The sequence below is a fragment of the Chelonoidis abingdonii genome, chromosome 4 (assembly GCF_003597395.2).
Source record: "Chelonoidis abingdonii isolate Lonesome George chromosome 4, CheloAbing_2.0, whole genome shotgun sequence".
NCBI lineage: Eukaryota > Metazoa > Chordata > Testudines > Testudinidae > Chelonoidis > Chelonoidis abingdonii.
Genome location: NC_133772.1, coordinates 20044335 through 20171799, shown reverse-complemented (window position 1 = coordinate 20171799; position 127465 = coordinate 20044335). Strand labels below are relative to the sequence as shown.

General features: G+C 51.9%; 4 protein-coding genes and 1 long non-coding RNA gene across 10 annotated transcripts; 1 reads left to right on the top strand and 4 right to left on the bottom strand.

Moving 5' to 3' along the window:
* Nucleotides 1-6536: 6536 nt before the first annotated feature.
* SMPD2 (sphingomyelin phosphodiesterase 2) lies at nucleotides 6537-26399 on the top strand. Its single transcript, XM_032789073.2, has 11 exons — nucleotides 6537-6571; nucleotides 13309-13531; nucleotides 15087-15183; nucleotides 15346-15422; nucleotides 22062-22155; nucleotides 22275-22364; nucleotides 23002-23084; nucleotides 23382-23514; nucleotides 23886-23990; nucleotides 24982-25138; nucleotides 25817-26399. The coding sequence occupies exons 2-11, from the start codon at nucleotides 13482-13484 to the stop codon at nucleotides 26149-26151; spliced, it is 1221 nt and encodes a 406-aa protein (XP_032644964.1). The 5' UTR covers nucleotides 6537-6571; nucleotides 13309-13481; the 3' UTR covers nucleotides 26152-26399.
* Nucleotides 26400-27138: 739 nt separating this feature from the next.
* MICAL1 (microtubule associated monooxygenase, calponin and LIM domain containing 1) lies at nucleotides 27139-66089 on the bottom strand. Its single transcript, XM_032789075.2, has 25 exons — nucleotides 65940-66089; nucleotides 55808-56099; nucleotides 53826-54033; nucleotides 52929-53045; nucleotides 52222-52323; nucleotides 50700-50855; nucleotides 49535-49635; nucleotides 48305-48562; nucleotides 46504-46619; nucleotides 42629-42755; nucleotides 42028-42097; nucleotides 40977-41124; nucleotides 40524-40711; nucleotides 39676-39785; nucleotides 39315-39365; nucleotides 38575-38694; nucleotides 37515-37689; nucleotides 34615-34697; nucleotides 33721-34438; nucleotides 33041-33105; nucleotides 32510-32611; nucleotides 30976-31069; nucleotides 30690-30789; nucleotides 29867-29940; nucleotides 27139-28799 (listed from the first exon to the last, which is right to left on the bottom strand). The coding sequence occupies exons 2-25, from the start codon at nucleotides 56069-56071 to the stop codon at nucleotides 28636-28638; spliced, it is 3711 nt and encodes a 1236-aa protein (XP_032644966.1). The 5' UTR covers nucleotides 56072-56099; nucleotides 65940-66089; the 3' UTR covers nucleotides 27139-28635.
* Nucleotides 66090-69824: 3735 nt separating this feature from the next.
* LOC116829940 (inositol 1,4,5-triphosphate receptor associated 1-like) lies at nucleotides 69825-97093 on the bottom strand. 5 transcript variants are annotated; one of them, XM_032789061.2, is made up of 17 exons: nucleotides 96939-97093; nucleotides 89414-89599; nucleotides 83974-84083; nucleotides 82762-82822; nucleotides 81761-81838; nucleotides 81196-81271; nucleotides 79049-79124; nucleotides 77573-77600; nucleotides 75930-76070; nucleotides 74900-75031; nucleotides 73899-74046; nucleotides 73049-73098; nucleotides 72362-72412; nucleotides 71903-71985; nucleotides 71645-71782; nucleotides 71285-71398; nucleotides 69825-70667 (listed from the first exon to the last, which is right to left on the bottom strand). In XM_032789061.2, exons 4-17 carry the CDS (start codon nucleotides 82765-82767, stop codon nucleotides 70508-70510), a joined length of 1281 nt encoding a protein of 426 aa, XP_032644952.1. In that variant the 5' UTR covers nucleotides 82768-82822; nucleotides 83974-84083; nucleotides 89414-89599; nucleotides 96939-97093; the 3' UTR covers nucleotides 69825-70507. The 5 variants fall into 5 exon arrangements, with proteins under 5 accessions (XP_032644952.1, XP_074922093.1, XP_032644950.1 ...); XM_075065992.1 differs by having other exon boundaries at nucleotides 84001-84083; XM_032789059.2 differs by lacking the exon at nucleotides 96939-97093 and adding an exon at nucleotides 92311-92520.
* Nucleotides 97094-103684: 6591 nt separating this feature from the next.
* Nucleotides 103685-106477, bottom strand: LOC116829942 (uncharacterized). Its single transcript, XR_004374842.2, has 2 exons — nucleotides 105683-106477; nucleotides 103685-103874 (listed from the first exon to the last, which is right to left on the bottom strand). It is a non-coding gene; the product is annotated as an uncharacterized LOC116829942 (long non-coding RNA).
* A 5331-nt stretch (nucleotides 106478-111808) lies between these two features.
* Nucleotides 111809-125907, bottom strand: FANCE (FA complementation group E). Of its 2 annotated transcripts, XM_032789076.2 has the most exons (12): nucleotides 125687-125907; nucleotides 123082-123315; nucleotides 121739-122411; nucleotides 120936-120980; nucleotides 120271-120330; nucleotides 119975-120118; nucleotides 116233-116356; nucleotides 115389-115464; nucleotides 114789-114855; nucleotides 114195-114320; nucleotides 113226-113326; nucleotides 111809-112945 (listed from the first exon to the last, which is right to left on the bottom strand). In XM_032789076.2, exons 1-12 carry the CDS (start codon nucleotides 125710-125712, stop codon nucleotides 112942-112944), a joined length of 1680 nt encoding a protein of 559 aa, XP_032644967.1. In that variant the 5' UTR covers nucleotides 125713-125907; the 3' UTR covers nucleotides 111809-112941. The 2 variants fall into 2 exon arrangements, with proteins under 2 accessions (XP_032644967.1, XP_074921039.1); XM_075064938.1 differs by lacking the exon at nucleotides 111809-112945 and having other exon boundaries at nucleotides 113142-113326; nucleotides 125687-125806.
* Nucleotides 125908-127465: the final 1558 nt, after the last annotated feature.

Genomic DNA, 127465 nt, shown 5'->3' with positions numbered 1-127465 from the left:
ATCTGACTTCATGCAGAGACACAGGAAAAGCTTAGACCAAAGCCGGAAGATCAGTTTAGCAGGGTATCAACTTTCCCTACCAACCCTCATTGCTTTCCTGATCATTCCTTTCTGCAGGCAATGGAGTGGTGTCTACCCATCCACCACACTGGTACCTTATAACCCCTCCCATTATCCCCATTAGTCAAAGCCACCAGTGGTGTAAACCACACAATTCCCTGGACTTCAGGGATGTCGCACTGGCTGAAATCTGGCTACGTGGCTGTGACAAAATGGAAGGTGCTGATATGGCTGGAGTACTCTTAAAGAGACACTGTTGGGTAGTGAAGGTCCAAATTTTAGGATTTGTAATTTAAAGGGGCAGTTGGGAGAGTTGCCCAAACTTGAATGGTAACATTTTTTTCATAATTTTTTTAAAATTAGGTTTTAAAATACGTATTTTTTAAAAAAGAGAGTGTATTTTGAATTGGGGTTGAACTCTCCTGCCCCTGCAGCATTTGCAGCCCAGCCTTGTGAAAGTTACTGAAACCAAAGTGAAACTGACGCGTATAGCGTCAGTTCAGATGCAGGAACAGACCAACTAGCAAAACAAAAAGATGCAAAATGGATCTGAGTGGAAAAATCTGGTTTGAATGACCTCCGGGGCTATTAGTTGGCAGTGCTGGGAAAGATGTTTGTCTGGGGTTTTGTAACAAAAATCCAGGCCCCAGCGCTGTGTGTCTATGCAACACCTAGCACAGTGGGGCCCTGCTAAGGCCACTCAGTGCTACTGAAACAAAGCGGAATAAAAGATGAGTGTCCTCCTCTCCCCCTGAAGTCAGTAGGAGTTTGGGCTCTCCGCACCATCCAGGCTTAGGCCCAGGGGTTTTTACTCAGTAGTGTTCCTCTCATTATTCATTTGTGGCTTAATAGTAAGTAAGAGGGAAATGGCAACAGCATTGTGTTTTCCTACCCTAATTTACATATGTAAATTTCCCATCCCTTCCTCTTTAGCATTTTCGGTCTGACTTTTTTTCGGTTTAAGCTTTTCCCTTGCCCCATCTGCCCTTCCCACAGCCTCACGCACTTCCCAGCATGCCTCTCACACTGAACTGCCTCTCCTATGCCCTTTCCAATCCCCGCGAGGGACGTGGCTTTTCCACTGAGGAGCTCTGAGCCTGTCGCTGGAAATGGGGATTTCCTTTGAGAACTTTGTTAGCTCCCTCCTGTTAGTATCTGGGGCTCCGTTTCGGGGAGGAGGCGGTACTGCAGGAGGGAGTTAGGAGTGGGAACCTGCTTCTTTTGTCACTAAGGCAAGTGAGTCTGGCGGAGGCTGGAGCAAGAGAGATTGCTAGCATAAAGAGGGGGAATGGATGGGCCTGCTAGTGGCTGGAGTCCGGGGGTCCTCGATGCCCAGCTAGATTAGCTTGTAGGCCTGATCCTAGCGAGGCTGCTGTAAGGGGAGGTCCCAGTGCTGGAAAAATGTCCATCTCCTAGGAGACTGCAGATGTCTGGAAAGGGACCCAAAGAGCGGGGTCTTTGAGATGTTGCCTGAAGGAAGAGACTGGCCATATCAGACGGACGGGGATTGTGCAGATCTCAAGGGTTTGATGCGTGTAAGTGGCATAGATGTAGTGAAAGGAGAGCAACTGTCCTTAGGATCCTCTCCCTTCCTCCCCATCACTCTGCAGACTTCTCTTCCTTTCTCTGTCTTCAGGAGGGGGCCTGCGCCGGATGAAGGGGGACAAAGGGGGATCTCACAGATCTCCTGCATTGTGCTGCTTCCTAAACTGATGGGTTAATGGCTTGTCATTTCATTGCTGCCTTCCGCCCTCCCTCCTGGGAGGAAAGTGAAATCAGTGCTGGGTTGAGGATGCAGAAAGGAGGGGAAGGGGATGCTATGGCGACTGACATTTCATTGCTTCATACCCTGTCTTTCCCAGCCGACTTAGCCTCGCTTTCAAGGGGCTGAATCTTCAGTTTTGACCCTTTTCTTCTTTCTTTTTATCTCCCCCACTCAAGCTAGGGATTGATTAGCATGTTGTTCTGATGACTAGATGCCCAGACATTGCTTGGTGGCCAGGTGCACAGTTATTGCATAGCTAGCTAGGTAGCCAGGCACCCAAGCTATGGGCCTTTGAATCCAATATGGCGGCCCTGGGTGCTGCCATGTGGGAATCCAATATGGCAGCCCTGGGTTTCTGTGACTGGGGGGAACTGTCAGGAGCATTGAGGGAATTGTGAAGAGGGAGCAGGTTTCCAACCCGTGAAGGAGAGCATCTGTTGGTCAGAGTTTTTCTAGTACAACGTATTGAACTATTCTAGTAACATTGAAATTGGTGCCACCCATGGGCGTCCTGGAAACACCTTCCCAGGGAGTCTTGACAGACACTTCTGTGCCCGCATGAGCCTGAGGAGCCACTGGGACCGTTGACGGGACGGCCTGTCGGAACCAGAGCAGTAATACTGCAAAGCCCAGTGCACTAGCTCAGGAAACATACCTTACTGCAGAGAATACATGGTGGCGGTGGGGAGCAAACAGCAGGCGCTGAAGTTCCAAGGACTGACGGTACGTGGAATTGAGGGCGAAGGTGTGTGGAGGCTCCCAAGACTGCCATCCCTCCACCCCGAGTTAGTCTGAACCTTGGTCCCCAGTCCCCTTGGGTGAGTAGAGCAAATGTCCCAGGCTCCCTGTCCCCCTTGGCATGAGTGGTGGTGGTGATAGTGCTGGGAGAGTAGCTGTCTGAGTGGCACAAGCTTCTTTCCTCAGAAGACGCAGTCATGGGTGGCTGATTCTCAAAGGCCAAGTGCGCTGATGTCTGGATGCTTCGGCCCACCTCTAGCTGCAGGGTAGGGAACAGCTGGAGTAGCTCTAGTGGGAGGAGGAGGCGGGGAGCTGCAGTCTATGCAGTTCGAGAGGGGGAGTCCCAGGCAACTCTCCCTTTCTGTGCCCGTGTTATAGTGGTGGGGAGACCTGGCTGGGTTTATTATATGTAGCATGTTTGTTTCACTCGCAGATCTAAAACTCTGGGAATTGAGATTCAGCCCCCGCCCCCCCCTTTTCCAAGTATTCCCGTCAGCATGCCGACACACAACAATGCCCCCCTGCTCTTCCCCTTCCTAAACCTGCCTTCTCGAGAGAGGGCGCTGTATACACTCCTGAGGCAGACTCCTGTCCCCACGCCGAGGGGAGGGTGAGGGGAGTTTGCTCTGCTACCTGAGTTGGGCTTTATAAAAACCCAGCCCCGCCCCACCTTTTGTTTTTGCCCTGCTCCCGCACTGGGCCAGAGCCCCGTTTGAAAGAATCTCTTCTTAAACTGGACTGTTTTATGTTTCTTAGCCCTTCATCTGCATCCTTCCCTCCCTTGTAATCTCAGAGCATCATGCAGTAGATCCGCTGCCTAGTTCCCTGGCTGGTCTCACACGCCCTCTGACCTCTGGTTTGCGGACACAAATACACGCACGTGCTGCCCGTTAGCCCGGATGCCGCTCACCCCTAAGGGACAGCAGCAGAGATGCCAAGTGCTTGGCTCTCCCGTAACGGGACTTAAACAGGTACCCAGAGACTCTTAATCAATAACCAAGCCCCTTCCTTTCTTCCGCCCCCATTATATTTATGAATTTCACATGAAGTACTGTTTTATTTTTTTAAAGACTTTGTAAAGCTTACCAGGGTTATGGTCACCATTTGTAGAGCTGTGTCAGTCCACAATGTAAAACCATTTTTTATGTATTATATTTTTTGTGTATTTTTTTAATCCAGCTGTGATGGGTTGTATCATATATTTGTTGTGTTTACTGTATCTGTCCAACTTCAGCGAGATGAGACAGCGGAGCTCCTACAAAACTATGGGTCTGCTGAAAACCATTAAAATTATTTGTTCATGGGTTGGCTCAACACAGTTCCTGAGCTGGTATTTTTATTGTCTGTTGTTTTGTATCATTTCACTGACTAGAGGCCCTAACTGAGATCAAACCCCATTACGTTAGGTGCTGTATGTATACAAAGAAAGAGAGAGCCTTATAAAGAGCCTACAGTCCAAACAGACAAGACAAAGGGACTATCTTTGTTCTCATTTTACAAATGGCGGGGGGGTTGTGAGATGAAGTTCCTTTCTCAAAGTCACACAGAGAGTCTGTGTCTGAGCCAGGATTGAACCTAGATGTGGATCCAGTCTAACGCCATTATCACCCTGCTATTTTCTATAACCTCTTGGATTGCTGGTGATGGGGTTTTGTTGGGTAAGGGGTGCTTTTTTGTTGTTAATCCACTACAATCCATCCATCTTCAAGAGGCAAGGCACTTACATATTCCTTCCTTGATTTCCCCAACTGTAAGATGGGGGAGAAAAAGCAGATCACTGTTTAAATGAATATCAAGACCTATTGATCAGAGAAGTATTTTTCTTACAAAATCTTGGGTCATCATTTGCTTCAGGAGACCGCAACCAAGCCAGCAGTGTATGTATTGGTACTCACATTCTGAATGTCAGAGGGAGTCTTTCCATTTTTGGCCATGAATGTCAGAAGTCTGAGAGTCTGTCTGCTTGTTCATTCCCACCCACCACCCCCTTTTGAAAACTAAGAACCTTAAGTGGAGCTAAGAGCATCCCCATCTGCACTGAGTCTACTGGAGACAGGCTACCAAGTTGCTGGCCCTGGAATCCTGGGGGAGAGGCCTCCTCAGAAAAGATACTATCGCCCTGGACTGAGAGATTTTTTTTATTTAGGCTCCATGGATGCAGAGCGAGTGAAACAGACTGTGTAGATAAATCCAGTGCACACAATCACCATGCATACATCCACGCCAATGCCAGGCTGGTGAATAGATGGGGACAGGCCAATCCAGGAACTGTGTAATGCTACAGATCTCAGGGTGGTTTTGAAAAAGGCAGTAGAACCTGTGGCATGGCAACATTCTGTTACCTAAACATACCCACTGCTGCCAGCCAGGAGCGACTCCAGGGCCCAGCATGCCAAGCGCGTGCTTGGGGGGGCAAGCCGCGGGGGGTGCTCTGCCAGCGTCATGAGGGTGGCAAGCAAGCTGCCCTCCACGGCTTGCCTGTGGAGGGTCCGCTGGTCCCGCCAGGAGCAGCTCTAGGAATTTTGCCGCCCCAAGCATGGCAGGGAGGCTGTCTTCCGTGGCTTGCCTGCGGAGGGTCCACTGGTCCCACAGCTTCGGCGGACCTCCCGCAGACCAGCGGACCCTCCGCAGCAGCCTCCCTGCTGTCCTTGTGGCGCCGGCAGAGCACCCCCCATGGCTTGCTGCCCCAAGCACACACTTGGTATGCTGGGGCCTGGAGCCGCCCCTGGGTCCCACGGCTTCGGCGGACCTCCCGCAGACCAGCGGGCCCTCCGCAGGCAAGCCATGGAAGGCAGCCTGCCTGCTGTGCTTGGGGCAGCAAAATTCCTAGAGCCGCCCTGGCTGCCAGCCCTCTGTACCCCCTGCAGTCACTGCACTCACCCCCCCACCATGGCACCTCAGGAGCAGCCCACCAGACACGAACAGAGCTCTAGGACTGACTGCTTCATTCTCTAGCTGGTAGACAGGTCCAGGTAAGAATGGGAAACTGGTATTGTGGGGAGAGGGGCAGGTCTGGAGGGAAAATGGAGGAGGAGGAGAAAAACTGGAATGGGGGTCATGTGGGAAACTTATTGGTGGGATCAAACAAGGTGGTGGGGAGAGCAGACCCTATTGTGTGAGAGGTGGGAGAATGTTATTGGGGGCCTAGTAATTCCCTCAAGTATCTGGCACTGTTAGAGACAGGATACTGGGCTAGATGGACCATTGGTCTCTGATCTAGGATGGCTGTTATGTTCTTACAATTGGAGCCTTGTCTTGTGTCAGTAAATTTACAGGTGCAAGTTAACTCGCTTTAAATCAATAAATAGCTGTTTGTGTCTGCAGCCCTTGAACTAAATCTCTGTGTAAAGTTGTGTGTGTGTAAACAAACCTGAACTGACCCCTCTGCCTGTCTCCACCTCCAATGTGTTTTCTTTCTTTCTCCACCCTAATCTTTCCCCTTCATTTCTACCTGCCTCCTGATCTAACCTGTTGTGCCAGGAATAGTCAGTGAGCCTGCACCCTTCTCCCCAGAGTCCCGAGGCTTGTTTAGAACTGTGCATGGAGGGGGATCGTGCAGGCGAGGGCATGTCCCTAGAAATGTAGGCGCCTTGGCAGGCCAGGTCCTGTTTTACAGTACAAGAGTTGTGCATTCTCTCCAACGCAAACATACATGCTCCCTCCAATCCCCCCCGCCCCGGACCTCTTAAAACTAGAAATCCCTCCCCCTAGCCTGGGGACGAACCCCCCGAGTGAGTCATGCACACCCCACAAAGTGTATCCGCCTGTCCCCACCCTCATCTCCTGGCTTCGCTTCCAGCTGATCGAGCAGCAGGCGTCCTGCAGCCGCACTGCCCCCTGGTACTTGTAGTTCCCTTGCCCAGCCGGCAGCGCCATTAGTAGTTTCTCACTGCTCCTCCCAGCAACAGGCGGCCGCCGCCCGGAAAGACTCCAAGCTCCAGCATGCCCCGCGCGCTCCGCCTCGCCTCTAGCTCAGCCGCTCGAGAAGCTGCGCCGTGCCCGCAGCAGGTGAGACCCCCTCCAGCACCGACCCGGGGGGAGGGACTGGTGCACCCATGTGTCCCCGGCGGGGCGGGGCTGCGGGCACCCCCTTGGCGGTAGTGCCAGGCTCCCGCCAGGGCACAGCTGCAGGGAGACGCGGGTGCTTCCTTTGTCCGCTGGCTTCCAAGCTCTACCCTGAGTGTGTCTCTCTCCTGCCGGGGGTGGGGGGGCTCTACTCTCTTCTCCCACCCCCGCGCCCCGATCCCTCCCGTGCAGCGAGTTTATTAATCGCTTCGCGTCTCTAGTGTTTGCAAATGGTAAATCGCTGCAAACCGCCAGGCGTGTTGTCCCTGCTCCTGAAAGATTTAATTATTGGGGGGGGTGACTTCCCTCCCACTTCTGAAAACCCTCAGGAGCCGGCTATGGGGCCCAGCGCCCCTATTAGGCTCGGGGGGGAGGTGCGCAGCAGCTTGAATTACCCGTCCGTTCCCCGGGAGACGTGCATATTAATGAGTCCGAGCGCTGTTGCAAAGGGTGCCGGAGTGCGGGCACCATGGTAGTTCTGCACGGGTCAGACCAGGAGTCCGAGACTCGGTTCCGTGAGGGGCTAACAAGAACGAAGTTTCGGTGTGTGTTAGAGCTGAAGTAATACTGCACCTTAACATGGCTGCAGCTATAGCAGCATATAAATATCCTTTTGTAAGCGCTCCCATGCATACGGGGAGTAAGCTTTCCCAGTACGAGGTGTCTTTATCCCTCCATAAGCATGCCAGGGTTTGGACTGATTTATTAACTCTTTTGGTTTTAAACACGAAATCACACCCCTTGCCCTAACGCTGGTACCCAACCTCTGTGCAGACCGGGCCTGCGACATTTATACTCTTCCTCTCCTGCTGACTTTTGGCAGTTGCATATTTCCACAGAACATGTTGTGGCAGCTTTAAAGCAGCCCTGCTCCTCACACGGGGGTGGATTCTTAATAAATTTCTGCAAAGCCCTTTTACCTACTGGATGTCCTTATGGAAGTACCTCACGTGTAATTGTTTCAACTCTTCATTAGACAGACACCAAATACTACACAGATGAGAGGTATAATTCCAGCTCGCTCCATTTGGAGTGTTTACTTCCCTAGATCACATAGTCAACTGCATTCACGTGACTTTAAAAAAAAAGAAAATTTTTCGCTGGGTTTCATATCCTCTCTATGACTATGCATGACACTGTGTGTTATAGCTGGGCAGTAACCACGGCATCTCCCTCTGTCTTGTTTTAATATGTTCATGTTGTTCATAATATATAGTATGGTCAATCAGATAGGAACACAGACACATCTTTGCTTTTTAATAACAGCCCCCATTTTAATTCAGTGCAGTGCGTGAGTCATGTGGAGAAAGGATGGTTACGTCAACAGACTGGAATTCAGAAGGTTAGAGTTCACTTCCTGTGTGACCTTGGGCAAGTCAACTATTCTTTCTGTGCCTCAGTTGTCCTCTGTAAAATGGGAATAATGATACTTCCTTTCTCCCGCCTTTTGTGAATTTAGATTGTAAGCTGTGTAGGTATTTGGATTGTAAACTATCTCTTATTTGGGGTATGTACAACACCCAGCACATTGAGACCTTGATTTTCACTAAGTTGCTATTGTCATATATATAATGATTATAGCAGAACCTCAGAGTTACGAACACCAGAGTTATGTACAGACCAGTGAACCACACATCTCATTTGGAACCGGAATTACACAGTCAGGCAGCTGCAGAGACCACACACACACACACAAAAGGCAAATGCAATACAGTACTGTGTTAAACGTAAACTACTTTAAAAAAGCGAAAGTAGCATTTTTCTTCTGCATAGTAAAATTTGAAAACTGTATAAGTCAGTGATCAGTTGTAAACTTTTGAAAGAACAACTAGCACGTTTTGTTCAGAGTTACAGACATTTCGGAGTTACAACCAATCTCCATTTCCGAGGTGTTCGTAACTCTGTGGTTCCACTGTATTATAATTCATCATTTGAGTGTCAGAAGACCAGTAGGTATTAATTCAAATGTTTTGCTTATGTTAGCACAAAGGATGAATTGCCCAAAAATCCATCCTGGATGGAGTGGCATGCTCTTATTGAAAATGTTTGTGATCTAATCAGGATGTGTTGTGACTTAGATGGCCAATCGCAGAACACAAATGGTGTCTTCAAAGCACGAATACTTATGATTCATAAATACAGTCGAAGAAAAGAGAGTTGGGTTAGTTAAATGATTCACTGACCAAAACCAGGACTATATTCATAGTAAATGGTATCCATAAAGGATAATTCAACCAGCTCTAAGATACAATAAAATTAAAAAAAAAAAGGAAAAAAAAGAAGTATTTCTTCACACAACACACAGTCAGCCTGTGGAAGTCTTTGCCAGAGGATGTTGTGAAGGCCAAGACTATAACAGGGTTCAAAAAAGAACTAAATAAGTTCCTGGAGGATAGGTCCATCAATGGCTATTAGCCAGGACGGGCAGGGATGGTGTCCCTAGCCGCTGTTTGCCAGAAGCTGGGAATGAGCAACAGGGGATGGATCACTTGATGATTCCCTGTTCTGTTCATTCCCTCCAGGGCACCTGGCATTGGCCACTGTCAGAGATGGGATACTGGGCTGGATGAACCATTGGTCTGACCCAGTAGGGCCATTCCTATGTTCTTATGGTAACAAACTGGTAGGGGCAATCGCTGCCTGCTGGTGGCTGGAGTCAGAACTAATCACTTCTGTGTCTCATAGACTCATAGACTTTAAGGTCTGAAGGGACCATTATGATCATCTAGACTGACCTCCTGCACAGTGCAGGCCATACAATCTCACCCATCCACTTCTATAACAAACCCCTAACCTATGTCTGAGTTACTGAAGTCCTCAAATTGTGGTTTGAAGACCTCAAGCTGCAGAGAATCCTCCAGCAAGTGACCCATGCCCCATGCTGCAGAGGAAGGCAAAAAACCTCCAGGGCCTCTGCCAGTCTGCCCTGGAGGAAAATTCCTTCCCAACCCCAAATATGGCAGTCAGTTAAACCCTGAGCATGTGGACAAGACTCACCAGCCAGCACTCAAGAAAGAATTCTCTGTAGTAACTCAGATCCCATCCCATCTAACATCCCAGACCACTGAGCATACTTACCTGCTGATAATTTGGCAATTGATCTTTGATTAATTGCCAAAATTAGGCTATTCCATCATACCATCCCCTCCATAAACTTATCAAGCTTAGTCTTAAAGCCAGATATGTCTTTTGCCCCCACTACTCCTGTCATCAGCCCTCCACTGCCTATAGCTAATGGAGAATCTCCTATCTGCAGTGGTGAGGGCCTGTCCTGTGGGTCAGGGGAAGTTATGTCTATCTAGGGGCTTGTCTACACTAGAAAACTATGTTGTGTTAACTACCACCGTGTTACTCATGACTTTGCAGTCAGTGTGGACAGGTAATGTCATGTTGAACATTGTGTCCGCTGAATGTGGGTACATCACTAAAGAAGACATCCCTTACCATGATGTTCCGAATGGCCATGAGTTTGTTACATGTTTGCATGCAAGCCTACTGAAGATCACATGGTCTTTAAACTTGCTTTGAAAATAGTCACCTTTGGGCCAAGTGCTAGGAAAGTTCCAGCCCAAAGGATTCGTTTTTTTAGAATGCTCTGAAAATGCTTGGGGGCAGTGAGAGGGTAGAAAGAGAGACAAGGCGCTTCACAAACCGACACTGAACTGCAGCCACCTCTGGGGAGGAACAGAGAAGCTGTTTCACACTGCAAAGCAACACACTTGTTGCAATAGTTTAGGTCCTGTTTTAAACACCGCTTTAGACTATTAAAGCTGTGGTTCCTTTTAAAGGAGGAATATCGCCTTGAGAGTTTACAAGCAGTTGAAACGTTCACCTTGCACATGCACAGTAACAGTATTTACTGTGGTTGAAGTAGTGGGGTCCTGCATACTGCACAGTTGTATAATGCTGTGGGCGGTAGTGTAGTGTCTGCAGATAATTGAGTTAAAACCTTGAAATTGTACCAATACGCAGTTACGCAACCCCATCGTCCCACGTGTCGGGTTGGTTCTTTCTTTAAACTAAAGAAGATACATGCAAATGCCCGTATTAATGCACAGTGGAGCTTGCAAAGTTAAACACTGGCAGTTCAGGAAATGAAACGGTGTATGGATCTCAGAACCAGGTTAATTCCATCTCCTTGTTCGTATCTTGTCATTTTGATGGATACTGAGGCTTTTAATGTTTCTCCCCTTAATTCATGCAGCATGTTCAGTGTTGAGCGAATGAATGTGACTGTGCTCGTGTTAACTCTTTCATTCCCTGCATGACCCTTGTTTAAATGTGCAAATTTCAACATTGCATTAAGGTAAGGTTTTTGCACTTACACGTGCTGTACCTACACGTGTGTGTATTGTCTAACTAATCTATAGTTTGCCCATTTCCATGGTATGTCTCACTTCCTTTCAATGGGCAGAAATTTTAAGCCTCCCCCAATTAACCAGCCCCCTACCTGGGGATCAACTGGGAATGGAAAAGAAAGCAACTCCTTAGCTAGCACTGTCTGAAAAGACGAGCCTGGCAATACGCTCCAAAGGCGAACAAACTTGGGCACAGGTTGCAGGATTCGGTGCCACAGAACCATCTATTTGAGAGCGTTCTGGGCCTGGGGGAGCTCATGTGTAGGGACTGCCTGCAGTTGCAGTAGGGCTTAGGGGCAGAGAGAGTCTTGGCTGTGGTCAGGTTCCAAACCACAGAGCGCCTTGTAGATTGAAACTGACGCCCCAACTGGCACCTGCGTGCCAGAGCGGTGTGCAGAGCACAGGTGTCATGAGTTGCTTCCGCCTTGCTCCTCTAAGCAAGCAGGCCGCTGGGTGATGCACTAGCTAAACTTTCAGCAGGAATGTCTAGGCCAGGGGAACCTTGAAAAGAACAGGTTGTGCTAATCCTGCCTGGTGGTGACAGAGATGTAGATGGAGGAGGAGGAGGAATTGTGCAGTGCTTTCAGGTCCCCCAGATGAAAGGTACTAGGCACAAATTAACATTAGCTGACTTTGGCGCTTATCTGCAACTTTAGGCACCTAAAGACCTTGTAAACCTGACCTCCCTCTCTCACGGGGTCCCAGAGCTAGGGCTCCAGTCCAAGCCCAAACATATCACTGCAGTTTTTAGCCCCACAGTCCAAGCTCCGCAAGCCTAAGCCACCTGACCCTGGCCAGCTGGTATGTAATAGCTGTGTAGATGTACCCTATGCTGCAATTTTTAGCTCTAAAAGCCCAAGTCATCTGCCCAGGGCCAGCTGCAGCTTTTCCATGGGTCTTGTATCACTGTGTAGAAGTACCCTATCTGTCCTATTTACAATTAAATTGAGATTGTCAGGGGAAAAACCAAAGTCCTCCCTTATGTTACAAATTGCCTCTGAGAAGATTAAAACAGGAAAAGTTTCAAAAATCCAATACGCTTCTATTATAAGCATAAATCCCAATTCTGAACCTTAGAGTCCAAAATGTGGGTGCCTGCATGAAACCTCCAAGCTTAATTACCAGCTTGGATCTGATAGCGCTGCCACCAGCCAAAAATTCCAGTGTTTGGCTCACTCTGGTCTCCCCAAAACCTTCCCTGGGGGACCCCAAGACTCAGATGCCCTGAGTCTTACCACAAAGGGAAATAACCCCCCTCCCCTTGTCTTCTCTTTACTTCCTCCCCAGGCTTCCCCTCCGTGGGTTATCCTGGAAGATTACTGTACTTAAACTCCTTGAATTACAAAACAGAGAGGGCAATTTACCTTCCCCCCTCCTTCTTTTTCCCCCTCCCAGTCTTTCCCTGAGAGAGACCGTAATCCTGGCACAGGGATTTCTATCCCCTAGAGCCTCACTTAGAAAAGAAAATCCAACAGGTTTTAAAAAGAAAAGCTTTATATAAAAAGAAAGAAAAGACATAAAAATGSTCTCTGTATCAAGATAACAATATACAGGGTCAATTGCTTAAAAGAAAAATATGAATAAACAGCCTTATTCAAAAAGAAATACAATTTAAACATCCCAGCAACTACACACATGTAAATACAAAAAAACAATAAAAGCCTATTGTTTTTCTACCTTTGTACTCACAACTTGGAAACTGAAGATTAGAAGCTTGAAGATAGAAAGATCCCTCTCATAGCCGAGAGACAGACAAAAGACACAGACCCAAACATTCCCTCCCTGAGCTTTTAAAAAAAAATCTTGTTTCCTGATTGGTCCTCTGGTCAGGTGTGTGGTTCCCTTTGTTAACCCTTTACAGGTAAAAGAAACATTAACCCTTAACTATCTGTTTATGACAGCTTCTCATGATTGATTCTGTCAGCCTGGTAGGAGCCTAGTCGGTTTCAGTGCCTGACTCTCCTGTACTTGCCTGGCCGCTGTGCTGTCTGGGTAGCAGCCGCAGGTGGGGTGGGGGTTCATCTCTTCACCTGCTTCAGTTGAAATCCTTGAAAAAGAGAAGCCATGCAGCGTTTCCATAAGGGCTTAGCTAGTGTAAATGTGCCCAGTCTAACCTGTGCATGTCCCTTTAATTCCTGAACCCCTCTAAGCTTTGCACCTTTCTCTGCTACTGTCGCCTCCCATCTGCCAGCTATGCACAGATGTTTGTGTTGAGATGTCAGCAGTCGCCCCACCCCCTTGTCCACTCCAGCTAACCTGTCAATGCAGCTATCTGAGTTACCCTATCACTTGGCAAAGCCTGACACCTCTCTCCTCACTCAGCTCCACTTTGGGGATGGAGAACCTGTAGATGCCTGGGACCGAAGGGGGACCCTTATTCAAACCACCTCCAACCCCCTTCTCGCTGGCTTCATCATCAGAGCAGGATTCCCCTCGTTTTCCGCCCCTTGCTCCTTGAACGGCAAGAATTCTCGGCGACCCACTAGCTGGCTGCGATGGACACGGATCCACCACTGCAGCTGCGCGTCTTCAACCTCAATTGCTGGTAAGTCACCGTTTGTTTGCTCTTCCATTGGACGAGCAGAGTTCAAAGCAGACTTGGGGAGGGTGGCTCTCCAGGGCAATGGGTGCAGGTTCACCCAGGAGAGGCATATGACATACCTTAGCACAGGGATGACGTGCAGTCAGGGGGTCCCTCTGAGCTATCTCAGCACATCTAGGGGTTAAAGCAGAGGACTTGCAAGCCAGGAGCCCAGCTGCGAGTTTGATACCTTTCTGTGCCTCAGTTCCTGTAAAGTGGGGACGCTAAGATATGTCCCTCCGCCTCCCAGCAGGGCTGCCATTGTGAAGCGCATAGAGATCCTGGGGTGGGAGAGGCTGGCAGTGGCAGCGTTGTCGTTTATCATACGTGAGCCCCTCCAGACTTCTACGCCCTGCAGCTGCCGTTCTCTGGATCTTTTCAGTCTCACTCGGCTCCCCGAGGAGGAGGTACCTGGGAATGGGACCTGGTGCCCGTTGTTCACAACCAGGCCACTGGGATGTGTGAGTGAAGCGTCACAAAGCTGGATGCCCCTGTCTTGAGGGGAGGGGGGGATCTGTCACCAGAGGCAAAGCAAGGCCTCAGTTAACCCATCGCTCCCAACTTAGCTGCTGATCTGCACCCTGCAGTCAGGAGTTACTCAACTCTGGGGTCTCCATCTTGGTCCCTCCTCCCCCATCCATTTTCAACGAGCTGCCTTCCTGGAGCAAGCCCCACTCTTCCCCCCCATACAGAGAACCTCAGCATGGCTGTTGGCTCTGTGCCAGCCTCCTCAGCCCAGCCTGCCAGCCCTTCCCTGGGCACAGCCGATCTTTTGTTCCTGTCTCATGCACCAGCAGCTCTTGCCTGCAGGCGGACTATGCGCATTGCGGGTTTGGGGTTGGGCAAGGAAACTTGCTCCACTAGTGTATGTTGGGTACGCGCTGCCCCGATTCCCAAGCACGCATGCAAAGCACCTTACAGGACCCATGCAGGAAGCTAGGCCTGCAAACACGGTCTCCTGCAAGGGCTCTCATTTTGTGTATGGCTTTGTGGCGTCGTAGGCATTAGACGTGACCAGGGCCATGAAGCCCTATTGAATTCAAATCCCCTCCACCCCTCCTCTCTACCTTCCTAGTCCTGTGTCCGGTCTGATTTTAAATCTGTCTGCTCCTGGTTCTCCTTGCACTCCTCCTTCTCCCAAACCTCCGATTTGGCGTCCTCCTATAGGCCAGAAATTGGTGCCCAGGGCAACCACCCTGCTTGCCCCTCTGTCTCCATAGGCTGGCCCTAGAGGAGTCTCTCTTGCTTTGAAGCTGAGGTGAGCGTGCAAGAGGCTGAATGAAACTTCCTGTCCCTTTTGCATCCCTGCCTCAAGCAGGGCAGAGCTGGGGCACTAGACAGCTGCGTGTTTGGAGGGCGATCCTTGTCATTCAGGGGTCTCCCAGCATATGGGCACCCCTCCCTAGATGCCTTTCCCTGTCACTGCTCAAGGCACTAGGGGCCTGAGCTGCGCTAGTTGGAGGAGGAGGTGAGCCTCTGTCAAGGATGCCCGTCACAACCTCTCCTTTCTTCCCCGCAGGGCGATTCGCTACTTGAGCAAGCTGCGGCAGGAGCGCATTGGGCTGATTGGCGACACGCTTAGCCAGGAGGGGTTCGACCTGGCACTCTTACAGGAGGTGAGGGCTCAGGGAGGTCAGGGTGTGGGAGGTGATGAGGGAGAGGGCGAGTGGGGGTGAAGGAGGGAGAGGGCGAGGGCCATGGAAGCGGAGGGGGCTGGGCTGGCTCCTCTTCCGTGACTCAAGTTCCTGCCGTTCTCAGCCTCTCTCCTGCTTCTCCAGGTGTGGAGCGAGAGGGACTATTGTGAGCTGAAACAGAAGCTGACTGCCTGCTACCCCTACTCCCACTACTTCAAAAGGTAAGAGGAGCTGCTGGAGTCCCCAGGTGCTGCTTATCGGTGTATCAGAGGGGCTCTGGCAGCAGGTAGCCCTCAATTTTGCAAACTCGCAGGATCTTACCAGGAGCTTTGCAGTCATTGATGGTTTTTCTGAAGTCCCAGCTCCTTAACCCGATTCTCTGAGATTCTTAGCTTAAAAGAAAAGATGGGAGCTTTCTGTCTCTCATGGCTGCGGAGGAAAGTCTGTAAACACAGCCCTGGCAGCTACGACACCAGGAGACAAAAATGATCTGGAAGGTATTTTTAAAGAGCTCATGGCTGCTAAGCCGAGCTCATGGAGTGGGATTGGCAATGCTACGTCATGCCGAGGGGTGTGAGCTCTGGGTGAAGGAAGCAGTTGGAGTTTGTGTGGGTTCAAGTTGGCTTTATGGAGCTACAGCTCACTGTAAGATGTCAGGTGCTGCATGAACCTGATGGGGTGCACTGTTAAACAGCTGCCACATTCTACCCCAGAGATAGCTGCATTTTAGTGACCCGTGAATGCAGTGGTCCGTGAAGCATGCTGGGAGGAAAGATTCTCTGGAAATGGGACACACCCTTTCTTTTGCTCAGCAGAAAGCGCTGCCTCTTAATCATAACAAAGTTTGCTGCTGTTATGCCAGCACTGAATCCTCCCCACCCCAGGGACCACGGCAGGTGAGCGGCCTTTGCTCCTCTGGCACAGAGCCTTAGGGTGGTGACTGGTGAACATTCTCCCCACCCCCATCACTCAAGGGCAGGGTATTGACTGGATGTCACAAGCTATCTCCGGAGATTGTCACGGGCTCTTTGCGGCTCCCCTGAGATCCCAGCAGGGAATAGTGACGCTCTCCGGCTGTCTTTGCAGTGCCTGGGACAGTGACACTAGTTTCTTGGTGTTCTCTGGGCGGAGCTCGCCCACGGAGGCAGCTGTGGCATGACCATAAATGGGCAGGCACAAAGGGATGGAAGCAGCAGACAGCGACTCGCTGAGACAGCATCTCTCGGGAGCACTCAAGCGGACTTTGTCAGGGAAAAAGGCAAGCAGGGTCATCCCTTCCAGTGCTAGCCCAGCCCTCATGTCTCCTGCCCCCTCAGATACAGCCTGGGACAGGCTTGATATTCAAGGGGTGCTTGTAAGGGGTTCATACGTGATTAACTGAGGTGTGAATAAATGGCTAGTCAATTGCTGTGGAGTGTCACTCGCCTTCCACATGGACACCCTGATGGGAACAGTCTCTTAGAGCATCCCCACCAGATCTGGGCCTCTTGGGCACAGTGACACATCCCCTCTTGGGTCGAGTGACCCCATGTCAGACTGGCCGCTTTCTGCCCTTCCTGGTTCTTTGTTTGGTTGTTGCCTTCAACCAGTCTGTGCAATTTCCCGGGGGGGGTCTGAGCCTTTCCAGATCTGTTTACCTGCCTGGGGATTTGCATGAGTAAATTCCTCTTTCCCTGGGAGTCTCTCCCATAACATTTATAGAGTTGATAGAATAGCCTTAAAGCCATCCCGTGTCTGTACTAACTGTCCCATCTCCCTCTGCCAGAAGAGACTGCTTAAGGGATACTTAGATTTGCCAGAATTCAGCGTTGGTTTGTTTATCCTTTCGACCAGTAGTGTTGATATTTATTGTGAAGCATATTTTTCAATTTTGATTGATTTAAAATTTCACAGTTGCACAGAATTATGATTTTAAGCATTTTTAAAATGTATTATCCATCTTGTGGAAGCTATCATCTATGCTGCATCAGTCATGCTCTAAGAGAGACAGCATAGAACCCTGCTGTTAGACTCCACAAACTTAGGAATGAGGTCCAGTCATCTGGGAGGGAAGAAGACCCCTGTTTCAGTCTTTTCTTAACAGGCAGAGGGAGAACATGAACCTGGTTCTCCTACATTCCAGGCAAGTGTTGAAACCAGTAGACTATAGAGTGATTCTAGTGCTAGCCTTTGCAGAACTTATACTTAATTAAAGTGGAACCTGTTCAAGAGGGAAGACTAAGGGAGCTCCCCCTCCAAATCGCTTTCTGCCTTTGGTAGGGAGAGGACTTAAATCAGCACCCCAAGGCAGTGCCCTCAGCACTGGCCTATAGCAAGCTTTTCACATTGGAGGGTCCCTGTGGCCCAACTAATATTTAATTCAAGTGGAACCACTTCCAGAGGAAAGGCCCAAGGCCCTTCCTAGCACAGGGAGAATGGAACCAGGGCCTCTAACACCCCAGGTCTGCCCCTTAACCACTGGCTATAGCAGAGTCCTGAGGCTACCCTTGACCTTCCAATTAATAAAGTGGACCAGCAGCAAGCTCAAGGGCACACCCTCAACAAAGCCCTTCTCCTCATCAGGCAGCACGGGGATCCCTCACCACTGGACTAACAAGTGATTCTAACCCAGCTGTTGGCCCAGATAATACTTAGTTAAAGTGGAACAGATTCACCAGGCAGGCGTGCAGGAGCCCTCCCCAGCCCAGTTTAGCTCCTAGTCCAACAAGCCCAGTCTTAATTCCTGTCGCTCCCCCTTCACTGAGGAAGGAGCCTCACCACCTAACTCAGGCTTTTGGGGGGGGGGGGGGTGACCGATTTTCTAGGCATCTCAAAGTGAGGGAGGGCAGTGCTGAGTGTTGCCTCCCCAGAGAGCGGGTAGATTTGGTCCATGCTACAGGCAACCAGCACTGTGACCGTAAGGGAGCTGAGCCTAAGCATGTGACAGGCATAGAGCCCAGAAAGCAGAGGAGGGGGCTGCTGAGAGCGGGCATGTTTGGTCCATATGACAGCCACCTCCCTGAGACCCAGCGAGCTGAGACGGGACATGCTTTGTGAATGCCGGGAGCTCAGGGTGGGGAGTGAAGCATAGACACCAGCGGTGCAGGCCCCTGCCTCAGCCCCAAGATCTGAGTGGGGAATTGAGAACATGCAGGCACAATGCATGCCATAGACACAGCACCCTGAGCCTGGGGAGTGGGGTGTCCAAATGGCTGTGCGAGAGCCATTCTGGAGCTCCCCTACTTCCACACTCCTGCTGCGCGGAGTGGGAAGAAAAGCTCTAAACTCCTTCTCAGCTGCTGTCTGCAGCCATCTCTTTTTCCCATGTCACTGATAGCTGAAGTAGAGGTACGACCACTGAGTTCATGACTGTTTGGCCACCTCAGACACACATCCATTCCCAGCTCCATAGCCTCCCTGTGCGGGGGAATGAAGCTCTTCTTTGGGCCAACACCTGCTGCCCCACAAACAGAGCGTTATCTTTGGCATGGAGCTTCCGCATCTGAGTCCAAGCAGCCTGTTTACTCTGGGTGTTTGCTTTGCATGAGCAATGTGCAAGAACACCTGTGAATCCACTTCCTCGGGATCTGCCTCAAGTATTGTAATGGCCAGGCACTACTCGCACTGCTCATTCAATGCAGTGACACACACCGGCAAGGTATACTTCATGACCAGTTGACCGTCTCTGCTCCCACTTCACGAATTTGCAAGTTCGATTTAGTCTTTGAATATAGCATCATTGTCAGGCGTTGCTTTGGTAATGCTGCTAGCACAGTGGGGTTCCAAACTTCTTGCATTTGGACATTGTGCCTGTGGGCTCTCTCACCAAATTTGATTGAGTCTTCATTTCCGTAATTGTCACCAACAATAGCCATGGATACTGTTCAGCAGCTGACCACGCCTTGAATACTGCACACAGTTCTGGTCGCCACCCCCCCCTCCAAAAAGATATGTTAGAAATGGAAAAGGTACAGAGAAAGGCAACAAAAATGATTAAAGGTATAGAATAGCTTCCATATGAGGAGAGATTAAAAAAAACTGGGATTGTTCAGCTTGGAAAAAAGAGACACCTGAGGGGGAACATGCCAGAGGTCTATAAAATTAGGAATGGTGTGGAGAAGATGACTACGGAAGTGTTACTTACCTGTTCCCAGAACACAAGAACCAGGGGTTACCCAATTAAATGAACAGGCAGCAGGTTTAGAACAACCATAAGGACGTACCTTGTCACACAACGTACAGCCAACCTGTGATACAAGGTGGCTTAACCATTGACAGATTTTTTCTCCAGCCAAGAGGGTATGTTGCTCTTTTGGTGTTTCTCAGAGATCCATCCCAAGTTTGAAGAGGGAAAGTGGGGCAGGTGCCAGCTCATACTTCATCAGACTCTGGCTATCAGCATCTCTGGACTGGACAATAACTATCAGCTTGCTGGATATCTGACCATCAGTAACTGCTTGTGCTGTCTGCATCTTCTTTTGTTCAACTGTGATTACCAAATGATTTGCGATTATGCTGTTTATGGGATCAAAAGAGGCCTACCTCCCCCCTTTGTAGCCTACTAGTTACAAACTGCTTCGTTTCTTGTGTGCCATTCTCTCTGGTCATGCACAAGCTTTCTGCAGTTTCAGGTGGGGCCACAGTAGCCGTTGCAGCATTCACAAGTGGCTGGCTGTTGTCTGGGCTTGTTTCAGGGTCATTCTTTCAGTCACGCCTTTTATACTATCTTGGACAGCAGCAGCCATGCACTTTGTGGTGGCTTCTTTGTGGCAATCTACTGCTGAAGGCTGTATTCTACACCTTTGTTTGTCATCACCGCTTCAGCTGCCTCAAAGTGCATAGTCAGGTAGTACTGGGTCAGAGCCTTATCCTTTGGGCAAAGATGCTGATGCTTCCTAGAGTCCTTGCTGAGAGATTGCTTGATGGCCATGTCATGCCATACACCACTGAAGGGTCTGGCAGTCCAGTACTGTGTTCCCTATCAACTGGGACATGATACATATCTGGCTTCTCATCCTCCACAAGTCTGTCTTCTTTTACCTTTATACAACCCCATCTTCCCTCATTCACATGACCGAACTGGAAGTCAAGTAGAATCATCTCTGCCAATCTCTCAAGCTCCGTGGACATTTTATCATCTCTCTTTGCTGCTACATAATCCACCAGCAGTTGGGAGAATCCCGTGACATAGTTCTCCAGAGCAGACACACTGCGGAGTAGGTGGTGTGACTCGGTGGTCGAAGCAGAAGGCTGGCCTAGTGGTCGGGCAGAACTGGAGGCGTGATCAGGAGACAAGTCAGTGGTCAGAGCCAGGAGTTAGAGGAAGGCAGGGACAAGGGCTGAAGTGGAACAGGCATGAGATGAAGCAAGGGCTGAACAAGAAGCTCATCTGCTGTGCTGCTGTGTCTGCCAGGCTTAAATAGGGACCTGTTGTTCCTTCTGTCCAATCAGAGAGCACAGTCACTTAGTGAGGGTTTATTGGGCCCAGCCAAGCTCATTAGGTTGCTAGATGACCGTGCCCAGAACCCCCTGAGGTCCTGACAGTCTCTGAACAGTTTTTTCCTTGGATAACATGTAACCATGAGCTGGTGGAGCGACTGGGTGCTCTGCCAGAGCATTCTGTGCTTCCTACTGTTTTTTCTGTGGGCCAGCTCCACATCTTCAAATGCTTCAACATGTGCTCAAGCTTTCTCCAAGATGGGGCTTTTCTCCTCTTCTGGAAGAACGTTGTTCATGGGATCGCCAGGTGCCAGCCACTTCCAGAGATGTGTAGCCTCATTCATAAGTTTGTGGATTCTAACGCCAGGGTTATATACCATCCCTCTTAGAGCATGGCAGATGATTGATGCAGCATAGATGATGGCTTCCACAAGGATGTCTTCAAACCCACTTTCCTGCATCACACTGCCCACATCACCCGTGACATTCATTGCACAATACGTCTCCCATCTCAAGGCAGCCATTGTCAAATTCCCTTTGAGTCCTCCATTTAATCAACTGTGCTTTGCAGGAGGTTGCCTCATCATAAGTCTAGACCTGGCCTAAAGTGGAGAACATACCCAGAAAGTATTTCATTGAGGTGTACACTGCATTAACATCAGTAGCAAGTGCAGCAAGCATTAGACGGCAGCTAATATGCATAAACTATAAAACAGCGACAAAAACTTTTCTCCAGTCAGTCCTTTCCACAAATACTGACAAATATTTAGATGCATTACATGGTACAAACAGGCTCATGCTGTCGCGTGACTACAGACTACTGCTTTAACCACACGCAAAAAAGGTTCAGGAACATGCATCAAATATATCATCTGGTGCTAAATATTTCCCAGACAGCACTATTTTGCATACAGAGTTGCATGATCAATTGTAGTAGACGTTTTCTGCCAATTTTGGTCAAATTTAAGACTGTTTCTTCGAGTTATGGCCCTTTTGGGGATTTGATGGGGTTTTGTTCAGCCTCAATGCCCAACAACGTTTAAACATTTACGTGATATAGAAAAACTGCACCACTTCCAGCATCTGTATCCACCTTGGTGCTGCCCACGAGATACATACATCACATGTGATAGCAACGACATTTTTCTAGCCGATCGCTTACCCTAACTCATTAATAAGACCCCTTTTTAAATCTGTCTGGGAGACTGCTGACCCCCCACTCTACTGCTATATAACCCCAGCCTCACTCCCCTCCCAAAGCCAGGAGTAGAACCCAGGAGTCCTGACACCTCGCCCCTGCGGTAACTACTAGATCCCCACTCCTTTCCTCCAGGAGTTTTGCTCAGTAATGCCACCTAGTAGCCCCCAAGGGCAGGGCAGGGCAGAGTGACAAGGTGGCACTGCTCTGGCTGAAGATGTTGACTGTAGTTTCTCTTTCGTAGTGGGGTGATTGGCAGTGGGCTCTGCGTGTTCTCCAGATATCCAATCCTGGACACCTTCCTGTACCAGTACTCCCTGAACGGCTACCCCTACATGGTGAGTGCAGGGGGCCGGCCGCCACGGGGGCTGCTAACGGCCAAGTCACAGGCTGGGGGGCGGCCTTTGCAGCGACGCTCGGATTGTAACCAGTCTTCTCTCCTCTCCTGTCCCGGCAGCTCCAGCACGGGGACTGGTTCTGCGGCAAGGCCGTGGGGCTCCTCGTCATCAAGATCTGTGGGATTATCTTCCACGTGTATGTGACCCATGTGAGTCTCACTGCGGGGAAGGTGGGGGTGGGGGCCAAGGATCTGACAGACTGGGAGTCACTGGAAGAACAGCGTGCAGTCTAGTTTGAGATGTCTCAAGCCATGGGGTCTCTCACTGTTTCCCTTGGAAGACCGTTCCACCAGCAGGAAAGGATTCCTGATTGCCCTTTGCTCAATTTCACCCCACTAGCCCCAGCTGAGCCCCTTTAGACCAATAGTCCCTTCCCCCCACTCCACCCCCCGGACATTCACCCCTCCCACACAGCAACATTGCTGATCTGACATGGGACAGGAAAGAAGTCTGGATGCTCAGGGCATCCCCTGCTGGCACAGATCTTGGAAACAAAAGACTGCCAGTGAGAGGGGCTCCGTTAGTGCCAGGTGTGATGGGAGCCTGTGCGATGCACTAACCAGCAATATCCGGTCATTACCCAGCAGGGCTGGATTCAGCCCTGGAGGTGAAAAGCCATCTCTCCTTCTCCATCCAGTGCCTCTTGCCTCATCTCCTTGCCTTGAGACATCTAAAGCCAGACTGCCTGGAGCACACCGGGCATTGGTATAGGGCGGATGAGAGCTAGGTTCCCAGTGTCTGTCCCCAAGCGCCTGGACTCATTGCCTATGTCCTCCCTTCCCCCAGCTCCATGCGGAGTACTGCCGGGACAAGGACGCTTACCTCCCCCATCGAGTGGTGCAGGCCTGGGAGCTGGCTCAGTTCATACAGTGAGTAAAGCAGAGACACTCCCTGCGGGCTTGTCGCCAATGGGACCTTGTTTGTACCCCGGTGTCTCGTCTCATCTAGAAAACGAAGGGGTGTTAGCAGAGGAGCTCGGAACTGCTCCAGACCCGGCTACTCCCCGCAGGGGGTGCTGTAGAAAATGCTGTGGGTACATCAGCTGTGGAAAAAGCCCCCAGCTACTCTAGTCCCTGGCTTTCTCAGCAGGGGGTGCCATAGTGAGCGTGACGGGGGGGCTAGCTCACGCTCTGGCCACTCCGAGTGACTCTGCCCCATCCCCTCAGGCACACCTCGAAGGGAGCAGACGTGGTGCTGCTCGGTGGGGATTTGAACATGCACCCTGGGGACGTGGGGATCCGGCTGCTACGAGGCTGGACAGGGCTGCGGGACTCCTTCCCCGACACAGAGAGGTTCGAGGTAAGGGCTTCCCTGTAGGGCCTGGGCAGGGAGGAGCTGCTGCGAGGGAGATCGGCAGACATGCAGGACTGGCTGCCGTGGCAGGAGGCACAGACAGTAAATACCTGCAGCCGGTGAACCCAGAAGCTGGGCTCCCCTCCCACCTGCTGACCTTCCTTTGCACCCTGAGTGCCCCCAAACTCCCTCCCTGACCAGCTGTCCCCTAGCCCCTCCACCTGCCCTCCCAGCCACCAGCCAGGCTGCAGTCCCTGTAAGAGTCCAGAGCCCCTGCCCCTCAGCGGGCCACTGGCTCTCCTCCCCACCCCTTGTGGGAGAAGAGCAGGGTCTGGTCCGTCAGGGGGGGCACCAACTGACCTTGCATTGGCTCCCAGGGCTGTGAGGACGGTTGCACCCTGGTCCCAGCCAACTGTTTCATCAACAAGGAGGAGCTGCAGCCCTTCCCACTGGGAATCCGCATCGACTACATTCTCTACAAGGTACGTGGGACAGAGACGGGAGGTGACCTGCCCAAGGCCACAGGCTGCGTCCAGGGCCGAGCTGGGAACAGGGCCCCGGGCTGTGTCCTGGCGCCAGGAACTGCCCAGCAGGCTGCATTGCCTCCCGCCTCCCAACACTGCGAGCCAGACAGGAGAGGCAGAAGAGGCCTGTCTGGGTCTGGTCTGTCCCACACTCACACTCTGTTCTCCAGGCTGTTGTCCTGGCTGCTTCAGCCTCTGGCCCCAGAGGCAGCAGCCTTTCCAGAGCAGATCTGTGCCTGTTACGTACCCGAGCATCAGGGGCTGTTGGGCTCAAATGCTGCTTTGCGTTGGTAGAGCACACTGTTGTTACGCAGTTACTACCACCAAGGTCTTATCATCCGTAGACCTCAAAGCGCTTTTACCAATGAAGTCAATAGCACTGGCCCCATTTTACAGATGGGGAAACAGAGGCATGAGGTGATGATTTGCCCGAGGTCACTGAGCAGGCCAAGGGCAGAGCTGGGAATAGACCCTCTGTCCACTAGGCAGCACTGCCTCCCATATTATATAGTAGATCTTGCTGGTTTTGAAGTCCCTCAGCCAAAATCCATAGCCCTTGCACTGTGGGAGTCTTCCTGCTTTTCAGATCTGAGCAGGTGGGCACTGTGGACTGAATGCAGGCCTGGGACGCAGGAAGGCCTTAGTTATAACCCCAGCTCCTGCCACTTGCTCGCTGTATGGCCTTGGGCGACATTGCTGCTCAGTCTGTAACTTGAGGGTGGAGCTCAGCTCTGTCAGCCCTCTGGACAGTGGGGAAATATTGCCAGTAAAAACTCCCCATCTCGAGATGTTTCTGTGTGGTTAGAGCAAGGGCACTCGGCCTCCCAGCTTCCACTTCAGCCTCTAGGCCAGAGAGCAGCACACTTCACTTTCACCAAGTGGGCCACGTCCCATGACAGGCTGAGGAGGGGCCGTGGGGAGAATCGCCCACCATCTTCTCTTCCCCTAGGGACTGTCTCACTTTGCGGTGAGGTGTGACAGCCTCGTGACCACCACGGGCACCGCCCCCGGCAAGAGCATTCCCTACTCGGACCACGAAGCCATCATGGCTACGCTGTGCGTGAAGCCACGAGAGGCGGCCAAGGGCTCGAGCAGCAGCGCAATCGGTGAGTGCCTGGGCCGCTCAGACCTCACCAATGGGGGCGCAGCTGGCTCAGAGAGGGCAGCCCAGGGTCTGGAGCACTGGGATCTTGAGAGAGCTCTGCCAGCTGGGTCAGCCTGCCAAGGCATTAGGTAGGCCTCTGACCGCAGCCACTTCAGGGCTCCTTCTTCCAGGCTCTGCAGGAACGAGGCCACAGTAGCAGATGGACTGTGCAGGCCGTTTGCAAACCCCAAGACAGCAGTCAAGGGAACAACTGGGTTTGATCCCAGAGCCCGATCGTTTCCGTCCAGCTGGCGCTAGGGATCTCACATCGCATGGCGAGAAAAAGACCCAGAATGCATAGAGCCTAGCAGTGAAGCAAAGCACTGTGGGATACCTGCTCAGAATGCCCAGCACTTATTCTGCACAAAGCTCTGACCTGAAGCAGAAAATAGCTTACACTGGGTACCGCATTGACAGCAGGCACCAGTTAGCGTGCAAAAACTCAATGCAAATTAAACCCCCCCACACCCTTCATAGACAAGGCCTTAGCAGTCCCACTGATTGCCTTATCGGCACAGTGCATCTCTCTGGCGGGTAAGACACCGTGAGCCCCGGGGAGGCTGGGGCTGTATCTGAGGCAGCCTGGCTGGCTGGGAGGAGCCGTCCCACACAGCGGCTAAGCCCCCGTTTTCTCTTGCAGAGCCGGAGCTGGTGGACGTGGTGAATGAGGCCCGGACAGAGGTGCGGGTGGGGCTGCACACCGCCGAGCGCCAGCGCTACTCCAATGGCCGCATGGCCATCCTGGCCCTGCTCCTGCTGTTCCTGCAGGCGGCCATGGGCCTGAGCTCCCTGATGGGCTGGGACTCCCCCCAGCCCTTCCCCAAGTTCTCCTTCTCCCTGCTGAGTTTGCTGGCCACGGTGGTGCTGCTGCTCTCGATGGTGCTGTACGTATTTCACACCATCGAGGTGAAGATGCTGCAGGGGACGGAGGAGCAGATGAGACTGGTGCTCCAGGACAAGCTCAGCTCCATGTAGGACAGTGGTGGGGTTGGGAGGGGGGTGAGGGGATCAAGAGGCTCCTGGGTGCTCAGTGGATGGCACTGCCAGCTGGCAGCAGCTACTCTGGAGAGCAGGCGGTTTCTTTTGCACTGGATTGCTCCACAGACCTTTTTATGGTTAACTTGATTTTTAAACAAGCGGCATTACTGAGCATTTGGTATCTTACTGATTACAGCAGGTTTTCTATTGCTGCCATTTAGAGTTAAATAAACTTTCTGAACAGATGTTTGTATTCACCCCTTTAAGAGACTGAGTGCTTTTAACACTGCTAACAGGAGGTGGGGTGTTAGTCACGGGAGATCTCTCGAAGGGACATCTTCATAGGACAGAACACAGACTGCTGTTCCTCTCGACACAGATGGGGATAGGACAGGCCTGTTGGTAATACAGTTAGATTTGTCCCGCCGTGACTGAAGGTACGTGTCTACACTGCAGTCGCTGGTTGCAGCTGTAGTGTGTGCAGACATACAGGAGCTAGCTTTAATCCAGCTAGTTCAGATACCAGAGCAGTGAAACCCAAGTCATTACCCAGGAAGGAAAGGTTGCCGACTCCTGACCTAAGGCAAAGCCGTAAGGAGTTGGAGTTAGGAGGCCTGTCCCCCCAGCTCAGGGTATGTAGATATACTGGCGTTAGCGTTGATCTAGCTAGCTCCAACCATAGGAGCAGCACGGGCTATACCACCCCACCCAGAGTGTGCACTGGAGTGGCTAGTCCATGTAGCCACTGCTTCCCCGCTAGTGGAGCTAGGTAAATGGAAGCTAACCTCGTGTGTGCAGCTGACGCACCCGGTGACAAAACTCAGCCATTCTCTGCCTACCCTTCAATTCCTGCTCCTTAGTCTTTTTCACTGGCTGTGGCTGGATCCTGTTAGCCTCCCGGAGATTGCACTGAGCATTAGTAAGTCCCACCAGTTTCCGTGGACACTGAAGACATCTGCTGACAGAGAGGAGGGACAAGGCGGGTGAGGTAAAATCTTTTATTGGACCAACTTCTGCGAGGGAGTGACAAGTTTTTGAGCTTACACAGAGTTCACCCACCTTGTCTCTCTAGTACCCAGGAACCAACATGGCTACATCAACGCTGCATACAACAGAGAGGAGAAGTTACAGGAATCTGTAATGAGGGGGACCAGCAGGAGGCGCTGTGCCCTGTGACGGTAGCAGAGCTTAGGCACTGTTGGCCAGATACTGCAGGCTGTAGCTGTTTGATCAGTTCTCTGGCACTGGCTAGGCCCCCTTGTCTGAGTTGCAGAAGGAAACATTTGGGGGACACACCAAGAACAGTTTCTAACAGGACTGATCTGAAAGAAATCCAGCAACTCCCTGAGGCTTAAAAGGAACCTGAGAGCTCATGCCCTGAATAACTTAATTGTGCCCATATAGCATTAAGGCCAAGGCTGTATCTTCACCGGGGGAAAAGGGGTTAGTTAACTTGGCTTAAACATCCACACTGCAAGGCAGCTGGAGTAAACCTTGCTGGGGAGTCTCGTGTATCCATCAGCTAAAGCAGGGGTGACCATCCTGAGCTTGAGAAGGAGCCAGAATTTACCAACGTACATTGCCAAAGAGCCACCGTAATACATCAGCAGCCCCCCCATCAGCTCCCCCACCCACTGGCAGCCGCCGCACGAATCAGCACCTCCCTCTCCCTCCCCGCATCTCGATAAGCTGTTTCGATAAACTGTTTCGTCACATGCAGGAGGCTCTGGGAAGGAGGAGCGAGGGCACAGCAGGCTCAGGGGAGGGGGCAGGGCCTGTGGCAGAGCCAGGGGTTGAGCAGTGAGCACTGCCGGCACATTGGAAAGTTGGTGCCTGTACAAGGAGCTGCATATTAACTTCTGAAGAGTCACATGTGGCTCCGGAGCCCCAGGTTGGCCACCCCTGAGCTAAGGGGTGAGAACACTAGGCGCTCTACCCCCACCTGGCAACACTGGGTTAATGCTACAGCTGCCTGGTGTGTTTCTAACATGTTACAAGCCCAGTGTCAGCCTTGTTCCCTACTGAAGTCAAATGCTGCCACACAGCCCAATCCACTCCCCCTCGGTCTGGGGAGCAGCGCTCAAGCACTAAAACGAGAGAGGAAACTGCTAAGCCTGCCTGGTGGGTTAGGGGCCCAACCCCATGAACAAAAGCCCCCATTCCAAGAACTGGGCTTGTCCTGGCATTCTGCCAGAGCAGGCGGAAGAGGGGCCTGGTGCTCCAGACAGCAGATTCATCCCCTTCAGTGAGGCTTTGGCAGTAACTTCAGTGTCAGACTCATGCTGCCTCGGTACATGCTCCCTTACCTCTCCCAGGGTGACCTGACCCTGCCGGCAGCTCTCACGCTGCTGGGGAGAGGCCCGCAGTGTCTCATGGGCCGTCGGCGACACAGGCAGTTGTGTCCTAGCAGAATGAGGAGCCAGGCTGATGTAGGGGAACAGTCCCTGCTGGGTCCGTAGCAGGGATCAGGCTGGCAGCTCATCAGCCTGCCCACCCTTGCGCTGTCCCTGAGAGAGCCTCACTCAGCTCGCTAAGGCGCTTCTCCTCCAGCACGTGGATCAGGGCATTTCGCTGGTTCACCACCTCCAGCAGCTGGGCCAAGATCTCCTTCTCTGCCAGCCTGTCCTGGGGCATTTTCAGCATCTCTGCAAGAACAGAGCAGGGAGTGAGTTCCTAGAGCCCTGCCGCAGCCAGCGCCTGGCAAAGCATGCTAGCAGTGTTACAGCTCGGTTCTCCTGCCCCAGGGTGCCAGGCCGGTCCTTCTACAGAGACACCCTCATTAGTATAAATGCCTCCGTCCCTGCAGCGATACTGGACCAGAGGGGGGGCAGGATACATATTCAGGCTGAATGGCATGGAACTGCCCTGCTCATCCGCATTGCTCCAGAAAAGTGAATCAACTTGGAGCTTAGGAGTCTCCTGGTTCCCAACGAGGGCAAGGGAGGCAATGATCAGAGACAGGCTGCCTGGGTTCTACTTCTGGCTCAGCCGCTCACCTGCTACGTGAAAGTCACCTCAGTTTCCCCTGGCTGTAAAATCACATTTCCGCCCCCCCGCACTCCCCCTCTGGGGAAGAGAGAAGACAGCTTCAGTCCATCCATGGGTGCAGAACGCCGATCTCCCTGAAGGACAAGTGCTCCTCAGGTCACCAGACCACCCCGTGGGAGGACAGACTCCTCCAGATAACCCCGAAGCAGCACGTCAGTGGCAGGCATAACATAGGTAAGTAGCCTGTGCCCGCCCAGCACCCCTAGAGCTCAGCGGGAGGGTGAGGAAGCTCTTGGCACTGCTGACAGTGGGTAAATCAGGCCCACAATTCCCAACGTATGCTAGGGTATGAGTGCTCCCTGCTCCCAGGGAGTTCAATAGATGCCCAGTGCCTTGCTGGGCGGGTGGGGAATCTGAAGCCCCCCAAATTAGTGACCGGTGCTGGCACAAAACGTTGGCTAGAGCCTCCATCTGTAACGCGGGAAAGGTTCCCGCTGCAGAGAACCGCTCGGAGCCGTAAAGCATTAGTGCACGGAGAGTCTGCGGAGGATGCCCAGAATAACAAACAGTCATTCCAATTGCTTGTGCCACCTTCCCATTTCAATTGGCAGGGCAGGGAGGGGCCGTGCTGCAGCTTGCCTCCGTCCCCCCAGGCGCCTGTGCGTGTGACCAGACTGCCCGGAAAAGGAAGCCGCAAGGCCATGAGGGGCGTGCTCCCTCTTACCTTCCATGTTCATATATCGCCGCAGTTCCTGGTCCAGCTGGCACTGCTTCTCCTCCAGCTTCAGCTCTTGTGCCCTGCAGGGCGAGAAAATAAGACCCGTATCAGACCCCAGAGCTGGGACAGCAGCAGCCCAGGGCTTCTGCCCGGTGGGCCTTCAGTGCTGGGCAGATCTCCACTCCCCAAGCAAGACGCTGAAGGAAGTCCTCTGCCCCGTGTCTGTCTCTCTGAGGCAGCAGGTGTGTTTAAGGACATGGTAACACGCCTGGGTAGGGGGATGGATTGGCAGGACATTGGGGTGGCTGGAACTGGGCAATACCGAAGGCATGTTTCACACAGTGTACGTGTAACAACTTTGCGCACAAAAGGCTCAGAGTTGTATGGGGAGCTCATGTCACCCTCTGCTGGCTGAGGAGATATGAGCAGGGGGCCAGCTGCACGCTGGAAAATAGAAACAGCCATTTTAGGCCACTGTGATAGGTTGCTGGGATTTGAAGGTTCAGTCTCGAATCTGGCCATCCCCCGGCAAGGAGGAGCCCTGGCCTTTCTAGTGGATAGAGCTCCTCTCGCTCCCACCGCGAGGGCATCAGACCATGCCACTGGTGTGGGACAGCCGCATTGCAGGCTACTGAATTTTAGTGGAGGAGGAAGAATTTCTCTGCAGTTTTGTTTAAAAGGACAGCTGCTGGGACTGTTAGAGAGAGTCCTGGCTGAGGCAGGTGGGGGGCAGAGCACAGGTGGGCCTACTGAAGGAGTACTAATATCATGAATCCCAGTGCACCTCCCCCCACTCCCATACACACACACACACAAAACCGCATCTTACTCAATCATGAGGTCCGACTCCTCGGAAACCAGGCTGTTCTTCTTCTGCACCAGAGAGAGTAACTTGTTCATCCACTGAGTCTTCAGCTCAGACTGGGTCCCTGAGGGACGGGAAGAGGGGAGACTGTGTGGGTAGGACATAAAGGTGCCCCAGAGATGTCACTGACCCAGAGACAAAGGCTGGTGAATGGGAGTTGGGGTGATGATACCTGTCCCTGTGGGACACTGAGACAGTGCATTCTAGTGGTGCCTATCTGCAGGCACTGGTACATTGGGATTCCTCCTACCTCCTTCGCCCCGCAGTGATCTCTCCAGCTGTATCCCCTTCTCCTCCAGCTTCCGGAACGTCACCTCAATCTCCTCCAGACGCCTCTGAATGGACTGGAATGCACCAGAGAAAGGTCACTTGGATACTTTGTCTTCCTCTCCTAACATCTCTAACCTCCAGGGAAGGGTCAAATTATGGCCTCTCCAGCTGCTGGCAAGGGGGAACGGATGCCAAGGACCAATTCTCAGAAGCCAGGAACTAATAATAATGTCTCCCTTGTACGGCACCTTTAATCAACGCACTATCATTGCCTAAGCTCAGCACCCCTGGGAGGCAACTTTCCCCGTCTGTAAACTGCGGCTGGCCAAGGCACAGAGAGCAGGGATTTGTCCAGGATCACAGCAAGTCAGCCAGAGAGCTGGGAACGGAGCCCAAAAGCCCTGTCATGGAATCATAGAAATGCAGGGCTGGAAGGGACCACGAGGCGTCATTGAGTCCAGCCCCCTGCGCTGAGGTAGGAACAAGTAAACCTAGAGCATCCCTGACAGGGGTTTGTCCAACCTGTCCTTAAAAACCACCAATGATGGGGATTCCACAACCCCCCTTGGAAGCCTGTTCCAGAGCGTAACTATCCAGATAGTTAGAAAGTTTTTCTTAATATCCAACCTAAATCTCCCTTGCTGCAGATGAAGCCCATTACTTCCTGTCTTACCTTCAGTGGTCATGGAGAACAACTGATCACCATCCACCTCATAACTGCCCTTAGCATCTCTGAAGACTGTTGTCAGATCCCTCTGCATGACTAAACATGCCAATTTTTTAACCTTCCCTCACAGATAGGTTTTCTAAGCCTTTGAGCATTTTTGTTGCTCTCCTCTGGACTCTCTCCAATTTGTCCACATCTTTCCTAAAGCCCGGTGCATTGATTTTTCCTTCCCAAATGAAGTACTTTGCACTTGTCTTTTTTTAATTTTGTCTTGTTGATTTCAGACCATTTCTCCAATTTGTCAAGGTCGTTTTGAATTCTAATCCTGGCCTCTAAAGTGCTTGCAGCCCCTCCCAGTGTGGTACCATCTGCAAATTTTATAAGCGTCCTCTCCAGACCATTCTCCAAATCAATGCCCAAGAGAGTGAGTGAATAATGGTGAGGAGAGGAATGTTAGCAAGACACTTCAGGAGTTAACACAACGTGGTAAACAGATGATGCACAACTGCATACACTATCAGTGGGGATGGTGAGGGGTTCATCTCCCCCTGAAACATCCAGCATTACTCAGTGGGACTAGATCAATGGACCATTAGTCTGTTCTCATGCAGCCATGTCTACGTTCCTGGCTCTAGCCACTGGTGCAGACAGGAACAGAAGACCAGACTGAGAAAATCCCTGAGAGTATGATGGGCTGGTACTGAGGAAGCACTGGCCTACTGAGAGCTCTTCTAGCCCACTGGCTGCAGTGACTCTTGGAGATTCTCCCACCCCTGCTATTCCTTACTAGGACAGGCGGTGGGCAGAGCCCCGGGCCCCACCCCCAGCACCAGGGCGTGGGCATTACCTGGGCTTTGCAGAACCTCTTCATCTCTTCCTCTTTGGCGCGGCGGGTCAGTGTTCTCTTCCAGGTGGGATATTTTTCCTTTTCGCCCAAACTTAGGAGACACTGGAAGCACAACACAAGAGGCAGGGTCACAAGGGGGCACGCCTCTCATGGGGCTCAACAGAGCAGTCACAAGGCCCTGAGAAACTAGGGCTGGCCTTGGCCTGGGGCTGATTGAATAAGCCTTGATTATTCTTTATTGTCCTGAAGCACCACCCACTGGCCAGTCCTTTACTAACGAGCACGAGGCAGGGTTCTGCCCCAGGGAGCCTACAATCTAGTTAGACCAGGTGAAGTTTAGGGCAGAAGGAAAAGTGATCAAGGCAGGAGGGCGAGAGAGAATCTGGGACCCATTTACTGCAAGCTAAACCTTGGGGTGTAGACAGGGCCCCTGTGCAAGTCCTCTTAGCCCCACAGTCACACCCACATAGCTACATTAGTATTATTCTGTTGCATTAACACCTCTATGGACTTCAGACTCATCACACTCACATTCTCTGTTAAGTACCCAAGGTCTTGGCTCTCCTCTTCGTCATCACTGTCAGTCTCCTCTACGTCTGTGCAGAGAAAAAGCAGTTGATTTAGGACCAGCCCCGGGCAGGTCCCCTAGAAATCAGGGGTACAACTTGCCTTCACAGCTGTAAATTGCTGGTGGACCCAGCTGCGAGATACCCAGAGCCCCAGGGCTCAGAGGGAGGGAACTGGCTGGCACTGGGAACAGCACGTTCGGTCTCATTTGGCCAGGCTTCTCCATGGCTCATTCAGGGCCCGGGTCTGCCGGCTGGGGAGCCAGTTGGAACCAAGCGTGATGGTGGGTTTTGTGAGCTGGGCGCCTGTCCACTACAAACTGGGTTGTGACCCACACCCCTCATCTCACACAGCAGCTCGGATAGTGGCAGCAAGGGAAGAAGCCTTCACAGTCCACTCTGGGGCCACCAAAATTCCTGGGCCTCAGTTACAGCCTTGGGCAGTATTGTTGCAGGCACAGGGAGATCAGCCACCACCACCGCAGCTTTCTGCCCTGTAAGTCACGGGGGTACCCACGGGTGCTTTGGGGGAGAGAGAGAAAGCATCTAAATACATGGTGCTGGGGGAAAGGCGGGAGGGGAGTTCACAGCCTGGCTAGGTATCTGAGCACTCAGCTGCACCAGAGACTCAGAGACTGCAATTACCTTCGGCCTCCTCGCTGAATCCAGGCTTAACCCAGGAGACCTGCCCTCTCTCCGGAGCACCCTGGCCCTTCGCCGAGGCGGCGCTTCGGAACGGCTCCCAGCCTGCCTGGTGCTTCCCAGGACCCCCCTGGCTCTCTGTCTCAGAGTCCAGGCTGAGCGTGGACAGCCTGAGCTTTTCCAAGGGCGACAGCTGAATTTTCTTCCTCTTTCTGGTGTCTTCCCCCTCCTCCTCCGCCTGCCTGAAGTCGGAGGCTGTGGGCCCCTTTTCTGGAGGCCGAGGCTCTGGGCTGGGTTGCAGCAGCGCTGCGCCCAAATGGCCATGTTCCCGGAGACTCTGTTCCTCCTGCTGAGACCAGCCATTGGCCTGATCTCCTAGGCCAGCACCAGGCTCCTGAGGCTGGGCCCTGCCTGCCACACAGGAGGAGATGGGCCTTCCCACGTTCTCCTCCAGCACAGTGCGGGGCTGAGCTGCAGGTTGCTGCATGTCTGCTGTGCCAGAGCCTCTGTCCTCTCTGGCTGGAACGGCGCCCTCCCCAGCTCCTCCAGCTCCCTCCCACGGCTCTGACGGCTGAGCTGCTGCCAGCTGTTTCAGGAAGGAGGACGGGCTCCCAGGCGGGCCCTGCCCATCAGAATCCACTCTCAGCTTCGCCGCCCCAGTGGCCAAGCCCAGGCTGCCGGCATCGGAGGGAGAGCAGAATCGGGTGCCCTGGGAGGGATCCTAGCAGGGGCCAAACGCAGAGGGTTAGAACTGCAGCTGGGAAGCAACCACGGGGAACTACATTTGCTAGCTGGTTACCAGATCAGCCCAGAGTCCATTTACTGCTTTGCTACTGGACAGGGCTAAATCTGCAGCGACAGGCCCAGCCGGCCAGTGCTGGACACATCCTCACCTACCTCTTGTGGTGCAGCATGGGGCTTGCTGTCCGGCATCTCCACGCTGCAGGGGCTGGAATAGTGCAGCACACAGTAGAAGTTTCCTGGGGAGGGAAACCAGACAGCGTCATAGAAGCACTCGTGGGGATGCTGCTGACTCATATTCAGTCCCACACTCTCATCACTATGGATCAGATTCCTCCGATACCCTCCCTCGCCTTTTCCACAGGTAGCAGCAACACTGATTTCAACAGAACGACTTAGTGGTCAGAGATCATCACCGTCCACAATGGCCAACAGCGTCTCATTGTTCCCTTGTACTCCCCCGTCTGATGTCCCTGTCTTGTCTTATACTGAGCCCCTGCCCCAAGGAGCTTACAATCTGTCTCTCTGCTCTGTTTGTACAGCCCCTAGCACAACGGGGCATGACTGCTCCTGGGCACTACAGCCATGCAAATAAGAAATAGTCAAAGCTGAGGGGTAAGGGTAGGGTAGGGTCCAGATCTAGGTTGAAACTGCTTCCTGGAGCAGATCAGAATAAAAGAATTAAGGGAAATGGAGCAACCTCCTGCCTGTATTAGATTAACAGAGGAACCCGAGCGAAGGTGGCAAAAATGGATTGAAATGGATTAAATATATAAATATTATGCATCAGTCACACAGCTTTTCTAATCGGGATTCGTCTGCTTACAGCAGCTCCCCTCCTACACTGCATCAGCTCTGATGTATTCCTCTATCTTTGTTACTGTCTCAATCCTCAGGGAAGAAAACAATGTGTCCTTTCAGCGATTCTGATTATCCCAAGAGTAACATTAAACACACAAAAGCAGCTTTTACAAACCCTACAGCCAGCGGAAATGTTCCCATGTGGCTGGTTTTTAAACTATTGTCTACTGAAAACAGTTGTTTTTAAGCAAACGTCCCCCTGTCATTGTTGGACAGGCAAATATCTCGCAGGGCTAAAAACCTGGGGTGGAAACTGACGAATGGTTTGTCTATGCAGCTTGAGTCCAACGCCAGGCTGCCCTATGGGCTTTACCCTGAGCTGCTAACCCGAGTGAGCAGCCAAGCTGCTGCGTCTTCACTGCTATTTTAGCCCAAATTAAAGCACACTCCTTTTGTTTCATACAGATCTACCCTAAAACAAAAAGGAAACTGACACTGGCTGGTTTTCATTGGCCAGGCTGGAAGAAATGCCAAGAGGAAAGCAAACAGCAGGAATAGTGACAGGTAGACTCAGGGCCGGTGCAAGGAAGTTTCGCGCCCTAGGCAAAACTTCCACCTTGTGCCACCTCCGCACCCAGCTAACCACGACCCCCGCTCCCCCCGACCAGAGGATGCCCCCCCACGGCAGCTACCCCAGCCCCCCACCCGGGGAGCCCGTCGCCCCCCGCCCAGGGAACCCCTCTGCAGTAGCTACACCCCCTCTGCGACTAACCCCGCCCGGGGAGCTCCCCTCCACAGCAGCTAACCCCGCCTGGGGAGACTCCTCACCACACGGAAGCTAACCTCAACCGGGGAGCCCCCCGCTCTGCAGCAGCTAATCCTGCCTGGGGAGACACACCCCACCCACCCCCTGCAGCAGCTAACCCTGCCTGGGGACCCTGCCCCAGCTCACCTTGGCTCCGCCTCCTCCACTGAGCACACCAGCGTTGCTCTAAATCTCCTCCCCTCCCAGGCTTGTAGCACGGATTGGAGGAGGCTTAGAGCACGGGCTGTGTGCTCAGCGGAGGAGACAGAGTGGAGGTGATCTGGGGCGGGGAGCAGTTCCCCTGTGCGCCCCCCCCACCATTACTGCGGGTGGCCCTCCCCATGCCCCCCTGCTCCGTAGTCCCCTCTGCCCCAGTTCACCTCCACTCCACCTCCTCGCCTGAGCAGGCTTTTAGGCACCCTAGGCAGCCGCCTCATTTGCCTAAGTGGTTGCACCAGCCCTGGGCAGACTGGATTTTACAGTTCTCTTCTCAGTAATGTGGGTGAAGATTAAGGTTGGTTAATCACATGATTTTAAGTTGACACTGTTCCTTTAAAGCAGGTTGTAGGCTTAATGGAACTGGGAGACTGAAGTCCTGCATTTCTTACTGGTCGCTACCTGGGTCTTTAACTCAGACCTTCCTCCCCACTGATCACTGCCAGTCACGCGTATTTTTGCTCTGATGCATTAGGGCATTTTGCATTAGGGCAAGTGCCATACTGAATATCCTACATGGAACTGCTGGTGCTCTACCATGATGAACAATTTAGTGAGTTAATAAAACTCGGTGAGTACTAGACCTATTCCCTGGAATTTTAAAGGAGGCAGCAAATTAGAGGGAAGAGGTATCGTTTTATTTAAAAACACCTTCCCTCCTCTGCCTCTCGTGAATACAGCTCCGCCTGTGGGGGTTGTGAGCATCCTTCACTGCTGCATCACAACAGTGGGGAGGGTGGGGGCTGGCTCCTGGTCAGTGCGTGCGCGTGTACACACACACACACACACACCCCTAGACCTCTCCATTTGAATGGGAGGGTGTTGAAAGAGGTAAAGAGAAAAATCCAGGCAAACAGGGCACAGGGCATTGAATAACAATCTACTGTTTCTATGACCCCACCCGTCTCAAAAATAACCCTACATACATCCCAGCAGCCGGCTGGCACAGGGCACACAATGGGGAGAGGGTGGGAAATCCCGGTCAAGACACTGGCACAGACCCTTGCGCACAGCACAAAGGGCCTTGGTTTGTGGCTCTCACGTACTCAGCCGCATGGAGCTCAGATGAGGAGCCTTTCCATTGGGATTAGTGGACTCGGCCAACTCAAGACTGGCAGGGCCTGATACAAGGCAGCCCTGGGAGCTGCCTGATTGGATTACAAAGCCCAGACTGCCCCTGGCCTGTAGTTTCTCAGGGCTTATCTCTGAACCCAGTCCCGTTCCTGGGACCCACCATCATCCTCGTCGAAGGCAAAGTCTCCCAGCCGCAGCGTGGTTCCACATTGACGACACTGGAAGCAGCCTCGGTGGAAGAAGTGCCCCTCGGCGCTGACCCGCTCCAGGATGTACACCCGCTTGCCGCAGAAGTAACAGGCGTCACTGCTCTCCGTGAGGGAGGCAACTGAGCTCTGCGGAGGAAGCCAGACAGCCTTGGGGCCAGGCCATCTACGCAGCTGCCCTGCACTATCCACGCGTAACCCTGATTGGCTCACCCGAGTGCCAGCCACCTGCGAGGCCCTAACTGTGCTGTGCTCCCTGTTCGTGAGCTTGGACTCGGGTTCCAGCCCCGGCTTGCCAGAGCCCCGAGGGGGTTTGTGATAGCTCCCGAGTGGGGACAGCAGAACCTGGCCTAGGAACACAGGCTGAGGGATGGAAATGACTAGTAACTGGTGGGGAGGAGCTTAGAGGGGTCCTTACAAGCATTGCTTTGCACAGCCCCATCTCCCCAAACCTACCTAGTATAGTCCCCAGGGCCTGACACTAGGGGTCCATCGGCACTGGGGCGGGAGGTGTAAATTCCAGCTCGAGGAGACATACTCAGGCTAGCGCTAATACTAGAGCATAGCCCCGCTGGGCCAACAGGCTCCCCCTCCCCAAGTACGTTCCCCTCTGAGCCTCTTGGCACAGCCTCAGGCGGCCAGCCTCTCCTGCTGCGTATGCACCTGTACTCTATTTATAGCATGCGAGCTCAACCACAGCTGGAGCGGGTACGTCTCCTCGACCTGGAATTCACATCTTCAGCGTAGATGTCCCCTCCCACATAGCAATGCTAAAGCCACTAGGCTCCGCTCCTCTAAATACTCCAACCACCACCAGTCTGGCCTAGATTCAAACCGGTGGCACAGGGAGATGGTTCCTTGCCTCAATACCCACGCTGGGAGCTCTTTAAACTGAGCTGGGATTTCCCTCGCAAGATCCCCGCCTCGTCACAGCAAATGCAGGAGATGTCTGGCCGGCCGCCCAGCCGCCACAGCTGGTGTGATAGAGACGGTTCCCGGGAAGCAGAGACTAACCTGCCGCCTGCCCAGCATGCAATTGGAAGGGTTGACGTCCGTGGGTGGAGGTTGCTCCTGGTGATTAGTCCCCCAGCCAAGGTCATCAATGAACATGTCGCCTTCCACCCCTGATTCCAGCTATACAGCAACCCAACAGGGGAAATCGAAACATATGACTATGGCCAGCGAGCAGGCCAGCAGCTTCTGCAGTGACTGTTACAGGAGCCCGCTCCCTTACACGCGTGGCCTTGGGCCAGAAGGAGCTTGTGGCCTGCACATGCATGTGTACGATCTGTCAGCCATGATCTGATCTGTCCAGACATTGCACACGTGTTCCTTGCACAGCCACGGGCCTCAGAGCCTCATGCTCACCCACACACTGCAACAGACGTCCACGTGCCCTTCTGGAATCTGGGGCAATGGCTCCAGAGAGGGCGAGGAGATTAACAGACGCAGATTTCAGTGTCTAGATGTCAGATCACGGGCTGGTGCTTGGACACGGGGCAAGGCTCCCATGGCACCCCCCCATCACCCTCTCCACTCTCTCCATAATAAAACTCCCTCCAGCACTGGTTCCCACCACTCAAGGCAACCAGAAGGTCGCTCCTGAGCAACACAAAGCGTTCCCTTCCCTGGGACGCAGCCTGCTGCCCTCACAGTGTGACAAGGCCAGGGGCCCAGGTCCTGCAGATATCCCCCGTATCCTATCTCCTAAACTGGCCCCGGCCACATATTCTTAAGAGAACAGGGAAACTCACCCCTGCTTCTCTCCTCATCCTCTTGGTCTCAGCATCCTTCTGGGCACTGTCCTGAAATCACAGACATGGCTCCCTGAGCGAGACACTGCAGCAGCAGGACGGTCCACGCCTATGGTAGAGCCGCGTACGTTCCTCTGCTCCCTGAACACCAGTAGGGTCTCCTAGCACACTCAGAGCAGCTCAGGGAGGGAACGGCGCCAGCTCACCAGAGCCAGCTGCAGGCATTCGTGTTACCAGGGAGAGGGCTGGCTCAGGGTGCCAGACACGTCGTCCGGGTTCTCGTGAGCACCTGGGCCGTAGACGGGGCACAGCCCTGGCTCCCAGCGCCCGTTGCACAGTGGGAGACACTTGGAGCATTTACCTGGTTGCGCTTGCGAGTCAGACTCAGAGTCTTCTGGAGCTTGCTGAGGAACAGGACAGCTCCCCGGGTGCCGGGAGGAGCCAGCAGCTTCCTCGTTCTCTCCTCTGGTTCTGCAAGGGAGAGAAAACAGGCTCGTGACGGGGTCCAGGCCCAGCCTGGCAGCTAGCGCACGGGCCGGCTGCATTCCTCGGCAGGATGCTATGGAAAGGGAGCATGTGCCATCTCAGCCGCAATCCCTCCAGCCAGCAGAGGAGCGGGGCAACCTTCAGGCCTCCCTATGGTTGTGAATTGCAGCATCCAGATGTGGGAGCTGGGTGTTCTGTGTTTGACAGCTGGGCTCCCTGCCAGCACATGGGAGGCCAGGGTTCAAATCTGGCTCTCGCTCCTGAGAATGGCAGGCACGCCTGCCTGGGGAGCTAATTCTGCAGGGTACCAGGACGTGCCTGGCTGGCTCGCAGCCCACTCCAGCCACAAGAGAGACTTACACCTCACAGGGCCTGGACTAGGTTCCCAAAGCAAGACAGAAGGACCCCTCCACCCAGTCCCCAATGGCTCCTCCTTATCTGCGTAGGGCAGGGTGCACAGCCTGCCCCACAGGTCACATAAGCCACCGGGGTAGGGGGAAACTCAAATCGAGATGGGGAAAACTAACTCCATGATCCTCACTGTCCATTTTAAACCAGAGAGTCCTCTGCAAAGGGAACTGTACAGCAGCCAACTCCAGAGTCTGACTCGGCGTCCCCCAGTCCTTCCCACTCTGACTATCCAAACCATGGCTAGGGGAGAGCAGATGCCAGGCTGGGAGCTGATACCTCCCGAGATCCAGCCCTGCCCCAGAGGGTCCTCACCTGCAGAAGGCTTGAAGGCTTCATAGAACTGGCTCAGGTAGGTGATGAGTCCAAGCTGGTTGGGCTCTGCCCCGGCGGCCATTTCGGTGCTGGAGAGGACCGGCGGGATGCCTAGCTCCTGCTCAGCTATGTCCAAGGCCATCTGGTTGTTCTTGATGGGACTGTGCTGGTCCAGGGAGCTGAAATCTCTAGAGACAGAAACAGGGCATCAGGCTTAGGGGACGGGAAAGCCGGTGCTGTCGCATCAGACTCTGCTCAGGAGCAAGAGCACCTGGTTAACCCAGCTTAGATCTCCCCTCCTCGTCCGGTGAAGGAACAAACGAAGCACATGAGAGACAAGCAGCTGAATGCCGGGACACACACACATTCCCAGCCTGGGGCCAAGTCTTTTGTAGCAGCCCAGCCGGGGTTGTCCTCCCGTCCCCAAGCCATTGGGACAGGGTGGAGACTTACAGGAGGTTGGGCCGGAAGCGGTGGATGAGGGCGCACAGGGCCAGGCCGCTTTTCCAGGAGTGCGTGAAGTCCGTCACCGTGACACCGCAGTAACCCGCCGTGTGGGTCTGGCACCAGCTCAGGAGCTCCTCATAGGCCCTGCCGACGTCTGGAGGAGAGAGCACAAGGCATGAGGTTGGATGCAGGGACCAGTTTGGGACTGCAGGGGCACAGCTGTAAAAGGGAGCAGCCAGGGGATCAGTACTGGGAAACCTACAGTCATCTCCATCGAGGGCCTTGGGGTACAGGGGGCAGGCCCGGCCTGGGCCTCTGTGCAGCCACATTTCTGTCCAGCAGGTGGGTCACTTCCTTGGGCTGCAGACCATGGGCGCAAGGGCATGCAGCTCATGGAGAAGACGGGGAGACCGTGTCTCCTGTTAGCTGCTACTAAGGTGACAGCACCTCCAGACGCAGCCTGCCAGCCCAGCCTAGGACAGGTTCCCATGGCGACCTGCCAGCCATCAGGGAACAAGTAGCTCCCAAGGCCACCTCCCAAAAACCAAGGGAAGAACTGCTCATGCCCCCACCAGGGAGGGAGTCACAATCCCCAGGCCCAACTCCCCACCCCTCTGCAGCACTCGGACACTCTGGCCCCCCAAAGGCTCCTGGGACGCTCCTGGGGTGAGCAGAAGTGGGGCAGGAGAAAGGAGGGAGAGCCCTGGGGAGGAGAAGATGGGAGAGGATCTAAAAGAGGAGTCAGAGGGTGCACAACGTCCCACCCCAAGGGCACCGAGCTCCACTACTCTCGGTCAAACGCATACTGCTTGGGTGTAAGCAGGCACATGGAGAAAAGGCACTGGGAAGGTAGCAAGAGGGGTGGAAAGCCAGAGAGAAAGGGGCTCTGATGGGAGCAAAGTCAGGCAGGCACCCAGCAACGATGCTGGGTGAGGGGGGAAGCTTCCACCAGCCGCTGCTTCTACAGGGTGAGGAGGGTGGCACATGCACAGGGTGGAAAGCAGGTCTGCGGGGGGATCCATGCAGCTGGACACGCAGGGTGGGCCCCCAGACTTGCCTCTGCTGTTGCAACTGTCTCTCTTCTTACGGTCGATCTCGATCGTCCCCACTACATACAGGTCATGGACCTGCAGAGAGAGACACCCCGAGAGCTCTACTCACCCTGAGAGCCAAAACCCCAGGAGAGGGAACACAAGGAGCGTGCAGCCCTCTGACAGAGCACCCAGCCATGCCCTCTCTCCTTCTGAGACCAAACTGGCTAGCGACCTGTGCAGCTCACCCCTGGCTCTTCCCAAGAGCTGGCTGCATTCGCTTGCTTTTTTGCGGTTCTTTCCTGTGTTACCCACTGGCTCTCAAGCTGTGCAGATGTACACCCGTCCCTGGGGCAAAGGGCAGCAACCAGGTGGAATCAGTATGGGGTGGGCGGTTACAATTTGGACTTTCCCATCACTCCTACGAGAACAGGGCAGAGACCTCGCTCTGTACTCAGCTCCTAGGAATGCAAAGGCAGCGTCAAGTGATGCAATTATCCCTTGGTGGAGGTAACAAACCAGGCAGGGAGAGAGAAATGGCTTTAGGAACTGGGGCTGATGCTTGTGACACCCGCTGCAAGGAGCCCCGGGGCAGGGCAGGATCTCCGCGTGGCCTGGACGAGTTACCTGGTTGGGCTTTATGGCTTGCAGGTTGATGTTGCGGTAGCGAGTGGTAGGGTCAATGCTGTACTGGCTGATGTTTTTATTGGTGTTGTCAGGGGATGTTTGAGACAGCTGCTGGTAGATGCTCTCCCTGTGCAGAGGAAAGGAGCTGGGTTACACGGCCATTCCTGAGCCGCTGATCTCAAAAGTGAGGAAGATAAAGAACCGAGGGTTCGGAAGAGGAAAATAGGGAGGAAAATAGAAAGGAGCATAAACTTTGGCAAGTCAAGTGTAAAGGCGTAATTAGGCAGGCCAGGAGAGGGTTTGAATAGCAAGTAGTTAAAGACACAAAAACCAACAGCACATTTTTTTTAAGTACATCAGAAGCAGGAAGCCTGCCAAACAGTCAGTGGGGCCACTGGACGGTCCAGGTGCTAAAGAAGCACTAGAGGAAGACAAGGCTGTTGTACACAAGTGAAATGAATTCTTTGCACCAGCCTTCACTGCAGAGGATGTGGGGGAGATTCCCACACCTGAGCCATTCCTTTTAGGAGACAAATCTGAAGAACTGTTGCAGATTAAGCAGGTTTTGGAATAAACTGATACATCAATCAGTAATAAATGTGCAGGACCAGCTGGGATTCACCCAAGACTTCTAAAGCAATACAAATCTGATGGCAGAACTACTGCCTGTGGTATGTAACCTCTCGCTTAAATCAGCCTCTGCACCAGATGACTGCAGGATAGCTAATGTAAAGCCAATTTTTTCAAAATGCTCCGGGGCAATCCCGGGAACTACAGCCAGTAAGCATAACTTCAGGACCAGGCAAATTGGCTGAAACTATAGTAAATAACACAATTATCAGACGCACAGATGAACACTATACAGAATCATAGAATCATAAGACACAGGCCTCAAGAGGGATTGAGTCCAGTTCCCTGCACTCATAGCAGGACTGAGTATTATCTACACCATCGCTGACAGGTGTTTGTCTAAGCTGCTCTTAAAAATCTCCAATGACGGAGATTCCACAACCTCCCTAGACAATTTATTCCAGTGCTTAACTACCCTGACAGTTAGGAAGTTTTTCCTAATGTCCAACCTAAATCGTCCTTGCTGCAACTTAAACCCATTGCTTCTTGTCCTATCCTCAGAGGGTTATGAGAACAATTTACCTTCCTCCTCCTTGTAACAAAGTTTGTGTACTTGGAGACTACTATTTCCCCTCTCAGTCTTCTCTTCTTCACACTAAAACAAATCTAATTTTTTCAATCTTCCCTCACAGGCCATGTTTTCTAGACCTTTAATCATTTTTGTTGCTCTTCTCTGGACTTTTTCCAATTTGTCCACATCTTTCCTGAGATGTGCCACCTAGAACTGGACACAATACTCCAGTTGAGGCCTAATAAGTGTGGAGTAGAGCAGAAGAATTGCTTCTTGTGTCTTGCTTACAATACTCCTGATAATACATCCCAAAATGATGTCTGGGGAAGAGTGAAGACTGCTTTTGTAAAGGGAAATCATGCCTCACCAATCTATTAGAATTCTTTGAGGGGGTCAACAAACATATGGATGGGGTGATCCAGTGGATATAGTGTACCTGGACTTTCAGAAAGCCTTTGACAAAGTCCCTCACCAAAGGCTCTTAAACAAATTAAGCAGTCATGGGGTTAGAGGGAAGGTCCTATCATGGACCAGTAACTGGTTAAAAGACAGAAAACAAAAGGTAGGAATAAATGGTCACTTTTCACAATGGAACAAAGTAAATAGCGATGTCCCGCAAGGATCTGTACTGGGACATGTGCTGTTCAACATATTCATAAATGCTCTGGAAAAGGGGGTAAACAGTGAGGTGGCAAAATTTGCAGACAATACAAAATTACTCAAGCTAGTCCAAAGCTGAATGTGAAGAGTTACAAAGAGATTTCACTAAACTGAGTGACTGGGCAACAAAATGGTAAATGAAATTCAATGTTGATAAATATCAAGTAATGCACAGTGGAAAACATAATCCCAACTATACACATAAAATGATGGGGTCTAAATTAGCTGTTACCACTCAAGAAAGAGATCTCGGAGTCAGTGCGGGTAGTTCTCTGAAAACATCTGCTCAACAGGCAGCGGCAGTCAAACAAGCGAACAGAATGTTAGGAGCCATAACGAAAGGGATAGGTAATAAACCAGAAAATGTCATAAGGCCACTATACAAAGCAACGGTTCACCCACACCTGGAATACTGCCTGCAGTTCTGGTCACTCCATCTCAGAAAAGATGTATTAGAATTGGAAAAGGTACAAAGAAGGGCAAAAAAAATGAATAAGGGAATGGAATGGCTTCCATACGAGGAGAGGTTAAAAAGACTGGGACTGTTCATCTTAGAAAAGAGACAACTGGGGGGGCAGGATATGATAGAGGTCTATAAAATCATGGATGGTGTGGAGAAAGTGAAGAAGAAAGTGTTGTTTATTCCTTCACATAACAGAAGAACTATGGTCTCCTGATGAAATGAATAGGCAGTGGGATTAAAACAAATATAATGAAGTATTTCTTCACCCAACGCACAGTCAACCTTTGGGACTCGTTGCCAGGGGATGATGTGAAGACCAAACGTATAACTGGGCTCAAAACAAAATTAGATAAGTTCATGGAGGATCGTTCCATCAATGGCTGTTAGCCAAGATGGTCAGGGTGTCCCTAAACCTGCAGCTCTTAGAAGCTGGGAGTGGATAACACGGGATGGATCAATCAAAATTGTCCTATTCTGTTCATTCCCTCTGACGCACCTGGAACTGGCCACTGTGAGAAGACAGGATACTGGCTAGATGGACCATTGGCCTGACCCATTCTGGCCGTCCTTAAGAGCTCAGAGTGCGACTGATCTAGGCAGACACCACAGCTATAACAGCGCAGCCTGCAATCAGGCGCTTCCTGGCACTCAATCGTCTTGAGAAGGGCTGAATTTAGTGCTAAGCAAAGGCGCCAGCTTGATAGTGCAGACTTCCCCGAAACCTGAGTCCTACCATGCAGGGACCCCTTGAGGAGCCAGAAGGGAGCTCAGTCATTCCTTGCCCTCTCTGCTGAGACTCCCAGTTGTGCGTGTGATGGCTGGTTGTGCAACAGACACCTGTCCACTAGGAACTAGACTGAGACCCAAACTCAATTCAGACAGGGCACCAGACAGCCACCATTACTGCCCTGGGCTGGATTGCAGGGGGTGAACTGGAAATGAAAGGCTCCACATTGCCCTGAGCCAGCCAGTCCCCCGCGTGCCCACAAGGTTGCCAAAGCAGCTCTGAGCCATGCCCTCGGGGAGGGGACGCCCTGCTGCAGTGAGCCATGGCAGCAAAGTCAGCTGGGGAGGCAGAGTCAGCCAGCAACTTGGCACCACTGCCAATCCAAACAAGCCATGCACAACTTGGTTCTCAGCAGAGCCCCTCGCAGCAGCCATGTTACCTAAGCCTCTCCCTTTGCAGGGGCCTGAAAAGAGCTGATGCACATGGATCTAAGGACGCCTCGTGCTCTGAGCACCTGATGTGCTGTATCCTACCTGCTATACAAAGGCACCAAGTTCTCCACAGGAGAGATTGTCCTTACATTTAGGAACAGGGGATTGCCAGACTGGATCAGATTAGGGGTCCATCTAAACTGGTATCCTGGCTCCAACAGAGGCCAGCACCTGCTGCTTCAGAGGAAGGTGCAAGCACCCTGAAGTTATAGGATTACCTGCCCCCAGGGAAAGCTTCCTCCTGACCCTCTGTCGTTACAGGTTGGCTTGTGCCCTGATGCATGAGGGTTGATAGCTCTTGTACTTCACCAAGCAAACACACACAACCAGGAAACCACCACCCCCCCCCGCCCAACACACACACATCCACCTTTGCAGGAGTAGAGTCCTCACCTCTCAGCCAGAAGGTCCAGTGGGGAGGTTCCTGCCGCCCATCTTTTCACCATCCAGGCAGCATCAAAGGCAGCCAAAAAACCCCGCGCCACGCCAGTGCCCAGCGGCCAGAATGGCTATAAAACAAGAGACAGAGAGAGCAGAGTGGGTGGGAGCTGCACATGTGTTCAGTAACCCTAGGGGAGGATTTTCAGAGTCTTAGCTGAGGTCCCTGGAACACAACAGCCTCTGGCTTCAAGTGCAATTGCATGCACAAAAAGCAACCTGCTCCTGAGGTCTGGAAGGTGGGTGCTGTGACTGGAGCCAGCCCAGACTGCTTCTCACGCAATGCTCTGCACTTACACAGCTGCTGCCCTCCTGGGTAGCTGCCAGTGGAAGAAGTCAGAGCTGCATGTCAGCAGAGGGGAGCACTCATCTGGGGAGCTCCTGCTTCAGGCCTCTCCCCTCCTTACTTCCACCTCTGACCTCTGAAAAACCAGAGCCTGGGTGTCAGCTGGGAAGCTGAGCTCTCCCAGACAAAAGGCTGACCCCGGGCTATAAAATAAACAAAGGGGAGAGATTAGAGGAGAGTCAGCTCTCTCCCTGGTTGGCTGGAAGGATGACCCTCGGCCCACACAAGCCAGAGACAGCATTCAGTCCAGAGACTCAGAGGAGCCTGGAGCTCTGGGCGGGGCACAGCTCAGAGAAGGAAAGCTTACTGGAGATACAGGCACACAGCTCTGTGTGAAGCTGCCTAGTTAAATGAGGCCTGGACAATTTCCAAACCCTGGGCAGGCTCTGCCATGTGGCTCAGATGCAGCTTGCAGGGAACCCAGGCTCCAGCGTGCACTTGATTCGAGTGGCTGGGCAACACAGAACCCTGCCCGGCACTGGGACCGGTAGTCTCAGCACTTTGGTGCCCACTGTCCTGTCATCATTTGCACATGGACAGTGCTTTTTGTTAGGGATCTCTCAGCCCCACACACGTTAATGAACCTGCTCAGCCTCACAGGGCGGTCGTTATCCCAATTCAACAGAGAGGGAAACCGAGGCACACAGGGGTGAATGTTCGTAGTGAGTCGGTGTCAGGCATGGAATCAAAAGTGCTGACGCTCAGCCCTTGCTCAAACTACTAGCTGGCTTCATGCTATATAAGGCTCCATCTTCACTATGAGCGAGGGATGGGAGTCCCCCTTCTGTGTGCACACATTCACGCTAGCTTTCATCGAGCTAGTGTGAGTATTAATCGCAGCACAGTCACGATAGCGTGGGTAGCAGCAGCAGAGCACAGGCCAAGCATAAACCTGCATGAAACTGGTGGCTACATACTGGGCCCAGCTAAGCCACACGTCCCCTGCCGCTACCCCTGCTACTGCGGCTGCACTGCTTTTTATGCTGGCGCTAGCTCGACAAAAGCTAGCACCGGTACTTAGACACATGCAGGGGAATCCCACCGCTAGCTCGTGGTGTAGACGTGTATCAGGAGCTGCTCTTGGGCTCCTGGCATGACACCAACACTGCTCCAACTGCTACAGCACGTGTTTAAAGATGCTGTCTTGGGTTAGAGGAAGAATCACCACAGCTGGGAAACATGGGCATTGCCCTGAACGGGAGTGAGGAGTGCGGCTGGTCAGTCTGCTGCCTGACGGGGAGAATTAGGGTTTGCATAAAGTCTGCCCCTGAACTGGCCGTGCTGCCAAGGGGACACTCGCACGGAAGGAGATCCCTCCAGCCTTGCAAGCTAAGGCTGCAAAGGGATCTCGGCCAGAGCTCATCCCCTCTGCCCCCACACTTGTTCATCTCTCATTAGTGGGGCACTGACCTCCACCAGACAGTCTCCCACCAGCCCGATGAGCAGCCGGGACCCATGGCACTCGCGCACCAGGGCCGCGTTCTCCGACCGGTTCATGCAGGTGAAGTCAAACATGTCGACATCCGGGCGGTTCCGGTGGTTCAGCGCGAACTCCAAGTCAGGCAGCTGGTAGTTGGTGGAGAAGTTGGCGGCTTCCTTGGCATAGCTGAGGAGGGCCTCTTGATTGACGTTCTCAGCAGACAGCAGGCTCTCTATGTCCGCCTTGTCCTGCGGGAATAGGGTGAGGGGTTTACTCAAAAGGGGATTCCTGGCACATGTGCCCGAAAGCGTATTTGTTTGTAAAGCAAAGGGATCACGTCACCACCTATCAAGATGCAGTGGAACACGGCAGCTGAATAAGAGTACACAGCAACAGGCATGGACAGGAAATATAAAGTTAGAACATATCCTACCGAAACCACAAGGAGTGATGTAGCTCAGCAGGATGTAACACTCGTCTGGAGATTTGCCAGGACACATGCACTCCGGCAAGGAGCGCCACAGAGCTTTAGTGGTTGGCACCTTCCATTTTAAGTCTCATCCAGAAAATGGTCTTTCCAGCAGTACTTTGCTCATAGCACCAGACAGGTGCATTGGCCCAGGGTACGTCTACACTGCAGCCCCCGAGTGTGACTGCACCTTGAGCTGCGGTAGTAGCCACGCTAGCTTTAATCTAGGTACAGGAGCCATGAAGCCATGGCAGTACAAGCTGCCCAAACCCACCCGGACCTTCACACACTGAAGCAGCTCCGCTGGCCAGGACCTGAGCGACCCACATTAACACTAGCTTGGGTACACCAGCCGGAACGGCAGCCACACCCAGTGCTCGTGGGCTAGACGTACCCTACAGAGAGAGAAGTGCCTCTCAGCGAATCCCCAGCACCATTTCTGTGTCCTCTGGAGGCCTCCCAGCCAGGCACTGACCCCAGCCCTTGCAAGTGCTGCCAGGATGGTAGCACAATGCCCCCGCCTCCACGTACATGTTCCAATATACTGGGCGCGTGCAACCCAGGCCGATGCCCTGGTGAACTCAGCTGTTTGGTCCCATCTCTCCCGCCCTGTTATTACGACTAGAAGAAGGGAAGTGACTGGAATTCAGATTCCCAGAGCTCAGTCCCCAACACGCTAACTACCCACAGCCCTGCCCACGGCTGCCAGTCTCCTCCCCATGCCCGCACTGGGACCCACGAGCCCCCTCACCTGCACAATGACCCCCTTTTTGAGCAGGCTCTGTTTTTTGGCTGTCATGACAAAATAGTGGGTGTCGTCTTTGTAGTAGACAATGTTCTCCAAGTCGATACCTGGCATGGGGCAAAGGCATAAAGAGAAGGTTGAGCTGGAGCTGGGCCAAGACAGCTGGCATGAGAATGCCATCCGAGGATAGGCAGCTGCCCCACAACCTGCTCCATCGACAGACAGACAGGCGCAAGGGCCAGAAGGAACACAGCAACCAACATCCCAGATGAGGCCAGGGAACTATCTACTCTATGGGATAGAGGTCTCCGACAGTGGCCAGTACTAGCTACTTCACTGCAGGAGATAAAACCCCCACAATGGACACATGCCATAGGGAAGTTTCTTCCTGACCCCAGGCTGTTAGTAGTTGGCATGTGCCCTGATGCATGAGAGTTTATATCTGTTTTATATGTATACAAGAATATAAGTATCCAAATGTAACATCACTTTTGATGCTCTTACTGTGCATATCACAAAAATGTGCAGCTTGAAGGGACCTCAAGAAGTCATCTAATCCATCCCCCATATAAACTTCTGGCCCAGTCCAGCCTCCATATAACCCTCTGGTGTCAGTGCTATCTAGTGGCAGTGAGCCTCACAGGCGAATGAAGCATCACATGAAAGAGAACTTCCTTTTCTCAGTTTTAAGTAGGTTCATTTTTAATTTCACTGAGAGTCCCTTGTTCTTGTGGTATGACACAGGGTCAACAGAGGTGTCCCATTAATGTCCTCTCTGCAGTTGGCTAAGTTATATACTTCCCCCTCTGGTAGCCTTCCATCTTCCCAGCTTAGGCTCACACCAAATGGCCCCAATTGCCTGCAGCCCCTGGCGGGGGGAGGGAGGGACCGTCTCTTTGTTCTGTGTTTGTACACCACCTGGCACTGTGGGAGGCTGGGGCATGATTGGGGCTCCCATGTGCTACCACAAATCAAATAACCAACGTCAGCAGCCCCTGATCTCAGTGCTGAAGTCCCCTTCTCTGAGCACACCCTCTTCTGAGGAGGGACCCCTGCTGCCTGTTGAATGCCCCCACCCCCGCCCCCCGGCCCCATCGCACAACAGGGGTGGGTTGATGGAGCCCTGGAGGACAGGGGAAGGGGTTAGCTGACGGGGGAAGGCCCTGCTGACCTGTTTTGTTGTAGAGGTTTTGGAAGAACTGCTGGTTGTAGATGCGGGCCACACCGCTGATCTCGGCCACCTCCACCTCGGCCCGGCTGTTGCGGTTGATGAAGTTGGTGGTGATGCCGATCGCCAGCTTCCCGCGCATCTCCTTCCGCTTGAACCCTGGGGACAGACACACAGACATCACGCCCGTCAGGCCTGCCAGGGCCCTTCCTAGCCCACAGGAAAGGGGGCATTGGCAGTGCAGGGAAAAGCCTGTTTGGGGGTGGGGAGTGGAGGCAAAGAAGAGGGATGCAGGCCGAATCAGACTGACAAGGGCCAGAACATACCCTCAGGGCTGCAGCGTCCTTGTCTGTTATTCGGCAGCTCCAAGAACTACACTGCCTGACATTCAGGGTGCTCTGTCTACAGCAAGTACCAAGGTGTCAGTGGTGGTAGGAGCAGGGTTTGAGAAGGGCCTGGACCAAGCCCCAGCTCTGAACCCCTCAACCATTGTGGGCCAGCGCCAAGCTGGCAGTACACAGCCAGAAGGCAGGACCACGTACCGATTACTGAGCACTAAGGGGGAATCGCTCCGTGCCCCCAGGTGCTCCCGGCCCAGCACAGACGCTGGGGAGAGAGGGAAGCACCATTAGGGGCCTGGGGAAACAGTGGCCCAGGAAGGGAGGTCCCCACTGTTTGGTTTTCTCAGGGAGGAGGCGGGCCTGGAGGCCGGGCAGTTCTGGGCTGTAGAGGCCCCTGCGCAAGCACTGGGAACGCCCCGCTGCATTACGCTACATGCATTTTAAGGTAGCAGCTGGCCAGCCCTGCGGCCCTGCAGATGTTCGGGGCAAGCCTCAGCAGGTGGCATGACCAGCGCCGGCTATCAGGAGCCAAGCTGTCTCAAGGCCTTTTCTCCCACTCCCCAGTCTCTCGCCCCAGACCCTTCACAGTACAAGCCATGGCGCCAAGCTGCCTGGCTCACGCAAATGCCCTGCTCCAGAGAACACTGCATCTCCTCCCCCTCTGCTCCCATCCCGCCTCAGGCCAGGACTCCATATCCTGCCAGCAGACTCCAGCCCCACTGGGTGGGGACCCATGAGAACTGAGCAGAAAGAGAACGACCCCCACCCACTCCCACACCAGCCCTTCAGCCTCTCTCTCCGCTACCCTCACCCGCGAGAAGAGACTCGGTCAGGGTCCCAGGACCCATCGGCCCAGCTGACGCAACCAGAAGCACCATTGCCTCCCCTTAGCCTGGCCACCCTGAGAAGGGTGGAGAGCACTGGCCCCTCCTAGGCCAATGCTGCTGGCCAGCCTCTGGGTAATGGGGGTGCGTCCGGCCTGAGAGGGGTCCCCGTCAGCCCCCGAGCCCTGTAGGGACTGTACGTGCCTCCGTGGTAGAGGAGAAGGAACATCAAGCTACAGAGGAGATGGAGCACTCCTAGCCCCTCTAGCCAGGCTACACTCAGCAGCCTCATGCACCCTCCTACCCCAGGCTGGGAGGGGAGGGGGACACATGAGCTGTAGCTCACAAGGGAGCCCTCACCTTCAGGCACAAATTTGCCTCCTCCGGCTGAGATGAGGACATCAAATTCATACTGCCCCACGGGAGAGGAGCTGGGCTGGAGTGCAGCCTTCCAGCCACCACCTGCAGAGAAAGACAACGGAGAAGGGGGCGTCAGAAGGGGCCTGATCGACACTCCAATATGAAAACTCCCCCATCCCCCTGTCAGGAACGTTTATACATAAAGGGGGGGGAGGGGGTGTGGTCTAGTGGTTTGAGCTTGTGGCTTGGCATCAGGAGTTCTGGATTCTGAACTTAGCTCTACCAATAACTCACTGCATGACTTTGGGTGAATAACTTTCCTGGTCTGTGCCTCAGTTTCGCCATCTGAACAATGGCCACACCCTCTAAAGAGGGGAGGAGTTTGTGAAGCTGGATTAGCATTTGTGGAGGCACCGGTGCTGTTATTTAAAATAAAACAAAAACCTCAGGGGCAGACCAGACCAACGGGAAACCGACCCACAACTCAAAACTATGTCACGAGTGTGTTAGTCCTCTGCAGACACTTCAGTCTTGGTCAGCAGCAGTTAGTAGGAAAAGAGTATGAATCCCCCAACCCCTCCTCAAACTTTCTCCAGTGAACAAACTAGCCCTAGGCGGGGGTGCCAGCACCGTCAACATGGCACAGACTGGATTTCAGCCAGTGATGGCTGGAATGAGTCTGGGCCACAAGGCTCTAGCCTCCCTACCCCGTCCACTCCCCTTCGCTGCAGGGGGGATGAGCCCCTTAAACTGCACGTTGACGTGAATTTCAACCCCCAGGAGCAAGGCGACCTTCAGGAGGATCAGCTGTAACTGACGGATACCTGGAGAGAGACAGACAGAGTGATGGAGCAGAAATCAAAGCTCCCCGGAGATCAGTCGCAGACAAAGCCCATTTGAGTCCATCCCCTACCCTGCACCCCTGCTTTGTGGGTCACAGACTCCGACCGCTCCCTGCTATCTGACCCAAGGCAGCTCCCTAGCTACTTGCCTGCCAGCTACAGACTTGGGGTCTGGACCTCTCCCCACCATGGGCGCAGGCTGCTTTAGCAGGGAGGGCGGCTGGTACTGCAGAATCCCGTGGAATGGCGCTGGGGTGGGGGGACCCCTCCGATGTACAGACCCAGCTTGAAGAGCACGGGAGATGGGTCTCAGCCCTAGAAGGCAGATCCCATCTGTGTTTATTGTGCAGGCTGGGAGCAAAGCTGCCTTAGGTGCGAAATGGAGTATGGGGGAAGCTGAAATCCTCCAGGGACATGCTGGGATGGGGCTCTTCGGGACAGCAGGGCCCCTGACCCCAACTCACCCAGCCACAACCACAGGGTACCTTGGCCATTGCACCAGCCTCCCCCACAACGCCAGCCTCAGTGCCCCATGCATTGCCCCCCCGCCCCTCACCTGCCCAGCCACAGTGGCAGGGCATATTGGTCACTGCCACAATCCCCACAAGCCGCAACATGCCTCCGGCCCAGCCCTGTCCACTCCCACACACAACCAACCCCCGCCACAGCGCGCCGGGCACTGTCCTGTCACCCAACCCCCCCCAGCCACATTTTGCTCTGACCCCAGAGCTGTGCCTGCCCTGCTTCCCCGGCCCCACTCACTGATGTGGTCCAAGGCTCCAGTGCAGAAGCGCCCGTAGAACTTCTTGGCACCCAGCGCCCGCAGGTCGTGGATGGTGAAAGGCCAGAGGTGCAGCACGTTGTTGCGGGAGAAGGAGTCTCTCTTCTCCACCAGCACGACACGGGCTCCCAGGAAGGCCAGCTCGATGGCGGTGCGGAGCCCACAGGGGCCGGCCCCAATGACCAGGCACTGGAAGGAGCAGTGACAGAGCTGAGTGCCCAGGGCAGAACTCAGGAGGCTCCTCGCTTATGGCTGGGAATAAGCCCACCAGATACCCCAGTGCTGATCTCTTGGGACAGGCGCGTCTGTCCCCATGGGGGGCAGAAGGGCCTGACTAGCTGAGGGAGGGGATACTAGGCCTGGCTGGGATCTCAAGGCCTGGTAGGGCTGAGAACTGAGGTGAAGTGAGCGGATTCCAGACAGGAGGGAGCAGGGGGTCTACACTGCAGCAGCCAGGTGACTGCGGCCGAGTTGATGGAGTCAGGAAATCAGTCCAACCCCCTTTGACACAGAGCATGAGTCACACCACTGGGAGGGAAGCGCACACAAGCCCCAGGCCAGAAAGGCCTCCAGCTCTGGTCTCCCCTCTTCCCACATCAGATCCGACTCCCCCTCATTTTCACGGGGCCAGAATCAGGGTGATCTGCTGAAAACTCAGGCCTTGGCTGCACTGGGGCTTTGTCCTGGTTACAGCCCCCGCCCTGGGGATGGGTAAAGCCTCTAGCTGCCATGATTTGCACCTGTGCAGCTAGCCCCGGATTCGAGCAGGAGTGAGCTGTCGCCAGCACAAGCAGCCGCTTGGTGTGTCAGGCCTGTGGGTTTGCACCAGTGCAGCTATGCTGGGTGGTGTTCAATAAACACTCGGTGCCCTTTGCAGACTCTGCCTGGGAAGCTCAGCCCTTGAAGGCACGGCTCTGTCAATACCACACTGATGGCTGAATTCCTCAGCGTACACAAGGAAGCCCCACTTTTCCTCTGCTGGGAATTCAGCGAGCTGAACTGTTACACCTTTCAAAACAATGTGTTTTAGTCTCGGTCCCAGTCGTTCTCATCCAAGGACAGATAATGGGGGATCTAATCTCTCTCCCAAGCAGAGTTAGAGTGAACAGCACCACCCCCGACTCTCCCCCAGCACTGACACTGTCTGCTAGGAAGCCATTAACTCCCTGTTCTCCACAAGAGGACACAAGCAGAGAGCTGTAGTGACCGGTCCAGCAGTGTTGGCGCGTGAGAGTTCCTGGCTCCTTGCCCCCCACCCCTCCCGCATGCCCTGGGGCCTGTAAGTTTCTCTTGAACAGAGCAGACACGCAGTAGGTCCCCCGGCCTGGCCAGCATGGTTTCGGGAACACTCCCGCCTGGAGCACTAGTGGAGACAGGGCCCAAGTAAATTTCCCGAAACATACTAGCATAGGCAGAGCTCCCCAGGAAGCTGCACTGCGCCTGCCCTTCCAGCAAGGGGCTCAATTTGCATCACAGGTGGGGTTGTTGAACTGCCAAGACCTGTTTATTCACCGTGTCAACACCACAAGCCACTGCACATCCTAACAGGAGCGACACAGGGCGCTCAGATACTCTCTCTGATCCACTCAGCCCTGCCTGGACAGGCCAAATCATTCATCCCTGAAGAGAGCGTTGTCATTAGCTAGCTCTGGGCTCACCCCGCACCTGCAATGCACCCCAGCCCACTCCCAGTCTCAGTGCAATGAACCACTGCTGCCTACAGACAAAAACCACGGTTGACGGTGAGGATTCGAACCCATGACTCCGCTTACTGGAAGCACAACCCCCACCACCTGAGGTAAAAGAGCAGCTCCATTAGCTATAACATAGTAGTAGATTGTTACAGTTACTTGGACCAGCCAGTAGGAAGAGGCAAATGACATAGTTAACCTATGTAATACCTCCCCCTTGCTCTCAGCATAGGCCCTTCCCTGGTTATACCAGCCATGCCCTCCCTTCTTACCTTGGTGTTGGCACATGCCTTTCCCTGGTCATAGTCTGTGTGTCCAGCCTTCTTATCCAGCTTGCCCCACAGTGCCTTGGCACTCCAGTAGTTAAGGCAGGACTTGAGCTTATGGTAGAACTGCAGTTGGCCCTTGTGCTCCAGAGCCAGCTGCCCGCACAAGGCCTGGAAGCTGCCCAGCACCTCCTCGCAGTGGTTGGCACGGAGGAAGGTTTCGAAAAGAGAGTGAGCCGGGTTACCCTGCTCCCCATCCTGAGTGTTCATCCTGTGCGCTCGGGGTCAAGAAGGGAGTCTGGAAAAGAGGGAGCGAACCACAGACTGAGTGAAGGAGGCACTGCAGAGAAGCCACTCCTCAAACAACCCCCATTTCATGGACGTTACCCCAAGGCGTGACACAGGGGAAGGAAACGAGACCCGTGAGATCACTCTAGCAGATCGGACCACGTAGCCCGGTCTCCTGCCACTAGCTGGCCAACACCCAATGCTGCAGAGGAGGACACACACACATACACACACCAAAACCCATAATGTGCCAAGCTAATTGTCCAATTATAACAGAGCCCACTTAGGGCAACAGCAGGATTTGAACCCAAGAGCTTCAGAGCTAAAAGCATGAGCATCAACTGCTTGTGCCAGCAGATTAAGACCTAAGACGGCCTTCAGATATGTTACATTTCACAGCTTACATGCAAAGATGCTGGCTAGAAACATCAAACACTCTGCTGGGAGACTGCCACATAACTCTGGTTTTATTCTTAGAATCCAGAAAGATAACACTGTGACGTTCCCCTGGCGTTATCTGGACCGGCGATCTGCTAGGTCACTCCAGCCCTCGGCTCTGGTAGCCAGCCTTACCCTGCTCCGCTGTGAGAACCCCCACTCCTGGGCTGTTCACACACAGCCTCTGGCATGTCAACTGCTCCCAGCTACGTGAGTGAGCACTTTTGGCCAGCCGGGGCTTGGACTGTGCAACCGAATGATACTAGCCAATAGCGCCGGTCCCAGACACAACCCTAGGAATCTCTCTCTTGCACTGTCCAGTTATGCTCACTGGACACTGCAAGCTTAAATGAGTTCATCAATTTAACACAGACATTGATATGTACCAGGCTTATTATCCTGTCCTAGCATCAGCTAAAGTAGGAGTAGAGAGCGCGTGGGCTAAAGAGCTCTAGGCAGAGTGTTCAGATCTGGTGCACAGAGCAAGGCTCCCATGGCCACATTTAGGCACCTGAATCCAAGCAACCCAAAAACCCCAACCTCCTTAGCAGCTGCAGACGCTCAGCACATCTGGATATCCCCTCTGGGATTTAGCAGCCAAGTGTGGCCTGGCCCAAGAATTGTAGCAATTGTACCCTTGTGCAAGTGTGACATCAGGGAGACAGGCCAGAAGTCGGCTTCACTGCTGGGCAATTTCCTATGTGCACTGTGCACCTGAAACACACAAAGCGGATCTGTGGAGTTTCAGTGTCTTTTCCTGTGGCATCATCAGAGACCATTCTTCCTTCCTCTTTATCACCCATCCAGTTCGGGAGGGCAGGAGGTTTCCCTACCAGAGAGGGAGCCAGGGCTACCCTAAGCAGGCCGGATGTGAGCTGAGACCAGCCGCAGCCCCAGATTTCAGCAGCCTTGCAAAAGCTCCCCAAGAGATAGCTGTGGGGCAGGAGGCTGCCAGCTGGGGAGGGGGAAGATTAGTAAAATGAACAGAAAGCAGCAGAGGTGTCTGGAATCTACCCGAAGTGGGTGGCAGCTGGGGTTAGAGTAAATGACTTTGTATAAGTTGCCTTTTTGCGCTGCCCACATCTGACCAGTACAGCCCAACTCCTCTGCCCCGCCCCCCGGCATCAGTGGGAGTTTGGTCATTGACTTCAGTGGGATCAGGAATCTTACACCCTCCTCCAGCACCTTCTGTTTAGCCCGTGTCCATATGTGAGAGTCCACCACCAGTTTAGCTGCACTGGTGCAAATCCCCAGAATAGACGGGCTCTGAGTCACAGTTTGCACTGGTGCAGCTTCCCCTGGTTTCAAGCAGGGGCGGAACTCTGCTGGCATGAATAGCACCTTTGCCTGACTGCATTCATGCAGGAACTTCGGCAAGCCCCCAAGGCCTTTGTTTAGAATTAATTGCTGCTCTGGGTGTTATCTGGATAAAAAACATTTCACGCTCCTGCTAGGAGCTTGCAACATAACACTGCTTTATTTCTCAGAATCCAGAACAGTGGTTCTCACCAGAGGTACACGTGCCCCTGGGGGTACGCATGCCCCGGGGGGTACACAGAGGTCTTCCAGGGAACACATCGACTCATCCAGATATTTGCCCAGTTTTACAACGGGCTACAGAAAAAGCACTAGCGAAGTCAGTACAAACTAAAATTTCCTAGATACATAAATGTATACTGCTCTACATACCATGCACTGTCTTTGTTTAGTCCTGAGCTGATGGTGTCAAATTTGCAGATGGCCACCTGCAGCAAAAAAACTTCAGGACCAGACTTCAAAGAGAGACTGCAGAGCTTCAGTTCATCTGCAAATTTGACACCATCAGCTCAGGACTAAACAAAGACTGTGAATGGCTTGCCAATTACAGAACCAGTTTCTCCTCCCTTGGTTTTCACACCTCTACTGCTAGAACAGGGCCTCACCCTCCCTGACTGAACTAACCTCGTTATCTCTAGCTTGCTTGCTAGCATATATATACCTGCCCCTGGAAATTTCCACTACCTGCGTCTGACAAAGTGGGTATTCACCCACGAAAGCTCACGCTCCAAAACGTCTGTTAGTCTTTAAGGTGTCACAGGATTCTCTGCTGCTTTTACAGATCCAGACTAACACGGCTACCCCTCTGATACCATCTCCTACTGGCCAGCTTCAACATACACATACACTCCACCCGCCACATAGCGGGCTGGCCCTTGTGGATTGCATTCGGATGCACCTCACTCTCCCTAGGTCATTGTACAGGGGGCCCCGGTGCCCAGCCCCGCTTTGTGGATCGCATTGTGATTTGCTAGGCACCTAAAAGTAAGGTGCATGACACCGTGCGTTGCAAGTGAATCTGTGCCTCTGTTTACACTGGAACTGGCTTTAAACTCTTCTCCAGCAGCGAACCCAGTTTGGAGCACGGATTTGGCTGGGAAATAATATAAACGGGGCCAAATTGCATTCTCATACGACCTCGTGCTGAGACAGCGAATTTCACTTGTCGATCTCAAGGAGCTTTCCCAAGGAGGGTCGGGGTCAGTATAAAGCATTTTAGAATCGTAGCGCCACCATTTCATACGATCTCAAGACCCACCCTTGGGCCACATTGTCCCAAGAGTTCAGCACCCCAATAACGGCCCAGATTTTTCAAGAGGGTGGTGAGTTCTTGTGAAAATCTGGCCCCCTGCTGCGGGTGCAGCGGAGCTGCTGAACTTCTGGCCTTGAGCGTGTAAGGTTTGGGTCAGATTCTGGTCTCAGTAACTCTGTTCAGTTACTCCAGATTCACACCAGCGCTACTGAGACTAAAATCCTTCTAATAGTTTCCAAACAGGTTTACAACATATTGTGGACAGGCCTGAACCGTGTGGAGACGGAATTTTAAACGAGTTCGATGAGTGTGCTGCCAAGCCCAATGCGAACAGCAAACAGCATTGGATCGAAGTCACCAAGCCTCAAACTCCCCACCCCAATGGAAAGCAAGCTGGGTTACACAGGGCAACAGTTCCTTTCATTTGCCACTGCTTTGCTTTTCCCTTTCCGCCCCCTCAACGGCGTGAGTCGCCGTCAGACAGAGCTGTGATTCAAGGCCGTGTTGGGTATCTATCACCCTCCGGTTTTGCTGTGGTTATGACAATAAACGCGGAGAACAGACCGTTCGGGCAAGCCTCCAATAGGGAATGACTTGGATTTTTTTTTACGAGCCTTGACTCATTTCTCATAGGCCTGATGGAAGAAATTGTGAAAGGTTTTTCAGAGATGCTGGACACACACAGCATCCACTGTTTTCACTGGCCTTTGGATCAGGCCCTTAGACTTTCAGAGGCTCAGACTGAAAGGCAGTGTGGTCCAGGGGGGAGGGCACTGCAGCAGGACCCAAGAAAGACTTCTTCTAATCCCAGCCCTGCCAATTCCCTTGTCCTGCCCTTCATCTATCTTGTCTATGTAGAGCAGGGCGTGTCCTGTCCTGGGTGTTTGTACAACACCTAGCACCATGTGACTCTGACCTTGGCTGGGCCCCTCAAAGTCTGTGTTTCTCAATGATCGGTCCGTGGACCAGCGCTGGTCCCTGAGATCTCCCTGACACAGTCTAGGAAGGCAGCAAGCCAGTCCCTGGGATCGAAAAGGTTGGGAAACACTGCCGTCTGTAACAATCCACACCTCTGAACACCAGGCCCCGAGTCTTCAGCTGGGATCTGATGGAGAAAGTGTCGTGGTTTGTCAGACCAGCCCAGGGAGCAATAAATAACTGATGAGAGGCAGGAACGATCATTTGATGGTGGAAGAGGCCAGGAAACCCCATACTGAGGACGTGGGCTCTGAGTGACCCAGGCAGAAAAGTGTGTTCAAATCTACAGCTCTGCTGTGTAAAACTGGACAAAAAGACATCACTCTCCCTTCCCAGGACAGTGCTCATGGGGTTGTTTCCCTGTCATTCCACATGAGGTTACTTAAAACCAGGGGGCATTTCTGACAAGCGTTCTGCTGGGGTGTGGGCACCCCTTCCCCCGACTCCTTGGGCACATTTGCACGCCGGCCGGAGGCATAATTTCCAGCGTGGGCAGCTGCACGCTAACGCGCTGAGAACAGACGTGTAGCTACAGCAGTGTGAGTGCTGGCTGCCTGAATACAGTCCTGCCCAGGGAACCCATGCACTGACTCAGATAGCTAGCCCATCCCACTGCAGCTACACTTCTCCTTTTATCGTCTTAGCCCGATCAAAGCTGGCAGACGTACATCTACCCAAGCAGGAAATACACCCCCAGCTCCAATGTAGACATAACCTATGTCTGTCTAATCTATTGAGTTTACAAGCAGTTCAGAGTAAAACCACTGTCACTCCTCTAGATTTGGACGGAAACCCTCAGTCTTTGTTGGAGTCCCCAATAACACCACGCTGAAGTTCAGCAGAGAACTCCCTGTGGTTCCTCTCCATTCAGCTTGGAAGAAAAGAAAGAATCGGTTTAATGCTGAGTCTTGGAGAAGAAAAGGGGAGTGGATCCTCAGAGCTATCAGAGTCAGGAACAGAATGCAGGGGCTTCAAGGCACTGTCCCTCCATCTTTCTATCTCCATTTCACAGATGGGAAAAGTGAGAGGGACAGGCCTTGCCCAAATCCATAGAGCACGTGCCAGTAATGGAACCCAGGAGTCCTGACTTGACAGGCCTGTGCATTAACCACTAGATGGCGTTGTCTCCCACATGACACATTGACTCTCCCACTAAGGCCTGGTCTACACTAGGGGGCGGGGGCGATGTAAGATACGCAACTTCAGCTACGTGAATAGCATAGCTGAAGTCAAAGTATCTTATTTCGACTTGCCTCCTGTCCTCACAGCGCGGGATCGACGGCCACGGCTCCCCCGTCCACTCCGCTACCGCCGCTCACTCTGGTGGAGTTCCGGAGTCAACGGGAGCGCGTTCGAGAATCGATATCTCGCTTCTAGATGAGACGTGATATATCGATCCCTGATAAACCAATCGCTAGCCACTGATCCGGCAGGTAGTGAAGATATACCTAAGTTATGAATTCGGAAGTTCTATGTGATAGGTGGGACTGGTAGGACCGCCTACAATCAAGGTTACCCAACGCCTCCCATTATAAGACCCTGTTTTCAGTTGCATATCCCCATCCCAAACTTTAACCATTTGGACAGAAATTTTCTATGCCAAGTATCTGCCTCGGCTGAATCTTTTTGGAAAATCTCAATCAAACCAGTGTGGCCATATCCAAGAAGACGACTAAGGACAAATACATTGTTTTGCTCACGTTAAAAAATTCTGGTGACCTTTGCTCCTTGATACTTTGGCACAGGGTCTTGCAATTTGGCAGAGGGGTGGCCTGCATGCCAGGGATTGCCTTTTGCTGGCCATGTGAAAATCTGCCCAAATTTGACCCAGTTATAAGCCTTTGAAAAATCAGTTCACACATGCTCAGTACAGATTTCTTAGATTTTAGTAGCTTAATTCCCTGAAGATTCTGCACAAACTGAGCATGCTCCAACCCTGGACTGAAAAGGACTTTCTCAGCAATTGTAGTTCTGGGTTTTGGTGAGCCAGGCCAGGTTTGTATCTGGACACGAACTGCAAGCAAGGAGCCTGTCTGTCCTGCAGCGTGGAGGAGGCGTGCCTGACACAAATTCATAGGGAACAAGAGCTGGCTCTGGGAAAGTAGGGGGCAAAGGACAGACATAGATTGGGGCAAGAATTGGGGCGGGAGATGGGGGTGTCTGAGACTAGAGCTGGCCCGGGGACTGGAAGGGGCACAGGGTAAGAGAGGGAAGCTGGGACTAGCTGGCCAAGAAAATTTTTGAGTGCTTGACTTTGCAACCTTAATAAAGTTATTTTAACATAGCTTGTATGTGAATTATATATGATGGTACTGACCAGCACCTGGCTCTGGAACTAGAGGACACTGAGGATGGTCTAAGAAGAAGAGGCTACAAAAGGGACCATGTAGGAGTTTCTACATATTACAAAATTTTAGGGGAATTCAGCGTGACTGAGCTTTGTGATATTTTCCTCATTTCCTCCCCTGCTGGTTCTTCTTCCCCTTCAGTATTTCCTCCTATGGGCACTAACCAGGCAGCCTGAAACTAGCTGCTTTCTTTCCTGCTCTGTGCAACCAGCCATCATTCAACATCAGGACAAGACAAGTTAGCTCTTGTGATGCGGCTAGAGATGCCCGTTACCCTTGTGAAGTAGCTATAGCTAGAGAGAGGGACGGGCTCCAGCAAACTCCTTGTCCAAACTCCCCCTGATCTTTGGGGAAGGTAAGGTCCAAAGCCTAATTCAGCAGCTGTCTCGATGGGCTGACCCAAACACCTGGCTCTGGACGCCCAGATCTTTCCATCTGAATCCAGGCTCTGAGGCTCATGCTTGTCTCTAATGGCATCCCCCAATATATGCCCAGAACACTGCAAGCACCACCCTGTATCATCAATGGGGCCTCTTACTCGGCTCTGGAGCAATCACACTTTTAGGGGCTGACAGGGGAGTTCAGTTTCCATGACCCGTTTAATTCTAAGTCTTTCTGCTGAGACTGTAGCAACTGGGCTGGTGGCGGGGGGAAGTGGGTGCCCTGGGAACTTGACTGAGCTCACGTGGGTGTATGGGACTGGAGAAGAGAAGCCAGAAGTTTCAGGAAGGATCTAGTTTGAGGTGACACTTGCAGTTCAGGAGTGCAAGCTGGTGGCTATTGGTAACCCTGGCCTCTCTGCACGCTCAGTATAGATCTCTTTCCTACAGCTCTGCCTGCCTGCCACAGCACTTTGCTAATGAAACAGGCAGCCTCAAGTCAATGCAGCCATGACCCTTTCCCAATCCAGTCCCAAGCGGCAACAACTCACAAAGTCTATATGTCTCCTGCCCCACTGCACACACCCACCAGAACCTCAAGCTGCCCTGGGAGGACTGGAGAGCCCCAGAGAAAGCAACAGGCCGCATGAGAGGTGCCTCCCGTCCACTCCTATTGAGCAGCAGAGACACAAGTGACGCGGGCCTGGGGCAGGGAGACCTGCAATTCTCCCTCGGTCAATTGTTCCCAATGGCGTTTTAATCACAAGACACATGTCACATGGATGTAAAAACGTGGGGGTCTGTCTGCCTCATGGGCCGCCTCCAGGCTGCTGGGAGCTGGCGATACCCTGTGGCTTGCAGCCCACATTAATATTTCATACCTGCATACTCTCAGCAGCTCCAGGTGGCTGCACTACCTTGAACACCACAAAACCGGTGCTTTCTCGCACCCATTTCCCTTTCCCCCCCACGAGCTCCCAGAGGAATGTGATGTGCAGCAAAGGTCAGTCCCATATCCCCCTTTCCCAGAACCTGTCCCTCTATCCCTCACTGTCAGACCCAGGCAGGAGCGGGCTCAGCCCTCTGACCCATTTCTCAGTTGGAGCCACGGCAGACACATCCTCCCAGGGCTCGCTCTAGCTGGCGAAACAGCAGCAGGTGGAGCCGCGCTTTATGGCAACAGAGGAATCGTTACCCCAGCCCACAGCAATCCCAGCGGGTCAGGGTGCTGAGTCACCGGGTGCGCGTGATATCGGGGACAGTCTGCCTGGCCCCTGGCAACCTCAGCCCACCTACGTGCCAGGAAGGGGGCGGTGTTATCAGTGCGGCAGGGCAAAGTCCAGCCCACAGCCTCTGGGGCTGGGCAAAGCGAAAGTGGCGAACGCAGCTCCTCACCTGGGCTAGAGAGAGACAGGAGCCCCAACCCCAGCCCGTACCTGCTCCCTCAGCCCATTAAAGCCAATGGGAGTGGAGCAGCCTCCTAGGAATAGGCCCCTGGAATGAGCTCCAAGGAGAGAGGGGGGAGGGAAGGAAGGAATAGCCCCCCCACCTCAGCGCTGGGTGCGTTTGTGGGGGAGAGGATAACGACCTTTCGGTCCTGAGGAGAAGTGGAGGCAGGGGGCTCGTCCTCTCCACGGGGAGAAGATCCCCTTTTTCCCAAGGGAGCAAAGACAGGCAGCACATGAGAAGGGGGGCAAATGCCCCTTCAGCTGGCAGAAGAGGGGAGGCAGGTGGAGTGAGGGGGAGACTGGCAAGAACCCCTTCCCCCCACACACAGCATGGAACAGGAGTGGGGAGGGGATCGCGGCCCGTTCAGGGGGCCAAGTGAAAGGGTGATGCTGTGGGTCCTGCTCCGCCAAGGACAGGTTTAGTTCCCTGAGGGAGGGAGGATCCACCTCACGGGGGCAGGGGCACAGAGTGTGTGTGGAGGACCTTGAAGCTATTCTCCCCCAAGCCCCCACAGGAGAGCAAGACTGGCTCCTGGCAAAGGGAAGGGAGCGCTGCCCTGTGGAAGCCGGGACCCCACAGGGTCACCCTCCAAAGACAGGCAGAGACAAAGGGAAGCCTGGCTGGGGAAAGGCTCCCCCAGATCATGTGGGTGTCAGCCCGTGGGCAGAGTCCAGGCAGATGAACAGCTGCACATCGCTTTCCAAAAGATTCATCAGCCCGGCCCTGACGTTCCTTCCCCACCCGCCCTTCCCCACGAGGGGGTGATGGCAGAGAGTGCCCGTGCCTTGACACATGCCCTGGGGCTCCTGGCCCCGGCCAGGCGGGGTGCTAGGGAGTCCGACAAACCAGCCAGTCATTCTCCAGAGCAGGGGAAACAGGCCGGAGCTGGGGGTTCAAGTGAGGTGACAGGAAAGGCTCCCCCTGGTCCCAGCCCAGTGTCTTTGGGAGCTCTTGGCCTCCCCGCATCTCACTCCTTACTGCTGCAAGGAGCTGGGTTGAGTGCCCCTTAAAGGCCCTGGGCTGGCAGCCTCAGCCTCCAAAGCCCCATCAGTCCTGCCCAGGCTGCTAGGCCATGTCCCCGGGGGTACAGCGATGAGTCCCTGAGAAACCTTACCACATTCCTCCAGGCTCTAGCCACACAGTGGCGCCTCCAGGGAAGTGCCAGACTTTACCACAGTGACAAACGCGGGGCCAGATCTGGACCTGGGAGTCACAGCGTGCTCCTGACTCCTCCAAGCACAGTCAGCACTAGGAGCGCTGCTGGCCTTGACCTCTGCTGCGCAGACCTGCTAGCCTTTTGCACGGCCCTGCAAGGTGCAGGGCAGAATCAGGCCCAGGACTCCCCAGTGGCTGCAGGCGCTCAGCACAGAGCTGCTGGAACAAGGAGTGCTGCCGCCCCAGGCCTGACATGGTTTCCATCATATACAGTTTAGTTCAATGGCTCTCAGAGCGCCCCCCACCCCCCGGCCCACATCCTGTACAAATGGTTTCGGAGAACCCTGCTCCAGCTCTTCTCAGTATCACTTGGCCAGTTGCCACATCACCAACCCCCACCCCGACCCTGCAGCCACCCACGAGGCTCCTGTAGTGCCAGGAGCTGCCAGGATCTCTCCCCACTGCAGGTGGCCCGGGGAGATGCCGGTAGGGGCAGGCCCCACCTTAAAGCCCAAACCACAAAGTCGACTTACATGCAGAGGTGGCTGAAGAGCTGGAAGCCCCGGTCTGCCACTGGCCCGACTGTGGGGCAGAGAAGGCGCATGGGTTGGCTTGGAGATCCTGGCCCCCAGGGTCAGCCCTGAGCTCGCTTCCTGCCTGCAGCGGTTGGGCAGGGCAGGGCTGCGTAGCAGGCGGCTGAGAGTGAATATGCAGGAGTCCCGATGAGAAAGCAGGAAATTGAAATTAAAACTGCTCTCCGTTTCCTGCTCGATGCTGCAGCGAGCTGTCCAGCTGCTCCTGCTGAGAGCCCCCAGGGCTAATGGGGGGCGGGGGGGGAAGCCAGTTGCTCAGAGACCCGGCCCCCAGGGAGGTGGGGAGGAGCTAAGACAGTGAAGCCACTGCCAGGAGCATCCTTCCGATGCAGGATGGAAAAGCTGCAGGATTAGCCCAGCCTGCCTCCAAGGGGCTGTCACTCCCCGCCCGGAGCTGGGCGTAGAACCCAGGCGTCCTGAGTCCCTGTCCCCTTCTGGACTATGAGACCTCACTCCCTGCCCAGAGCTGGGGGTGAAACCCAAGGTTTGGGGCTAGAACTGGCTGGAAAAAGTTCTTTAAGAGTTGCCAACATTTTTCAAAAGCGTGTCTGCTCTTCAGCGTTCAGAATGGACCAACTCCCATTTAAAAAAAAAAACACCAGAATTGTTACTGAACCTATTCTTGGCTTGCAGATAACTCAGCTTTCAACACACAAAAACTTTTGAGAACTGTTTCTCTAATGGTTTGGTCACACAATGTTCCAAACAATGTCACAATTCTTCCCCTACACACACACAGACCCACCCCCAAAAGACAACAGCTTTCTGCAATTTTTTTTTCTTTGTTGTCTTTTTTGAGGCAATTGTTTGGGGTGGGGGAGAAAAATGTGTTTGAAACTATCTGGCTAGTTCTAGTCCCAGCTGGGCACTCAGACTGCTCTATTAGCCACCACTTCCTCCCCAAGCTGGGCATAGAACCCAGGAGTCCTGATTCCCAGACCCCTGCTCTAGCCTTCTGCCCTTTAAGTTAGCCGCTGTCACTGTTACTCAGCCTGTACTTTTTACAAGTCTCTAAGGATAACCCCCCTCACGTGTTCACTGTGGGGGTGGGCTCCTCAGTTGGTGTCAATACCACAGCTCCATCGGCCCTGGGAGTGGTGAGGGTCCCAGGATGAAGAGAACAGAGTCCCCTGGAGGAATAGGGTGCCCCACCTGTAGGAGGCAAATGAGACCATGCAAAGCCCAGGGCTCAGGATGCTGCTGCTTGGGTCTGATTCTTTATCTGCCCCTCTCTTCTAGTCTCAGGGCTTCAGGCAGGGATGCAGGAACCATGTGTAGAGTGGGGATGCTGAGAGCCATTGAACCAAACTGTCAACCCTGTCTGTGATGGACACCACATCAAGCCAGGGGGTGCAGCACCACCCCTAGTTACAGCCCCTCTGATTTCAGGGAGAGTCTGCTGCTGGCACTATCACTCCCATTCACACACCAGGGCAGACACCCCCTTGCATGGGAGAGCTGCTTCCTGGCCTATCCCTCAGGCAAAGTGAGCAGAACATTCAGAAATCTGGAAGCCTCCCACCGCAGGACTCCCTCACCCTTTGCTCCCTGACTGGCTGTGTGCCATATTTAACCCTCTCTTTGTGCTCAGAGCCCCTCTTTGGATCCATGGGGTTTTATCCATTTGAGACCTCATAGAAGCCCCTTTGTTGTGGTGCTCTCAAGCCCTCTCCCCCTGCTGTGGGGCCAGGACTGGCCCCATTGAACTCAATGGGAGGCTGGGAGCAGCCCAGCTGAGGCCCATAGGCACCTCCTCTATTGCATGTTGTGGGATCAAGCAGTAGCTAAAAAGACGGCAGCCATATGACACATGTAAAGAGGCACCCACCAGTCAGGCAGACCACAGAAAGCGGGTGATTCTGGGCAGGGTGCAGGGCACCATTCAATGTGATACCCCACATGCCTCCTCGTGGGTGAGGCCAAGGGTGAACCAGCAAACACAGCTTTGGCCCATGGCATTTCCTAGGGGACAGAAACCCACTAGCATCCCCCATCTACCTCCTCCTAGCCCCATCCTTCATCTCTCTTATTCTGGCCTCCCTGCTCTGCCTAGCATGATTCCTGACCTCTCCCCTGCCACGCACCCCCCTTTCACATCCCTCCTTAAAGCCTGCCTCTCCTTTATTTTTGGTTATATTACAGTAGCACCAGAAGGCTCCAACCGGGATCAGACAACCCTTCCCCAAAGAGCTTCTGTTCCAAATGGTTAAATGGGCTCAAAAGTTGGGCAGGGAAACAGAAGCACAGCAAGGGGCAGCCACGTGCCCAACGGCTCACACAAAACAGCCTTACTGACTCCCAGCCCAGTGTTCTGTCCATTGAGCAGCACTGTCTGCCCCACACGACCACAGCCCTCCCCACTCCTGCCTTGTGTTCATTTGACTAGTTTAGACCAGTGGTTCTAAACCACCAGTACATGTACCCCAGGGGTGTGCAGAGGTCTTCCAGGGGGTTCCTCAACTCATCTCAATAGTTGCCTCATTTTACAGTAAAGTGAGCACAAACAATCTCATACAGACAATGACATGTTTACACTGCTCTGTATACCATACACTGAAATGTAAGTACAAGATTTATAGTCTAATCCATGTATTTTATAATTAGATGGTAAACATGAGGAAGTCACCCATTTCTCAGAACTAGTGGCTGTGACACTTGTATTTTTATGTCCAGTTTTGTAAGCAAGTCATTTTTAAATGAGGTGAAACTTGGGGGTACACAAGACAAATCAGACTCCTGAAGGGGGTACAGTTGTCTGGAAAGGTTCAGAGCCACCAGCTTATAGGCTTTGGCAGAAGGGAGATTGCCCAGCTGGTTGTAAAACAGACACATTTATGTCTCTGTCTCACACACACACAACTTAACAAGCATCACCAAGTCCTGTGGGCCCCTCTCTGGCCCCCAGAGGGAGCCCCACACACGGTGCTCATTAGGCCTTCATTACAGCAACGAAGCTGCAAAAAGGCAGGGGGGGGTTCCCTATTCCACGCGCTCCCCTGTCTCCAGAAGCGCCTCTAGGTTTTTATATTTGCACTGTGCACAAACTTTAAGGCGGTTGTTTACAGAGGCGGGGGGGAGGCGGGAGGGAAGGAGGCAAGGACTTTTCCTTTGTCTGCTTATTTGCATAGGTTACGGGGTGGGGTGGGGGAGGTGTTATATTTGTGTAGGACTCGGTTGTGTGTGTGTTTTTGAATGTCTGACCCCGCCCCTCCCCAGGGGAGATCCCGCCACGTGCTTCCCAGAGATGCAAAATGCACGGCCCAGAAATAGACTTACAGCTTGTGGATAAATCTGTCCCTGAAATCCTCTTCTGAGCTCCATTAGCCCTTCCACCCCAGCAGGGAGAACCTTCCTCGGCCCCGGAGCTGTTGCTACCTCCCCGGCAGCGGGTAACCTCCCGCAGCTGTAGGCAATCACCGGGGAGTGGAAACACAGAGCGGAGGCTGGCTGGCAAATCAGGTGATCCGAGATCTCCTGTTTACGTGACCGCATCAAAGGCAGGGAGAGCAGAGCGCAGGGGCCTGGGTTGTGCTGAGCCAGACAAAGCCTGGGCAACTCATTCATTTCCTGGCAGGGGTTTCTTTAACTCAACAAGCAGCTAGAGAAAATGCCCCCGCCACCGTTTACTCAATAAGCGGTAGGAGAGAGAGCGCATCTGTCTCTGGGCAGTGCACCCAGTAGCTTGCTGGGTGCTGCCAAAATAACATTGTTCCTTCCAGCAGCTGAGCCCTGGAGTCAAGCATGGTAGTGGGGAAGCTCCTGGACAGATGTAGGGGGCAGAGCATAGCCCGAAGCATGCAGCTGATGTGCACAAACCTTACAGCTGCTTAGTTACAAGTATGGGACCCTTGTGCAAATCCACCTGAGCATTTTAATAGCAACCAAACAGTAGCTCCAAAGAGAACTAAAGGCAGCACAGTGGTTTGTTTAGAGGAGTCTATATGTTAAAGCATCTCCTTTGCAGCTGTCTCTCTTTTCCTTCTTCCTCCTCCCCACCCCACTTGAGAGGAAGCAAGAATCCCCCTCACCTGGAGTGTGTAAGTAAAAGTGGTACTTGGGCCCCTGGCTCTTTGCCCAGGGGGAGGTGCAATGGAGGAGGCAGTAGTGCCTGCAGCTATGCAAGAAGGACAAGGAGAGGAGGAAAGGAGTTGGTTGGAGGCACCCCCAGCCTCCCACCCCTCCACTATCACACATGCCCTTTCCCCATCCTAGTGCAAGGGATCCTTGCACCAGACCAAGATTAGGCTGACAAGGGACAATCTGGTACTGCTGAGCCCTGCTCGCATAGGTACAAGTTAGGGCAATGGCCCCATCACACCTCAGGGCACCAACAGCTCCTTTCACAGCCCTAAGCCTCCTGCAGCACCCTGGGGCTTCTAGGAGGGAGACTTTGTGTTTCCCCAAACATCTAAACCCCTTTTCCCCCTCCGGTTTTTATTATTTTATTTTTAAAAGTAAGCCCAGGATGATACATTGTGTCTCTCACAGTGAGTCCTCTTCCTCTTTCATTAGGAGTTGGGGGGTGGTGCTGGCTGCTGTTTCTGCAGTTCCAGAATCCGCATCAGAACCAGGCAGGTGAGGCCCAGGAAAAGCAGCCACAGGAAAAGCCAGTAGTGCTGGGGCAGAAAGACCCACGGCCAGGGGATCTCTTTCTCGGGTGCTGGGGTCCTGCCAGGAATGAAATTAGGACATCTATCATCCCAAGGTGCAGAGCAGATAGACAGACTTCCCACCCCCGGAACACCAAGCAGCCAGCCACAGGGTACAAAAGTGGGGGTTACTTCCAGTTGGTATTTAAATAGACCACACACCCGTCTTGCTACTCTTGTAGCAATAACACCTAAGCTTACAGAATATGAAAGATATTAGAGGAATTTCTTTTCTTCTGACCTGTACATGACCTGCTGTGAAGTCAGTTGTGCTGTTTCCCTTAGCAGTTGGTGAGCGTCTCACAGCACCAAGAGAACAAGATTTTAAGGAATATAACAAGGCAACTGTACAACGACCCAATTGTCAAAAGGATAGAGGGGCTAGGATAGGACCTGACACTGCTTTTAATTCTGTTTTTGAAACTGACTAGATTGCAGGCTGTCATCTGCATCCCTTTAATTTCTCCTTCTCTCTCTCTCTCTCTCTCTCTCAAATGTTTGAAATGCAAAGGGTCTCCTGAGGTCAGAGATGCACATGCAGGAGTTTCTCTGTATACAGTACATCATGGGGGAAGGGCTCTGGAGTCCAAGGGGAGGGGCTCGGCCCTATGTGGGTCTGAGATGGCATTAGCTCACCTCAGACTAAGCTGCTGCAGCTCCTCTGTCAGCCCGCTGCTGTCTGATGCCCCGTCAGGTTCCTCCTTCATGGGCTTGCTGGTGCTTCCCCTTCTCCACAGTTCCAGCTCGCTCCTGGGGAGGAAACATAGCAGGGATGTGTTACCACGAGTGTCCCTGCCCCTCCCCAAGCCTCAGAGGCCAGTGGTCCATCCAGTGCAGGATCCCCTCTCTGGCCTCCACTGACATCAGGTGGAAAACTTCAGAGGAAAACTGAAGCCCAGGGCACATTGAGGTGTGTGGCACAGCCCCATCAGGGCATGAGCTCCCTCCTGACCTCAGGAGGGATCTGGTCTGATGGAGCACTTGACACACCCTTACCCATCTGCATAGCAGCCTCTGTCCCCCTCACACTCAGTTCTGTCTGCCTGTGGATGGCTTCGGTGCAAGGAGCTGGAGGAGTCCGAGCGCAGGATGAAGTATCCATCAGTGGAGTCCTCCTGGAGGCAGGAGGTTTCCCTGGAGAGGAGAGGGGATCCAGTGACGCCCTGGACTGACCAGCCTCATACACTGGCAGAGAGTGGAGGGCTCTGGACTCCCCGCATGTCCCTACATCTATTGTTAATGATCACACGTTACCTTTCGGTGCTAGGACTGCTCTCCCACGCCACCTTGTCCGCCTCCCCCTCCGGTGCTCGCCCACTTTCGGGGCTGGAAAACAGCTGCAGACAAAACCCAAGGGACACCATGAGCAAACCAGAACAGGAGGGGAGCCCAGAGCTGTGCATGCACGAGGTGTTTAGGAGGGGCAGGTGGGAGTGGCCAGGCAGGAACACATGGCTGTGTGACATGCCAATAGAGCTGGTGTCTGTGTGTACGCATGGGAGTGTCAGGGAGGAGCACGTGGGCTACGTGACAGTACATGGCAGTGAGCCTGCGAGCTTGTCCAGTCTGAGCGTTCATGAACATGCATGCAGTGGGCTGATGGTACAGGACGTGTCTCTGGCATGTGATGTGACAGTGCCTGGAGGTACAAGCTGAGCAGGCGCGATCCCATGCACGGCTTTGCCCCAGCCAGCGTGCAGCGGGATTCCTTACCGTGAGCTGTTTGGGAATGACTGCAATGCTGACTCTCCGACGTGCCGAAGCCTGGGATGGAGGGAGGGGAAGCTCAGTTAGTGCTGAGTCCCCCCTGTTCTGCTCTAGGCAGCCAAATAGATCATGGGTGCTAACTCCCCCATAGGGCACAGCTCCCACTCAAAGGTCCTGCCACCCTCTCCTTAACTCCCCCCTGCTTGCCAGTGGGAGCGGCACTGCATTACGGGATGGGGGATGTCACCCGTACCATCCCTGATGCTGTGGGTGCAAGAGTCGGTCCAGGCCAACCCTCCTCTGGGCTCACTGTGGGGCCACTAATGGGCCTTGAATTTTCAGCTGCAAGGGCAAAGTGTGCCCTACCCCAAGAGAAGATCAAAGGCGAGGCAGAAGCCCATGACCATCCCCCACACCTATAACCTCAGGAAAGGCTTTGTAACTCCACCACTCTACCTCCCTACACTAACCCGTGGAGGCTGCCATCCAGCCTGGGCCTGGCCCAGTGCCTTTCACACACACACACACCCCCAACCTTGAGCTGCAGGGGATATCGCTATTATGTTCAAACTATTGCCAGAGAACCACCTCCTTCTAGCCAAGTCTCTGCCTTTCGCTCTGGATACTGGAGCTGGATAGCCCTGCCTGAGACAGGGCTATAGAGCCATGGGCTGGGACAGGGGCACTCGTTACCTGCTGGAACGTTCGCATCAGGGGCAGTTTCAGTCTCTGCTCACCGTCATCTGTGGAGACAAAGGGGGGTGGGGGGTGGCTCCAGAGGTGGCCTGATAGCTTCTTACACCTTGGGCAACTACCTCCAGTCTCCCACCCACATACCAACCACCCAGGCCTGCCCAGTGCCCTGCTCTTCTCCTGAGCTCTGTAGATTTGCTGCCTCCCCAGTGGCTTATGGGGGAATTTGCCCAGCAGAGAAGTTCAGTGCAGATGGACCAGGGACAGACATCGGGCTGTTGTCCCAAAGGTCCGTTTGGTTGGATGGTCGCAGCCCCAGTAACTCACAAGGCAGAAAGCTGCTCATCCAGGGAATCCGAGAGCCTCCCACACTAGGGCCTGGGGAGTAGAAGCGGAGGAGGAGACAGCGGATGCATTGCACCCCCTGCCTCTGGGCCACGAGGCCTGTAGCACTGACTCCACACGCTGCTGCATTCCCAGCTTTGCTACCTGCCTGCCTGCTGCGGCCAGGACTGGGGACTCGCAGGCACTCAGAGCTGGAGGTCAAAGTTAGGCCCCCCAATAGGGCCCTTCTGTGATTTAGGCATCTGGTCCTGTGACCGCTGCCAACAGCTGTCACCAGCGGCACGTGGATAGCAGGGACCAGGTGGACTCCTGGTGCCGGGGGGGGGGGCAAATGACTCTAGCATGTGCCTCCCTTGGCTGAAATGGACTCAGACCGTTGGAGACCAAGTGACCCACCCAAGGAATCAGTGGCAGCACCAGGAACAGAACCCAGGAGTCCGGATGCCCAGCCTTGCGCTTTAACCATTAGGCCATGCTCCCTCCCTAGCATCCATGCCCACTGCACCCCTGTTCTCAGCCAGCTGCCAGTTGCGGGAGTTCTGCTGGATCAGCCGCTTCATTTCCTCCAGCTCCGTGTGTTCCCGCAAGTGATGCCTCTTCAGGTTCTCCACGTGCTGCACCATCACCTCTGCCGCCCGGCTCATCCGTGCCTCCTGGAGCAGAGAGTGGGATCAGGCTGCCAGGCACAGCCAGTGCTACAAAGCCTGAGCCACTCCCCGGGGAGACTGGGGCAGCTGCCACCCCTTTTGGTTCTATTCAGGTTCTTAGACCATGCCCATCACCACGGCGTCAGAGCTCTGATAAGGGCACGGACTTTAATGGGAGCAGACCTGTTAGCCAACCAACAGAGCCCAAAGCAGTGCGTTCAAACAGCCCAAAGGCCTCCCAGGGGCTTCCTCCCCCTTGGCACTCCCCATCACCAGCTCCTTGAACATGAACATCCACCGCTGCATCATCATCTTGAGGACTCCCAAGTGCTTCCCATGGGCCAGCTGATGTTCAGATTAGCCCCTTCATGCTTCCCCAACAGCCAGGGGCAGAGGAAGGCAGGATTCCATTGCTCTGGCCAGCTGGATTCAGGCACAAGGAGGAGGATCTGGGACCCAGGAGTGAGCAGCAGGAAGACAAAGCGAGGTGGGAGCTGGGGCAGGAGCCAGGAGGATGCAAGGTAACAGGCCAGTTGGTACCTGGTTAGCATCTGCCCCCAGGCTGGCCAGTTTAGGAGAGGAGCTGTCACTAATGCCGGCTAGCCCAGGGGCGGATCTGCCGGCTAGCTAAGGAGGTGGGGGACCAGGGTCCGTGGAGCCAGTCCAAGAGCAGGTTCTGTAGAACTCAGCATGTGAGTGCTCTGGGTTGGCCTCATGGCACTGAATCTCCCTGCTCCCGGGGGTCAGTGCAGCATTGGTCCCCTGTACCATGCTCTCCATTGATGGGGCTTTCACTACTGGGCTGGGGGAGCTGCCTGGACACCCTCCCACCCTGGGCTCTTGGAGCTGCTGGACCCACCTGATGGACGGCCCCCAGCTTCTCTGCCGCGCTTGTCGCCCGCTCAACAGACCCTGCCAGCACCATCAGGCTTTGCTGCAACTGCCTGACCAGCTCCTTGTGCTTGGGGTCGACGCAGGACAGGCCCAGCCTCTGTGGGGGGGAACCAGCAGCAGCTCTGCATGATCTGCACAGGAACCAGGCCCCTTCCTCACTGGACTAGAATAGCGGCAGCCCAGGAGATGCCCCAGCCAGGCTAGGACACCATGTCCAGCCAGTTCCACACCAACAGCCCAGCTGTTGATCCAGTGCTGGTGGATGTGGCCAGAGGAGAGCCTCATGTCCCCTATCCATGGAACAGGACAGCCCGGGCAGCAGCAGGACCAGCTCCCGCCACTGAGCCAGATCACTGCTGAGGCCAGCGGGAGTCACCACAGCTGCAATGGAAGCTCAACAATTCACAGCAGCTGAGAACCTGCCCCGGCGGGACGCCCTCGGGTGGAAGCGTTCAAGCCTCTCTGCTGAAGTTGCCAATGTTGAAGGAAGGTGCTAGGATGTGGACAACTCGCTAGTAGGAACTGAGGTGGGATCCACAGGCTAAATCGCACACCGGCCGCCAAAGAGCTGCGCTTGGCATTGGGCGGGGTGGGATTCGAACCAAAAGCCTTGAAGCAAAAGGCTTGGGATCCCATTGCCAGTGGCATGAGCCAGCCAACTCCCCAGGCCAGAGATGACTTTCTCTGCCCTGGAACGCACCAGCGGTCACATCCAAAGCCGGGGAGATCCGGAGTGCAGGATGAGACAGTGACAGCCATGCAGGAGTCAGCACCTCTCCCAGTGAAAGAAACACCCGCCAGGGGGAGCCTTAAAACTACCAAGAGAATCTGTGTCATCAGCACCTGTGGGGCAACGAGTGACCTCGCCTGCTCCCCACTTGGGAGACTGGGCAACAGGGCTGGGATGATCAGAATCGAGCACCGGGCTGTCCATGGGGCACACGCAGCCAGGATCACCCTGCCCAGCAAGGTGCCCGGAACCCAGCCCCACTGACCTGCAGCACTGCCCGGCACTCCTCCAGCTCCTGCTGAATGTTCTCCTCTGCCACATCCCGCGCCCGCTCCTCCACCTGCACCCGCCGCCGCAGAGTGAACATGTCACAGCGGAAGGCCAGTGCTAAGTGCGTGAACGCTGCCTACAGAAGGGAGAACAGGGCAGGGGTCAGAGGTCATCTCTGATCCATGTCCATAAAGGACAGGGATATCATCTGTGACCAGGAGCGAGGCAGAGCTGGGCAGGTGATTCTGGGCATAGGGAAAGGAATAGGTTTGATTTGATTCCTTTGGTAGAGCCAAGGGAAGCTTCTTCTCCCATTTCACCCCAGCCCATTCCCGGGTGCGACCCTCAATCCCACCGACTCCTCCTGGACAGCTCCACCCCTCAGCGCTCACCCCTCCTGCTCTGCTCCAGCAGGCAACGGGAAGCACTGGGAGCAGTTTGTGCAGCCCGCTCTGTTCTACGTGTGCCCGACTGTAGTCTCACACTGGTGGGTTTACACTGGGGTAAAGGGAGAGGGGAATGGGGCCCTTTAACCAGCATATCAGTGCCACTAGGGCTGCTCACACAGCTGGGATCCTGGACCGTGTGCGCATTGCTGGAAGAGTGGTTTTCTAAGGTCTAACTGGGGGTGGGAGGGTCTTCTGCTGAGCTAGCAGCTGAACACTGGAAACCCTGCTGGAGGCTGGCAGCTCCTCCCCTGCAGAGAGCACAAGCCAGAGACACAGTAATCCTCATGAACCGGGACCTGAGCAGCTGCCAACTGGGAAGCAAAGCCCCAGACTGCCCTGGCACTCAGGAGATAGGGATCTTCCTCATCTACTGATTTAGTGGTGCCTTTTGCAAGGCTCAGAGCACTTGATAGCATTACCAAGTACTGTCGGTGTGCACAGAAGGATCACTTCATTTAGGAATGAAATGCAGCCAGCTCAGGGCTGGAACTCAGCAGTAGTTTAAATGCGTGCGTCAAGGCCACTGTTTGGAGGAGGGGAAGTGAAGCATTTCTGTCTGTGGTTGAACGGCTAGGGGAATTCAGGTAAGAACGAAAAGAGAAAGAATGAACTTGTGGGTTTGGGCCAGGACAGCGAGTCAGGAACTCTAGGTTCTGTTCCTGGCTCTGGGACCCTAGGCAGGTTGCTTCCCCTCTCGTGCCTCACTTTCCCCATCTGTAAAATATAGACCACCCAATCCTTGGTGTCTCTACTGAGATTGTGAATTGGCAAGCCTGCAAAAAAGGGGTTTCCTGGGTCAAGCGCAACTCCAACAGCCTTGAAATGGCCATAAAAACCAATTCTGGTCACTGCTGGATTTGACCTGTGACCTAGAGGTGAGCATTGCTAAACTTCAGCATCACTCTGGCCAGTGGCCTCCTATACCGGCCTGATGTCCCAAATGCTAGCACTGACCCAAGGGGGCTGTTCCAGGCTGTAACCCTATTTCAAGCAGCATGTGAGGACCCTGGTTTAACCCATTCACTGTCGCCATTGGCCTCATGAGATTGCACCACACAGTCTGGGTTGGAAGGGGAGATGCACGAGGCAGCCCAGGTGATGAAAGCCCCTACACGCGGCTAGAGGGGACCGTCCTCGGGTGCATCGGTCTCTCATTGCCACGGCTGATCGGCTAAAGGGCAGAGCTTACCTCCACGTCCTGCTCAGTTAAAGCCACTCTGCAAAGGAAGAGCACACATGGCCATCAGTGACGCAGGTGACTCAGCGATGCTTAACACCCAGCATTTACATCCTAACACCCAGTCAGCACCAATGGCCTGGCAGTGCCCAGCAGGTGGAGGGCAGTTCCCAAAAGTGCCCTTTTCCTCTGGGGCATGGTTTGCCAATGAGCCCTGTGCACCCTGTGTCCCCAGAGAGTCTAGCGCAGCCCAGGAGTGAGTAGAACCAGGCGTACTCAGGGGAGCTGGGCGTGGTTCAGGATACAAAGGTCAGGAGCTGGCTTGACAGAAGTCCTGCATTTACACACACAGCAGGCGCCAGTCAGAAAAGCTTCCCCAGGCCCACCAGTGGGGGGCCAGACTTGCCCTGGAGGGACCCCCTTCTAGGGCTGAGGGAGGAGTCTTTCCTTGGCCTCTCTGCTGAGTGTCAGGGCAGGAGCAGAGCTGGCTGGGACATTTGCACCTCGGTGTCATACCACGGAGATGCATCAGTGGTGTGTCCTCGGAAAGGTTTTTGGGGACTGGGAAAGAGGAACAGAGAGTGGTTGACATTATAGCTGTGCAGTTAGGACCCCAGCCTACAAGCAGGGCTGGTTCCAGGGTTTTTGCTGCCCCAAGCAGAAAAAAAAGCCGCGATCACAATGTGTGGGAGCTCTACCGCCGCCACTTCAGTCTTCGGCGGCAATTCGGCGGCTGGTCCTTCGCTCCGAGAGGGACCTGGTGCCGAATTGCCGCCGAAGAGCCCAACATGTCACCCCTTCCCTGTGGCCACCCAAGCACCTGCTTGCTGGGCTGGTGCCTAGAGCCGGCCCTGCCTTCAAAATCATGTTCACATGCCAGCTCTGCCTGATTTGGAGTCATCTGGGAAGAACTCAATCAGGCACAGCAGACACCTGAACCTGGGTTCACCCCATCCCTGGTCAGGGCCGTATCCAACAGGCTATAAAGTGACTGATGCGGACACACCTCACCCATGGCACAATCCTGTCTCCACAAGAGGGCTCCAAAGGTTTGGGTTTCATTCCAACTAGAACCAGTTGAAAACCCTCTGAAGTGGCCATGAAATAGACCAGCCAACCACCTCCTGCAATTCATGCCAATCATGGCAACCTGTCTCCTGGGAACATCTCGCCCCAGGGCCAAACTGCCCTGAAATGGGGACTGCTCAGTCATAGCCAGCCCAGGGCCTGATTCTGCCTCCTGCGGGATATGAACAACTCCCATCTGCTGCAGGAGGAGAAGGGGGACCCTGCACTGGATTTGAACCAGCAACCCAAAGGTGAAAGGATGTGTACCCCATAGCCACTTTGGCTATTCTTACGGCCACCTGTGCAAGACTCACCCAGCCACCAGCTCACTGTCACTTCACCTACAGCTTGAAACCTTCCAGTGTCCTGGGCACACAGCAGAATTTAGCCTCATAGGAGGAGGAAGGGCAGGAGTCCTACCTGTGCAGGCCCAGCCGCTCCAGCACCGAGAGCTCAGGCAGAGAGTTCAGCAACAGGTCCTCAGGAGGGTCAGGATCTGGGAAGGAAAAGGGCCATAGTTAACCCAGAGAGCATGACAGGAGGAGCTGGAGGGAGGAGAAACAGTAACTCCCTGGCGGTCTCTACGGGGCCAGGTCACTCAGTGTCTGCACGCTGCAATCAGGGGACGTGACCAGAGCTTGGGTGCCGGAGTAGTGAGACCGCAGCAGCCAGGGCTTCAGCGCAGGATGTACCAGCCTACCCTGGATGCTGGGTAATTCCAGGGGCAGCCAGCCTGCATCGAAGCTCTATCACAGCCTCACTGCTACTGGTATTCACGCCGGCTGGAGTAGTGCTTGCTCTAGCATATCTGCACAGGCTGCACTTATTTCCCCACCCCCCATTGCAGCGTGGACAGACCCTAAGGACCACAGTAGCTTGGACACTGGCCTGGGACTCAGGAGACCCAGGTTCAGTTCCCTGCTCTACCACCAACTCCCCATCTGGCCCTGGATTTGTCGTTTAGCCTCTTGGTGCGTCAGTTCCCCCATCTGTACCATGGGGATAACATGCCCCACCACGGGGATAAAGACAGAGGTGCTCTGATGCTGTGGCAACGATGGGACAAAAGCCCTGCCTCAGTGGGGATGCTATGGTAACGGAGGCCGCAGAAGTATCCTAGACTGCAAAGCAGCCCCAGGTAGCAAATTACCCAGCAGCGGATGGAGAAGGGCCCATCCGTTTGCATCACTGGGACAGATCCCACCCTTCCTTGTTGAGGGTCACGCTGGGCTTCCACCCCTCAATGGCCTGGCCACTGGCTAACAGCTGGTGAGATGTCACAGCCAAGAGCTCCGAGGACCATGGTGCACACTGGCTCCCACACAAGGGCGGGGCCCAAGCCCAGGAAGCCCCGTTCAGACAAGCAATACCCCCTCCAAAGCTTGTTGAGGCTCCTCTCCTCTGACTCTCTTCCATAGCCCATACCCCTTCTTCTCAAGGCAACAGGATCCTCCAGCCAACCGATCCCACCTCCCTCCCTCCCTCTGGGTCCAGGGGGCTTTCTGGACCTGGGGGATGGCCCCATGGTTGGGGAGGGAGAAGGGGTGCTGGTAGTTGGGGGCATGGCCCATCCTCCTCACTGAAATGATCCCTAAGTGTGAGACTCCTTTCCCAAGCTTTATCTGAACTCTTGAGTTCCCCCTGTGTGACCCCTCTGACATCTGATCTCTTCTTACCCAAAGATTATCCCACCCAACAACCGGTGCTAATCCTAATCCAGTTAGAATCATGCTATATCAGGCGCTGTGTGCAGAGGCCTCGCTCTGGACCAGGGAGCGGAGAGCCTTTAATGACGCAGCCTCGGGTCCCATCACGCTTGGAAACAACGCAGGAGATGATTTTCCTTCACGTACGTATGTACGCAGGACCCAGAGGGGATGCAGGGAGAAAGCAACAAAGGCCTGGCAGGACTGACCTCCCAAGGAAGGAATTCAAGAATCCAGGCAGGTAGCTTGGTCAAAAGCCCCATGAATGCCAGGGTGGGGCCAAAACGGTGTGGTTTGGGGCACCTTGGAAACTCAACCCACTCTTCCAGCTCGAAGGGGTTCAATCCATGCCCCAAGAGACACCTTTAAACACCCGCATCTGCTCCAAGCACAGAAAACTGGGTGGGCAAAGGGGAGAGTTATTGGGAAGAGGGTGGTCCTTCACTGGGTGGGAGCTGTGGATTAATCCACCCCCTGCCTTAAAGAGGTGGGGTGTCGGACAGAGGGGAGAGGGTCCAGACCAGGTTCCACACTGGCTAGGAAGGAATGTAACGAAGTTCAGACCCTTCACGCCACAGCCCAGTGCAGCAGACGTTCCCAGTAGCCTGCAGCGCATGGGCACCTGCCCCATTGGCACCCCAAGCTCTGCAGGGCACGGAAAGGAATCGGACCCAGTGGCCCAGGAAAGGGGGAGGGGAACAGAGAGAGAAAGGAAAGAGAAAAGAGTGAAGAGGGGAAGGAGGGGAGAGATCAGAAGACAGGGAAAAAGGATCAAGGAGGGAGACAAAAGGACAGAAAGTAGACAGGGCTCTGCGAGGGGAGGGGAATGGCAGCAGCAAAGACTGAGACTCACTCACCAACCTTCATCACTCTCGCCACTGTCCCCAAACTGCACACTCAGCTCCCTTCTTCTAGAACCAGCCACCTGGCCTCGCTCCTGGGGAACGGGAAAACACCCATTAACACCATGGGCCGAGGAGTAACCTGGCCTCCTGCCCCACACCCGCAGGGGAAGCTGTAAGTAAGCAAGCTGGGGCAGCGAGGCCACGTCTCAGGAGGCCACATGAGGGACACACAGCTGAGGAGGCTGCCAGCTACTCCCAGGAGGCGGCGCTGGAGGGGCATGGCAGATGCATGGTCTCAGAGTGGAGTAGTCCAGAGGTGGCGCTGGAGGGAGCAGGGCAGCAGAGCTCCTGGTTATTCCAGCACCATGCTCTGCCAAAAGGACAGCAGAGAAATGGGCAGGGCTACTAGCGAGCAGAGCATTTGCACCTTTCCACATAAGGGAGGAATCCCATTATGCATCTGTTTTAGCAGGGAGCAGGATTTGGCCTTAAATTCAAAGGAGGCAGGCAAGCATACATTGGGTAGGTAAGTGAAATTCCTTCCAAGGGGGGGATTCATACCGCACCACTACCCCTCTCACCTCATCCGTATGCTCTGTGCTCTGCCTTCTCGCAGCTGAAAACCTTCCAGAGCCTTCCTGGGAATGGCTCATTTGTTCCTAGAGAGAAGGCAGAAGCCAGGCCCATGAGAACATGAAGGAGTTCACCTCTATCCCGGGGTGGAGCAGAGAAACACGTGCGGCACATTTCCTACTAAACCCAACCCCAGAAACCAGCAAGGCAATGAAGAGCCCTCAGTAAAACACAGGCTTCACGTTGCCGGGGGAGAGCGATCCCTGAACAGAAATAAACACTCCTGTGCTTTGGGATCCTTTGAGGTGAAGGTGGCTGGAGAAATCCAGAGTTGGTGTATTATTCAAATGTATTGATTGGTGTTATGAGACAGAGCAAGCGATGGGAGTTAACCCAGCTCATCATGCTGGCTGGGTGGCACTCACCTCAAGTTGCACCAGGTCTCCAACCTGACCATGGCAGGAGACTAAACTCCTCACCCTCCTCCCAAATTCAGGTCCAACTCGGAGAGAAATGTCACTATACAAGCTAACTGGTTTTTAACTATTCAGATGCCATTGGAATAAACAAAATCTCTGGTGAACAAGCCAAGTATACTGCCCCCTGCTGGCGAGAGCAGAGATGCCCATTGTTGGCAAGGCAAAGTTGATGTACCACAGTGCCCCCTACTGGGGAGGAGAGCTGTGAACTACTACTAACGGGCAGAGTCACTGAAAACAGCTGATGGGGCCAATGGGAACGGCTTAGGGCGCTTCTGGGGAGCACAGAGAGGCCCAAACGTCCTTCTGGGTTAAACACCAAGACCAAAGAGTAGGGCAAAACCAAGAGTAGGGCAGGTCACTGGATCTGCACCGATCAGCCTCCTACTGAGCCTGGGGGCACCCAGAATGCGGGAGCAGCTCATGCTTGGCAGAACCAGCGGGGTATGGCAGGAGTTGCCCTAGAAAAGTGTAACAGCTCTCTGCTTCTCCCCAGCACAGGCTGCAAACCCCTGCTGCCAACCTGTTACCTGCATGTGAAGGTTGCGCAAGTCTGGCCAGCTCTGCCGCTGCTGCCTCAGTTGCTCTTTGCTGAAAGGAATGGGGTGTCCAGGTTAACGAGCAAGACACTCCACCAGCAGCAATAAGCCCTTAAGGCTCAGTGATGGATTCTCCCCACCGCTGCCCTTCCATGGGCCCAACTCACAGCACAGACCTATGCCCGGAGCCAGGCAGAAGCACCCCCATCGTGAACTTATTTCTGCAGCACTATGCCATGGGGGTGGTGGTGGGGAGAGACAGTCCTAGATCCTCCACCTCTCACAAGCCTGAGGCCAACCCCTCTCCAGCCCACTCCGCTGACACCATTCGCCTGGCATGTGCTTTGCAGTCCTTACCCTTTCGATGTCACCCTTTCACACCCGCTGCAGCAGGTGCCGTGGACTCCTTGCTTATGACCCCACTGAGCTGGGCACAGAGACGCTCTCCAAAGCCATTTCCAAAAAGGAATGAGTCACGGGCCCGGGGCGACGTTCGCATTCATCACTTTTCACCCAGCTGCCAAAGGGACCTAGCATCCCCTGGCTACTTAAGCGCCAGTGCCCTTCCAGGAGGCATGAAAACAACCCAGCTGATGATAGAGCAAGAGCGCCATCTAATGGGAAAGCTGCCACACTGCCGGTTATCTCCTCCCAGGTATGTTCTTGCTTCCTAGACAGAGGCCTCACTGCCCTGGGGCAAGGAGGCAAAGAGCCCAAAGGAGTTGATAAACTGTGCAGACTGATGTTCAAACACACAGGAGAGAGTTTCTCTCTCTCTCTCTCTCTCACACAGGTACTGCTCAGCATACCTGCCTTTCCAAGGCTGCCAAGCTGGTATAATAGACAATCTCTAGGCCCCGGAGGGAAGTCATACACATACCACGCTGCCCTGCCTTACCCACCCATCCCTCGTCACCAGTGAGAGAAGGACAAAGGTACTGAAAGGCATTTGCTCAAAGGAGGCTCTCGCATGGGCACGTTCAGACCCCAGTGCGGGGTCTTATCTAGCCACTGGTCCGAGAACTGGCCATGGCAGAGGGTGATGCCTAGCAAGGACAGCCAGGATCTCCTGGGTTTTATTCCTGGCTCAGGGAAGAAGTGGGTGACCCCACCCTGAGTGTACCCCCTCTCCCAGGTTTTCCCACTTTGAGGCTAGGTCCTGGGGCTACAGGCTACAGCACCCTGCATATCAACCACGCATACCTAGCTGGTCCAAATGGATTCAAGCACCTGCAGTTCTTCTCTTCAGGAGTCTGGGATCAGCGGAGAGCAGAGCAACCAGGCAGCCTCCTCAAACCCACATATTGCTTATCCTAGCAGTAGAAACAAAGCAGTTAGAGGATTTTAGAACAACAGGCTAATGCAGGTCTGGCTTAGCCAACGGCTTACTGTCCCCAGTGGCAACTGAGGCAGGCCTGACATCTTCAGAAACCCGCAGCAGGTGCCTGTGGCTCAGTTTGGTTCCACAACTTCCCACACACACACACACACACACACCACTCTTGAGAGCGCACGCCTCTTTTAAGCCCTGCTATAGTGTCATTCCCCACCCTACTATTCCTGGGCTTTGACACTTCTGGACACACACACACACACACACACACACACACAGAGCAGAAGATCAAGCCTGAGTCCCCAGAGCCAGTGGCTTTGCCCTTGTCCCTTTAAAAATCCTCAGCCATTTGCTGAGGGGTGGCTTTTTCCTGCCTGCTTGTTTTTCCAGACAGACCCCTATAAATGGAACCAACCTATTCAGACGGCAACCTCCCAATAACTTGGTCAACAGAGCAGCTCCATGTCCATCTGGAGGCAGGGGAGTGAATCATTTAAGTACAGGTCTGCAAAGCAAGGCTCCTGGGTTGCATCCCACCAACTAGTGGATGACCTGGGGCAAGCCACAGTCCTCTCTGTGCCTCAGTTTCCCCCTTTACAAAGGGGACTCTTGAGATCTATGGACAAATGGCTCCTACACAAGAGCTACATCTCTGCTGTATGCAGAAGGGAAAATGCCTCTCAAATGTGATATTTTTAAAGCAGTGTCTCACCCAGCAATGACTCCCCGCTTCTCTGCTTAGCATGGAGGCATCAGTGGGGAAGGAGGCAGTGAGGGATGTTTGGATTCAGGATGCTGTTGCTTTGCTGTTTGGCTTCACACTGGTACTCAGGGAGGAATTCATTACCGACACGGCCGGGAAAGAGACGAGGGAGATTTCTGCGCCGCTCTGATGCCAGAATTTCCCTCAGTGGCCCCATTCTCACCATCCTGCTGTTTAATTCCCCTGCTGAAATCACCAGCCAGCCGCCTGCCTCAGAGACTCTACCCAAAAAAGGCCCCAGAGACCCCACCAACCATGGATAATTTGGGCTCCTTTAAATTGTGGCCTTCTTCAGCTGCTCACCCTCTGTGTGCCTCAGTTTCCCCTGGGGTGGGGTAATGATACTTCTCTTACAGAAAGGTTGAGAGGATTAATGGCTTTGATTCATCTGATAGAAGGCACTTGTATGTGTCCCAGCTACCTACTGTCCCGCCTACTTTATGGCTCCAGCTTAATCATAAAGCTTTAATTATTGGAGGATTTTTTTTTTTTCAAAATCAGCAGATCTGGTGCTGACAGAAAGGTGGCAGACTGACAGCCCTGCTTCCTCTGTCCACAACATGGACAGCCTGGCCTGTGACCAGGCAAGCTCCTAATGCACCTCTGCCCTGTGCCTTAATCAGGGCTAGGAGAGACCCTCTCCCTTAAGACGGGAAGGGAGCTCAGTCTCTGGGACACCCTCCACCCCGTCAGCTGAGACTGCCAACAAGGGAAGGAATCAGGGCCCCTGTGGTGGTGGGTATGGCAGCATGAACCCGTCTACTGGGAGCTGAGACCCACCTGACTCATTACACCGAGCCCCCATCACACAGGAACAACTTTCTCTGCGCTAACCTGGGCTGGATTCATACTGCCACTGCAGAGGGAACAGGCGCTGCATCCCCTTGCCAGCCATTCTCAAGGATCCAGCTCCAAAAGGAACAGTGCCTACAGCAGCATCTGAGCCCAGCACGTGTGTTTTCCAAGCAGCCACTACAGCTGGTGACTTTGCACCCTCCCTTTTGCCTTGGCAAAGGGGAAAGTGAAGCCGTTTACCCCCAAGTGGGTCTCACTGACAGACGCATTTCCTGGCACTGGAAGAAAAAAAAAGGGTCACATTCTGCAGTGAGGTGGGAATGCAGCAGGGGCCCAGATACCCCAGGGATGGGCACAGGGTAGATACATTAGATAAGTATGTATGAAGAAGGGTGACTAGATATACTGATGAATGAATAGAGGGAATCCGTGGATGGTTGGCTAGACCAATGGCGAGAGAGAAAAAGTGTATATATGGAGGTAAATGAGTAGGTATGAACAGGTAGTAAGACTTGACGGTGAGGAAAGAGTTCAGCTGTGTTGTACAGAAGGGAGCCAAAGGTCTTCATGGTGTTTGATTAGTATTATCATCGTTAATAGCATTCCTTGCAGCTATGTCATCAGCCCACCAAAGCGGCTGAGGGTTTACATCAGCCCTCTGCTTTGTTAAAAGGTCACAGAGATAAATAAGCCAGTGTGATGGGCATAGAATTGTTAGGGAGAGGAACGTGGTACACCTGGAGGACTACAGTATCAAGGGGGAACACAGTCAAAGGGGGATAATTGGCCAAAACGATCATTAAAAATAGACTAAGAAAACACCTGGAAGAGCCTGATCTAGGATCTAACCAACAAGGCTCCTGCAAAGGAAAATCGTGTCTTGCTAAGCTGTTAGGGCTCTTTGGAGGTGTCTCTGACCTAGCAGATACAGGAGAGTGAGCTAATGTAGCTTACAAAGGATACATTTACATATGTGGTCCTGCTTTGGCACAGCAGGCTGGACTAGATGACATCTCGAGGCCCCTTCCAGCCATGTATTTCTAAGACTATGTCTACACTGCAATCGTGGGGTGTGGCTGCAGCTCACGTAGACCTTGTACCTGAGCTAGCGAGATTACAGAGCAGAGTGAGCCAGGGCAGCATGGGCATCAGTGTGGCTAGCCACCCTAGTAACGACCCACAGTTCTGGGAGGGTTTGGACAGCCCACCCTGAAGCCTGTCCTACTGCCAGTTCACTGTCCTGGCAGCGGAGATCACTAAATTAAAACCAGCTCAAGTACATCTATACCACAAGCCGCAGTCACCCTGGGACTGCAGTGTAGACACACCCTTAGGCTTTCAAGGGCTATTAGGGACATTTAGTCATGGGATCAGTGGGCAAATATTGGGGTGGAACAACCCCAGGACAAGAGACAGGGGGCCAAGAGTAGGATTAAAGTGGTTGATCTTTATCATGGTGAACGGCTATCCGCGGGGGCCTCAAGGCTCCACACTAGGCCCTGTGCTGTTTAATATGTCTATTCGTGATCTGGTAAGGGAGGTTGTGAAGGAATGGCCTCCTCCCAGGTGCCCCCTCAGGGCAGCCCTGAATGCAGTCCCTTGACTCAGTTTCCCCTCTTGGCTCCTCAAACACAAAAAAGAGGCTTTTACAAATCCAGCCACAACAGCCCTCCTTAGGGTCTTGTTTAATAACTTACAGCTCTAAATTAAGTAGAAAAATCTCCCCTCCAGCCATAAGCTGTGCATCATCCAAAACTCCCCTGTCGGGTTCTTTCTGCCTGAGCAGGCTATTCCCAGCAACTCCCCTGGTTTCAGGGTCTTCCCTGCAGGAGCCTCTCTCGCTTTGCAGTCTCCTCACAGCCTCCCAAGCTTCCCCCTCCCTCTCCAGCTTCCTGCTGCCCTTTACAGGGGAACCCCTCTCCTCTATACCCAGCTGGTTCTGAAATCTGATTAAACCCCACAGCTCATCCCAGGTGTGGCAGGCAGAGTTAACAGTACTGGGCTGGCCAGCTCCAGGCATCCAGCACTCATTCCTGAAAATCCCACAGGAAACCATTGCAGCAGTTTGCTCAAACAATATTGTGTTGATGCAAGAGCACCTGGGAGCTTTGGGGTTAATTTAATCCCAATGATTGGGTTTAAATCATGCACCCAATACCGCAGAGGAGATGTATGGGAATCACAGTTGTCAGCAGCCAGGACTTACGCAACAAGAGTCGGATAAAGGACTCTGCCACTTCAATATTAGAGAGGATTAAAGGAAGGAAGCATTGGCGCAGGAGGACATCCAGGGACTTGTAAGAAGATGCAGACCCCGTATTTATCAGATTACGGTTGATATTGTTTCCTTTGTAACTAGGTTATTGCTTTCATTATAGGGCTATGGCTCTTTATATGAAGCCACTTAACCATCTTTGGAAAGAACTTCGGGAACTATGGATGGAAGATACTAAAGTTTAATAATGAACGAATATGTGATACTTCTGTGCCTCAGTTTCTCCATCCATAAAATGGGGATAATGACCCTGACCTGCTTTGTAAAGTTTAATTTCCAGAGGAATAATGCTTGGCAAGTGCCAAGTATCATTATTCTCCACTAGGGCCCCACTTTAAACTTTATAAACACGAGTCGTCCTACTGATGTGAAACAGGACTCAAGTTAAGGCCCCAATCCTACAACTAGATCCACGGGGCAGGGGAGAAGGGCGCCTGGCGCAGAGCAGAATGGTTTGTGTGTATGATTGTTGTATATTCTGGAAAGATGTGATCTGTGAATATTGTGCATTGCTGAGCATTCTGCCACTGTTAGAATAGATAAGTGAGATTTCTGGTGTACGTTTTATAAGTGGGCTTGGAAGGATTAGATCTATCAGTAATTGTCAGTAACCATCAATTTCACCATACACACATAACCAGCTACAAAATATTTCTATGAAAAATCAAAGTTTACAGATAGGAAAAAATGATGCTTGAGAACTTGGAGTTTAAGGATATTGAACTTGTATATTTTGACATGTGATGTTGACAATTTGTTTTAACAGTTATAAAGCTTTCACTTATTGAATTGCAGCATCTACTGTCATTAAATAATTGCCTGATCCACTCAACCCCATAGTTTCCCACAATTGTGAAGGTTTAAAAAAACAACAAAAAAAACCAACAGAAAAATGTTTTAAAATAGACCTTATCAATTGAAATTATATAAAAAATTGAACTCCGCCAAGCCTCATTATAAGGTATAGCTTGGGCATGTGATTTAAGGAAATTTGTTTCATGCTGGTTTAAAGAGTGAAAAAGGAAATAAAAAAGCCCATGTAAATCTAACAGTCAATGCAGAACAACGTAATGGTATGTTACACCATGACCTGCATACAAGTCATATACCCATATGCAAAGCTGGTACAATAGAGTATGATCAGAAATGTGCCAATTGCCTATTTTTACTATTTGCATTGTGGTAGCACCTATGAGCCCCAGTCATGGCCCAGGATCTTACGGTGCAAGGTGCTGTACAGACACAGAACAGATAGATGGTCCTGCCCGAAAGAGCTTACAACCTAATAAATAACACCCAGCTCCAATCTAGTGCTTTTCATTAGTAGATCTCAAAGTGCTTTACGAAGATCAGTATCATTATCCACATTTTACAGATGGGGAAACTGAGGCAGAGAGTAATACGTCTGTAAGACCTAAATCCCTCCTCCAGATATCTATCAGTTCAGTGACTACCAAATACCTCCCTGGGTACTTACCTGCGTGAGCCTGCTGGAAGGATCAATACGTAGATTTTGTGGGGTGATCCTACCTTGATCTCTGAACTTCAGACTGCCGGGGATCTGTCAGTGGAGTGAGGTGGGAAGCTGAAGACAAAGAAAGAGAAGGAGTGCTGCAGAGGGATGGCAGCACTCTTTGGAGCTCATGGGATATGCTGAGCGGCCCTACGGGTGAGAGAGACAGTCAGAGGGGCACCACCACCACGGACAGGCAGCAGAATTCTTCAGTTCAGAAGAAGTCAGCATTTGAAACAGAACAGGCAGGGAATGTGCTGATCTGGGGGTTCCTTTAGGAAGGGTTCCCCCTTGTCCCAGAGAGGCAGGGATTCTGGGTTTGTCATGCCGTTCCCTCACTGCAGAACCCCAGTGAGATCTCAGGGCCAGACCAAGAACTCAATTCAGCCCCAGTCAGCCTTGGCGTGGGCAACTAATAGAGGGGAGGGACAGGTCAGGAGTCACCTCCAAATGGTTCCTCCTGCTGGAGCTAGAGAACTACATCCATCAGCTGGAAGCAGTGGCGAGGTAAGGACTCATGCTCCCCAAATGGGGGTTACACAGGGCCCCTTTGAGCAGCCTCCACTACAACCCAGTCAAACACACAAGCACTCCCACCTCCGTCAAGGCTGATGGGGCTATGGACAAAGGCCTCATGCATCGTTTCAGGGGGGCATCCCATGAAACTGCGGGGCGATGCACTGTGATCTGTAGCATCCCCTGAATCTCTGTGGCCCTGGGAGCCTGTGACAGACACCCCATTTCACACCACACCTGGAACTCTGCCCTCCTTGTGCTAACCCAGACCCCATGCCCACCCTGGGCCTCTCCACAGCCCCCCTTTTGTAGTTTGCGCCCTACTGATCCTCTCTGGACCAGCTGGGGAGTGAGCAGATCTCTGTCCATGCTCATTACACCTGCTCCCTGTGGTCTCTGTTTCCAGGAAGACGTACAGGGCAGCCTGGGTGAGGATGCCAGCTCACCATCCCTTCCCAGCGCTGGAGAACAAGCACGTTCCTCTGAGCCCCCTTGCCCCTGTCCAGAGCTGCCTGTACCCTGACGTGTCCTGTCAGGGTCTCTTCTAAGGCCATCCCTGGCCCCGCCATTCCCCTGCCAGAGTGCTGGGACACCCAGGGCAGAGTCCTCCAGGGCTGCATGCCAAGGCTGGGCACAATGAGCCTCTCCACCCCCCCAACCGATAAACCCTGCAGGGGAGGGGGAACCAGCCTGAGACAGAGCTGGCACTCTGAAGGGACCCAAGCCCAGCCCTGCCCCTTGTTGCCAGCAGAGGCTGGAGAAGTCCTGAGCTTTGGGGTGCCCCTGTGAGCTGCCCTGCCAGAGACTCCCTGGAAGCCTGGAGCCGCAAGACAGGCCCTGGGTGTGCAGGACAGATAACCCCCTGCCTCCAAGTATCCCTCCACACAGAGCCCTGCCCCCAGCCTCTCCTCCTCACCTACCTTCAACAGGTCTTTGGGTCTGGGAGGAGAGACCCTCCCCTAGGACGCGGCTTTGGAGAAGCAGGCAGTGGAGAGGGTGGGCCCAGGGAGAGCTCCGCGCCGCAGCAGCGCTGTGCCCAGTGGGACATTCTTCTGCTGTCGGAGCATCTGTTTACGGCGGCTCCCTTCCCACAGCCTGGCTTTTTCTTAGTTATATACACAAAGCTCACCGCCACGCTGCCCCCTCCCCTGCCAAGCCCACAAGCCCAAGGCAGGAGGCAGGCAGGGTGCTGGGCAGGCTAATAGTCCCCTAGCCCCTTCCATCCACTGATCTCCAATCACTTGGCAGACTAATGAACTAAGCCTGACAATACTCCCTCTTCCCACCCCCGGGAGGGAGCCAACTGATCCATTTCTGACAACTGTGGAAACTGAGGCACATAATACATGACCCTGGACAAGTCACTTCCATTCTAAGTCAGTGGCAGAAACAGGGATCAAACCCAGCTTTGCTGCTAGCCCTTCGCTCCCACCACAAGGAATCAAACTCCTCTGAGTCTCAGGCGAGAGAAATACAATATTGTCACACACACACGCTCCCAAGTGGCCCCATTCCCCTGCACCACTGGGTCTCTCTTGGGGTATATGAGAGAGTCTCATGGACCTTGGCCTCATCTGATCACAGCTCGCTCCTCTCCACGACCAGGGTGAGACCCTCCCCTGCAGCTCCTGCCATGCAGCCTGTGACCTCCCTGTTTCCCTCTTTCGCCTCAGTGGTCCATCTGGTTTCAAAGCTCAGCTGAAAACTCCACCTTACACCCTTGCCTCTAATGTCTCTCATCCTGGCTAGTGTTCACTACAGGGGAGGGTGAGCTAGGGGATCAAGCGCTCGACTGGGACTCAGGAGACCTGGGCAAGTCCCTTTCCCTCTCTGGGCCTGTTTCCCCAGATGTAAAACTTACCAACAAATTTCTACTGGAGGCAAAGTCAGGGTACCGTTATGATAGGTGCAGTATAGTCAATGCCAGCCCCTGCCCCGAACTTACAATGTAAAATATACAATGGCCCAGCCTCACAGGTCTGACATGAATCTTCATTCACTGAGGCCCTTTCCAATCTTCCCACAGAAGACGCTGGAGCAGGCCAAGGTATCGTCCTTTTCCGTGGCCAAGCATTTGGTGCAATGCCATTCTGTGGCACTGTATCAAGATGAGGGGGCTCCAGGCAGCAGGCAGCTGGGGGGAGCTCAGGCAGGGTAATGTCAACTGGGCTCCTCCTCTACCTCCTTGGGCTCTCCTCCCACCACACCCAATAGACTCTCATGCTGTTCTGCTTGCTACCAAGAATGACAGCCCAGTGGCTCTGCCAGCGATTGTCTCTGGCCTTGGGCGAATCCCTTCATCTCTGCGCCCCATTTCCCCCGTCTGGCTAGCGAGACGCACCTACCTCCCAGGAGCCCCGAGGATGCATTCGTGCTTGGAGCGTGCTCTGAGGAGGTCAAGGATTAAGCATTCGTGAAGATGCTGTTTCTTGTCTTCTAGTCAGGCCAGGCTGCTCTAGGAAGCTGATCTCCCAGCAGGCGCGCTCTCCCTGGAATGTGCTTTCCCTGCTCCCAGCCGTTAAAGAAGCCCCTTGTTTATAAGCTGCGTTGCCGCCTTGTAAACACTGCGCGCTTGCAATGCTTTCGGCTCCTTCCAGCCGTTTGCCAGCAGAGCTCAAAGCCCTTCAAGAAAGAGCTACCCCTGGTACGTGGAAGGGGAGAGTGGGTAAAGCTCCACACCTGAGAAGGTGAGGCACTGCTGCCGGGTGGGGGGGGGAGGGGGGGAGACGTGGTACTGACCCAGCATGGAAGTGGTGAAGGAACCCCTCTGCTGTCTCCAGAAAACTTGACATTTGTCTCTTAACGATTTCATTAGCACAAGTCAAGATGTTTATACGGCAGCTATCTCCATAGTAACCCCATATCTTCCCCCAGCATTGCACCACCACTGCCCCCCAATGTGCAGGCCTAGCGCACCCTCCCACCCCGTTTTCCCCCATTCCCTACCACAACAGGCCCCCGATTTCCTTTCCCCCAGCACTGCATCACCCTCCCTGTGACCCCTGCTCTCTTGCCAGCAGCATAATGCAGCTGCCCCTACTGATCAAATCGCACTGCAGCCCATAAAGCAGCATGTTCCCTTAATAAGATTAAAGCTGCAGTCGGGTGATGGCCTTAGGAGTTTAAGATGAGCAGCTTCCCCCAGGCAGGAGACACACCCATGCAGTCTCAGAGCAGATACAGCCCTAGAGCACACAGTCATCCAAGCCTCCAGCCGAAGGGGAGTAGTGACTCTGCCTTTTCTGGGACTTGCTACTGAAATCCTAGGGTGGTAACACTCAACCCTCCTGGTGCTGCTGCAGGGGAAGGAACAGCCAAAGGCTCCCTGGATGAGCAGCCAAGAAGCACGCAGAAAGATCGCACTGTTTGGCGGTGTGTTCGCACAGCAGGCTCAGCCCCCTCTTCTGGCTCCTCTGGAAACGCTCACAAGTTCTGGCTGCACCTCCTGATCTAGACACACCCCAGCCACGGCCTTGCAATGTCGTGGGATCTTCTCAGCTGGCCAAGACATCCATCCAGCACTCCAGGAGGAGGAAGCTGGACTGGGGGTGCTCTGCAGCTGTGGGGCCTGTGTCTGCTCCCTTGTATCATGCCTCCAGGCTGAGGTCCTCTGGGTGGCGTCCGTCAAGTCCCTAGATGCCTTTGAGCAGCAGTGGGCACTGCCTGGGGTTCCCTGCTCAATGTCCCCTTCTGGTTCCCTGAGTTTTAAGTTTTGGACCTCACTCATTCCTGATTTCTCCTTCATTGTCCCCAGTACTCAACTGCAGCCTCAACTGGGCAGTTCCTCCCTCTTCAGCTGAGGGGTCGGGCCTTTCGTTCTGGACACGCCTAGACCCACCTGTCCCAGTCCTGCAAATAGTACCGTAGGCTTGGTGTGTTACTGCCAGACATCCGCACTCAGAACCCACACATGCACTGAACCCATGCTGGCGTGCTCGGCAGCGGGGTATGGGGCAGAGAGCTTGTTGAGCTGTGCCCACATCCCTACCTGACCATTTTGCAATGGGGAGGCAGCAACAGCACAGGTAGCTGGGCTCCCATTTACACAGTCCTCCAACACCTATTCCACAATTCCCTGTACCTGTATCTTCTACCTACTCACGTCCCACGTGCTCTCCATGCCCCAGAAGCTGCCTGAAATTTGGATCAGGCTTCCAAAACAACCTCGATGCTCAGACCTGTATTAATGTTTCACAACATCCCCAAAGTTTTGGGGTGAGGTGGTTACTGCTTAAACTCCACCTAGAAAAGTAGAACTGCCAAAACATGCTGAGTTCTCTTAGAGGCAGTAACCCCAGAAATGTTTAAGGCTCTACTCATAAAAAGACCTACTCTTATGCACTGGGAATAGGCCCACTGACTTATCTGCAAGATCATGGCCTTCAAAAGGCCTGTTAACCCTTCCAGGATTGGATTGTCTGTACGGCCCTAGCACACCTGGGCACTGCTCATTGTTGGGGGCCACATTAATAGTAGTAATTAGTCATAAAAACTTAGGATCAATAATAAGGGATCATCACAATTAGAACTTAGTAAACATTTTTTAGATGTTTGAGAGCTGAGCAGAGCTATATGAGAGCTAAGTATAAATACTGTGGGTGGACTGAGATCTTGCCTGGACATTTTGCAAGGCGTAACTGTCAAGTTTCACCCCCTTCTTTTCATACTCTAAAGCCTTTATTGAGAGCAAGATTTCTCCCCAGCCCCCCCCCCCCCCCCCGTTCTCTCTCTCTCTCTCTCTCATTTCTTTTGATTTTGGTGCCTTAGGGTCACACCAGCTCTGCACTAGTCCACTATACAGTTCAAAGAGCAAGCCAGCCCCAAGAAAGAAAATAAGCCCTTTTAATACAGCACTCCTTGGCCATCATCAAGCTTTTGGAGAAACTGGAGGCAAAGGCAGGAAACATCTGACAGATGTCAGATCATCCAGGGGTTAGGGCACTAGCGTAGGCACAGAATAGCAAACAGAGGAAGGGTCTGCAGTTCAGAGCTGAGTTGTATTAGACTAGTGGGTGAGAGAAAAGATGGCCTAGTGATTTGGAAGTCCCTGGTTCAAGTCCCTGCCTTACAATTAACTCCTGGCGACCTTCGGCAAGTCACTTCGCCTCTGCGTACCTCAGCTCCCACCATGTACAATGGAAATAGCCCAGCCTTCCCTCACAGGCATGTTTCAAGGACAAATACAACAAAGATACTCAGACATTAGAGTGAGAGGAACCAAGTACCTGAGTCAGAGTCCCAAGATCAGCAATAGGCAGAAGCCGAGTCACAGGTGCAGTTAATAAGCAATAAAATGGAGCAGCATCACTCTTGATAAATACTTTCACACCTGTGTAGTGAGTTCTACCTGTAGCTCTCAGCATTTTCCAGTTGGCTTCTATGCATGGGCATTAAACATCTGTCTTTAAAATTTAGTGCCTGATTGTTTGAAAGCTCTTTCCAAAGGTTGGTCAATATCATTATCCCCATTTTAAAATGGAGAAATGGCAGTACAGAGAGATCAAGTCAATTACTGAGAAGTCAGTAACAAGACTAGAGAACAGAACCCAGGAGTCCAGACCACCGGTCTGGCTCCCTCTCCACTGAATTCTGTCTTCTCTAATCCATTAACAACACAGTGAGATAGGTTAGACACAAAAGGTAAGATTTAGCCAAAAAAGGGTGTAGTACAATTTTATTTACATAAAAAACTTAAATATTCACTTTCTTAGAAGTTGCAACCAAGACAGTACATACTAGGGAAGGGCTTGTTTTCATGACCCAACATGGAGGAAGAGCAACAAGTAAATAGATAATCTTAAAGAATTAGACAGAAATAGGAGGTCAGCTAAGGGTAACAACAATGACAGATACACCAGCATGGCGAGATTAAACTGAAGGGTCAGGCTTTTCAAAGATAGAAAAGAGGGGACATGACCAAAATATATAAAATAGATGGTTTGGGGAAAGTAAATAGGACACCCTCCTATAGACTGTGGCTTTTTCTTCAATGTATAGTGCTGTGGAACCTGTGGAACTCATTGCTACCGGCAACCACTTTGGGCCCATCAGAAATTTGCATGGATAACTGCCACAAACACAAGATAAGATACCCACTGAAGTGGTTCAGAGCTTCTCTCCTCCAGCCTCCCTTCCATACTCCCTCCCCCACCCACTCCACAGTGGCACTGCTGCCTCCAGCTGTTGCTTCCACAGGGCTCAGAGCAGCAAAGGGACCTGGCACGAGAGCCTGCTACCCCACACACCCCAATACCACAGAGGTGCAGACACACTCTCATATTGGAGGACAAGAGGCTAAACATCCACATACTTTAACCTATTGATTCCTGAGCAAACCTATCGGGGAGGGTTCTGTTCCACGCAGTCCATCCCCCAGAAACAGCACCTTTGCTATTAAGGTTGTTGGATCAGGCCTTATCCAAACTGTTTGCATAAGGGGCCCCTAGTTGTGAGCAAGAAGCCAAAAGGGGAGAGCCCAAATTAATGCACATCAGCTGCTGTTTTAATTGTATGCCTGTTAAAGCAGACCATGAACTCCCCAGTACTATGCTCCATCCATGAGCTGAGTTGCTAGCCCTGTCCTGCTGGAAGGGTCAAATGTTATTTTTTCCATCACCTAGAAGATGCATCAGACACAAAGACACAAACCCTGCCCCCAAGCTTACAACCTAGTAATCAGTGTGGCATGGGCATGAAAGGGGGCATTTGCTCTAGCTGCCTCTGAGGATTTACAGAGCCCAGCATTGAAATTAACAAGAGATGTTCCTGCTTGATCAGTACCAGCCCTGCTGGCTGATTGAGACCTTATAGACCAAGCCTCTGTACTCTGTTCTCGCAATGCCTTTGGTCTGGTAATAAAGATTTCCCTTTAAACCTAAACATAATGTAGCCTGCACAGAATGAAAGCATTAAAGCACCCCATGCAGAGACACATTCCAGCTAAGCATCATTAACTGAGAGACAAAGTAATAACCTGATAGAAGATTTCCACAGGCTTCCTCAGACGCGAGCAGCAGCCACTTTTTCTGGATTCTGGGCTTACACGCCTTGTGCTCTGCTGTGAGATCTACCACCCCCTTAACTGATGAAGCCTACTACAGCCACATCTTCCCAGGCTCCCTTCAAAGCTTCCTTAACCTGCTTTCAAACAGGAACAACTGCGATGATGGGGGATTATCCAGTCGTTTGCTTGCAAAGCAAGCTGCTCAGATGATAGTGGCTGCTGATGCTGCAGGCCTGATTGGTTATGTCTGTGTATAGGGCAAGGCTCAGCAACAAGCAAGAAACAAGCCAATGCACCTTAGTGTGGCCCCAACTTCCCCAGCTGGCAACTATCTATTAGCCATCAGACCTTCAGCAACAGCACTCATAAAACAAGCTGCCAGGATGAGAGAGAATTTTAGGATTAAGAAGGCTCTTAGCAAAGCCATAGGAAATATACCCATTCTCTTTGCTCTTGCTTGGAATTTCAGGCCTGAACAAAATCTCATCTCAAAACTTCATCAAAACATCTAAGCTCCACCTGATTTCACACGACTGCTGATGCTACACAATTCTGACACAAAATCTGAACCTGAGTTACAGGAGCATAAAGCATACCTGAGTGACTACTTGCCACTGAAAAGCAGCCACTGCCAGGGTGGAATAGGGCAGCTGTTTTAACAGTTTGGAGCAGGAAGTGACCCATACTGTCTAAAATGAAGGGGGAATGGAGGTAGACAGAATGAACACTCAAATTCAAGCTTGGCTAGTATAATGGAGCTAAAACCTTTAACCCTTTGGTGCGAAGACAGGATCACCAGCCACAGTGACACAGCTGTAGTCCTATATCCTTTTTCTAGGCTAGAACTAAAAGCCCTACAGGAACAATAGGCAGTGGCACACTACATTAACTGTGTCAAGGTGATGCCAGCCTTTTACCTTGCCTAAGGATAATCCCAAATCACCATGGGAGACAGCTCACCGTGGCTATCGCCATGTTTTCTTTGAGCATGAAAAGCTCATAGGATATTAGTGGCTCAGTTCAGGCCACTAGCTGCCCCACTGAAGCCACTAAAGGATTTCTGAAGCTATCACATAGCTCTTATTAGAAGGCATATTGTTTTGGTTCCAGGAGATTGGAGTAAATATTACTAAGCAGGATCTGATGTCTGTCCTTTTAAAATAAAGGAATTACCTGTCTATCAGCAATAGAGAGCTGCAGAGCGGGTACCTCCTCCCTCTGTCAGCATGGTGCTGTACATCCTGCTCACTAACTCTTGTAAAGTTAGAGAGACACTCCTGAGAATGTTACCATACCACCTGGAAAGCTCAATCTCTCTTTTCTGCATGTTTGGCAAACAGTGATTCTCCCCCTGAAACCCAAACAGTGAATAAGGCATTTTGTTCCCTTGATGGTGACTCGGTACATTCTGGAAACGAAGGTGAAGATTTATTACTGACCTGCTGAACAGAGAAAGCAGAGTACAGATCCCAGGAAAGGGGATTGCTCAGGGACATGGTAATAGAACATGAAGACTTCACCTGTGGGTTTCTACTCACGTTTTTCCAAAGTACAGGTTGGTAAGTGTCAAGGTTCCTTCCCCATTCTGAACTTTAGGGTACAGATGTGGGGACCTGCATGGACACTTCTAAGCTTAATTACCAGCTTAGATCTGGTATTGCTGCCACCACCCCCAAGCACTACTTTTCTTCCCTGGGTAGTCTTGAGAGACTTCACCAAATTTTTTCCTGGTGAATACAGATCCAAAACCCCTTGGATCTTAAACAAGAAAGTTAAACCACTCCCGCTCCTTTCTCCCACCAACTCCTGGTGGATCCAGACCACCCCCCTTGGATCTAAAAACAAGGAAAAAATCAATCAGGTATAAGAAAAGGCTTTAATGAAAGAACAGAAAGTAAAGAAAACCCTCTGGGAGATTGGCATACCAGCTACTCTCACGACAACAGATTCAAAACACAGAGGATGTCCCCTGGGCAAAAATCTTAATACACACAAGAATACCCAATCGATATATCCCCTTAATTGGTACCCAGACAAGTTACAAAGAAAATAAACATAAACCTTTTATCCTTTCTAAAAACTATTACTCTGATAAGAGGCTGATTCCTTGATCTTTTTCACTCTGGCTGAAACTGAAAACTCTAAACAAAGAAACTTCCCTCCTTCCTTTTGAACACTCTTGTTCCCCATTGGTCCTCTGGTCAGGTGTCAGCTAGGCTAGATAAGGTTAACATAACCTTTACAGGTAAAAGAGGTATTAACCCTTAACTATCTATTATGACACGCTCCCCAAATCTCAAACAGTGTTGAACCACACTGGCGTGATTTTTCTTCTAGAACTTTAAAATAAACAGATTAATAAAATGCATGCACCTTTACATTACTACTTTATGTAAACTACAAGATTTTTCACATTTTAAGGACATTTTAACCCAGTTAACTCTGGAAACTTCACGGTAGAGTGCATCAGCCACTTTGTTAGAAGCTCCTGAAATGTGTGAACTTCAAAGTCAAAATTTTGGAGAGCTAACACTCCATCAAAGAAGTTTTTTGTTGTTTCCCTGCAGTATGAAGCCACTTTAAGCGCAGCATGGTCGGTTTGTAGCTGGAACGCCACCCCCAAACGTGTGGGCGTAGCTTTTCCAGGGCATACACAATGGCGTAGCATTCTTTTTCACTGATTGACCAGTGCTTTCCTCCCAGACAGTTTCTGCTGAAAACACGAAAGATGGAATTCTTGATCCAGTCCTTCCTGCATTAAACTGCTCTTACACCATGCTCAGATGCACTGTGGTACTAGGAATGGTTGTCAAAAGTCTGGGGCCCTTAAGCACAGGGTCAGACATGAGTGTCGCCTTAAGCTGGTTAAAGGCCTTCTGCCACTCATCAGTCCATCTAACTGCATTTGGCATGTCTTTCTGGTCAGGTCTGTCAGTGGGGCAGCGATTTGGCTGTAGTGTGTACAAATCACCCGTATATCCGGCCAAGCCTAAGAAGGATGGTGACCTGTTTTTGACTTGGGACAGGTCACTTTTGGATAGCATCCACCTTGGCCTGTAGGGGATTTATTGTTCCTTGACCCACCTGGTGCCAGGTAATCACTCTGTTTTGGCTATTTGAACACTTTTTAGCCTTAACAGTTAGCTTGTCTGCCTGATGCGCTCAAAAGACTTTTCCAGGTGCTCCAGATGTTCTGCCCATGAATCGGAAAAAATGGCCCAATCATCAAGGTAGCCAACTGCAGATCTCCAATCCTTGCTAGGAGACCATCTACAAGTCTTTGGAAGTGGCGGGTGCATTTTGCAGCCCGAAAGGAAGCACATTAAATAATACACCCTGGCATGGTGATGAGGCTGACCTTTCCTTGACGGGTTCATCTAGCGTACTTGCCAGTACCCTTGGTTAAGTCTAATGTAGAGATGAACTGGCACATCACAATTTTTCCAAATAACATGGTGCGGGCATTGGATAGTTTTGGACAAGTTACAGCATTTAGCTTACGGTAGTCCATGCAAAAGTGTATTCCCCCTCTGGTTTAGGAACTAGAACCACTGGAGATGCCATGCACTGTTAGAGGGGCAGATTATACCCATCTGTAGCATGCTTTGGATCTCCCGTTTTTAGCTTGGGCAGCTTGGGCATGAGGAGACACCCAGGAGGGTGGTTTCTAATTGGTGAGCATTACCTGTGCAATGGAGTGGTATGCCCGTTCAGTCCATCCTGGGTGGCTGAGAACATTGGCGCAAAGCTAGTGCACAGCTCCTTGATCTGCTGTCACTGCAGACATCCAAGGGTCCGGAGAGGTCACCTCTTCCACCACATGTCACTTTTTCCTTCAAGTAGACACCTTCAGGCCACTCAGCGTCATCTCCTCCCTGGGCTGTAAACTGACATACCTTTAATTCTCTGGAATAAGACTTTAGAGAATTAACATGGTACACGTTAGGCTTTAGGGTTGAAGTGGGAATGCTATGAGATAGTTGACAGCTCCCAGGCGCTCTTGGACGTGAATGGCCTTCCCATGATGCTTCCTCTTATGGGTCTGTAGCGCCTTTAAGACCATAACCTGGTCCCCTACTTTGAAGAACGCTCTCTGGTATGTGTATCAGATCCAAACCCCTTGGATCTTAAAACCAGGAGAAATTAACCATACCCCCTCCTTTCCCCCCACCAATCCCTGGTAAGTCCAGACCCAATCCCTTTAGATCAAAAAAAAACCAAGGAAAAAATCAATCAGGTATTAAGAAAAAAAGGCTTTTAATTAAAGAAAAGAAAGGTAAAAGAAAACCCTCTGGGAGAGATTGGCATACCAGCTACTCTCACAGACAACAGATTCAAAACACAGAGGATGTTTCCCTGGGCAAAAATCTTAATACACACAAGAATACCCAAATTTGATAATTCCCTTAATGGTACCAAGATAAGTTACAAAGAAAATAAACAAATCTATTTATCCCTTTCTAAAACTTACTACTCTGATAAGAGGCTGGTTTCTTGACCTTTTTCACTCTGGCTGAAACAAACTCTAAACAAAGGAAAACTTCCCTCCTTCCTTTTGAAACATCTTGTTCCCCTATTGGTTCCTCTGGTCAAGTATCAGCTAGGCTAGGTGAACTGATTAACCCTTTACAGGTAAAAGAGGCATTAACTCTTAACTATCTGTTTATGACAGTAGGGATCAGGTTCTCAAAAACTAACTGTTGCTCAGTCGCCTGCAGAATTGTGCTAAGTCAAGTTTTAAGTAAACAGGTACCATTATAAAAGCCAATGAAAGTCTTGAGTAATTAACCCCATTGTTAGCAGTCTCAGCCAAGGTGAAAGAGAGTCCAACTGACTTTTACCATCTGTACATGAGGTCTCCTCCAAAGTTCAAACAAACTGGCAGAGCCAGCTAAGGGGAATCTTCTTTGACTAGCCCTTCTGGTCCTGTTCTCTGTGGATATACAGTGTAGGGCTAGCTGCCATCTCTCTCTGGTACTGAGCTCATTAGAAAGGTAACGTTGTTTCAAATCATCCTCAGACAGGGATTTTCTGCACTGCTTTTTCCTTGGAACAAAGCAGGTGACAGGCCAGTGAAATTGGAGGTGCAGTTTTGAATTCAAATATATCCAGTGATCCCTAGTAACCCAGAAACCTGCTAAAAAGCATTTAAAGAGCAATGACACCCTTGGAGGATTTCAATGAAGCAGAAAATGTCTGCCAAGACTAGTCAGTGTGGTTTGAAACTCCACTAACAGCAAGCATTGATGTTACTGTATTTAAACCTTATTTCTTTATCCTTTTAGAAGTACAGTAAAACAGCTTTCCAAGCATTTTTCTTTCTTCTGTAACAATGAGATACCTCTCCATTTCACATAGGCACACTAACAAGTTTGCCACTCCCACTGAGTTTTCACTGGGAAGGGAATATAACCTGCTATGTATATTTCCATTAGAGGGACAGTCAAATGCACGTCTTTTCCAAGATGTTAGTTAGAAGTAGTTTCAGACCCTTTACAAATTTGAGATTTTTACAATTACACTCTTTTCGGAAGTTTCTGTCAATCTTACTGTGACTTAGACCCACAAGAGGAAACTGACTATACACATTGTCAAATATACGAAGTAAACCAACTGAAAGAAATATTTTCCCTTCTAATATCTTAAGAGTTTTGTCCTAAATGTTATCAGAAGACAACAAAATTCAGGCAGATTTAATATTTCTCTTCATGGTGTCTCTGTGAACCATACCATTAATTCAAACACGTGCCTACTTCTCAGTACTCAAGATAAAGGCCAGTTATGGGTCTATCCATGCTAAGGCTTTGCTGAGCTATAAAATACTCCTCCTCTTTGGAGTTTTGTTTTTTAAAAAAGCATACTCTCCTGGTTGGATTTTAAAACTGACTGGGTGGCGGGGGGGTGCAGGGTTTATAAAATTCCGTGAAGACATCATATTCTAAGAAGGGCTTAAAAAGGTTTCATCAAAGAAATCTTTCCATGTTGAAGGCTCCTGACTAGCTGGTGAGAGCCTTCAGGGTGGGAATCTGCTCAACTTATCTGGCTTTGCAGCCCATCTTTGAGAAGCCTCCCTGCTGATCCCTGTCATTTAACTGTGGCTGCTCCTCATTTAACTTTAGATACTCTCTCAGTGGCAAAAGGGCTGCTCTAACACAGTGGCTCTCAACCTTTTCAGACTACTGTACCCCTTTCAGGAGGCTGATTTGTCTTGTGTACCCCCAAGTTTCACCTCACTTAAAAACTACTTGCTTACAAAGTCAGACAAAAATAGAAAAGTGTCACAGCCACTAGTACAGAAAAATTGCTTACTCTGATTTTTATCATATAATTATAAAATAAATCGATTGGAATATAAATATTGCACTACACTGAAATGTAAGTACATAGAGCAATATAAACAAGTCATTGTCTGTATGAAAGTTTAGTTTGTATTGACTTGGCTAGTGCATTTCATGTAACCTGTGGTAACACTAAGCAAATAGCTAGAGGGGGTATGTGCATCCCTGGGGTGAGAATCACTGCTCTAAAATGCTGAATCACAAGCAGCTCCAATATAGGTTAAGTTACAAGTACGCAGGAGATGACTGACAATGGCAAGGTACAGCAGAGGTCTCAGTCTGACAGAATGAGACAGCTACTCAAAATGATTGGGAGCAAGAGTCCTAACACGACTGAAAACTCTGTGGATGAGGAGAGACAGACGCAGCGTGACTGGGTGCTCTGAAACATTTATTACTGCCAGTTTAGTAGAGGTGCTGTGGTTTCCCCATGGTGCTCTTGATGTACAACATGCACATTCTGACAGTTCAGCAAGAACACCAGGAAGTCGATGGCCAGGTGAAAGTTGTAGACTAGCTCATCTTCAGTCATTTTTACATGGCCAACGGCCACCGCCAGACAAAGCACCTGGGGCAGGGAGAAGGACAATGTCATCATTCAGCTCCAGTGATACAGACTTTATAGTACAGTCAGTTCAAAGACAACCATACAATAGCTTAAGTAGATTCAGTTATCAAAATATGTACATAATTAGATTAAGGGGCTGATTTAAATCTTTGGAATCCATGTGTAGGCTGCAATTGAGTCTTCCCATAAATCTTTTTTTAAAAGATAAAATGTTATACTACAGGGTTTACAATTCCCCAATTACAACAATTCCTCCACAGCCTGGAAATGCTTTATTGAATTCCAAAGTTTCCAGAGATTGATATTTGAAGACTCCATTAAATGCACTATTTGTGAAATTCAGCTCTGAACAGCTTTACATTCGACCAAGCTCAACCTAATTTTTTCAGTTCCTTTATCAAAAAACCAGACATAACTTTGCCACTGGCTTCCACATGCTGTAACTAAACATGTATGCTAAAAAACTGGGTGCAATCTTTGCTGATGATTAAACTAGTCAGCTAATTATACAGTACTTATATTAGAAGATCTCAAAGTGCTTTAAAAAAGGTTGTAAGTATGATTATTCTTGTTTTGTAGATCAGAAACTTGAGGCAGAGGTTAAGTGACTTGCTCTACACCACAAGATCAATGACAGACCAGGGAAGAGAACTGAAATTTATCAATACCCAGTCCAATACACTCTCCCCACCATACTATGCAGTAAAAATTTTAAAGATAAATCCCTCCTCCCCAACCAACAGGTTCCACAAAATCACTAATCCATGCTGCACAGAATATTTGTTTTACAATAATCTGTTTTGTTTATATTTTTCATATTAGAAAAATCATTAGGATCATATTATTTCTGTTTTTTTGCACCTCAGCCACCAAGCTTTGCTTTTCCTTCTGTAAACAACACACCCTGGGTACTAAATTTGCTCAAATCTATGATACATAGCCAGATTACAGACTGAAGAAAAGTTTAAAATGGAAACAATAGATCAATGCTGCAGTGCCAGGAATTCAGTAGCTCAAGTTTAGTGAAAGATTGATATGTTCCAAGACCATCACTTTTGCTCTTGGTTCATTCAAGTTGTTTTTAAATCAAGTGGCCAATTAAGCTTGATGGGGAATATTCAGTCAAGCAATATTTGCTGAGTCAGGTTTCAACCATCATGATGCCAGACATGAAGATTAAGCATTTGAATTAGGACTGTGTTCATTTAAAACTCTGGTTCCATCCTCTATATTAATTTTCTTGAAAGTTAAACTTTTAAAGCAAATACAAGAAAACACTACTCGAAACTCACTGTTTCACCTGTAAGACTGTGAAGTTCATTTACACAGTATTAAGCATAAAGCTTCAGCTACTACATACATCAGTCTATATAATACAAACCTATTATCCTAATTCCTGGCTAACTGAAGCTTGACCACTTGATCCTCCCTAACTGCAGGAGCCAATCATGCCATGTGCTGCGTATGTCCTTAATTCCCACTGACTTCAGTGAGCATCAAGAGCCCTCAGCATTTTCCAAGTTCAGGCCCCTTAACTTGCATCTGTAGTTTAAAACAAATTGTAAATTCCCTCCATCCTCAGGTTAGCATCTGAATGCTTTGTGTTCCCTAAACACACAAACTGAGATTGACAAGATATTTTCCACTAGCAGCTGCCTTAACAACACGGGAGGAAAACTGCAGTCCAGCCCTGACAGTGCAAATCCATGTATAATGGCAGGCAGCCAATAACTTCATTACAGTCCAGACTCCCATCACATGCTGTGTAACTGACTTCTGAGGTCTGGTGTTTTGCATTTATTGTTTACCTTTTTCATTTGAAATTTGATGATAGACTGGATTTAATTGACCTTGGCCACCATGTTTTCATTGTGAGCGAAGAGGGAGGGGAACTTCGCAGCTTTGTTCAGACCCTGACCCAAGGTGAGAGGATCTGATCAGGACTCTGAAGGGAGGGACTCTGAAACCAGAAAGGCACTGTACTTCTTAGCTATGGAAAAAACAAAAGAGATTAATGCATAGAACACTGCAGTTCTGCCCACGCCTATTTTAATACAGGGCTTGATTTACACCTCACTTAAAGAAACTTGCAAACTGTTGCGAGCACTTAATGGGTCTTAGCAACAAAGGCTCTTTGTATATTTACAAGTTTCAATGTAGTAGCCATGTTAGTCTGTATCCGCAAAAAGAACAGGAGTACTTGTGGCACCTTTGAGACTAACAAATTTATTTGAGCATGAGCTTTCGTAGACTACAGCCCACTTCATCGGACGCATAGAATGGAACATATAGTGAGGAGATATATGTACATACAGAGAACATGAAAAGGTGGGAGTTGTCAAACCATCTTAATTAATTAGCCTCTTAGAGTTTTTTTCAATCTTCCCTCCTAGGTCATTTTTTTCTAAACCCTTGATCATTTTTATTGCATTTCTCTGGCCTGTCTCCAATTGGTCCACATCTTTTCTGAACTGTAGCACCCAGAACTGGACACACTATTCCACTTGAGGCCTAATCAGTGCAGAGTAGTTGGAAAGAATTATGTCTTGTGTCTTGCTTGCAACACTCCTGCTAATACATCCCAGAAGGATGTTTGCTTTTCTTGCAACTGTTGACTCATTTAGCTTGTGGTCCACGCTGGCCCCTGGCTCCCTTTCCACAGCACTCCCCCCTAGGTAGTCATTGCCCATTTTGTGTGTGTGCAACGCACTGTTCCTTCCTAAACAGACACCTTTGCATTTGGTCTTACTGAACTTCATCTTATTGACCTCAGCCCATTTCTCCAGTTTATCCAGATTGTTTTGAATTTTAAACCCATCCACCAAGCACTTGCACCCCCTCCCAGCTTGGTATCCTCCAGAAACTTTATACGTGCTGGCTACACCACTGAGGAAGATACAGAAGCGAAGGGACCCCAGAACAGATCCCAGGGGAGGCTCGGCCCTGCTCGTGGCCGGCTCAGCCCCCAGCAGAGCCAATTCCCTGGGAGGGCCGCGCCTAATGCAGGACCCGGACGGCACCGAATCGAGTCTTCAGCCCCCTCCACTCGCACCTCCCTATTGGGCCACTCGCCTGAAATAGCCGGGGGGGGGGGGGCGAGCTTTACCAGTCGCTCCTAATCAATAGAGGACTGCTCTCGCGAGAGTTGGGCGTTGGCGCCAATGAGATGCCATTTTGGTAGAGGCGGAGGGAAACAGAAAATGGCTTTGTGTGGGCGCCATCTTGGGAGAGGCAGAGTGTGCACCGCCCCCCCCGCAGATTGGTGCGCAGGGCAGCTGCGCGCAGTGATTTCCTTCTCTACACGCTGCTGGATGGTCTGATAGCGGGAGAGCCGGGAGTCCACGTGCCACGCGCCGGCGGGGGCCAGAGCAGGGTGCTGAGAGCCATTGGCCCAAACTAGCACCCCTGGTTCCAGCGACAGGCCGAGCTCAGCAGAAGCAGAGCAGTCTGTGTGCAGCTCCGCGGGCGCTTTCATACCGGCTGAGGATTTAGCAAGTTGGGAAGTTGGCTGGATGCTTGGCTTTGAAGCCCAGGCTGCTTTGTCAGAGCCAGCAAAAAAAACATCTGTGGGCCAGGGTACACAGCCTGCTGGGATTTCCCAGAATGCTTGGGGTGTGGGGTCCACCCCGCCTGCCCAAACTCAGCCCACACTGTGAATACCCAGAGCTTGGCATGGCATTTCCTTGTGGCAACGTCCTTGCTGAAGTCATGGTGCTAGAGGAGGACAGGGATGCTTATTAACTGCCTGAAATCTCTGACGGAAGAGATACCATAGACCATAAAGCCAGAGTGGTGCTAAGTACATACAGAGACATATCCCAGATGAGACATGACAAGCAAGACTTTACATCTCACTTAAGCGCTTCCTTATTTCATCAAATTATTAAAATGCTTTAATCAGAGGCATGTTGCCTTAGTCAAAACAGCCCAACAACTCTCATAAAGGCAAACAGCAGCAGCAGTGGGGGGAGAGTGGTAGTTTTAAAGTTGAACCACAACAGTGTGATGAGTGTTACCGAGTGACTTGTGATAGGTAACCTGGTTCTCATCTGTCAGACACTGACAGCTTCTGTCATGCCTGAAGACATGCAGCCTAAATATTAGGACCTATGTTCAGTAATGGGATGTATTTCCAAGCTATCACTTTGTGTGCTAATGCTAGAGGATTAGGTGTTCATACGACACTAAATCCCGATAATAGTGTGTTAAGGTGAATGGCAACAAGTTGTAAATATGGGTTAATAGCCTACATTAATATAGGATTCTACATTTCCCCTACCAGTGTTTGCGATTGCACACCTATCTGAAACAGGGCACGAAAACTGTTCTAGGATATTGCCAGCAGGGAATCCTGAAGCTGGGACTTTTCAAGGGAGTACAGACAGAGTTTCAAATGTGTTTTGTTTTTTAAATAGCCCCTTTTTTCATGCTTGAGGTTTCAAACGGTTGGCGTTAGAAGCACTGCAGTATAATTTAAAGGCCAAAACTATCTTATGCGCTCAGGAGTCACAAGCAAAGTGGGTCCTTCCGCATGTATGATTTGACAAGTTACTCAGATGCAAAACTAGCTGCAACAAGGCACGTTAGACTAGAGGAACATCAGAACTGCCTAAAAACTTAGTAAAAGGATCAAATTCTCATCCATGACACTGCATGTGAGCGGTAAATGTTTTGCGCCTTCCTCAGCCTTGCCCCTCAACGCCAGCCAATGGGGAACAGCTGAGCAGCTTTGATCACTTAGCGCTAAAGGGTTTTACACTTATGACCCAGCAGGCATTTCCTTGGTCAGCTATCTTAACTTTAAGTATAAACTAAATTTTGGGGCATTCCTGGGCTTAAGGAGGAAAGTCCCAGCAGTAGAGTTCCCTAAATGCATTACGCACAACAGCTGATTAAATCCACATGGATAGTGCCACCGTCTGCCCCCACAACCCAACAGGTTTGGTTTTAAAGCATAGAAGGGATATGGGCTCATGATCAGAACTCTCCTCCCTGAAAGCTAATTGCTAACCACCAACTCCACGGGGCCATCAGAAGGACACATGATTATGTGACTTGTACAAGCTTAACTAATAAGATCCAGTTGTGATGACATGGAAATTTTCCACTATACGCTGCCTTGTTATTCAGCAGGTGGAAAAGGCTGTTTGCGCTTGAGGCTGGCTAAGAGATACAGATATGAATGGCACCTGGCTTTCTGAGGCCAGGTCTACAGTAGAAAATTAGGTCGACATAACTACGTCTTTCAGGGTGTGAAAAATCCACTCATACCCCGAGCGGCATAGTTCAGCCAATCTCAGCCCCCACATAGGCAGCACTAGGTTTACAGAAGACTTTTTCTGTCAAGCCAGCAACCGCCTGTTGGGGAGACAGAGGCTGATGAGCGACGCCCTCCCTTTGGCGTAGATAGTGTAGCCAGTCTGTGGTGAGAAGCATCTATGTTTTTAAGGCCACTGAAAGTGTTAAGATCAGCATAGAATGTGTTTTGCTTTTATTTAATTTGACCAAATCTGACTTGTGCTTTGACGCATAATCATTTAAAATCGATCTTTATAATTAATAAATCTGTTTGTTAAGTCTACCTGAAGCAGTGCGTTTGGTATGCAGTGTCAGAGGCTCCCCTTGGGATAATAAGCCTGGTACATATCAATGTCTTTGTTAAATCAATTAATTTATATAAGCTGCAGCATCCAGTGGGCATAACTGGACACTGCAAGACAGAGGTTCCTAGGGTTGTGTCTGGGACCGGAGATATTGGCTAGTGTCATTCGCTTGCAAGTAGATGGGAGCAGCTGACGTGCCAGAGGCTGTGCATGAATGGCCCAGGGGTGGGGGCTCTCACAGCAGAGCAGGGTAAGGCTGGCTCCCAGAGTCAAGGATTAGTGTGGCCTAGCAGATCACCGGTCCAGATAACACCAGAGGGGAATGTCACACCCACCTCTCAGTAGGGAAGCTGGGCAACATTCTCCAGCACCAGAACAAAAGAATTGGCTGCTGAACGGATTGGGACTCTCACCTGGAGCCTGACCAAGGAAGTCGGACTAAGAGACACATAGATCTTGATCACGGGGCTCACTGCAGCTTGGCTGGGCGCTGGGCTAAGCAGAATGGGCGATGCTTTGACCGTCATGTCTCTATGCTAACCTAAGGCCTTCCTGTGCTGTGTCCCAGTTGACTAATAAGCCCGACTTTTGACAATGCTGTCCAAGCGTCACTGCAAACGCTTGCTGAGGTGCATGAATCCCTGAAGAGTGTACAAATCTCCATCAGGAGTCTCTCTCTCTCTCTGGTGGACTCGCCAAACAGAGCTTGTGGTGTGAAGCAGGCATGCTGAAGGCCTAGAGGTCCAGTCTAAGGGGGTGGAGAAGAGACATGGGTTACCCTGGAGGAAGAATGGGCTCCTAGGAGGGTTGGGCACAGTGAAGGCCTCCTAGAGACTGTTCCAAAGTTAGGGGCATAGCACCGATCTTGTGGATCCGTGACACAAGTATATTTGCCTTGATGATCCACTTCAGGAGATGATGCCCTAGAAGTTCAGCCACTATACAGATATCTGCAGCTGGGACAAGGAGAAAGAGGGACACCCTGACCCAAAGAGCCCCCAGGATTCTTAGCACTGAAAATAAATCCACCCTGCTTCTGCCACCTGATGCTGCAGCGCCTCCTTTCCTGCCCAGCACACCAAGCTATGCCCCCTTGCCTAACCCTGTCCATGCCCATCCCCTATGCCCCAGAGCTGGGAACAGGGCCCTGGCTCCTTGGCGGGGAGGAAACATGGACAGGGGGGCTAAGAGGTAGCGTTGCCAGTTTTGGTTGGATGTATTCCTGGAGATTTAATAACATGACATAATCTTTAAAGATTAATCTTTAATTCCTGGAGACTCCAGGCCAATACTGGAGGGTTGGCAACCCCAGTAAGGGGGCCAGGTCTGGGACGGGAACAGAGCTGCAGCTGGGGGCCAAGGCTGGAAGGGCAGGACTGGAGCAGGGGCTAGGAGTGGAACCTGGAGTAGAAGCCATAGCCAAGACTGGGGCTGGGGTGAGGGCCAGGGTCAGAGCAGAGCGGGGGGGGGGGGGGCAGAGCAGGGCTGGGTGCCACTCCCAACATGGGCTACCTCAGACCTTGCCACCCCCCACAGTTTGGGGACCTCTGATTTAAACACACTGTCTCTACCTACATTAATTGCAGTATTAAAGGGACAGCATCAAGTCAAAATGGATCTGAAGTCTGTGCTTTGGGAGAAAAGGCTTAACGACACTTAAGACCCACAGGCCCGTTTCCCGTCATGTCCCCTGTAGAGAGGGACTGAGCTGCTCCATGATTTTGCACTCTCATCGCTATTGCTATGTGATGTGCATCAGTCCATTGAGATCATACCACACTGAACTGTGACCGGGGTCTCAAGACTATATTAACTCAACCCTGTCCCGGCCTCTGGCAGAATAGGGAGTCAGGGGATGGACAAAGTGACAGAGTCAGGCAGTATTGGTGTAGCCATATTGGGCCCAGGATATTAGAGACAAGACAGGTGAGGTAATAGATTTTATTGGACCAACTTCTCTGCTGAGTGAGACAAGCTTTTGAGCTACGCACAAGAGTTCTTCAGGTCCTTTCCCCATCAATCACTGGGCAGCCAGCTGAGGCTGGCTAGCGTGGAAAGAGACACTGGCTAGAGCAGGAACAAGGGCAGTTTGTTAAAACTACTTGGAAGGGGAATGTTCCGAGCCAAGTAGTGACACCGCGCAGAGACTGCTTCCCTTACCAGCCTATATACCTGCCTTGGGATCACCTGGGTGGGTCCCCACCTGTGGAATAGCTGAACCCTGGTTGAATGGTAATTGTCTCTGCAGGCCGGCTCAGGGAGGACTCATCAGGCTTAGGCAGGCTCAGGCCCAGAGGTATAACACAGAGAGAACAGCATCAGGAATACGGGTGGGTTATGAAATGATCTGTTTTATTGTACTGCTCTGACAAAGGAAAAAAGACAATACACCCAAGCAGAAATATAAATGTATTTTCCTTCAGGTTTTAGACAGACAAAAGGTACAAATGCTTTTATGAGCAGTTAATAGCACTTGGGATGTTTAATGAACCCAAAGATGAGCACAAGGGACAAGATGGAATCCTGAAGACACGGTGAGGCAAGGTGTCTCCTTTACCGAGATAACACAGGTTAAAGTCCCTTCTGGAGGGCGGTGGCGGAACAGACACTTCAGAACACCGGCCCCGAGCATTTAATTCCTCACTTTATAAACTGTACTTATGGGATAACTAATAACATCTCCAGGTCACAAACACCCCGGAGATCACAAGCTTACCAAAACCATCTGCCTTCAAAACTGGGCTGCAAGTTTCATGAGAAGAGACTTAGTGCCACTTGCTTGTAGTCCGGCCTCATCAGATATTTTGGCACTTCCAAGGAGAATGTGGAGGCAGCCGCAGGAAGAAAAGTGAAAAGGCCGAGTCATCTTTGAACCTCAAGGAAGGTCCAGTTCACGTTCTGAGGGAGAGGAAGTTATGTAATCCAAACTAGTTTCACTAGGTCTAAAGAGAGGAGGTTCGCTCAACTCTGAGCTAGCTTAGCCAGGAAAACCCTCCACGTTGGGAGATCCAAAAATACAGAGTGAGCCCCCATGTCTGAAGGGTTTTTATGCAAGAAAACAGCCCAAGTGGGAACGCAGGGGTACCTGAAGCAGGTGGGGTATTAATAAGGAGAGTTATGCTGGGAGTTCTTCTAGAATTTTAGATCTTCCTCAGCTGTGGGATTTTCCATACACAGAATCTTTAGTTGAAGGGGCATCCAGGTTTGCCCATTACTGTCACTCAACAGATGTCTCTGTTTCAGGAATATTCTGCAGGCACCAGTCTGACGTTACTTGGCATGACCTGTTCCCCAAGGTTCTGTTACGCTGGCTCTAACTCTAGCTCTGGAAGCCATCCTTCTCCTGTGCCAGAGGGGGCTCATCACAGTCACTGGTGGTATGAAGGGCCATACACAGACCCTTGGTGGCTGGAGTCTGAGAAGGCAGACATTTATACCACTCTGTTCCATTAGGATGGGCTACTTCACCTGGGAAGAAGAAAGAAGGACTCAGAAAACACTGAGGGACAGGGAAACTTACACATGGAGTAATAGCTAAAGCAAGACGTCAGTGCAGTTTCCACTCCCACGTATGTCAGCATCTCAGGGTATCTCCACCTGTTTCCATCACACTGACACTAGGAATGCAAGTGCTCAGAACTGTCTTCTCACATGCCCTCCGGGGCAGCCTGTGGTGTTCCCAGCTGGGGCAGGTGACCATGACGCTCTCCCTTTCCTGTGGAACGTAGGGACGGACTTGTTATTTCACCTGGGAGCCATTTGTTCCAGGGCAACCTGCAGAGATTTCCGGAGAGCTGTGTGGTTGAGATCCAGAGCACCAGATAAATGTCTCTGATGGGCTGGAGTAATCTGTGAAGGAAGAGGGAAAAGAAGCTGTTTAGGCCTCTCTGGCTTTGATTCAAAGGAACGGTGGCTGGTAAGAGTTAGTTTCTTTCTCATCAACAACCAAGTTTCACTGAGCTACGTGACCCTGTGTTAATAGCCTGAATTGGGAGCCCAACTCGAGACGCACTGGGCCTGATTTTCAGAGGTACTGAGCAACTGCAGCACCCACTGATTTCCATTGGAGCTGTGGAGGGTGTTGTTCTGCAGCACCTTCCGTCCAAGAAATACTCAATGCCTCTGAAAAATGAGGCCCTTAGTGTCTGACGCAGAGCTCCCCAAAATGGCAACATCCAAAAGCAGGGGCCACTTTTCAAAATGTCCCTTCCATGCCCCTCCAGCAGGCAGGAGCTCAGAAAGGTCTCATCCAAAAGGCCCAGCCTGAATACACTGCATAGAACTCAATGCATCTGCTTGTTGAGGTTCCAGGCATTCTAGCAGTTCTAAACCTGGTGCTTAAACCACTGAGTCCATTGTCCAGAAGGGGTGACTGATTTTGGGCCTTGGGCCTGGTTTTCCAGAGGTGCTGAATTGTGGGTGCTCAGCACCTTTGAAAAAATCAGGATTTAAGTGACTCTTTCCAAGTTCCAGGTGGATCAGAACTCAGGAATTCCAGATGCGCGGTATAGAGTCAGTTAAGACAGGAAGTGAAGAAGAAAATCCCATCCAACTGAAAGGTATTTACACGAGATCCCTTTCACCAACGAGATGGCGCAATGGACACCTTAAGCGGAGCTCATGTTTGTGCAATTTCCTCTTGGCCCTGTGCACATAAAAGCAAGACACCCACCACCCACCCTTCCCCCAGGACTCACAGCTCTCAGTCTAGACTCACATTGCTGCTGTATATGGTCAGCACAGCCATCATCAGCTTGGTGTAATTCATTGACCTAGCAAATTCCTGGGCCAGCCGGCACAGTTTCAGGACCAGGAGGTTAAAGAGCTCAGGGGCCAGCTCCACCTGAAAGAGAGATGTGGACATGGAGCAAGGACAATATAAGGAACAAGGAACATCTCAGACACCAAGTGTCCTAGACTGGTTCACTGCAGGTTCTGGATGAATTGAACCAAAGAGCAGTCAGCACCCACCAACAGCAACGGCACCCAAATACCCTGGGAAATTGCCAGGTGCCTGAAGGCGGCATGGGAGAGACACAGACTGCAGTTGCCCTCATCTGTAATATGGAGGAACTGCCCATGAAGACTACTGGTCGCAGCATGCAATGCTCCATCTCAAGCTGCACAGCCTAGACATGGTAGCATGGGCAGTGGATAATAACTGTGGTGGCTTGGGTCAAGGTGGAGTCCTGCTCTGGGGGGAGAGAGGACTCCAGGACATCAAGTCGGCACCTTTCGTCACTACTAAATTCACACACAGGTTTTTCAAAAGGGTCATTTAAATAAATCAGGAGAGAATGCATTTGCTCACCTGCCTTCCCAGCAATGTCTGCACAACAGTGATGAGCTCCTCTGACCATGGCATCTCAAGGACCTGGCTGGAGAGGAGAATAAGGCCAGGGCTACACTAGAAACTCTGGCCGGTATAATAATGTTGGGTAGGGGTGTGAATAATGGTGACACGTTTATACCAGCGGAGACACAGTTTTACCTCTTACTTTGTTAGAGGACCTGGTATAAGCTATGCCGATAAGGGAATTCTTTTGCCAGTAGAAGCTATGTCTGCACTAGGGGCAGTTTGCTGGACTAGCTAGACCAGCAAACCCTTTCTAGTGTTGTCTATGCCTGAGAAGGCGACATGGCTGAACTGCAAGCACAGTTTGGAATAGATCAGTGCTAGCTGCCCGCCTCTGCTTGCACAGAATTCTCCAGGGTATACGGGCTTCATGCTGGCCCCACAGTTCCCATGTGTGCAATGGAGTGGATTGTGTGCATCCAGGACAGTATCTGGCCCTCAGTCTAGAGTGAGCGAGGACTGCCTGTCTGAACCAGTGGGTGATATCATACCCTAGTCATTCCTGTGCGAGGGGACACAGTGGGTAGAAATTCCTCCCCTTCTATAAGCATTTACCTGAGTACCAGCCTCACGTACTCTGGCTCCAGGCTGTCCTCTATCAGCTCGCACACTAGCTTTGTCCGCTCGGGGCCTGCAACGACAAGATGGCAGCGTTGGCCACAAGCAGTCACATTCCATCCCCTTCCACCCGCTCCCACAGTCAGCTCCATCACCGCACACTGGGCATGTCCTCACAGCCCTGGCTCCTTGACCTGCTGCAGGGCAAAGGCCTTGTCTGCCATGCTGGAGAGAGTCTGGCTTCCCCCTGGCCACATGGATAGAATAACTGATACCAGTCCCGGTCAGAGAGAGTCTCACATTCAAAGAGTCTAGCTAGGGGCTGTTGTCTCTCACTCCAGACATGCCACTCAGGGCCTGGTGTCAGAGGGCACTGCTCCTCTCAGGTTGGAGTAGTGCCACCTTACACCAGAGCAGAACTCATCCCTTGGAACTGGTGTTCTGGGACAGGGGCTCCTTCTCCCACTCAGTCTGGATCAGGAGTTCTCAGGCATTTGCACACCCTGGGCCGCCAACAACCATTCACAACCAGACTGCTTCGTTCACTCCAGAATACACAGTGCCTGTTGCATGGGTGATTTGAAAGGAGATGCCAGTCAATGCTTGATAGGGCTTTCCCGGGCACTGAGGAGCCCTAACTCTTAGGTGACTTAGCAGGCTGGTTGCATCAGAGATGGTGAACAGGAGCAGATCTGTGCTCTCTGACCATAAAAGACAATGACTGGTGACCCACAGATCAGGTAACGCAGCTCTCCAGTGTAGTGAGAGCAAGTTGGCCGCATGCCACATACATCCGGCAGCAGAGGGGCCCTTCTCCCTGTAGGACGAGCTGTGAACTCACCTGCCCCCAAGGTCTGCAGGGCTGGAGTGAGCAAGGCACAGCAGACTGGGCGAGCGTACTTAGAACAGAATGAGGTCAGCGCAGCCATGAGATGACGGGAGGCCGGCTGGGCCAGCGAGAGAACCTAGGGCATGGAAGAAGATGCAGAACAAATACAGCTTAGCATGGAAATGCAGGCCCCGTCGCCTGGACCCTTTCCATCCCTGGGCCAGTCAGTGAAGCCCAAGTGTTTAAGGGGCCTATGGGGGGAATGTTACCAAGTCTAGCGCATACCATTTAGAAAGGGCACAGTCTCCCCTGCTGAAGGGGAAGGGAGATAAGAAGGAACCAGCACCCATTCCGTGGTGTTTTGCTCTATTCTCTAAAGTCAGGGGATGTCTTGGGCACAGGGCACAGACTCTGCTCCAGCCAGGCCGAGGTCCCTTTCTCTGCTGCTCGGGCCCTTTGGCACTGTTGGCAACCAGTGAACTCGCAGAGCAACACCCAGCCAGTGCCATGGGCAATGATCTCAGATCCAAGCTTGACACCCCTACTGGAGACCTCATGCACTCCTCCGACCACATCATCTGCACCAGTGACTGCAAAGAGTTACAAACGGATCTCACAAAACTGGGTGACTGGGCAACAATATGGCAAAAGAAGTTGAGTGTTGATAAGTGCAAAGTAATAGACATTGGAAAACATAATCCCAACTATACAGAAAAAGTGATGGGGTCTTATTATAAGCCTTTCTCCCAAATCTGGATCTTAGCGTCCAAAATCTGGGTGCTTAGCATGAACCTCCAAGCTTAATTACCAGCTTGGATCTTATCTCGCTGCCACCAGACAGGAATTACAGCGCCTGTCTCGCTCTGGTCCCCCAACTTTCCCTGGAGGGACCCCAAGACCCAGAAGCTCTGAGTCTTATCGGCAAGGGAAATAACCCACTTCCCTTTCCCCTCTCTCTCCCACCCAGACTTTCTTATCTGGGCTAACCTCAGAGTACGGATGCAATCTCTTTACATCACAATACCAAGAAGCATATCTCTTCTATTCCACAAAGAGACAAACCCCAAATACAAGGAAACAGAAAAGATTCTCTCTCTTTCCCCCTCCCACCAATTCCCTGGTGCTGCAGAGCTTATCCTCCGTAGATCAAACACAAAGAGAATTCCCTCCTCTTGTTCCTTAGCCTACCCAGAGAGAAAAACTCAAACAAGTCTTAAAAAGAAAACTTTATATAAAAAAAAGAAAGAAAAAGACATCAAAATTTCTCTGTATCAAGATGACAATAATACAGATCAATTGCTTAAAAGAAAAAAATGAATAAACAGTCTGATTCAAAAAGATATCCAATTTGAAACATTCCAGCAAGTTACACACATGTAAATACACCCAAAACAACATAAAAGCCTATATGTTTTTTCTACCTGTACTTACAATTGGAAACAGAAGATTAGAAGATAGAAACAGAAAGCGTCTCATAGCTGAGAGACAGACAAAGACACAGAGCCAAGATAAAAGAGACCCACATTTCCCTCCCTGACTTTGAAAAATCCAGTTTCCTGGTTGGTCCTCTGGTCAGGTGTTTGGTTCCCTTTGTTAACCCTTTACAGGTGAAAGAAACATTAACCCTTAGCTATCTATTTATGACAGGTCTAAATTAGCTGTTACCACTCAGAAAAGAGATCTTGGAGTCATTGTAGATAGTCCTCTGAAAACATCCATTCAATATGCAGCAGCAGGAAAAAAAGAAAAAAAAAAAAAAACTAGCCAAATGCTGGGAATCATTAGGAAAGGGATAGATAAGAAGACAGTAAATATCATAATGCCACTATATAGACCCATGGTTCACCCACACTTTGAATATCCGTGTGCTGTTCTGGTGGCTGCTTCTCAAAAAAGATACATCTCTACCCCGATATAACGCTGTCCTCGGGAGCCCAAAAATCTCACCACGTTATAGGTGAAACTGCATTATATTGAACTGGCTGTGATCTGCCAGAGCACGCAACCCCCCACCCCCAGAGCACTGCTTTACTGCATTATATCCGAATTCATGTTACATCGGATCACATTATATCAGGGTAGAAGTGTATATTAGAATTGGAAAAAGTACAGAGAAGGGAAACAAAAATTATTAGGGGAATGGAATAATTTCTGTATAAGGAGATATTAAAAAAGATGGACCGTTCAGCTTGAAAAAGAGACAACTGAGGCAGACTATATGATACAGGGCTATAAAATCACGACTGGTGTGGAGAAGGTGACTAGGGAAGTGTTATTTACCCCTTCACAGAACACAAGAACTAGGATTCACCCAATGAAATGAATAGGCAGCAGGTTTAAAACAAACAAAAGGAAGTATTTCTTCACACAGCGCAGAGTCAACCTGTGGAACTTGTTGCCAGGGGATATTGTGATGGCCAAAAGTACAACTGGGTTCAAAACAGAACTAGGTAAGTTCATGGAGGATAGATCCTTCGATGGCTATTAGCTAAGGTGGTCAGGGACGCAACCCCATGCTCTGGGTGTCCAAGCCTCCGAGTGCCAGAAGCTGGGACTGGATGACAGGGGATGGATCATTCGCTAATTGCCCTGTTCTTTCCATTCATTCCAGCATCTGGCACCAGCCACTGTTGGAAGACACGATACTGGGCTAGATGGACCATTGGCCTGACCCAGTATGGCTGTTTTTTTTGTCATTCCTTTCACTGGCTTTCTGGCTCTTACCGGAACATATTCATGCTCTTTGGTTCATGTCAAAGGCCGCACGTGACCTTGTCCCCATCTCCGCTCACTTCCTCTTACTCCTTACGCTCCAACCCATCGTCCTGGCTTCTTGAATCCTTCAGCTCTCTCTGTCCCTTTCTCTCTCCTTCCCATTCTTCACCCAGAGCCTATCAGGTTGCTCCCGATGGTGCTGAGTTGGCAAAGTCTGACGCATGTGTTTAGCTTTAAGCACGTACATGCTTCTTTGCAGGATTGGGGCGCATGTCTGCAAATCTTTACCCTCTTCTTATCCACCAAGGACTGTCTCACTGCCTCCTCCTTCAAATCCACTTCTGCTGTGAATCCTTCCTGTGCCCACCCTTGCCCTGGGCTCAGCACCAGTTCCAGCTCTTGACTCTATCTCAGGCTATAAGCCCCTGGGGCAGGGCCCGTAAGGTTTTAAAAGATTTAGCAAAGGGCTGTGTAAATTTGCAGCATTCAATAATTGGTTTATAAGAATGGTTCCTACGGGATGGTTCTGTCAACAGCAGGAACACAACTCAGCACAGACCCCCAAGTTACAGCCGTCAATACCTTTGTAACTGTAGGCCTGGGTGGCTCAGGAGATTGGGCATGAGCGCTAGCAGTGCTCACCAGAAAGTTGTTGGTTCCAGTACAAGGCAGCAGTCGCAAAAAGGGGTTATCTGTAACCCCACAAGCAGTGAGCTGGTGTCTTTTAGCGCGGTTCCTAGTAAGCAGGTGCCAGTGGTACAAAATCCGTAGCACTGGCCTTGGGAGCTGGCTCAAGGTTTAGAGAGGTCAAGCATTGAACAGGTTACGGAGCCTGAGCTCTTCTCCCGCCCGTATTGACAGAACCAGTCGGGGAAAATTTACCCTATCACTGCACAGTGCTGCACCTGTTCTGTACAGGCAGGACTTCAGTCTCCAGGGATTCACCAGCATGAAGCACAACATACAACCCCTTCTCTCACCTATCAAACAGGAGAATGGATCCTGGAGGACACTGTCTCTGGGGGCCATCGGTACCTACCCGCTGGAGGAAGAGCTGCTCCGTCAGCACTGCGGCATTAGTGTAGCTGAGCTTGGGCGTGAGAGCCAGCAGCCAGGTGCAGAAATGTACGAGGATGTGTTCTGGACGCTCTGAGAGCTGGAGTAATGAGCACAGTCCCTCCAGCTGGAAGAGAGACCATATAAGCATTACAGACAGCAGCGGGACATTTCCCAAGCACTGAAGAACGAGGAGAGGATTAGAGGCTGGTTCCCTGGGGATGATTTTTATACGGGCTGCAATCAGCATCCCTTCCCGTGTTACCATTGCCAGCTCACCTGGCCAGGGGTGCATTCGTTCAGGATCTGCAGTTCAGGAGGAGCAGTCCCATCTGTTTGCTTAAGAGAAATAGGAGATCAAACAGGCCATTTGAATAACAGGTTCTATCCCCGTTCCCCTAGTTGGTTTCAAAGGAAAACATTCTCTGCTGCTTAACACAGAAGTTTGGACAGACCCAGGTTCAGAGCACAGCAAAGCCACAAGATGTCCAACTTCACACATAGGAAGAAGAGCAGCATCTGCAGTGACATCAGCCCAGAGGAAAACTTAGAAAAGGAATCAATTCTCAGGTGTCAGGGGTTAATCAGGTAACCGCTGGAGGAGCAGGGGGGGTTGGATGGGTTGGCAGTTCTTAGGGGGGCAATGGGGGGCAGGAAGTGGGAGGGGGAGGATAGGCGGCAGGGGCCAGGCTGTTTGGGCAGGCACAGCTTTCCCTACCCAGCCCTCCATACAGTTTTGAAACGCCAACGTGGCCCTCGGGACAAAATGTTTGCTCACCCCTGATGTAGCAGCAGGACTGCCCTTTTCCCAGTACAGGTCACCCCCTCCACCTCTTCCTGCAAAGCCTGTCTCCTTGGATCAAACACATTCGCTTTCTGGAGGCCCTGGTGCAAGCTGGTTTAGACCAAGTGCTCCTAGTGGGAAGGCAGATGCGAATACTTACATTTGACTCCATCTCTAGCAGCATCTTCAGTCTAGGTACGTGCATCTGGGAAAAACATTTTAAAAACAGTTAAAGCCTAGAAAGAACAAAACCCCCAGGAGGGAGGCAAAATTCTCAAAGCCAGCCAGATAATTCCCCAGCCTATTTTACTTCCCCTTTGGTTTCTGGGATGGGACAAGGGAAGGCAGAGAATCAAATCTCAGTGCTCTGGGCCATTTCCTTCATTCTCCTGTTCTGAACTGTGGTGTTACGTTGCTGTGTGCTGTTAAAGGGCTGCTGTGCTTCACCCCAGAAGCAGCTGCATTTCAGTAGCAGGCAGCAGGACCCCTAGAAATGCCACAAGTAGTTTGCAATCAGTCAGCAGAGCCCTTTGGGATCTGTGGGTGGGAGGAGGTATATCAGTGGTAGCCATTATTCCACTTAAAGGCAGCCATTAGTAGCAGCCACCTCTGGAAAGAGAGCCAGCTGCTGAAAAATGGCTGAGAAACTGGAGTTACAAGATAATCCCTTTCACACCTACACTGTTTATTCCCAAAGAGCAGGCCCTCGGCTCTAGGCCCCACTCCTGCCCGTGTGGCTCCACAAAGCCCAATTTTGGTAGCCTTTATGGAATAGGACAAGTGTCAGCTGTTCAGTGCTGCTGTTCATTGGGCAGGGGATACAGCGTCACCAGGCGAGGCGAGGCACGGAGAGGAGAGAAAGGGGAGCTCTATTGGCCATACTGCTTTGGATATTGGAAAGGCTGGGTTCTGCGCTTGCACTGAGATAACTCACTTAGAAGGAATTCAAACACTAGCTGGTACCTGCATAAAATCAGGGACTTTTGCTGCTGCGTCCTGCTGGGAACACTGACTGGCCTCTCTTGTCTCCATGATGGCATCCAGCTGGGTATTTTCATTGGCCCCCCTGGTTTGACTGTGAATGGACCCACGTCCAGATGCCTCTATACCAATCTCATCCTCCCTAGCACCAGCTCCTTTCACAAAGGTGCCTCCTGCCAGAAGTTCCAGGTCTAACTCCTCCTCTTCCAACCGGGACCTTTTCCTCTGCCTCTCCCCCTCGGGGTCCAGACTTTCCTCAGCTACTTGCTTGCGCTTCCTAAGCTGAGATGCTGAGTCGGTCGCATCCCCAGCTGGCCAGAGTTCAGGGCCTGGATGCTCCTGAATGAACCAGCTCCATTTCCTTTCCAAGTCCAGTCTGCTCTGAGTGCCACCCGCAATCTTCTGGCACAGAGTTTTAAGCTGCTGCCGGCACGTGTCTGTCAGCGGAACCGGAGTCCAACAGCTCCTCTCTTCTCTCAGCCCCCTCTGAAGTAGATCCCGCAGGGCCTGCACCCAAAGGTCTGGGCTGGGATCTTTCCTGGTAGCCTGAAGCAGCTGGCTGAGGCAGTCCTTCGGCACGCTGCCCTGCACCATGTGTAGCAGGGAGAAGAGATTTCTCTGGCACAGCACAGGAAGTAACAGCAGTATTGGTCTCCTGAGCAGGGGGCAGAAGGCGGGGGGGGGGGGGAGGAAAAAAAAAGAAGGAATGAAATTCGCTTGTAGATATGCTCCAGGGAAAGGGTCAGGTCCCGGGTGCTGCCTCCAGAAGTCCTAATTCACCATACGCTGGAGAGAAAGGAGCAGGCAGAGGAGCAGAGATGGGCCGCCTGGGAATCTGACAGGGTCAGATAGAGCGTTTATAGAAAAAAGGATCTGGTCTCAGCCCCCTCTTGACCTGAAGGATCCCCAACATTCTGACCACAAGACGGCCCTGCTCTGGAACTAGGCACTTTCTGTCTGCCTCACCTTCCCCCGCGTGACACAGGGAACCCCCCTGCCTCCCACGGGCACTGCAGCAGTTAGTTATGCAGACACCTGTGTGCAAAGCATTATTAATGCACAGACCAGCACGTTGCTTCTTCTCCGCACTCAGGGCCACGCCTGCCCTCTTTACTCAACCCACACTCCCAGTGCAGTACATGAGCAAGAGGTTTGGCACTCCAGGGCTGGTCCTGAACGATGCCGAGCTGCCTCATCTCCCACGGGCTTGAATGGGAATTAAGGGCAATCAGCGCCGTGAAGGACTGGGCCCTTAAAGGGCCGAAGCAACTGCTGGACGGAGAAGTTATTGTGGGTTTTCTAAATAGACAACATAAGCGACTCACAGGATGAGGGTCCTCTCGGGTCCTAGCAGCACGGGCTCTTCAGAACACAAGGTCTCGGTGAAGATCTGCCAATGGAACGCCTGTCCCGGAGCATCGCAGGCCTGGATGCGCTGGAGGGCTCGGAAGGCAGCCAGCGCCCCGCATGGCCCGGACGTCAGCGTGTGGAGGAGGAGACGGGAAGGCTTGTCAAACTTCTGCAGCCAGGGAGCTGGGGGAGCTTCCATCTCACCGGCCCTGCAAAGGCCACATCCAATGTTGATGGGGCACATTCCAAGGGCCCCCGGCAATGCAATAAAACCCCAAGAGCAGCCAGGAGAGGTGAGGGGAAAATAGGATTTGCCATATATTGGCTTAGGCCATAAAAGGGGTGCATAGGAGACAATTAGGGCATCTAGTATGGTACCCAGCATCCAAATCACACCACTAGGTTGTCTAGCCCAGTACCCCATCTCCTGCTATAGTGGATCCAATCATCTTGTCTCCTTCCATGTACTAGCTGAGATAGTAAGATACCCCAGGAGACAGATGAGACCACTGGTCTGCCTAGTAAGATCTCCCTTCTCCCAGAAAAGCTTCAGAGCAGGGTGAAAACATCCCACGACGGACTTAGCCTATTGCAGAACACGGCCTGGGGAAGGGCAGGAATTCCTTTCTGACCTGCTGCAGTTGGCTTCTGCCCTGGAGCACTGATTGGATTAGCCTTCTCCTAGGCCCCCTAACTATTATTGGTCATAAAATCACACAGCCCCTTTTAAAATCCAGCCACTGCATTTGCCTCAGTGACTTCCTGTAGCCGTGACACAAGGGAGAGGAGCAGCAGCAGCTCACGAGCTAACACAAAAGATGAAAAGCAAATTCATTTTGTGTAGACAGCCCTTGTCACGCACAGCACCCCCCTACCCCTCAGCTACCCCCAAGACAGGGCTGAAGAGATATGCCCTACCAGGTGCCTGGCGCACAACACTTCAGCAGACAGTGAACTCCATAGAGCCCTGGACGGCTGTTTTCCACACTGGCTTGGAGGTAGGAGCAGGGAGCTGCTGAGCACGGCACCCACGGTCAAGCAGGGCAGTTACTGGAGCCTAGAGGCAACCTTCACATTGCAAACACGGCACACGGAACGTCTAATGCAGGGGTTCGCAGACTTTTGTACTGGTGACCCCTTTCACACAGCAAGCCTCTGAGTGCGATCCCCCTTTATACATTAAAAACCCTTTTTTATATATTTAACACCATTATAAATGCTGGAGGCAAAGGAGGGTTTGGGGTGGAGGCTGATAACTTGTGACCCCCCATGTAATAACCTCACGACCCCCCGAGGGGTCCCGATCCCCAATTTGAGAACCCCTGATCTAATGCATAACAAAAATATTCCACCCGTGGGGCCACATTCGGGGCCAAGTGGTTTATTTGCTTTACAAATAAGAACCCAGAAATGCACCCACAGAATCTGCAGAAGCCTTGTTTGCAGGGTTTTAATAATACATAGAAACCAGATCACTGAAATCCAAGTCCGCTCTGTTCCACCCACTAGACCACGCTGCTGTGGTGCACACAGAGGACAGGAGGGAAAATGTGGCCCTAAGCAGGTTTTGTGCTGGGAATGGCTTCTGGGGGAGCTCCCAGGCCCCCAAGAATGCCTCTAAAATCTCAGGACTCTTGGGCAGTGCAGGTGCCATAGCTGTGGATACCACAGACCCGCTAGCCCCAGAGGCTAAACCCACAAATGAAACAGGGAGATGGGTGCTGTCCTGACAGCCCACAAACAAGACGTCAGCTCTACAGCCACACAGCCATCAAAATTCACCCAACATAACTCCAAAGAGACCAGCGGGATGAGGCACGGCCCAGTATGCCTGGGAGAGATTAGTCACGATTTAAGACCATACAATGTCAATTTTTATCCCTGCCCCCAAAATTGCAAAATGGAACTGGGGGGAAACACAGGGGACCCCAGGCTTTGTCTAGACTAGGATTTCAAAGGTGTGGGCTAATGTGTTAGCAGCTAAGAATTGCCATCTCAACCTGGATTATGCATGCTAAAGGCACAGTCCCTTATACACATATTTGCCAGCACCTTCCAAATCCTGGCCCGGACTGTGCCCAAGGGGGAAATCTCAAGCCAAAACGTTCAGTCCGGACATCTGCGGGTCTAAATCCATAGCTGGGCTCCACCACAGAAGAGGCCTGATTCTGTAAGGCAGCGGTTCTCAACCAGGGGTACACACAGGTCTTCCAGGGGGTACATCAACACATCTAGCTATTTGCCTAGTTTTACAACAGGCTACATGAAAAGCACTAGTGAAGTCAGTACAGACTAACATTTCATAGGCAATGACTTGTTTATACTCCTCTGTATACTATACGCTGAAATGTAAGTACAAGGTTTATATTCTGATCAATTTATTTTATAATTAGATGGTAGGAAATCAGCCATTTCTCAGAACGAGTGGCTGTGCCACTCTTGTATTTTTATGTCTGATTTTGTAAGCAAGTAGTTTTTAAGTGAGGTGAAACTGGGGGTGCACAAGACAAATCAGCCTCCTGAAAGGGGGACAGGAGCCTGGAAAGGTTGAGCCCCGCCCTGCCCTAAGGCATTGAGTACCTGCAGCTCCTATTAGCCTCCATCATAGCGCTGACAGCAGGCCACTGACTCCGGATTTAGCAGCCTCCTGTGTGAATCCTTCGGCTTCCCCGCTCAGCACGCCAGGGAGGCCCCAGAGAGCAGCTGCAGCCCGCTGGGGGTAGCTGCCAGAGGGTTGATTTCCCCTCTAGCTTCAGCATCCGCTCTGCACAGCCTCCATCTGTCAGAGCCCAGCTCCCACTGGGACAGCATGTTCCACTTCCTGGTTCACAGGCCCTCTCTTTTCCTTCCACCCTTAAAGGAGCAGCGTCCCTCCGCCGCACACCCCAAAACATCCCATGCCCCCAACACGCAGACCCCTGTCCCTGCTCCCCTGCCTGCCCACAACCACTCACCGTCATTTGCTGAAATGCCAGGGGAGGACACGAAACCTTTGCTTGCCAGCGTTACATCATTAGATCAAGGGGTTTCAGGGGCAGGCAGGAAGGGGGCCATATGGCCCACCCAGAATCAGAGCCCACAATCTCATCTTTCCTTCCCTCCCCCCAAATCTTGAGACCTGTTTGGCACTGCTATTCTGTTTCTTGGAGGGTCGCTTGATTTCTGAACGGCACGTCTGCAACACACACAGACTTTGCCAGCTTGAATTCACCCAAATTTATAGTGATACCAGTCTGGCCCCTATCTCACTTCCAGCCTCTCCCCAACCCCCATATTATAATTCGTTCAGTCCATGGGCCCCCTAACTCCACATCAGTCCCCCTCCCCATGCAGCAATTATTTATCCCTTCCCTCCCCGATTGCCGCCTGTTCAGGTTTTCTCAGAATTGTCCCCTTATTGAGGCCATTGGCCTGGGAAATCCGTAAGGATGCTCAGTGCACATGCCCAGCTGCCTAGTGTTCTGGGCTCAGGCTCTTTCTGGATGTCCAATTTTTTTTTATATTCCAGCCTCTGCATCAATTCCCACTGCCCCAGCTCCACCCCTGCTCCTTTTTCCCGCTCAAGGTTCTTCACCTCCCTGCTCCCAGGGCTTGGGGGGAGCAGCCAGGTCCTCTTCTCCCACTCCCCAGGTGTGGTGTTGCAGGAAAAGAGAGGGGAGTAGCTGTGAAACACCCTATCTAGGGCCAGAACCTTGTTTTAATATGTGTACAGCCCCCAGCCCATTGGAGCACTGATCTCAACTGGCGGCTCGGGGCATTGCTGCAAAATGAATAACCATGAATTGGCCAAGCTGACTGCGAGGCAGCAAAGGTGCCAAAAAGGAAAGGTGATGTTTAGAAATCTTTCCCTTCCAGCAATCGCAGGCCCTGCTAGTAATCTGCACAGTGCGTGAGTTTAAGTACCTTTGACTTTAAGGCTCTCTGGGTGGAGGATTTGGCCCCCAGCACTTCAATGAAACATTTCCAAGCTCACCCACAATTGTCTGAAATCGCCTTTATTCCAGCAGTTACAAATTCAGCACTTGTATCACCACTGCACATCATATAGTCCCTGTCATGGACTATACCCCGTTGCGCTGCGTGCTGTACAAACCGAACAAAAAGACAATCCTTACCCACCAAGAGCTTACCATCTAAATCAGGGGTTCTCAAACCAGGGGTCAGGACCCCTCAGGGGGTCCCAAGGTCATTACATGGGGGGGTCAGGAGATGTCAACCTCCACCTCAAACCCCGCTTGCCTCCAGCATTTATAATGGTGTTAAATATATTAAACAGTATGTTTAACTTATTAGGGGGGTTGCACTCAGAGGCTTGCGATGTGAAAGGGGTCACCAGTAAAAAAGTTTGAGACCCACTGA

Excerpts from the sequence above, each read along its gene's own strand:
- LOC116829940 (XM_032789061.2), bottom strand. Across the intron at positions 75,032-75,929 it reads AGTGCCGGGCAGTGCTGCAG|AGGCTGGGCCTGTCCTGCGT; the intron begins GTCAGTGGGGCT and ends TCCCCCCCACAG. Across the intron at positions 71,399-71,644 it reads AGAGGCTGCTATGCAGATGG|GAGCGAGCTGGAACTGTGGA; the intron begins GTAAGGGTGTGT and ends TTTCCTCCCCAG.
- MICAL1 (XM_032789075.2), bottom strand. The coding sequence starts at position 56,071 with ATGAACACTCAGGATGGGGAGCAGGGTAACCCGGCTCACTCTCTTTTC. Across the intron at positions 42,756-46,503 it reads CTGGACCTTCTGGCTGAGAG|GGAGAGCATCTACCAGCAGC; the intron begins GTGAGGACTCTA and ends TCCTCTGCACAG. Across the intron at positions 42,098-42,628 it reads AAGCCATAAAGCCCAACCAG|GTCCATGACCTGTATGTAGT; the intron begins GTAACTCGTCCA and ends CTCTCTCTGCAG.
- FANCE (XM_032789076.2), bottom strand. The coding sequence starts at position 125,712 with ATGATGGAGGCTAATAGGAGCTGCAG. Across the intron at positions 115,465-116,232 it reads CCTGCAGACCTTGGGGGCAG|GCCCCGAGCGGACAAAGCTA; the intron begins GTGAGTTCACAG and ends TTGTCGTTGCAG. Across the intron at positions 114,856-115,388 it reads TACGTGAGGCTGGTACTCAG|CCAGGTCCTTGAGATGCCAT; the intron begins GTAAATGCTTAT and ends TCTCCTCTCCAG.
- SMPD2 (XM_032789073.2), top strand. The coding sequence starts at position 13,482 with ATGGACACGGATCCACCACTGCAGCTGCGCGTCTTCAACCTCAATTGC. Across the intron at positions 15,423-22,061 it reads TACTCCCACTACTTCAAAAG|TGGGGTGATTGGCAGTGGGC; the intron begins GTAAGAGGAGCT and ends TCTCTTTCGTAG. Across the intron at positions 22,365-23,001 it reads TCCACGTGTATGTGACCCAT|CTCCATGCGGAGTACTGCCG; the intron begins GTGAGTCTCACT and ends CCCTTCCCCCAG.